This window comes from Lathamus discolor, chromosome 5 (genome assembly GCF_037157495.1).
Source record: "Lathamus discolor isolate bLatDis1 chromosome 5, bLatDis1.hap1, whole genome shotgun sequence".
Lineage (NCBI taxonomy): Eukaryota > Metazoa > Chordata > Aves > Psittaciformes > Psittacidae > Lathamus > Lathamus discolor.
In genome coordinates this window covers 118530438-118674616 of record NC_088888.1, presented here as the reverse complement: position 1 = coordinate 118674616, position 144179 = coordinate 118530438, and the positions used below count along the sequence as shown (strand labels likewise).

General features: G+C 40.6%; 1 protein-coding gene across 2 annotated transcripts; it reads left to right on the top strand.

Annotated features, from left to right (window-relative positions):
• Positions 1 to 39525: 39525 nt before the first annotated feature.
• On the top strand, positions 39526 to 133291 carry SPTLC3 (serine palmitoyltransferase long chain base subunit 3). Of its 2 annotated transcripts, none has more exons than XM_065679267.1 (12): positions 39526 to 39978; positions 77933 to 78121; positions 79681 to 79835; positions 81043 to 81191; positions 92059 to 92183; positions 94742 to 94835; positions 105333 to 105438; positions 112742 to 112961; positions 115120 to 115246; positions 128647 to 128782; positions 129770 to 129899; positions 132295 to 133291. In XM_065679267.1, exons 1-12 carry the CDS (start codon positions 39862 to 39864, stop codon positions 132406 to 132408), a joined length of 1662 nt encoding a protein of 553 aa, XP_065535339.1. In that variant the 5' UTR covers positions 39526 to 39861; the 3' UTR covers positions 132409 to 133291. The 2 variants fall into 2 exon arrangements, with proteins under 2 accessions (XP_065535339.1, XP_065535336.1); XM_065679264.1 differs by having other exon boundaries at positions 77930 to 78121.
• The last annotated feature ends 10888 nt before the right edge of the window (positions 133292 to 144179 follow it).

The window sequence follows — 144179 nt, the reverse complement described above, 5'->3', positions numbered from 1 at the left end:
TGCCTCTATTCAAGCAGAGTTTATTTGAGGGAAATGCTTCCAAGCCTCTTGCAAAAATCTAGACAGCAGCTCCCGAAATGTGGCTGTGAATGTTCTTCACAAGGCTCCATTCCATTCACTGGATTATTTGGGGGCCTTTTTGGTTGATTTCCTTCTGAGGAAAAAACAAAAAGATTGGAATATTTGTAAACCATAGTCACAAAACCAAAAAACATTGCCCTTGGAAGAAAACATCTTTCAGAGCTCACTTCGGAACTCCTTACCTTGACATCTGCTAGACAAGCAGTTGAAACCTATGAGATGAGCTACTGTTTATGCCAGATTTGAAACACCTCCTACCTGCTGTCAGCCTGCTCAAGCATAAGTAAAGTTGCCATCAGGTGTCTTCTGCAGGTGGGTGGAGGGTCAGTTGGCTGCTCTTGCACTGGAATGTGTTCACTTATGATCTGTTTTGAGTCTTCCTCATTTTCTGTGAATGGGCCATGTGTGGTTGTAGGTGAGGTAATCTGCTGACAGACTGGCTGACAGAATAGTCCATAATTATGTTTTCCTTGGCCTGACTCTGATGTCTCAGCAGCTACTGTCAAAACCAGCCTTAGATAGACAAATCACTGCTGTTGTGCCACTCAAAACAGTTTAAGTCATCACAGAATGGCTGAGGCTGGAAGGGGTCTCTGGAGTTCTTCTGGTCCAAGCTCCCTGCTCTGGCCAGGTCACCTAGAGCACATTGCTCAGGATTGTGTCTACAGAGGTCTTGAATATTCCAGGGAAGGAGACTCCACAACCTCCCTGTGCAACCTGTTCCAGTGCTCAGACAGTAAGGAAGTTTTTTCCTCATGTTGAGGTGGTACTCCCTGTGTTTCAGTTTATGAACTAAAACTAGTTTAGTTATGCTCACACTGTAAGAGTTATTGTTTCTTGTCCTGATACCTCACTTGGTACCACCGAGAAGAGCCTGGCCCCATCCTCTTGAACGCTCCCTTCAGGTGCTTATACACATTGGTCAGATCCCCTCTGAGTCTTCTCTAGACTAAAGCCTTTTCTCATATGAAAGAAGCTTCAGAGTCTTAATGATTTTAGTAGCCCTCCATTGGACTTGCTTCAGGAGCTCCAAGTTCCTCTTGTCCAGTTCTGGGCTCCCAAGTACACACCAAGTACGTAGCACTCCAGATGAGGCATTACCAGGGCTGAGCAGAGAGGAGGATTATCTCCCTCCATCTCCTGGCAATGCTCTTCCTAATGCAGCCTAGGGCACCATCAGCCTTCTTGGCCATGAGGGCATGCTGTTGACTCATGGACAACTTGGTGTCTATCAGGACCCTCAGGTCCCTCTCTACTGAGCAGGTTTCCAGCAGGTCAGCCCCCCGCCTGTAGTGGTGCATGGGGTCATCCCTCCCCAGGTGCAGGACCCTGCACTTCCCTTTGTTGAATGTCGAAAGGCTCCTCTCTGCCCATCTCTCCAGCCTGTCTAGATCCTTCTGAATGACAGCACAGCATCCGGTGGGTATCACACACACAGCCTCCAAAGGATCATGCACTTGTTCGGCTGGCTAGGGAATTCATATTCAGGAGCATTTTGTTGCTGCTTCCTTACGCAGCAACATGTCCACATGGAAATCTTCATACAGCAACATTTAAGTGGTTGGATAGCAGCAGCTGTGTTTCTCTCCTACGTTTCCTGTGTGTTTTCTCATCTGACAGCTCTCAGAAAAATCATTCACATCAAGCCTAGAGCTAAAGGGAATTCCCGCCTGTCTTAACCTGAAATCCCAGTGCAGGGTCCTCACTCCCACTGTCTCAGAGTGTGAAGAGTTATCCTATATATACAGCTGACCTATGTTCCAGGTATCTCAGTCATTCCCAGCACAAGAGGTTATGGCAGATGTATCCAAGAGCTTTTCTCATGTTAGAAATTACTTGGTTGCCTGCAGTCTGCCTTCAAGGGAAACGATTTAGTTTGATGTGGGCCACTTTAAGATAGGGGTAAGGGAACTGTAGTTCAGCTTGGTCATCAGCCTTGGTGGGAAACAAGGTCATAGCCTCTAAAATGCAGAGGAATGTTGCATAAAGCAAGATGTGCAGCAGTGGAGAAAACAATCATACTGTGTTAAAAAAGGTTATGCATCCGCATTATATTTAACATTTTTATTTAGTAAAAAATGAGTATGTTTTCATTTGTTACTGAGAAAGCACCGATATTAATGGGTGTCAGCCAATGGTAGTTACTGTGGTGTGGAAACCTGAGATTTAGTCTCTGACAAACTGCTGTAAAAGAAGTCTACAACTTCTTTTTCTCTTTTTCTTCCCTCAGTGCTGGTCTTTCAGGTACAATCTTGTTCTGATCTGCTGGCAGCAGTCAGTAATGATGTATAAGCTGGTGAGTACATAATCTTCCCATTTTGCAGCATAGGTCTGTCTTCTTCTTTCAGTGTGTTTTCTCATCTGACATTTCAGAAATGTTTCTTTTACTCATCTAAATCCCGTCTGGAGCTATTATACGACAGACAGATTATAGTGTTCGTGTGCTCCCATACCGAACCAGCTACAAATGAATAATAAGCCTTGCCCAATCTTGAGATCTGGTAGAAGTGTGTAACTATTTCCCACTGTCTTCAGCAGCAACTTTTACTTGTTTTAGGTGTGTCTTCTCTATCCCACTTAAGGAAGTGACAATAAAAGTTCAATTTGTAAGGCTTTTGACTGAGTTTGCACAGCTACCTGCAGTGCCAGGCTCCCAGACAGGCCCCTCAACAACTGACTACTGCTGTGATGCTCTGGACCTCAGTCATGTTACATTCATAAATCTAAAGTTGGACCTCACAGTTCTCAACCTCTTCTGTTCCAGAAGTGTATATTGTTTTCTGCAGCAGTGTTTAATAATCCCCAAGGATTAGAGCCGTGTTGTTTGGCACAGCACACAAAGACAATGTCTGCCCTTGAAACCCTGCAGATAATAAACAGAATATAGCAGAAACGAAAAACTGTCAACGGGAATAAAATACAGCGCATGTCTCTTCATTCATGATCACAGTAGAAACCAATGGCAAATGTTTGACCTTATAATCTGCCTTCTTCTGGTATTTGTCATCCCATGATAGGGGCAGAATTCAGGTTATGGACCCAAGGAATAGTTCTGTAATAGCATGACACCAAGACCGGCATTAAGGTGACAGGATCAGAGTCTTATCAATTCCTGGATGCAGGACCCCAGCACCAGCCATAAGGAGACCTCTTGTCCACACGTTCTGTTCCTCAGTTGGGCTGGAACAGCATCAGCATCAATAGTTATCACAGTTAATGAAGTACACTGAGATCAAGACTCACACTAAAACTGCTTTATGCCACTTCAATGTTACGAAGTATTTTAAAAAGCATGACTAATTTCTACCTGCTATCTGTATGGCTAGAAGTCTATAAGTTGGCCTCAGTGTTAATGTTAACAGTTAACTGTTAATGAAAAGTTAATAATAATTATTATAAACATTATCACTCTCAAATTCAAGAAAATGAACATATTTAAATCCAAGACAGTGCTGTGCAGAATCATAGCTGATCTCAATTCATGTGTTAATAGGACAGTTTCAGTGTGATGCAAGAGCCCTATCAGCATGTGGTGCCAGTCAAGGAAAGTGGGGAAGCACAGGGCTCCTCATTCTCAGCATGACCCTTCCAAACCTGTGTCAGAGTGTTTGTGGTCAGTACAGGAGAGTTTGCCCAGATACTACTAGAGTTCCAACTGTTCTGTGACAAGTATTATTTCCCTTGCTTGAGCTGTCCCTTCAGACTATGATTTATTGTTATTATGCTAACATCTGCAGGCCTGGTTGTGCTGGGTATTGTACTAACATCCAAACCGACAGGTGTCACCCTTCAAATCTGCTGTCAGAGACAAGGTAGAGCAAATAGGCAGGAAAAACAGAAGGCAGCGGTTGAGAAGAGATGGAGTAGTATGAATTAGGCGTTTGAATACGCACTACTTGGCTGTTTGTTTCCTCAGCTTTAATAACATTGATGTGTAGATATGTACGAAGGCTTAGCGAAAAGGAAATTGACATGATTATTAATTATATGTATGCATTTCTGATAGTATTTAATAACTCTAAGGTTTTTTAGCAATTGATCAGCATTTTTCATCATTTTTTTTAACCTGTGGTGTCTCTGATAGCCATGTGCAAACTGACTTTGATCACAACAGCAGGATATTTCAGCTCAGCTGTATTTTTGAGGCTGCTGTTAATATGATCCTATAAAGAAGTGAGCAGTATTACTCACTTCTAAAATCAGTTCTAAGCTTTCCAAATGCCTTGATAACAAAAGCTCCTTATCTAATTACCTGATACCCTCTTTCAGTGTGTCATTGTATTACTTTTTTTCCTCTTTTTAATATGGAAATGTAAAATAACTTGACCTTGAACAGGTATCTTATGGGAATTCCTTTAATATAGTCAGTGAATTATATGAATGCCCGTTGACAGCTCAAAGAATTTTACCTCTTCTATTTCATAACAGAGCTTTGCACTTCAGAAGCTCAAGGTTTCTGGCCTTGAAAGGCCGTTTGGATTTTCTCATTCATTGCTTATTTTATTAATTTGTGATATGTCAACTGAATGAGTGATCTCTTCCACTTCTGCTGATTAAAAAGTTCTATTAAGAATCTGGGTGATAAATACATAAGATGTGAAATGAACTGAGTTATAAGTCCAAGATAGAGACACAATGTAATAGAACACCTTTTCCTCAATATCCTACTCCATTTTTCGAACGTCTAGTCATCTATTATCAGCTCAATTATTTTAAGGCAAGATCAACTTTAATTAATCAAAGTAAAGTAAGACTGGCTTTGTGATAATAAAAAATAAAGGCAAAATAGACATAAGCATGGTTAATTCAGTACACATATAAGAACACAAGACTGAGCCTTAATAAACTGAGCCGTAGTAACCAATGATGTAGTCAGAGTTAATACTTCATTGACATGAATATGAACAACTTGCTGTCTTAATCTCAGAAATAAGTATCATTGTCTCAGTTGTCAGATGTGCCATGCAGAAAGCCTTGTGCAATGTCTGGTGTGCTAGGAGAGGGATGCACCTTAAGCTTGAAGAAAAAATGGGCAGATGTCAAGTTTATTACCAGGTTTTTGAGTTAATTCCTGTATAAAATGCCACTAAAATCATCAGCCAAACCCAGCCAGTTAATGAATTTAAACAAGAATTATGCATTAGAAGAAATACTAAGCTTGCTTTTAAATAGCTTAGATTGTTTTATGTGTGGTGGTTTTGGTTTGGTTTTTCCTTTAATGGATTCAAGCTATGTTTATTCAAGGTCTGTTTTCTGTAAGTGAGGGCTTTTAGGAAATAGCTATTAAGCTACAAGCTGAGTTTAATTCCTTCCTATACAGGCATATCAGCTGCTGCTTCAGCTTCCATGAGACCTTCATTGGGTCTGTATTTGAAGCTACTGCTTATCCCCACATGAACTGTGTCCTGAGGAGAAGCAAGATCCACAGACCATGTCCATGGTGCCAAGCCCTGGAGGAGAAGGGCAGTGCTGACAGCACCTTCATCGACACGAAGTCCCTTACCTGCTTGTTTCAAGTGCCTAGGCAAGGGAAAACCAGTGCCTGCAAAGGGGATGCTAGGGACTGGCAGGCCCCTGGACTGACTCAGTTCACACCTCATTAGCTCCATGTGACACCATCTGGGACATCAGGTAGGAAGAGCAATGTCAGCTCTGTGTCCACCCCCTCACTCAAGGGTAGTGGATTTGTTAAAGACCTTGAAAATTACATTCCAGATCTAGAAACAAAACATCTTAAAAACCAGGATTGGTGGGAAATCTCTAATTTTCACTTTCTCATTTTGTGCACCCATATTTAGGGGAGAAGGGTGGGGAAAAGAGGAGAGTTCATTCAGAACTGAATGTGGTGAGCATGGTTCAGTTGCTAGAGCTGTTCACATGTCAGTGTTCAGCCACACTTTATTCTCACTGCAAATCTGCCTGACTGGCTTTTCCTCACTGAAGCTTGATGGGGGTTTTATTTTTTTTTTTTAATTTTTATTATTACTTTTTCCCACACACAGCTTTAGTGCAGTGTTTTTGTGGCAATTATGTAAATTATATGTCACACCACTGCGTATTTTCCACATCATTTGATTTGACCTTTTAAACTAATAAGAGAATTATCATTTTTATGGGTAATTTGTGTTTCACAGTATGAGACAGCAGGACAGGGACTGATGGGCGGAACAGCAGAACACCGAAGTAATGCTGCAGACTAGTATTAGAGGTCCATAAGTAGGTATCCAGCACACTACAGTGGCTGATGTGAGCTCTTGAAAAGTAAATCAAAAGATATATTGTGAAATAAACTTCCTAAAGAGGGGAATTTCTGTCTAAAAACCATCCTGTTCTTTTGGTTAGTATTTGTTTCTAATATATGCATTGATATCTCAGTGTAAGCAATATATAGATATGGATGTATATTTCAAATAACATAATCACGGATATTACTCTTTCCATACAAACGCTGGTAGATTATACCTATTGGTACACATACATGTTTAATCCCACTTCATTACACCAAACCTCTAGCGACATTATCCTAAGTTAATCAGTTTTGTTGATTAAACATACATTATATTTTTTAGTTATTTTTCACTCGTTTTAAAGCTACTGGATTCAACTTCTCTCTGCATCCACCTGTTAAACTACAAAGAAAGTCAAGGTTTTGAAAACAAACAAAAACATCTATATATTTTCTTCCTCATGTTGTGCAGAACAAGTATTATTGTCAACAAGTTCATCAACAGCACTGAAATAATCCTCTTTCAGCCTCCTTCTCCCTCAAAAAGGCCGATCAAAAGTTCAGAGTGTCAAGAAAATCGTTGCAGAACTGTGATAAGACATGAAGTTCAAGCAGTGAAGACTTCCATAACACTAGCTAAATGTCTTACTAATCTTACAGATGTCAGATAAGATTTTTCCGTGCGTTTAGGATGACAACTGGCAGAAGCGTAGGATGTTCTGTGTGGGCTGTGGATCAGGGAGGGTGAGGAGTCTTCTGACTGAAACTTAGTATTTTAATGCATTTCGCAGTAACGGGAACTACCCATACGTAGAGTCTTAGGAAGTGATGGGAAAGATTCCCAAATAGGGTAAGATACACCAGTCACACTCATCACTTCCCAGCTTCCCTCAAGGATGATTTTTACATAGTACATTCTTTTCCTTATTGTTGGGTTACTCAGAAATTATTTTGTTCTGGATTTTTTTTTCCTATTTCTCTTTCCTCATTCTTCAGTTCCTCCCTGGACTTCTTTACAATAGATGTCTGCTGTGCTTGTACAGTCCACGTTTCTGCTAGGTAGTTCTATGTCCCCCCACAGCAGAGCCACATGGCAGTTAAAGTACTTGAGCAAGAGGTTCTGGTTTAGGCTTATAGTGCAAGTATCTTACAGGTCAGGGTTAGCCCAGCACAGCTCAGGCTTCCTAATCAGACAGAACCAGGAGACATATTTCTCTTTGTTCAGTCTTTCTTGGTGGTGTTGCTGATGGCATGGTTCATTCTCTCTGAAGTGCTTGTACAGCATTTCATCCTTGGGCTTTCCTGTACCCATTTTTTGACCACAGCTAAAATATGTGAAGCTTATACTTCCCTCAGCGTGCTGATTTTGTCTTTATGGAGTCCAATGAATGAACATACTGAAAACTAGGGATTTAAGCCAAGCTACTGTCCTGTACGAAAAAACCTAGCGTTGAAGTAAATCATGGTAAGATCTGAAACCAAAGAAAGTAAAATCCCAAGGGCTTTTTTTTTTTTTTTTTTTGCGTAACCTGGTTAATTTTGCAGTTCCATAAGACATGCGAATAACCTGCAAACACTTTTCTCACCTCGAAAAGAAGTTTACACCTGTTTCTCCACATCCTACAATGTATTTAGGTTTTTTTCCCCACCTTCTGCTGCTTTCTTCATCTGAGCTGGCTTTTTTCTTTCCCTTGACACAGCATATCTCCAGGCTTTTCTTCACATAGGAAAAAAACCCCTACAGAAATGTAATGAAAACTATGAAAACCATCTGACTTAAAGATGGAGGCACCCAGAAACTTCATGCCAAGTTCCAGCTTTTTCAAGACAAATTACAAAAAATGCTAAAAGCTTAGTAACTATAGCAGCACAAACACCACCACTACAATATGCCGCAACAGATTGTTCATATGTCACTATTTTTCCAAAGTTCCTTGGCAAACATTTCCATCAGTAAACAAGTCAAATGAGAGAGTTGTAAAATGGCCAGCAAAAAGCTTCACTCTTCACTGGCTAATGAAGTAAAATTCTGGTACTTATCACTAGTATTCTGTTCTTCAGCCCCTCTTCCTTCACCTGTGCTGACAGACTACAGTTGTCTCTGCTTCTGCCTTCTCAAAAAGGCTTCTGCCTGTTATGCCACCATCCTTTTTATATTGCAAGTTTATCAAAGCAATGGCATGTCTAAATGTTTGGTCAGATTCTCACCTGGGGTGAAAACTTACATAGATCCATTAACTTTGTGAGAAAGATGACAAATTATATGAAGTAGTGAGCTGGAACTTCGTGTTTCCTGCAGCATGGTACCCATCAATGGAATTGAGAAAACACCATTAATAATGCCAGTCCACTAACACTTCGAGGCAGACTGGTAGTTCATTCATTTCTTATTGTCTACTCTGTTTTCCTGCTCAATGTGTCGGTATCATCAGAATTTATTGTTGAATGAAGTGTCTGGGGAATAGGCCAACTTGTGCTGTATGTTAATGATGGGCAAATGCTGAATGTTTAGGAGTTCTCTGCTTGATTATTGCTGGAATAAGCTCTTGAAGCTGCAAAATACGTATTCCTACTGTACCAGTACATACAGCATCTGTAAAATTGGGATTGAACAGTCCTTCTCTTTACAGAAAAACAGAACCTGATTGACCAACATTCAAAACATTCCTTCTGGGTGAGGAACTGTGGTGGTTTTGCCTGATATTTATGATTACCAGTAATTTGAATGTTCTTTAAAGCTAAGTAAAATTTAGATTTGCCTCTTCATAGATTGAAATAACTGGGAAAAGTCTTACCTTTATGGAAGTCAGTGGAAGCTTTGCCATGAGCTTTAGTATCAATTAATTTAACTTACAACTCTTTGACTTCACGCAAGAAAGGATGTTCTGGCTGTGCTTTAACTTTGGTATTGGCTGCAGTGCCAGGTTGCAAGGAGGGGCGAGAAAAATAGTAAATGTATCTATTACCAATGAGGGGAAAAAAAAGGAGATAACTGGCCATAGACCTAAAATGTGAACATATCCATAGCATGTTATCTTCAATAATAAAGAAAATATAATTAAAAATATTGGAGCCATACAAGCAAAATGCAAATGTTAATACAAAATGCACAAGCAAGACTTAAGACAGGAACTGGAGTAGAGCACCCCTTGCTCCCTCTTCCTGGCCTCATCAGTGCTGAATTCTTCTTTCATAGGAGCGGTGCAGCTTCTCAGGGAGGAGCAGTGAAAGCCTGTGGAGCCCACCACCAGGTGAAAAAGGCTTTGGGATTTGGAATGATTGCATCCCTCTCCTTCCCCATCCCAAAGAGGACATTGAGTTTGTGTTCTACTCTTCAGGCACATGCAATAGTCTTATGTACATGCTTCAGTGTTAAAGAAATGGGCGACGTTGCTGAGAGACCTTTCTCATTGTAAAGCCCAGCTGTAGTTTTTAAAGGGCATGGGGAACTGGACATTCTCATGAACTGTAATGAATATCAAGTCTTGTGTTAAACTTCAACAGTTGCTTTTATGCAAACCGTCCTTGACTTACCAAGTGTAATGGACTGCACATGCAGGCCTTTTTATCTGAGCTTTCAGAGAGCTACATCCATACATCATCTTCCCTGTTTATTTCTCTAAGTGCCTTTTTGCAGTGCTCATTTCTTTCCATGCAACATAGCTATAGTTAAACTTACCTGCCATAGCTATTGCTTACTTAAATGGCACCATGAATTGAGACACCTGTCGTCGCTACCCTAAGTTAATTATGACAGTATTGGCAGCAGGACTTTAACTTTTGCTTGAGGAACCTACACAATTCACACACAGTTCAAATAATGAAATAGTGTTTACAGCATGGTTGTTGTTCTTTCCAGCGTTTATTCCTGTATAGCAAAGGACTGAGTTCCTAACAAGCTTAAAAAGGCAAGCGTACAATACAAACCCATGTATGACCTTCCTGTCGATTTATTCTCAACAGCTAACAGGTGCCTCATACAGAATTCAAACTAATAAATGCAGAAAGACAAAACTAACAACCTTACAATGAAGCATGTCAGGGACAACTTCTAATCCTCTCTGTTTTCATAGCACTGCTTGTGTTGAAAAGATGAGAGGGAAAAAAAAAAAGGAAAGGATAAAAAGGAGGGTAAAACAAAGAGGAAAATCCTAAAAGCGTGCCCCAGAGAGCTGCAAAATGATTAACTATTCTTTTTTCAAATGCTAAGCATTTCCTTCTCAGTACTGGATGACAATAGAATCATAACTTCATCAAAATTACTTTGAATAGTCTCATTAGTGACACATGGTCTTGGTTTGTCCCTGCCTCAAAGTCTGATAATATTTTCATACCCACTATTGAATGTGTGTTTAGCTTTGCCCTGCTCATTTGTACAATACATTCGACATATCAGATTATCTGGTTTTGTTCTTGGATGCTCAACAATTCAATAGAAGTTTAACAATATAAAGGCGGTAAAAGCGAGGGGGATGGTAAGATGAAAGTTTATCTCCAGTACAAGCTAACTAAACAATGGGAACAAAAGTGTATTATATCATTTGTAGAAAGCAGCCTACTCCATCCAATTCTAGCCACAGAGAATATTTAGAAATCACAGGCCTTAAATAAGATTTATTGAAGAATAGTCTTGCCTTTGTTGTATAGAGTAGAGGCTTTTTCTTCTAAAATAGCTGTTTAACAGAGAAGCTCCCTTCCGAACGCCTGCACAGAGTATTCCTGTCAAGCCTCTTCCTTATGTAAGTATTTTTAATTAATACATGCCTTCACCAAATACAAGGAAAAATTAAGCATTAATGCTCACCAGAGACCCTGCTATTAGCGTGATTTTCTGGGATTTAATTTCATTTGTAGATGCCACTAATGTACTTTTAATAGATCACTCATTTACTTTTGTTTATTTCCTTTTCAGGTTTTGCAAATAATTTTGCTTCCAAGGCCCGCCAGCTTTCCCCTTCAGCCTCTCTACTCTCTGCAGTGTGTTTGTGTTTAAATTAGCAGCACCACTGCAAGCTACGATGACGATTAATCTTCAAATGTGCCACAAGATAGAAGTTAACAGTCTAGCTGAGGGACTTGAAGCAGGGAACAGTGTTACTGCTGCACGTCATCTGTTCTGTTTGCCAAAGCAGTAGTTGTGTCACATAGGAGCAGGTTGCCCTTGAAGTATCTTCTCTCCGCGTGAGTGGCAGTGGGTATTGTTGCACAGTATATAAACCTCCTTTTGTCAGCTTGCATTAAGCACAGAATTGACTTGTAAGACATTTGTACTTGGAGAGAGATGAACGATGTCCTGTCTTTAACAAAGGATACATCAGTGCTGCAGCAGAAAGGCGAGATACCAGAGCTGGTTTCTTGGAAAACTACACCAGTATGGTAAAAGTTTTCTGCTGTCAGAAAGCAAGTGTAGTTCTGTGTGATCTTCCTGCACTTCTACAGAATGAGAGATGAGAGATAAGCTACTTCTTTCCTGTGACAACAGTTACTAGAAGATCCCTCTTCCATGCAGACCCTTTCTGCTACCTAATTTCTGAAATAATCCATGTAGTCTTCATCCTTATAGGTATTGCTGGACCCTTACTGGGCTGTGGGCATCATGAGAGTCTTGCAAAACCGTATTGTATCTCGGAATGGGATTCCTGTTGTTTGCTACTTAATCTGAAATAGTTGAACACAAGTACATACAGAGAAAAATCTACTCGTAACAGCCTAAATATTATCGACACTCTTAAAATGAGCACTGTCAGACATGTAGGCAAATCATAATTTCCTCTCTTGTACCTTTTAAATCAGCCCCAGTGACAGCGGTCTGCTGAATCACCGTACTTCCTGATGGGGAGGTCAAGGAATGCAAACTGCAAGTCATCCCCACATCAGAAACTGTAAAGAATTTCCTGCTGGGAAAGCTTATTCCTGGGGAGGGCTGTGAGTAACTGCAGACACTTAAGAGCTCTGGGAATGAGGAGCACTTTCTTGAAGACTGTGCCATAGTATGAGATGTTCTGTCCATATCTAGACATGCAGTGTTAGTCTGTTCACTTGCCAGACCAACGGGTCTCACTAGCTTCAACTCAGATACACAGAAAGTTAAAATACTCTGAAGCAGGAATGAATTTGATAAACGAAGGAATGAAGAATGCAGGGGAAAATCCCAAGTTTTAGCCAAACTGATGTGAAAGCAAATTAAAGTAAGAATAAAAGGTTTGCTAGCTCCATTATGAATACACGAACTGTAAATACAAAATGCAGCCTGCGTAGAAAGAGCTATTGATAATGTCCATCAAGACTGGAATGAATAAGTACTCATACCGATTGGGGCCCTGGCGACATCCCAGCGTGCCATTTCCATAGTGCCTTCTTCAATGGACTTACAGAAAAGACTTGCAGAATGTCCCTCTTCTCCACAGCCGGTTCCAGAAGTTATTTTTTGACTGCTAGGGATTTTAAGTTTCATCTAGATGCCAAGGTAACCTTGAAATACGTTAAGGAGACCTGGCTGTGATCATTCATCTGTGGGTGACAGACTGGTTGTGATGAGAGACAGACTATCAGTCGCTGTATCAGCCAGCTATGGTGATGAGGGTCTGTGAAGAGGTCAGGGAGCTTCAACAGAACCCGGCAGTCTGGACAATTTCCAGAATCTTGGCACTAGAAAACAGTCTTCTGTTGAAATAAGTCATACAAGGAAGAAGCCTGCTGTATGTGAGATAATGAGACCATGGGTTTAAGAATTGCAGAGAGTCTGAAAAGGGATTTGTTTCCAGCAAAGATTGTCTTGGTGTTTGCTTTGTGAGTCCCCAGTGCGCAAGGACTTGTGTAAACTATAAAACTTTCCCTTAGACTGTGAGCTATGTCAACTACTGGACAAAGAACAATTTACCTGTGGTTGTCCCACTCCACAAATACAGTGTCTTTTAATATATTCTGGTGTTATATAAATGTGGGCTAGATATTTTTCCAGTAAAAACTTGGGCTTCGATTTCTTTTTAGTGCTACAAAAAAATATTGGGCCATTGATTATTGCAGATGAAACACCTGCTGTGCAGTACATGCTTTCAAGAAATGCACACGAGCATCACCATAAAGGTAAGATTGACTTCTCTCCACTTGCAGAAGAAACGTGAGTTCCATTTAGAGGAGTGTAAGATCATAATAATAGCTGTGCTGGTGCAACCCAGGGATCGTTATTCACTCTCCTATTTCCAAATATTTTTGCAGAATGAAGAGTCAGGGTACCTGGACCACAGGGACCTCTGGGATACCATTACTGCAATCAGTGGCACATCCCTGGTCTTCTGCCTGTTCTTGTTCACCAGCATGTGAATGTACTGTAAAAAGCAGACATCCTCTAAGTGACCCAGCATCCTGGTGGGCTGTTGAGGTCCACACCTTTCATCATCATCCTCACAGTCTTTAGCAACTTGGAGTGACTGGATTCTGATGAAAGGCTCCAGGCAAAGGCACTCCGCAAAATCATCACCTGCTTCTTCCTGTCTGACTCTGGTCTCATCCAGTGGCCTCATGTTCATGTTAGGCCTCTACAGTGTCAAAAAAGATCCTTTACCAAGAGCGAGGAGAAGGCAAGACAAGTGAACTGTCCCCGGAGTACATAACTGGTATCCATGCAAGTATCTATGAGCAGTATGTTCTAGCTTGTCTTTAGCTCTTCTGTCCACTAACCTGAACTAAATACTCTTTCAAGTTGTGTTTATTATGTCTGCTGAACGATGGAGTTGTCTGGAATGCAGTCTAATTTATTGTAAGTCCTAAAGAATAGGGCGGATTTTACTCTGACAATCGTGATTAATTGCAAATCTTTAAGTCCATTATGGACTAGAAGTGTTCAAGATTATTCTTGATGAACTATTGAACTGATTAATCTTTTGTTTCCTTTTGTCCTGTTTCTGAACTGATGAGCTTTTCTATGAGTGTGTTAATTGCTAAAAAATTCTTCTAACTTTTGCCAATTCAAATAAAAATTTTTACAAAGGTTTTTGATGAATTATCCCTGCTACTGTTTCTTTAAGAATCTGGTATTTTTCAGGCATTAGATTTGTTTGCTTAGGCAAGTCTTCTGTTTCTACACTATGTTTAGATAATTTAGCCTGCTAAAACGAGAAAATAACCAAAACCATCTAACCCATAATGACTTGCGATATTACTTTTCAGCATGGGTTATTATTCACTGGGTATTGTGAATTATTTAGGATTCATAAACATCTTCAGGGCTGAAGACATTTGTCATGCATATGCAGTTAATACTAATAAGCCACATATAATAACTGAATGAGCTGACAGTGCTTATGACAAAATTATTCATTGTTTTTTGTGGTATTTAACCAAGTCTGCTTAGGATCCATAAATAACTGCTGACTTCCAGATTCTGAAGGCCTGATAGAACTGTTGGACCATTTTTCTGATTTTCAAGGTAGTATAGACCAGGTACTACTCTTAGTTATGCTGGATGATTATTATATCTATGTGCATTGACCATTTAATTCCTGCTGAGTATAGATAGACTGCAAAGGCTTAAGTAAAAGCAGAAAAAAATCTGGTATCGTCATTGATGAGGCTTAATGAGGGAAAAAAATGAACGTTTAGTACAGCAGTTTCATATCTAAACAGTGAAGCAGTCATGTCACAGTTGAAATTTCCTCCATATAGAAGACAGAAGGGTTTAAGGAATTTCTTATTCCTTCTTTTTGCAAAATCATGTAGCATCATGATGCAAAATAGATTCCAGAGAACAGCGACAGTTGTTCCTCTGTAGCAAATGGGATAGCTAATGGAAAGAAATGCAAGACAGCCATCTGTTGGCTCGCACAGTAACATGCTTGGTTTCCAGGTCCCAGTGTGGGCTGTCAGTAGCCCAGAAAGGAATAAGAACAGTACTCGTTGCAAAGGCAGATGGTGTTTGTGGACAGTTTAAATTCAGGCTGAGCAGAAGTCCCCTAAAAAGGAAATGCACGTGTCTGAAAATGGGTCCTAGGATTGCTGGAGACATCTGGGATGAAGGCAAGTCTTTGTCATCAGCGTGTTACTGGTTGTACAGAGGGTTTCTGCATCTTTGCACAAGTAGCAATTCTATGCTGCAGTTCTGTGTGGCGAGCTGCCATCAAAAGTGATGGATTCAGCACTGATCCACTGCTTGGGGAGTGCAAACACACAGCTGATGTCAACATGCGTGTCAGTGTAGAGCAGCAGATGAGCTTGTCCCTGGCTGTGTATGACACCTTCATATATGTATTGTAAAGAACATATTAATGAAGATCACAAACATGTTTACCTTTAAAAAGTTGGGTTTACTGTAAGGTTTGACTTAGATATTTTGAATCCTTATCTTTTGTGTATTATCGGCTTTTATTAAAAACCTTTTCTATCATAAGTGTATCATTAAGTGATACAGTCAATAACGGGATCTTTGGTTGTCCCAGATCTACTGATCCAAATCTACAATTTGATAAATTAGCCTAGTTGCACATCACTGCCATTAATGCTGAGGGTCTGAGCCCATACATCATCTTTCCCATCCAAGATACTCTGACAGACTTCTATTTTGAAGTGATTTTGTACCTTCCTTAGATCTGGGGCCATTTAAATAGGCTTAGTTCCCAATACCATGGAGGTGATTGCATTCTGTTGTTTGTCTCCAGATCTTTTTAGTAGATGGCTATAAAATAGTGGATATACTTGTCCCCCTCTTACCACAGTCTTCAGTGTAATACTCAAGCTCGTGTTATCTTTCTTCCAGGTAACAATAACACAAAGGAGAACTTCTGATATGGTACCAGGGTGCTGGGGGGTTGGGCAGGGATTTGTAAGCCTTGTGCATATTGCTGTTGTCACTTCCATTACAGCTGCAAGCTGGTACTCAGGACTAAGCTCTGAACCACGGTGATTTCAATGGAAATATTATCAGTGTTTTTATCTGTCACAAACTGTGCAATTTTCAAGAGCTTCCTGGCTTACCTTTACTTATTTTTTTGTCCCTGCTGAGGCCAATTACACTTAAAGCTGGAAAAATTGAGCCAGTGTTCAAAATCACACCCTATGTGTTCCTCTGGGTACCAATAGACTGAATTTCAATTAAAAATGAGTGAAGTAAAAGGTCACTTGTTAATTCGAATGTAATTTAAATGGGTGTAAATTAATTTTGTTTCTTTCTCTGTCTTCACATTCTGTCATGTGTTCTTTTGTAGGTCACTGAAATCACAAGAATGGGTAACAGCCCATGGATGTAAAAGGTAAAAGGAAATGGACAGTCATAAGAAAGGTATCAAAATAACCAGTTATACTAAATAATGGAGCAGAAAACCATACTGGTTAAGCTGCACAAGTGATTTGTTTGCTGCATTTTGTGGCAGACATCCGTTGTGAATATTTGACTAGTGATTGCTTTGGTGAAGATAGTCAAATTGTATACAGACACTGAGGATATGAGCACTGCATTCCATGTGATAATCATAAGCCTCATATTCTGCATTCCTGTGCTGTTTTTTTTTCCTGCAATAATTTGGCTTAGACTTGACAGCTTCTGCTTGTGGTGTATTTATCCCATATGTTGTCATCAGCAGATTAATAGTATGCTCTAAATAAGATTCAGTTGATACCAAACTGATAAAGCTGGAGGGACAAAGGTACCAGCTGGGCTTGGCCAGCTTGTTAACATCCCAAGAGATCTTGCTGTGAGCTGAATACCTGTCACTCAGGCTGTAACTTCCCGAGAGTTTTAAAATTACATAGGCAGGCTTTATTAATTATAAATTATGCAGCCCCTAACAGAGGATCAGAATTAGTCTTCAATGTACTTGATATGCAAAAGTGTTTGTAGTATGTGTAGAAGGTAAATCTTGTGGTTTCAGTCCAAACTCAATGAACAGTTCAGTTGGAAAGGTCTCTGTATATGCAAATGTTAGAAGAGGAGTTATCCTCATGTCCCACTTGCTAATAAAGAGTCTTCTTACCTTAATACAAGGCCGCTAAAAGGGGAGAAGAAAAAGGTCATACAGTTTCAGGGGAGATGCCTGACAGATGGTGCACTAGTTCGAAGAGAAGCTGGCTTTTCTGCTATGAAAGGTTTTATACTTGCTTAGTCAGCAAGTTATAACAAAAAAGGTCTAGTCTGTTTCTGATTTTATGTTATATTTAGTATGAATTTCACAACTTTGCCTCCATTTGAATCTATAAAGCCTGGATTTTCCCCTTTAATTTTAATGACCTGGTTTTGAAATTGCTGACTGCTGCTGTTTGGGGTATTCACTTCCAGAAGCTCCTGGGGAAGAGGTACCGATCCCTAACCTCAGAGCAAGATACAAGTTTTATCTTGCATAAATAACTCTATTTTCAGAAGCAATCTGGAGGGCGATATGGGAACTGATTTGTTTTGAAGGCAAGGGAAAAGTTAAACAGCTCCAACAGAAAGTAAATAGCCACATTACATTTACTGAAAGTGAAGAAAAGCCCTCAGAAATTTGGGAGTCAAAAACAAGCCCTTTTTTTGTGCTAGAACAGTTTCACACTAATTCCAAATATGTTTGTTAATGACCTTCTCCAAGCTTGGCCTTTGACCCCAAAACCAAAACAGGAGAAGGTTTTGCCTTCGTTGCTCGAGACGGATGAGTTTGCTAGAGCGAGATAACAAATGTGGAGTATGTCACTACAAATACCGAAGGGGAAGGTGACACTTCAGGTGCTTGCCTCTGGCTAAGTATGTAAGGCCAATGCTATATTCTTATCTAGGTACAACCTTTCTGCTTACCTTACAATAAATTAAACTGACTGCTTGTCTTTGCTAAGGCTAAAGAAGTCATTTTTTTGTCTGGCTGCTTGTCTTGCTAAGGCTAAAGAAGCCATTTTTTTGTATGTGTGTTTGTTTTTTTCCCTTTTAACCTCAGGGTAACTAATACACCTCAGCTTTCCTGAGGTAAAAACATAGCAAAGGAGAGACACTTCAATTTACAAGATCAGTGCTATACCTCTGCCTAAGGTTGACTTGGCTAAATTCATCCCACAGTAAAACTGAAGCACTCTGGCATTGCTGTCTTTTCTTTTTTTCCTTCTTTTCTTCACCTCACGCAACCTTGTGTGTGCTAATTACAGCACAGAACATCTTGAGCAATGAATGGTTTTAACTGCAGGTACCCAGGTTATGCTAGTATGGAGATCACAATGCTGATGGTACTATACTTATCTTGAATGTAATATATCTTTTCCTATAGGCAAGCAATATTCCCCCTTCTCTTGGCTCATTACTCAATTGTATATTTCAATTTGATTCTCTCACATGTGGCATTCTGCTGTTCTCCTTGCCAGATGTACCTGCTCAGATTTAGCTACTTCTAAAACGCTTCTGCAGCTGTGGGCTTTCTGTGCCGCTGTGATCTGCTCTTCACTGAAGCAAGTGCAATTAGCATAGGAACACTATTTGACATCTCTGCACAATTTATTCTCCCACCCCAGAGTGACAACATGAGATTTTCTGACTTCCCTGCACTTAAAACCCCTCAATTTCCTGTGATTCTTTTAAAGTTGTTTTTATTCTCTCTTAAATATGAATTAACAACCCAGGATCCCAACCCTATTTCTGAGCTTCTTCATTTCTCTCTACAGTAGAAAAAAGTCTGTACATCACCGTAAAAAAAAATTCTTTGTATTACATCCCCACTGCATCCAGAGTTTCCTGACCATTTTATTACAGACGCTATACTGGGTTATTCTGGGTATTAACACGGATAAATATTTCTTTCTTAGTGTATTGTGCTTCCCAAACTTGGAAACCTCTCTCAGCTATTTTCCTAAAAGTTCTTCTATGTGCCCATTCCTCTCTTGACATATCTCCCCAACAACCCACGTCTGGTTAAGTTGCACTGAGTGCCCTGAAGGGAGTCATAGCATTACAAAGAGCTTTCTAGCACATAGTCTCACTTTATAATAGTCAACTTTGTTGACTAATATGGTCAGCAAAGGTTGACCACATTTTTGGTGCTTCACCAAATAATGCTTCACCAAACTGAAAAGTCTACCACTAAGTGTGAATTCAGTTTTACCTTCTCTGCTTAATGGTAAAACAAATTTTATCTACTTCCAAAAAGCTTTAGGTATAGATTTGATTGGAGCCAAAGGCAGTGACATTAATCTGTGGAAATAGTGGCAGTTCAGAAACCAAAATTCAAGTGAGCATAAGATGGATTTACCATAATGCTCTCAAACATAAACAAATTTTTGATAAATTGGCTAATTTTCCTGCTAATTGTGTGATTATCCCAGAAAATGAACTGTGAATTATATGCTCTGTAATACGTTTTTGATGCTGACATGAAAGTCATTTGATGAAGGAATTACTTGACCCAAGATGTTTATTATTTAGATGTTTTTTAGATTGTACAAATCAATCTCAGTATTAAGGACACTCCAGTAATTGAAGACATACACTTGAATTTCTAGTCTTAAATAATGATGCTTAACATTAACCCACCATCCAACTCACCCAATCCAAGCCAGGGCAAAAATTAAAACCAACATAGATGATGTGTGTGTGCATATCTGCTCTCTTCTAATTTTAAAGTCTCTGAACATATACATATGTATATATACGATTCACTGCATTCTCAGGACACTTTCATGTGCCAATACTATTAAATAAGAAATTAAAAAGAGTATATTTTTGGATGTTGGAATGTATGTACGTGAGAGCAGGCTATAGCTCAAAGGCTTACTAGCCATCAGTGCTTGCTGTCTGTGCAGCAGCAGGTCTGCAAGTGCCACCCAGGCACCACTTTTCAACAGTTCTCTGGTGAAAGGAAATGTGACTTGAGTCACTCACAATATTCTGCTTCTTCACCTGCAAATGAGTAGTTCTCCTGTTGATTTTAGACTTCACGAAGTGCTGTGCTGTACCAAGCCAGCTGTATTTTCTCACTCAATTTATAGCACATAATATTACCTGCCTGTCAAAAACCTAAGCAGCGTAAACTAAGAGCACATTCTTTCATGACCACTTTGTCCTTTGCTTTTTCTTACATAAAACCACACCTGCTTGTATTTAAAGCTCACAAGTACTGATACTTCTTATGTCTCTCTGATGCATTTAAGCAAGGTTCTTGATTTTGCCAAAGCCCAATTCTCTGGCAGCATAAAATCCTGGAAGAAGGTGGAAACAGGTGCAGAGAGGATGCTGTGATTTAGCAGGTATATTTTTCCTCAATGGCTGTTTTTTTTCTCTATGACCACTTTAGGCTTACAGTGCTTTTGAGTAAAAGTGCTTTATCCAGTATCAGGTGATGACTAGCTGGGATTGGCAAGAGCTTTTCAGGATTCAAATCCTATCTGGCAAGTTCAACCTTTAAAGTCCCCATCTTTATTACATCTTTATTAAAGTCCCCATCTTTTATTACATACAGTAATATTGTGTAGTAATGAGGCTTCTCTAATTTAAACCAAAAATTGAAATGGTGTCTTAATGGCCTTGTGTTATCAAGTTGGCATAACACCCTCCTTGCCCTTTCCCTGCAGAGCAACTGAACTTCTGTAATTCAGGAAAGACTCTTGGCAATGTCTAGGGTATGAGGATTGCTGCGCCAAGACTACTGCCTTTATACTTCCTTTGGAAAAATGAAGTTCCACCAGAATAATTTTTTGCAGGACTGTTCCCATCCCAACCATACCATTGATAGACATGTTTGTAAATGGTTCAAAACAACCAATGACCTGATTTTGTTTACATTTTCTTATTGACTTTTGCTTTTCTCATTTCCTTTTATTTTGAGTGGCAATTATGCTGCATTTTCTGGTTTAACACAAAATAATCGAAGGCATTTTAGAATTGCAAGCCTGCTTAGTATTTTATGAATACCAATTTTTCTCCAAAGCAGGAAAAAATAAAATTGGGAAAAGTCAGACCATCCAACAAAATGGAAATTCTGTAACTGGTTTCACATTTCCCTCTTTGATTTTGAGCTCCAAGGACCTGATTCAGTGCCCAGCAAAAGAAATTTGAAGCTTTCTCTCCAACTTAATTACTTTGGACTCTACTTTAAGACCAAAAATCTTTCAATCTGGTTATAGAAGCCAAGAGGCCTTTATTTTCTCTTTATTTTTAAATATTTCTGCTGCTATGAAAACCCAACTGGCAGGAGGAAACTTGCACTGAACATCCATATTTAAGTCAATGTAAGAAAGTGAGGGGGCTCCCAGTGTCTATTGAATCCCAACTAAGCCAGAGATTTGAGCTGAATTAGCGGAATCTGCCATGGACCATTATTTGGCTCCAATGCCTTGTTACTGGATCTCTATGAACATTGTGAGGTTGAATGTCCAGGAACAATGTCTTATAAATGTTTTAACAATGTTTTAGAGATATGAAAGATTTTGATGTAGATTGCTTTTTTTTTCCCCTTTTGGGATTGAAAAGGTTTCCTGAGGCAGCCGGTATGTATTGGGGGATTGAATATGAAGTTGAGATGGAGCACAAAAGTGACACTGGTCACATGCCAGTATTCAAGTACGCTGCCTCGAGTGGTTCGTTGTTGCATCTGAGCACTCTGACAAGTTCTTGATGCCACCAGAAGTACTTCAGGACAAGAGACCAGATCACCACCTCTATTACAATTGCATGAATCACTCTGCCTCATCAAGGTAACACAGGTAGAAGTGACAAGAGATTATCATATACAAAGTGCTGCTCTCATCATCATCCTTACACCCCATCCTGTTCTGTAATGGGGTGTGGGCTGTTTCCTCAGCTCTGCCTTGCTCTGTGCAATGTGGTCAACCAAGAGGAAATAGTCTCTAACTTCTCAGCCATTCAACCCAAGCACAGAGAGTCAAGCCTCACTTTGTAATTTATATCCTGAGTCACCCAAGTCAGCAAATATGACCCTGGACATATAGAGGGTGTCACTTTCACAAAGCTGTTTTTTACAAAGGAACCATTATACTAGAGACCAGCTGATTTTTTTAGAAACTTAGTGGTACATTGGTGGAAAGGCAAAAGAAATTTTGGCTATATGCACTGTGTTCCACTTCTGCTGTAACACTTTTGTGAGCTGTGATTCTTTCAGCCTGCTCAAAAGGTAGGTGTCTTCTACAGTCTTTGATAGATACACAAAGTCGTTGTTTGGCTTGCAGCTTCTTCCTGCAGGTAAGGTACCAATGAACTTGTTTCTTTCATGCCCAAGCCTCTTTTATCAAGCTTTTGGGGCTTGTTTAGGCTATCTTTGTAAGACTCAAATGCTGGTGTTTGGGGTTTTTTTTAATTAATAGTGACATTTCCACTTAAGAAGCTGAAAGCTGCTGCTAATCAGAGTCCTGCATAAAGCTCTAGAAATGATCAGAGTTTGCCTCTGATCATTCCTGGCAAACCCTTTGAAGAAAATCTTGACAGAATGATGATGACTTCTTGCCCTGCTCTGCCAACCTTTTTGGTTAGGTTCATTCTCACAACTTAGGAATCAGGTCTTATATGGTGTATTTTGCCCAAAGAAGTGGCAAATGCTTCATCCCTGGCAGTGTTCAAGGCCAGGCTGGGCAGAGCTTGGGCAACACAATCTAGTGTGTGAGATGTCCCTCATGCACATGGCAGGGGGTTAAAGCTGGGTGACCTCAAGGTACTTTCCAACCTGAACCATTCTGTGATTCTATGACTGTGAACTTGGTAGCCATTTCATGCTTCATGTGTTTTCTTCCCTGTGATCAGAAATTATGAACTCATGTATAAAGAAGGAATAAGCTGGACAGGTTTTTCAATAAAACCTTCTTGTGCAATTTTCAAACAGCTGAAAGATAGAAAAACAGACTTTCCATTGGCAATAGCTTTTCTTGCAAACACTTGTATACATTTTCACTATGCTGTCAAAGGAAAATGCGGATGCAAAGCAAAAATAATCTCAGGACTCCCTTATAAATAATTTGGTTTCCATCTTGAAAGAGCTTTTTTTCTTGTCGTGTCAACATTATTTTAATCAGAGTACTGGAGCTCCTAAGGAAGCACAAATTGCAGGACTCTGTTTCATGCACATTCACAGCCATCAGAGGTCAGTACAAGTTCATTCATCTGAGCAGTTTTAAGGTCCTTTGCTCCTCCAGTTTTACATATCAAGTTTTGGATAAATAAGAAAATGAGCTTTCATGTCTGTGACATCTTAGTAGATAAGAAGCTTCTTGGGAACTTTAAAAACCTAATAAACATTAACTATATGCTTACACTAACATCTTCATTCCCTATAACATGTCAGGAAAAGCTTCACTTCATGTTTGTTCTAATTTTGGGAGTCTAAGTCAGCAGCTGCCAAAGGAATGGAATAGATCACAGAATGGTTGGGTTGGAAGGGACCTTAAAAATCATGGGCAGGGTCACCTTCCACTAGACAACGTTGTTCCAAGCCCCGTCCAACCTGGCTGTACCACATGCTCTTCCAGCTTTTGGTTAATGCTTGTGCCTCATTGAGATCCGTTTGACACAAATCCTGCTGGTTATGAACCTAAATTGTTAAGAGTAAGCACCAGGACAGCTACAGCAATGTATTATTTCATATTTTGTATTATTTGTCTCATTTAAGCCTGATATTAATGAGCCACAGTAAAGTGCCCTCTAAAAAAATATCTAAATATTCTTCAGTTAAACAGAATGAAGGTTTAAAGGCAACTTTCTCTGGATTTATAGCTGATTTTACAGTATGCTTTATTTATTTAAAAAAAAAAACCATGCTGTAAATTTGTAAAATGGGAAGTATAAAAAAACCTCTGAGGTACAGAAGGTTCAGGAAGTTCTGAACTTATTTTCCCAAACCAGTACTTATTCTTAAAGTGTTTTACCGAAAAATGCTCCTTAGAGGAACATGAATAAAATTTTATTTGGCTATAGTGTGAGAGAGTGAAAGATGTGAATCCAGTGGTTTGAGTCCCTGCTACAGGAAAGGGCTGAGAATCTGTTATGAATCTGGCAAAGAATGAGCTTGAACTTCTGCCTCCCACTATAAAAACAGTCTATCAGTTATGGAATCTTCTCCCTCTCCCTCCAGAGACAAATTCAAAAGGTAAAACACAAAATTGACAACTAGAGTGAGTTTAAGCGTTTGTTTGGGAAAACATTTTCTAAACAATTTTTGGTTTGACCCAAAAGAAATATTGAAAACCAAGAAAATTCTATGAAGTATTATTTTAGTTCCCCAGGCAGCAGCAGTAGTAATGTGAGCTGCTTCTTATCTGTAACTAAGCTATGAAAATAAAACTCAAGTGTAGAAGGTCAGTTGAAAATTAAAAATGCAATTCATTAACTTGGTTTTATTGGAAGAAGCACTAATCCAAGTCTCAGAGGATGATAAATATCACAAAATGCTGCATAGGCAGAATTGCCAAGGCTTCAGGTTCAAAGTGGATCTCGCTAGATTAGCTGTTTATCTTGAAGCTTGGTTCCCACAGCCATATATCACCTGAAAATCTCAGCTTTCATGAAGACACTCTTTTGCTGCCTTTGCGCCTGCAGAGGAACACATGAAAATACAAAAAGCACCAACTCAGGTGTTCCTATACTGTCATTTAAATCAACCAAACAAACAAAAAACCAAACCAAACTATAAAGCTAATCTCACAAAGTCCCACTGCTCTAAGAGCCAAGACTACAGGGGAAAACATTAAATGAACCATTGATTAAACTGTGACAGCTGGCAACTCAGAGTGTGGAAAAAGAATCCTCTCACAGTACCAAGCTCAAATGTGAGTCCAGTAAATACATATCAAGAGTATCAGCTTTGAACTGACAAGGAATTTCATAGTCCTGGTGAATTACTTAGGAAGTCCTAGCATCTGACAAAATCCACCCTCCATCAGGATCACACATCATCATGTATGCCATGAGGTCAGAACAAAGACTAAACAAGACAGTATCCTGACTTCTGTTTCCACATCACCTAGTCGTAACCTAAAAGTCTTTGCTTTTTACTGGTGTTAGTTAACTCGGTAATAGTCAGTGCTCTTGTAATATTAAAAGGTAGAAAAACAACTTGGATTTTATTGAATGTGATGCTGAGGGACAGAGGTACACAGTGAGGTCTTAGGAAGGCCATGGCTACAGTGCAAAGAAAATTCAAAACTGTAACCACATTTAATAATTGTGATTTGAGAAACTTTATAAGAATGGTCAGAAATTTTGCTGTATCTTCTAAACAATTATTCTCAGCCTTACCTTTACACTGTGGACAGCTGTAATGATTTGATTGAGTATATTCAAAGTATGTAACAGTAGTAGGAAGGCAGTGATGTTTGCAAGAAAAGCTTTGTCTGGTGTTTTAGGAGTGACTGATTAGACAAAAAGACTTAATTCAAAGGTGTTCTGTGTTATCGAAAGGTCATTATGAGAACAGTGATTTGAGTTCTTGTAAAGTCCAATGACAATTCTAAACAAGAATATATGCAAAACAGAAAATATGTGGATGATTTTCTTGCTGTTCTAAACTCTATGAAATCTGGGATTTCTCTTTGATTAGATTTCTTCCTGAAGTCAATTCAAGTACTGCCTGAAGCATCATTGGAAGGTAGTTTTGGTTTGAAGCTTTTTGTGCTTGATGTCAGGGTGAATACCTGACTTTCTCATAAAGTTTCAGTAAGGCAGTGAATTAAGCTAGTAGGAATACAAGTAATCTTAAGCTAGGCCTAGATAGAGTCTGCTGTCAGCCTGTCTAGGTGTAAATCTGAATCTGGATGGAGTGCCCAGAGTCAGTTGAGGTCTGTAGGCTCGTATGTGTATTCTTAGTGAGAGGGCCATGACTCACTGCATAGTTATCACAGAAATTGGGGTTTTCCCCTCTAGATTTTGTTTTCACACGGAACTATTGATTTTTGTGTGTGTGTTTGTGTCTTTGTCTTAAACATCAAAATCTGGACCTGGGTGGTCCTGAACAGACTGCTTAAGTATTGCATTTTCCACTGTTGAGGAATTCTGGTTAAATTAGTGGATTTTTTTTTTTTTTTTTTTTTTGAGAGATCCTTTAGTCAAACTCAGATCACTTATAGAGCACCAGGCTATGGTCTAGAGAAGAGAGCACCAAACTGAGTAAAATCGTACTAATCTTGAATGTAGTGATCTAATGATTCCAGATTAATGGTGTCTCCTGGCCTCAGCAGCCTAATGATGAAGGTGTCATCTTCACACTGTTTTAAAAGGTTAAAAACAGTATAAGAATTCTGACATTAATACATGACAAGGAGTAGCACACATTCTACTAATCCTGTTGGTGTAAATCTGTTGGTTTATTGGGCTACAGACCCCCAAAATCAAGTGCTTCCATCAGATCTGTTTAATGACTTCCTTAGGTGTAATGTAAAAGACGCAGTTGTGTAGGGCACCTGGCAGCTAGGGCAGTAAAATGGCTGTGGCTCAGCTGTTTCCATTAGCAGGACTAGAAATCTCAGGAGGTAAGTTGGCTGCTAGAGCTGGCAAGGGAAAGGTTGGAGTTTGCATCATGGTGGTGGCTGTGGAAAGGAAAGAAGGAGTAAGACCTTTTTCCTCATATTTAATTCTCTGAAGCACAATAGTAAACCTCAGTCTCCAGAGTTTCTCCCAGTCCTTGCTACCCTCACTTTCCTCTGTACACCTGTATTCAACGAAAAGAGAGTCTGTGGAGCTTCCCCTCACCTTCAGTTCTCACCTTCCCTGCTATTTAGTTCTTGTCTATCCCAGTCAGAAGTCTTGAGTCACCTCTGTTCTATTTTCAGCTAGCTTTCCTCCAGCAAAGAGAAAGAAACCATATGCAAAGGAACAGAATTAATGCTGCAGTAAATTCATGACATCAGCTGCTGTTTGCCAGCATAGGGAACAGCAGGTGAGGAAGAGAACTACTTCAGGTAAAAGACTGGTTTGGATGTCTGTTAGCTGCAGTGAAAGCACTGGAACTGCAGGACATGCACCAGTCTCAGAGCAAGTTGCACAGGATCACTTAAAAGCTTGGATTTTCAGTAATGTTGAAAAAGCAGCACAAGAACTGTATTCTAGGTTAGTCACATGCATAGAAAAGGTTGCTTTGAAACCCATTGGAAGCAGTAGACTGCTAAATATAGCTGGAACAGTCACCTCTCCAGGCTAAGGGATGAATGCACATAGCTGGAAAGTAGAATGAGGCCCATTTAAAAGTCCTCTACATCCCAACTTACCTGGACTTCTCCAGTGATACAAAATATGCTGCTTTGTCTGACATAGAGATTTGTTTCAAAAAAGAACTACTGGAATAAAGCAACCCTTGGTTCCATTTCTTTACTGAGGCCTGTCAAACTTCCCTTGCATAATATCAAAATCAGAGATTACATGGAATATAAAAGTGAATAAACACTAGAGGAAAGAAGCTTTAGTTTTACAGAGTCTTGGCATGGCAATTACAAGACTCCAATCATAAACTGGCTTCCTGTAAGAGTGTGTTTAATGAAAATCTTGTGACTGAAACTGATGCATTGAAACAGAACCTGCTGCTCTGAGAGACCTTCAGATTATTTTATTCACTGGTATATGCACCAGCTGTGAGCTGAACTTGTGGAGTCCAAGCTCCTGAAACAGTGTTTTGGAATACCAGAGTGTGTTTCTAAAGCTGCTGTAACAAATGCAGGATGGGTCAGACTTGTACACTAAATCTTAAATACAAGTACCCCCAAGTAAGGAACAACGACATTTTATTTTGTTGACAAAATTATACGGTGTGGTTAAATGTAAGGCTTCAACCAACTTCAGAAAACATCTGCCTCAGAACTTTGTGGATTTTTAAGATTCCTAAGGATAATTTTGTAATGTTGGCATTCCTGCATTTGGGATCATTTTCCAGGATGACTTTTTAAATTCTCACTCACCACCCTTTCATCCTCCCATCTGACCCTTGGTACCTCTTCAGAGCCCCATTGACTTCATGGGGGCATGAAATTGAGGGTGAATTGCAGCTAAGTCTGCTGAAAACAGAATTATGACTGAGTCTGCAGAACCATAGATGAAGCAGAAGTCTCAAAAGACACAAGAAATTCTGCACAAGTGAAAACAGAAAACAAATGGATCTGGAAATAAACAAAGTGAACAGCAGTTTGGTTTCTTCCATCTGTTTGACAGTGTAGGGTAAAAATAACTACTGTCAACCATAGTAAAGTACCATGAGGCAACTGAATGAAGAAGTTTTAGCCTTTATAAGGCAACTTGGCTAATAGCTCTTTACCATAATACCATAAACACAGATTATCTATCTAGCTATCTACCATCTATCCATCTAGCCATCCATCTATCTGTTTATCTATCTGTCTACCATCTCTCAGCCTGTATTCCCCTAAAAGGTGGGATATACAGAACTGAAATGACGAATAGCAAAACTACAGGCAACAATAAAAGGAAATGAGACTATAGAAAGCCCATGTATGCAGTTATATTTAACACAACATTTCTGTGTCATGTCTTGAAATGTTCACTGGCAATGGGGAAGGCAAATAACCTACTGCCTCATGTCACTAAGTTTAGTACTGCTAATAAAACTGTGTTGAAGCATAACTACTACTTGGATGAGTAGAGCTATTGACCTCACTGGGTCTAATCACATGAAGTGCTTCATTGAATGAGTAAGAATTGCAAAAGAGCCACTTGTTAGATTAAAAATGGATTTGGGGTGTTTTGCAATGCTACTTTTTTTTTTAACTGGGTACCATTGCTAGCCTTCATCTTGGCCTGTATAAATCTCTTGCCTCCAGAAGCACTGAACAATTGTGTTACAGGAACAATGAGCAATAACCTTTAAGCTTTGTGTGAAATCACTTCTTAATTTCCTGCTTGAGCCTTAAATTTCATCATTAAACATAGGTTGAAGCTATGACTTCTGGTTCGGTTTCATTAGTAATACTAAGGAGATTTTTCTTCCCTGTTAAATATCAGTTGTCTTAATGTTCCAGATGTTTGTAGCTAAGAGCAACTTGTCTGAATTGATGTGGTGATGACACAGAAAAGGAACAGATGGCACAGAGCTGTCTCTGCTCCATTCATCACGTCAGTGACTGGAAACAGTGACAATACCACACTGGCTTGTTCCAAATTATGAAGCCCAGCAAACAAATTAGCCAGACTGGCAGGAGGTCTCAGAAAAGTAGACTGGAATCTGCTTTGGGCAGCTGTAGAGGTTACACAGCTATGGCTGTGTATGTAGAAAAATGGCCAAAGAAAGGTTTTGCCTCTCCCTGGTTCTTGTAAAGTTCTTTCAGCTTTTGGCTTGGGTGAGTATTTCTGTTGACTTCACTGGGTCTATCTACAAGAAGAAGTTTTTCATTTAAGGAGTGAGACTTGCAGATTCAGCTTGTTGATCAGATACCAGGTAAGAATGTAGTAATGGCATGATACTTGTAACTGGAAGAAGCTAGGGCGAAAGGGTATACTAGGCTTACTTATGCTTGCTGCTGTATTTTTGCAGCAGGCTTCTAGTTACCGTACTGTTATTCTTTTTGTCTAGGTCTGTTTTTCTGTATTGCTTTTGGTTTTGTCTGACCATAACGTTCCAGTCAGATCCTTTTGTATTTTTGTATCAGAAGATGGGGACAGAACCCTATCAGCTGTGCAGCTTATAAAGTCTTTATTCTTGCAAGAAGATTAAAGTTTCTGGTGCCACAAATGTCCTGGGGTTGGGTACAGATTCCTAACCAGATATGTGTACCATATATCAAAAATACCAATAAATTCCTGCTGTTATGAGTACTCACAGCTGACTGACATCTGGATACACTCAGATCAAGTGCTGGTAAGACTGCTTAAGAAAATGGGGGAAAGTATATTTATATGTATATGGTTTGCAACTGTTTTCCTGTCATCTTACTGTACATCATGAAAGAACAAGGACATGCAGGATTTGTAAGTAAAGAAAAGCAGATTTTGCTGTTCCACCAAAAAAAAGAAAAAGGAAACTTGTTGGGCTTTTTCTACTCAGACCTGCAGTAGAGCTTGTTACAGAGCACCAAATACAAGGGTTTGGTATAAGTGTTTATTAAGTTTCTTCTGTGCCTTGGTGAACACAATTCTTTTTGTCAGGGCATACTTGTAGTTTGGGAAGGAGTGTTCACATTGGTATACTTAAAAAAAATAATAGAAAATGAGTAAAATCACTTGCTTGATAAACAAAAGTGAGGAAATTTAACTATTTTATCCAGATTGAAAAGGGAGATGTGGATAAGCTCTGATTGTCCTCTTTACAAGTGATAAACTGGTTACCCCTTTTACTCTTGACTGCTCTAGCACTGATTATCTGCCAGAAGACTATTTTGTACAGCGAGTGGAAAAAGATAAACTTGTAATTCTTGTGCTAAAGGTGTGAATAGTTCCCCAAATATGAAGGTTTGGGGATTCAAACCAAAGGTAATTTCTGATACTTCTCCTCTTCTATTACCTGACAGGAGTTAAATCTGTCCACCTGAGAAGGTCTTAGAAAAATGCTCGTACCAACCTCCCTCTGCACTTAGGAGTAAGCAGAATTATTTGAAATGAAAAAGTAAGAAAAAGTCCCTCTCTCCTACAGTAGTTCTATGAGAATATTGCAGCAGTATCTGTGTTTCTAACCTCCACCTTTGGAGCTGTTTGTTAGAACTTAACTTTCTGTCAGGAGAGAGTCCCGGCTTTCAGCAACTGCATTAGTACTTGAAAATATGACTCAAGTGCATCCAAAAGTTTTGGAAAGGAGAAGGTCTCAAATCATTATGATATTAAGCTCATTCTATGGTATTTCAGTACCTAATGTTAACTGTATCTAGTGAATTATGATAACAGTGATAAAATAAATTTGTAATCTGCGTAACAATCCAAAAGCAAAGTAAAGCTGGTAAAGCTAAGAAGAAAGCACAACTGTGACTGAATTTCCAATAGATCAGGTTATGATGAAGGCAGACTGTTAATAGAGAGTACGTGTTGCCTGAGGACTTATGTTTTGTGGTAGAATATATAAAAGGGAAAGAAAGAGGAATTTAGAAGCTTCATTTCTCAAGAGAAATATCCAAAATCAGTGCTTATATGCAAACTTTTTAGACCATAAAAGGATATTCTAATTTAATTTTCAGCTTATAGACACTAAAAAACTCAAAGAGGGACTATAAAAATAATGGTAGTGACAGCAAAACAGCAGGGAACCTTATCCAAAGTTTTAACAGATTTAAGACAAACACAACCCTGTAATATTAATTGACTCCCAAAAATATCTATAAGAATCACATGCCAAGAAGACAGCAGAAACTGCTAACCGTGGTCAGAGTTATCCTGAATCATGATGCTTTTCCTTCATGATACATCTGATAAACTGGTAGAAACTTGGCTACCTGGAAGCCTAGTGTTGTTGGGGTTTTTCCTACTCATAACTTACAGCCTCCTTTGTTTACGTAAGTGAACTACTGCAGATTTAGGATATATAAGATCTGTACTTCTGATTATAAGCAGTGAAAAAAAAACAACCAGAGAATGTTATTAATTTTATCTGAACAGTGGCCTAAATAGTAGATTTCATCATTAATGGCTGTGGAATATAAACTGGAGATGTGAAGTGTGTGGTTTCCTTTCATTGTTCAAGAATAACATCCAAAATGCATGCGTGCTGGTACATGAAGCTTAGGTTATGCCAGTCTGTCATCTTTTACTAGTCTATAGTAAATGAACTATGGATTTCATAATCTAAAGTGTTTTTCAAATGTCAACCAAAACTTACGCCAGTTGCTGACACACTGTTGGCAAAAGTTAGGAGTAAAATATCATTAGAAATTGAAGATGTCTGCTACAACTAGTAACTTAGTCACAGTTGTTACTCCCCTGACATATATTCACTTAAATAATGTGTTATTATAGTGCAAATGGAGAATGAAACTTCGACACTTATGGAAGAGGGAATAACATCTGTGGGTAGCAAGAAACATGATGTATTTGTTTTTTTAACAGCTACATATTAAGGTGGTAAAATAACAGAAACAAGATACCTAAGCAAAGATCTTGCTATCCAAGAATCAGATGATCTGGCATTCAGACCTACAGTAATGTCCTGCATAACTCAAATTAGTAAAGCAACCGCACTTAGTCTATGCATCTCCTTTTAGCCGCTTTTACTGCTCAGAGAAATGTACATTAAGGTTTCAATGCAGCTTCTTCCTGTAGCACTGGAACAGTAAGTACATCCAGGGAGGGTGTAACAGAATGCAGTGTTAAAATGAGAAATTTTACGCATACCATGTTTAGTTTGGGGGTTAAGATGTGTCCACTGCAACTGAGGGTACTTGGGTTATCAGTAATGATCTGGCAATTCATGTGATACTGTCTGCTTTGAATTAACTTCACCAGTGCGTGTAAGTTCTGTTTGCACTGACTTCAAACAGCAGAATTGTCTGGTGTAGTTTATTCTGCATTCCAAGGAAAGAGAATTTATTTCCACTGTTATACAAGCACTTGGAGGTGTGGCGTTCGGTATGCAAAAGTCTTGTTCTGAAGAGCCTACAAATTTAAATCAAAAGACATAGAGCTGGTGGGATGCCAAATTCAGACCATGTTCTGCGCCACAGGCAAGCAGCATAAATAGAGCATCTGCTCTAGTCAGCAGCGTTTGAGCTTCCCTGTGAAAACACGTACTTTCATGTAGGTGTGAGGAAATCTTCTTTCTCCTCAGAGCGAGCAATTAGTAGAACCATATCTACATGTAAATTACTCGCACTTTACTCGTCTCTCTACACAGGTTTTGTCAAACATTCTTGTCTTTCCCCAGCACTTCAGTCCCTCAAATCAACAGCTCCTGGGATAAGAACATTTTAAAACCATTTTCCGATCCCTTCATTAACATAGTGTAATCAAGTTATTCAACTGAATTCACCTCTGTCTTCACAGGAGTTATAAGCCTGAAGGAAAGGTTTTGAAAGCATGTGGAACTGCCAGCCTGGATGGTCTTACAAGTGTTCATACAGGGCACTTAGTTCTCCACATCTTTTCAATGGGTGCATTGATTTATGACTTATATGTAATGTAGATTTCACACAGGTCAGTGGCTTTACTCACATCAAAGTAAACCTTTGATTCTCAATAAATGCTTATATATATCACTGCTTTGCTGCTGTACAGTATGAATTCCCCAGATTTTCAGTGGCTACTCTGTGTTTGTTTGTGGGATTTTTTTCCTGATCCCACTGAGGATTTTGTGGGCAGGCAGGATGGATGAAGGCCAAAAGCTCTTTGTGCATTACTGAGAGCCTGTCTGCAAAAATCTGAAAGCAAGAGGGAAACAATAGATTGCGATGATAAAGCAATATGGATGAAATTCAGATGGAAAATGTAAAAGATCAAGTCTCTGCCTGCTTCATGCTGTTTCCCAAGAGCTTCCCTTGAGCCATCTGTCAAAGAAAATAGCTGGAGAGGATTAATGAGATGCGTCAAGTTTTAAAGGTGACACCTGTTCTGGACTGCCCAAAGATGAATTTGTGGAGCTTATAGAGGGTTTTTTTCCTTTTAGAGACAGGGGATCAGATGGCAGGTAGGGAGCAGAAAATGCCACCTCCGTGGAAAAATGTGGGATTATATACTTTCTTTGTGGAAGTGCTCTTCATGTATCGGTGTGCCTGTGACTTTCTACAGAGCCGTATTGTTGTGCCCCTCCTTGAGGTATGAGTCTGAAAGCAGGTTTCAGTCCCACCTCTGTGTAGTGATGTCCAACCTCTGTGATTGAAAATCAGCCAATCTCTCTGGGCTGTTGCTATACCAAATAACAACAAATTTTCAAGGCCCATTTAGAGAAAAAGAATAAGATAATCAGTTTTTTTCAATGCAAGACAGTTGCATAGAGTGCTGCAGCTTCATAGTATAGAAAATGAAATTTTCAGTCCTTTATAGACCCCTCAAATGTGTGAATCCATGTGTCAATACTACAAGTTTGCACAATAGGATTTTTTTCCTTAGGTACTTAACTCCATGATCCCTCCAAAGTCCTTGCACCCTGATATTTCACAAACCAGAGTGAATTTTCTAGAGAAAATCAATGAAGCTCAGAAGGCTGGAGTCACATTTTGACCTATGAAACAACACTTCTTCATCCATTAGTCCTTGAAGAGGCTTTCACCCCTTTTAAGATTTAGTTGCCGTCTGAGATTTGAAGGAAGGACATCTGCCAGCAGAATGGCAACCTCCTTGTCCCTTAGAACAGGAGCAATGTTGAGGAAAATTCATCAAGACTCAATACAGGCTTGTAGAGCAAAAGTTAATGAGGCTTATGTAAGTAGGAGAAAAAGTAAATACAAAAAAGAGGTTGCTTCCTGGCACAAAGTCTTTTGTTCATGCTGACAGGACAAAAGTGCTACACTGGCATTCTTGCTTCACCCAGGTTTTTCTAACAAGTAGTGAAATGACTGTAGAAGTCTAATCTGTCTCTTCAATAGATGGGTCCAACAACAAGCTGTAAGCATGTCAAACTGCACCCACCAAGTCCTTGCTTGCTCCCCTGGTTCCTAGGCCTGGACGTAGCTTCTTCCACCTGTGCCCACACTTCTGGCCGTGCTTTTTCTTACCAGAATGTGAGCTTTTTCGCAGTAAATCCAATGAACTTTATCTTTAAAGTGGTGCAAGACTTCCTTGTTGGCAGGACCTTCCTGTTCTGGAGATATCACAACCTCTCTTCCAGATTTCACACAGCCCAGCAAAACTGTAAATTTTCCTGTGGTTGAACTTCCCAGACACTAATATCTGATGTAAGTCAAAGAATATATATCCCCCTCTACCTCACGACTGAGAAGCCTGTTTGTGCTCTTCCCTCCAGCACCCAGTCTGCAGAGGTGGAAAAGGGGATCGATCTGTGCCGGCCCCAGGGTTCTGCAGATGATGCATGGACCTGCCAGAGCTGGAGGAGCCCTGCTTGTTGTACCATGTTGCAATGTCTCTGATGCAATGCTAGTTGCATGCATCCACCTATGCCGTTGGGTCTTGGTTCTGAGATGCTCTACTATTATTTCCTAACCAATTTCAAAGCTTTTTTCTATCCACCAAAGGGCAATTGTGCAAGGGCACTTGAGGGGATCCATCAGCACCGATGTGGTTTCATGCGCAGGTAATAGGGTGATATCCCTACTCAGATAGGGTTTAAAGAAGCATAGGTGGATTGAGGTTCTTTCATTTGAACATTTGTGAAGTTGAGCCTACAGCCAGTGTTGATGAAGGCTGGGTGACTCTGGAAAGACACCCAGCGAGATGACTGACCAGTTGATACCTGGTTCTTGCTGTTGCTTATGTCAGTTTGTTGTTGTGTCTCCCTATTTGTTCATTTATTTCAGCTTCACTGGTGTTGCTATATTGTAAGTCATTTACATATCCGCTGCAGGAATTGTCTCCAATATCCATGGGTCCACAGGTGCCCAATGTACTGGGGTCCTAAACAAAGAATAAGCCAACAGTGGTACACAGAATTTATAAGGCATACTACTGTTGTAAGAGAAACAATTGGGAGAGCAAGAACACTTTTTAACTGGGGGCATGCTCTGCAGCTGAATTAAATGTTATTAGAACCATGACTTTTAACAAAGGAACTGAGTTAGGCACCCATTTTTTTGGGCTCCGGTTTGACATTGGTGTCTGTCCAATGAAAATAAGCATAAAAACGGTAGTTGCCTTTGTGTAGCTCCTTATTGTTTCATGTGGCACATAAACTTACACCTGTTGTGAAGGGAAATCATCAAGGTCTTGCAACCACATTGTAAGACCATTTCACAACTATGCTGGGACTGTTCCCTGGGATGAGCACGGGCCATGTGGAAATCATTCTGGCTTATGACATTACAGTTTCTGGGGATCAGCTCTCACGCTTTCTTGCAACATGTACTCTTTTTATCAGTAGGTAATCTAGTAGTGGTGTCATGCATGGGGACCCTGTGGCCACCCTAATGACTCTACATGGTCTGACTGGGCTAGAAGTCTAATGGAAGGTTAGATGGTTTTGTCCCTATTTCTTGAATTCATCAGCCGAGGTCGACCTTTTAACCTATCCTGTGTAACAGTGGTAATGCATAGCAGAAAAGTGGTTTTCTTCAAGTACTGAGAGACTGCTCAGACAGAGCCCTACCCCTCCCTTTTCTCCCTGCTCTGTTGTTAAACCTCTGCTAATTAACTGTATACATTTTACTTTTCCACCACACTCCTTGGCAATTAATCCCAGTGCATTTACGAAGGATTTAAACACTTTTATCCTGATTTCAAGAGGTGAGTCAGCAAAGACCCAATGGCATTGACATGATAATGACAAAGCAAAGGATAAAACCTAGATCTGGGGAATTCACTGATGGTTTTCCTACAGATTTATAGTACTTGTAGCCATGGCTTACAAGCTTTACTAGCATCTGCATAGAGCATGGTGTGTGGTCTGCTAGTAACCTTAGAAATTCATCATCTTCTTGCCAATGTATGAAGGGTAGCTGTTACTTCTGACCAGAACCCAGGCCACTAAAGAGAGGAGCATATACAACCTTAGTAGGATTGGGGTCCCCTGCAGTTAAATGCACACAGTTCTCGTATAGTAAGTTTTTTTAACTCTTTCCTCACAGAATGGTAAAAAGAGACAGGGTATCACTGTTGGTCATTTTGGTGTTGCAAAGTACATTACTGAGTCCTTCCTTCAGTGTCCAGAATGCATAGACTTTCATATTTGTGAGCAATAGATTTAGGTGCAGCTATTCAGTAGCATGATAGATAGGCATATAGAAGCCTGAGTAACAGATGGCTTTGAATAAGATGGAGTTCTAAAGGGCACAATTCAACATATTTCTTTTTCTGCAGGAGAAATACCACATCCTGTTTACAGATCATCTGTGTGTATTTGTCCAGACTCATCCCTTCTGTAAATCTTTTGCTGTGAATGGAATCAGGGCAGGAATTTTACTCAGCCCTCAGTGGTATTTGTTTGGTGAGCTCTGGCTTTTACAGTGTGGTTAAAAGAGACCCTGAAGGATAGCTGTTTTCTGAGGTTTTTAAAATTGCTCATTTAAATTCTTATTTAAAAGTAGTCTATTTTTTTAAGTGGTGTTTGTTTGTGATCTTAAATATTACAGACATTGAAAGCTAAAATTAATATAGCATATTTAATTCTTTTTTTTATTCATATAAGGGCACTGATATTTCATAGGCCTTGAAATAGGTAAAAGGTGTAGACTTACAGCCTGGGATTACAGACAGAATTTGCATCACCTGAACTGTTATTTAACCAGATTCTACTTCCCCATAAACCTAATTGGAAAAAATAAAAGAATAAGACACACCTGAGATGTTAATTATATCACTTTGTGTCCTGAAAGGTGCTGAGTCTGTTGGGAGGTATATCTGGCAGAGGTGCTAACTGAGACTGCTAAGGGAAAGAAGTCTACTCTGGTAAGTTTTCTTGTCTTGTGTTTATCACAACGGGATCAAGATGATCAGTCACTGTCTGAACAGATGATGTGTTTTGCAGGTTTTAGTTTTGCTGTGACAGTCTAGGAAGCAATTCCCAAATGAAGAAAGATTTTAGTGGGAGGTGGCTGCCAGGAGCAGAGAGTATGCTCTATATCATTGTGCTGCATTTGTTGTGGTACTATAGGTGAGAGAGGTGTAGGAAAGTATTACTGGCCATTCTTTCAGCCTTCTGGCTTGTCCTCATCTCAGTCTTCTCCTTGTAAATATGAACTCCTAGCTCCTTATCATGACCAATTTATCTTATCACTACATATTCATAATTAATCTGTAATTGAGTTATCCTTGCAGATGCCTTAATGAAGCCTAAAAAAAAGAGTGTTTCAAATAGAAATGAGGCAGTCTTGCCTAGGAAAAACGCCAAAAAGACAAACTTAGGAAATCTGAGTTCCGATGGTGAATCTGGTATTACTGTGAAGCAAAACATTTTGATGTTTTACTGTTTCTGTGTCATTCTAGTCATTTAAGGGGTTATTTTTTTGACCAAAACTACTTCTGTTTTATTAATTGAAATATGTAGTAGAAAGCTCCTTTCAAAGGATATAAAAGTCAAACCTGGTTATAAATAGACTGCTTTTTCAGTTGGTGTACTCCGTAGTGTATCATGGAGGTTTTCTGCAGGTCTTAATGGAAGCTTCAGCAGACCACCTCTGAAATGAGGTGAAATGCAGAGGGAAAGATGCTGAGATACTTCTTTTAAACACAGTTCAGGTCTATGTTAGGTAGGGACCAAAATATTTCCTACTTTTCCATTGAAGATATACCACTTTGCAAACCACTTCAAAGGAGAAAATACATGTTAGCAAATCAATACATGACGAAGACAAGTTTTCAAAACCAGTGCAGTGTGTTTCCCTGTATATTTTTACAGTGGCTCACTAAATATTTAATCTCCTGAGTTCTACATTCTCAAGTTGTAGGCTGCTTTTTCTGTATATCACTTACATTTCATTGCTGACATGGTAATTTTTTCTACTTAAAACACTCCAAGTGTTTTTATTCTCCCAGCCTTTCATCCTTGCTCTTTTCCAAAATGGATATTATAATACAGCTTTCCTTTAATCTCTCTCCACAATAACTTTAATCATTTGGGGAGGAAGAGATTCTATCAAATGCTGCCAGATACTCTTACACTTTCATGTTTTGCCACTAAAATCCGAAACATGAGAATTTGCTTCAGCAAAGACACTATATGTGAGTATTTCCTCGTGTCTTAAAAGCAAGGATGTATGCTAGTCCTGCTTAGTAATTTCATATGTGATTAAAACCTAACTTGTTTTAAAACTAGATTAATAAACTTTATAAAAGTCCATTTCCTCTTAATTATAATGGCATGCCATTTATCCTGTTACTGGCCAAACTGATTTTAAAGGGACAGTTCACTTCATCAAACACCTGTGCACACATTTGTAGGATAGAGCTAAATATATCGTTCCTAGCTCTAGGTAAAATATCATTTAAATACTGAAATGTTTTCCATTTCCTTGCAGGATTAATGTTGTTTCTATCATGCTACCTAATAAGAAGAGATTAAAAAAACAGAAAAGAAAAAAGTTGTTCTGTTCCACTCAGTGAAATGCTACTTTTTCAGCCAATACACTCTGAACAAGATGAACCTTGTAATTTTAAAGATTACCCTATTTAAATTTTCCAAGCATTTTATTACTCTAAATGGAGTAACGTAGCTCTACGTTCAGTGTAACCAGGAGGAGAAACTCTAATGTTCCTCACTGGGAGACGTTTAAGAGGTAATGTATCTTTAAGTGTCTCCGCCTCTGAATCCACCCACTTCTTGATAGCTGCAGCAGCCTTGTTGACTCATAGAAGCTGTGTTCATACAATAGCCAGCAATGAGACGTATTTCTCAGAGATTTTAAGAGCACACCTCCTGCTATGTATTTCGCGATCTAGCTTGCTGGGGCTGAAGGTATATGAAGGAAACAGTTTTAAGTTTCTAAGATATTGCAAAAGATAGATCTTCCTCTCATCCCGGAAAATCCTGACAGACCAGTTGGATACCTTTCAGGCCTTAACCAAGAACTTTATCTGCTCGTCCCACTGTCTTTTTTGTAGTAGAAAGACCTGAGATACCCTTAAGAACTGGGAATCTGACTAATTTAAACAGATGGCTAATCCCAATGCTGTCTGCAATGGACATCTACATCACCATCATCATCAGAAACAGAATAACCTCTTAAAATGTGGAATCTATAAGAAAAATGGAATTACGAAAGGAATGAAGGTAAGGCTTAATTGTTTACCCTAATTGCCTCAATATTGAAAACTAATTAGTTACAACATTACTTATCAAGCTAGTTTCATGGCAGTCTTGGTCTCCATTGAAGAGGTTGTATGGATTGGGTTTATATGTTAAGTTTTGCAATGTTGGGACCTGACACTGGTTTTTTTTCTGTCATCCTAAACTGCAATGAGAGTTGTGAATGCTCCAGCAACTTACTGCTGGTCCTGTGGATGAACTAGTCTCTAGTTCATATCAAACACGACAAACACTTGCATGCTGAAATGCAGTAGTTTCCTTCTTAAAGCTTAACCAGTGGTGGAGTTGACTTTATGTTGCATTAACCACTAATGGAGCGCTGTTTTATCAATTTAAAGTGTGTGTGGAGTAGTTTATAAAGTGTGATTTATTGCTGTATAAGTATAACCAAAAAAAAAAACACGTGCAGGGGAAGCTGTCTTTTCTTGATGTTTACATTACTGCAAGGTTGGTTTAACTGATGCCTGCACTTTACTGACGCTGGCTCTCTCCAGTCTTGTACTGCTTAAAATCCAAGCCAGTTTGCTTCCTAGTTTCTCAAGCTGTTCTCTTTGAAACCAGTGCTCCTCATCTATGTGAACGTTTTGTAGAACAGTTGGCAGGTAGCAACCTAAAGAATGAACCACAAAACCAAAGGTCTGCTTCTGCCAAAAGAACCCAAATCTACAGGTTGTCTGTCTGCGATGCCTGTTCTGAGAACCTACTGCCTGCCTTGAAGTGTCCTAATTCTGGATCATGATGTGGTCATTAGTAGAAAGTCTTGTAGTGACGAGCAAAAGCCTGGCTTTACAGATGGTAAGAGGGGAGTGAAGAAGGTTGCTTCTGGAGCCTGAGCACTGACCTGACCACCCCTGCTGAAAGCTTGAGACAGTGGCTGTGGCGAGGACTCCACTGTTTTAGAACTAAACTGCTATCTTATATCTTTCTCGAAATGGGGCTCTCACACACCTAGCACTCTAATGAAGGCACACCCAGTGTCATGCTTAATGATTGTCTGCTTTAGGTGTCTCCCTTGGTACCGGTGTTTCCCAATCTTTGGCTTGTGTAGTAGGATGAGGAAAGCAAAAATGCTTGTGCAATGACTGAAAGGCCTTTCTTGGGATTCACTTCCAGAAACCTAATCTGGCATCCTTTTATATGTCATCATTTTACGTATTAGCTGTTTGCCACAATGATGTCTGAAATCTCTGCTTTCACTTTGAGTGGCAAATTTCAATAAGCCTTGTCATTCAGTTATTGCTAACCTTCAGTTTTGAAAGCAGTAGACCCCCATGAGGGGATTAGTTAGAATATCCTCCTTAATAAGAAAGCCGTGGTTAGAGAAGTAAAGAAGAATATTGCTGAGGGTGAGCAAAAAGGAAATAAAGATTGGCCTGAAAGGGGTGGCAAAGAAATGGAAGAAAATGTTAGTAGATGTATCTGCTAGATTAGTAAGGTCTTACAAGCACCATGTGGTTGAAGGAAAAGAGGTTTTACCCTGCCATGTGATGTGTGAAAGAAGCACTGAACCACTGATAAATACCATCCATGGCTGAGGAAGTGGTGAGGAAGTGAAGCCTTAGAAAGTTCAGGAGGCTTATCGCAGGCAGATTTGGTATGTCCGGGTCTAGCACTGTGTTCTGAATTACATGCCATTTCACCTCTCTCCTTGCTTCAAACACAGATTAGGAAAGAAGGAAACAATAACAGACAGGAGTCCTGTATGAACCAGGAATCTCATTCCTGGTAGGAATCTCCCCATTCCTGTCTGGTCTGTTTCTCCACCCCAGCTGCCTCACCCTGTTGGGTACTTATGCTTTATCCTATTCTATACGAACAGATACTGTTCCTTCCTACCTGAGCTGTTTACATGGCATACTGCTCTAGGTGCACAACTTCACACAGTCTTCCAGGGCGTTTGCATTTGCAACACTTCGCTGAGGTGTGCTTCCCACTTCACAGCTGGGACCTGAGGAGTAGGCAGTATGGCAGCTGGGTGCACAAGGAATTCTGTGCAGGGACCAGACCCAGGTTTGTCATGATTCCAGTCATCCTCCTTCCTCCCTTCTCTTTTGCTCTTTCTCCACTTTGACCCAATTTCCTGTAACATTTTCACACACATGCACACACACATGTATGTACTTTACTGCTTATTGAATAAATTAATTCACTACTAAACACCTTACATTGGAGGTGAAATACAGTGCTAGGATATTCAGGGGACATGACTGATGCTGGTTCTAGCACTGAAGACATGGCAGTTCTGCAGTTCTGAAACTCTTGGAGTTGGTTACAGCTGTGTTACTTAGCAAGGAGGAGAGGAGAGCATTCTGGTTTGACAGAAGCAACTGGTGGTACAGAGGCTGCAGCAAGGGCATGGCACAGTGAAGGCTTCTAAGCCAGTAATATGTAGCAATAGCTGCACACAATTGACTGACTGGAACATCAGGCTTTGCAGAAATCTGTTCCATAAACCCTTTTTTCCTAGGGAGCCCACAGGAAGCGCTGGCTTCAGGAAATGCTGGCTTTGGAAACACTGCTTTTGAAAACACTGGCTCAGGAACAATGTGTTTCGCATCTTAATGATGTAAGGACGTTTTTTGTGTCTGTGAGTGCATGACAGAAAGAGAGAAGTAATTCTGATACAGCAAAACCCCCAGGTTACCAAAGAAAGGATTTTGTTTAATGGTTTGGGAAGGCAATTAGGGATGATCAAATGTGGGCGAGTAGGGAGGTTCTCTTTGCTTCTAGCAAGCTGTGGCATACCAAGGACAGGAAAGGAGGCATCCAAGTGATAAAGAAGCAGGGAAGCATCCTACCAGAAGAGGTACTGCTTTTGTGGGGAAAGAGATCTACCCCTTTGGGGTGGGACTGCTGGTTTGAATAGCTTCTGTGATTATTTTAAGTCTGACTCACCCAATTCTAGCTGATAGCACAGACTCCCACATAGTAATGAACCCAGGCCTAATCACATCCCCACAGCCGTGCATCCTTGCATTCCTTATAGCATACATCCTTACAGAAGCCTTCCAATACCTAAAGAAGGGCTACAAGAAATTTGGAGAGGGACTTTTTACAAGGACATGTAGGAATAGGACAAGGGGGGATGGCTTTAAACTGAAAGAGTGGAGATTTAGATTAAGTATTATGAAGAAGTTCTTCTCAATGGTGCCCAGAGAAGCTGTGGCTGCCCCATCCCTGGCAGTGTTCAAGGCCAGGTTGGACAGGGCTTGGGGCAACCTGGTCTAGGGGAAGGTGTCCCTGCCTGCAGCAGAGGGGTGGAACTGGATGAACTTTAAGGTCCCTTCTAACCTAAGCCATTCTGTGATGCTGATTCATTGGAAGGTGGGCCACAGTGAGACATAACCTTTCACAGGTGGGTTGTGCACCATGTCTTTCACTTCATTAGAGCTTGTAAGACAGGCAGAGGCTTTATGTTCTTCCAGAAGTTGCAGCCTGGACTTGCCTTTATCCAAAGCACAGTTCAATGGATAACCTATTTATTTATGCAACTGTAGTATACAGGAGAAGGTACTTTCCTAGGAATGGTTTCTTTTGCTCTTATGTTGCTGTTGATTGGGTGTCAATTGTAGGGAACATTGGATTTTTTAAAACAATAAATATGTTTGTCTAACACAAACATTTTTTTCCTAAAGTACACATGCAGCAATTTTTTTGATAGATAATTTCCTTAGATGCCTTCAAGACAGTATAAAGCTATTTGCAAATTCACTTTTCTTCTGTTCTGCACTGAGAATGGCATTAGCTTGCATTGAGAATGGCACTTCACTTGCAGTGAACAGCACTACAGCCTGTCCCAGGGCTTTCAGTCTCCCTTCTGGAAGGAAAAGAAAGAGCTTTGGATTAGGTCAAACCTGGTAACATCTGCCCCACTTATTTGATAGCCAAAAAATGTGATAGCTTCTGGCATTTGGGGACTCTATAATTCAGAAGTTGATTATGTTTACCCTCTGTCCTGTGACATCTGGACCCTCTCCTAACTGTTCTACTCTGCTATTGATTTGATACTCCTGCTGCTGTCTTAGTACCTGTCATCCTTTTGGCTCCCCTGCTTTTCTTCCTCCCCTTCGTGCACTTCAATGTCACTTACTCCCTAGTGAAGATCTTAAAGAAAACATTGGTTGTTTAAAAAGAAAGTCATGAAAGGAATATGCCATGCAACTTTTCTCACAAGAAACATTTACTTGTATGTTGCAAATGCCCCCTGTAATTTCTCTGTGCTCTGTCCTCTCACATATACAGATAGCACTTACTTCATGTGTGCTTGCAGTGGTTAATGCAACTGGGGCATTTTGGATGCAAACTCAATACAATGTTAATGAGTCCTGTGGAGAAAATATAAGCTGATTCCCACAATTAGAGTCACGTGATAAGGTTTATTAATGAGAGAAGAGAAAGAAGGGAGGGTTAAGGCTGATCAGACACAGCCTTTCCGAATGTTTGCGGCTTCAGTTGCGCAACCATAAAGTGATCTACCGACAGAATCATCTTCTGAAGTATCTTCATTTCTTGCTGTTGCTTTGGGTAAAAACAAACTGAAAGGGGACTTTGCTGGCCCCAGCTTGTTTCACCTGCAGCACCTAAACCTTTTGAACCTGTTCCACTGCTCATGTATTAGTGGAAAGCTCAATCTTCATAAGCCCTCTGGGTTTCATAGCTGTAGTGATGACAAGTAAATAGAGAGAATTGGTTTCCAGTCAGAGTTCTCTACCGATTATTACACCTGTTGCTTCAGCTGCACCGCAGACATGACCTCCTCATCCTCAGTTCCTGCCTTCTCTGGGTTTCGAGCCCCAGAAATTTGCTGCTTTGTACCGGCACTCTCAGCTAATAATCACAGGTCTCAGATCCACACCCTTGTTTCTGTCATTTACTCTGCTATGTGATGAGCTCAATGCATTGGAAGCAGGAAATGTTGAAGAAGTCTTTCTGCAAACTGAGATGTCACAAGTGTGTAGGCATGTTAAGCATTGCTACAAGAGTCACTGTTACATGTGTGTTGCATGAGACTTTACATGCAGGGCTAGGGATCACATGGTACAATAAATTTCCAGTAGGGATGGAGTCAGTACCCTCTTAACACCTGAAATGTCTTAATTCAGCTAATTAAATTTTGGTTTGAGCCCTGCCTGGCAAAACCAGCATACAGTGCTTTGCTTTGGCTTGAAAGACTGAGCATGTCAGGTCCTTAAGGACAACCTCCTCTTAGCACAAGAAACATGAAACAAGTCAATGTATCAGGAGGCTGGCTCAGCTAAGGGCTAAGGTATTCCATGGTTTCTTTCACCACCAAAGTCTTCCATGCCTCTTTGGTGTCAAGCTACCAGTAGTGGAAGACAATTGAGTCCTGGATCTATTGAGAACTCTCAACCTATACAAGTGAATGGGATCAGAAGGAAGCATCCAAATGTGCTGGCTGATGTCATAGTAATATCACACGCCACCATCTTTGACAGATCACAGATATCAAATATCATCCCTGATAACTTCAGAAGGGCAAATGTTTCATGTGTTTTCAAAAGATAGGATAATGTTTAGGAAATGTAGTTTCCTATAGGAAAAGTTAAGGAATAACAAGCATGGTTGTAACAAATATAAACTATGTTTGTCTGACGGATTGTCTTCTATGATGAAGTGACCAGATTTGTGAATGAGGGCAGAATGATGCATGTGATCTACCCTAACTCTAGTAATACTGTCCTCTTATGCTCCTTGGGACATTACGGTCTCGATGGGTAGACTACTATATGGGTTAATAACTGGCTGGATCATTGGGCTCAAAGAGTAGTGGTTAATGGTTCATACTTTGCCTGGAGGCTGGAGAGGTTTCATATATGGGGGAAAAAAATCATCAACATACAGATAACAGCACTGGGACGTGTTGCTCTGGAGCCTACATCGTGGAGGCTTTCAGGACCCAGCTTGGAAAAGCCCTGAGCACCCTGCTGGGAATTTGGTGTTGGCCTGCCTTTGGACACAAGGACAACCCAGAGACCAGCTGAGGCCACATCCATCCTAAGTGAGTCTGTGACCTTTTAGTGTAAGGACGCAGTATTTCTTTAGTTGGAGTCAGCTGCAGTGATATAAAAATGGACAAAATTGATCCAGAATCCCTGTGGGGCTTCTGTGGGTAATTACTGGTGAAGAAGCTTATTCTTGCTCAGTAGAGGTAGTTAGTAAAAGAAAACCATGAAGCGGCTTGTCCCATTGCCTATCTACTTATGTCCCTTCAGCACGAGAAATAACTACCTTTGCGAGCTGTAAAAGCAGTCTAGCTTTCAGATACAAACAAGGTAATGTGTATTTTCTACCTACGATGTCAGCCAGGGACATAGCTGTCTGCAGTCCATTGCAGAAGCAAGTTCCCGATTGTAATGGGTAATAGGATAGGATAATGGCTTCCTGGGGACTACCTGCATCTCTGTGTGAGCTGGCATAGGCAGGAGCATGTTTATAATCCTTACCAATGTTCCATCATTTTCCCAAATTCTACCCCCTTGCTTAAGGCACCATTTCCACTGGGACTGGCAAAGCTGGAGGTGTCCATTTGGGCTTGCGGGGTGTAGGGCAGGGAAATTTAGAGGCACATAATAAACACATATAGAAAAAGGAGTAAACATATTGCTGCAATAATGCTTTGAATTGGGTGTTCCATTCATCCTGTCAGGGAATTAAACCACTCAACCAGCCAGGCACCACCAGTAGATTGTTTTGTTTGATGCTTTAAGCCCTCAAGATGCTGAATGTCAGCCTCCATGTTGGCTGATTCATCAGTTATGTTGAAACAACACATGCCTTCAAAACTGGAGGAGTGTCTTATGGTGTCAAAGGAGGAGATACTCTGCCACCAATCAACTTTGTAATGTTTTTTGGTGTATGCCCGCTACCTTCCCAGAAAAAGTAACAATGGGGACCGTTAACATCAAATGGACACAGTTCATAGCATAATTCTGCAATACAGCCACTGGGATTTACATGATTCCATTTTCCCCTGGAGTTAGTATTTTGGGGGAGATATCATCTGGAAGAATTTCAGTGCTTACCATATTTCATTCTGGAGGTGTTGTATTAAAATCCTATGGGTTTTGATTACGAATATTCTGGCTATTTAAGAAAAAAACCGCTTTAGTCAGATGTGAACTCCAGTGTTTATTGTTTTACTACTGGTTAGCTTCTTTAATTGTTCCTTCAAAGTCCCATTCATTCTTTCAATCAAGCCATTAGTTTGGGGATGGTAGGCAATGTGAAATATCGAGTCTATCCCTAGCCCTTGAGCACAATCTTGGATATTAAATCCAATAGAGTGTGTTCCTTGGTCACTTTATTTGATGAGGAGGTGTGCATTGATGAAAAGCTTCAGTTGTGTTGTGCTGCTTAGCATATTTGGTAGGTTTAGCAAAAGACAGTCCTGACAACATACCCACTGCAGTGAATTCATATCGCCACTGCCGTAACAGGGGCATGGGGCCCGTGTAATCAACCTGCCAGGTATTCAAGGCTCACTGACCTCATTCTGTCTTTCCCCATAGCCTATATAATGCCCTTAAATGTAGCTGTGTACAAATAGCACAATTACATGTACATGCTTTATAAGTATGTAATGGCTATTGAAAAGAAAGCATTAGCAAAAATCTATCACCACCTTCCAGGGTAGTAAATTTTTGCTGACTTTTTCTATAAGAGTAGCTATGTTTGGTACCATAACTGCAAGTGGGGGGTGACTTTATTCAATTTTCTATAATCTACAGTCATTCTCCAAGTGCTGTCTGGTTTTTTAACTGGTCAAATAGGATTATTAAAAGCAGTCATGGTTTCCTGAACAATTCCCACTTGTTGAAGTGCCTGAATGGTTTGAATAATTTCCTCTTTTCCCACTGGAATAAGATAGTGTTTTACAGTTACCGCCTTGCAAGGATGGGCAGCACAACAGGATCCCACTTTAGGAATCCATGCAAGATGGCTATGGATGAAATAGCAAATCCTGCTTGTGGAGTCCTGAATTAAAAACAGCCATTTAAAGTATTATTTGCCTTGCCAACAGATCAATACCCAAGATATACTCTTTCACTGGGGCAATTAACGCTATCCTAGTAAATGGAGTGGCATTTCCTATTGCTAAGGTAACCTTAGCTCAGAGGTCAGGGGTCAGATTTCCTCCAACTCCACAGATCTGTGATGTGGCTTCTTTATTATTACTATTACTGTGTAATGCAGCAGCTTAAGCTCTAGAATCCATTAGAACTGACACATGTAAAATCCCCTCAGTCTTTATGGTTAAAGGAATATAGGAGTGTCAGTACCCCTCACACTAAGAGGCTACAGCAGCAGCAATTTTGGGGGATCTTCCAGACCTTCATTTCTGCTGTTTTGGCATTTTCCACTTAGTGCCCTGCCTTGAGGTGGCAGGCAGGGTGGAAGATGGGCACAGAGTTAGTGGTGTGGCCAGGGGTGGTTGGCTTTTTTGCTTAGGAGCTAACTTTTGCTATCAGCAAAACATTTCTGGTGATGTAATCCCATTTATTTCTGATTGTGGGACACTGGCTTGGACAAGATTATTCCACATTTGTTTCCTCGTCACCTGCAATATAACTGCTTGGTTTTACCACCTTTCCTTTATTCACCACCTGCACAGATGGTCCCAGAGTTACAGCCCCTGTTTCCCTCAAGGTATTTGTTATGGCACCTACATGACCTGTATCATTTGTGACTTCTGGTATAACCAAAGGTTTGACTGAGGTGAATGTTCCTCTAGAAGCTGCAGTTTGATACCTCTTGTTACTGCTTCCTGTCTGATTGAATCCCATAATCAATACATGAGCCATCATTGTTATCAGAATGTTCCCAGGTGCAGCAGAGTGAGATGATGATCAGAAAAGCAATCAGTGAAAGCAAAAAGCAGCCATCAAGGAGCACTGGACATTAACACACAGTAAGGTAATCAAGGCCCATCACAAGCACAGAAGCCTGCCGATTAACAGCTCAACAGCAAAAACAACTGTAAGTTTGAACTAGCACATCCCAAGCAAATCTGTCTTAAGCCCTTCATGCCCCACATTGGGTATCAAAAAGGACTGCCAGGTATTAAACCCTGCCAGCAGCTAAGAACAGCACAGCTGATTGCTCACTCCCCAGCTCAATTTGTTGGCAATACCCACTATCAACTGTTCTGCAGTATCTTGCAGCCCATAGCACCGCTCTGCTTGAGTAATAATTACTTCTTGCACAATTGCCTTTGCATCTCATAAAGTTCTGACTTCCTTTTCCCATTCTCTCATTTTACTCCATAATGCAACAACTTCACAGTCCAGACCTCCAAGGCCAGTAACTAATAACTATTCCAATCTCCCTGTTAACTTGTGAGAAGAATCCAGTGCTGTTTTCCATGGCAGTCCATACACAGCCATTTCAGTTATGTGAGGGATAACTACCACCCCGTCACCTATTTCAGGCCATGCTTCTGACAGAGCCCACATAGCCAGGAAAGTAGCCGCTGAGGTTCAGCACTCAGTATTGGGCCATCCAGTGGAGATGCAGGTACAGTGGAGCTCAGTCCATGCTAGAGGATGACAAAACCTGCTGTTTTCTCCTGTATTTCAGGTATCAGTGTAGGTGGAGTTTGCCACTGTGCTTTGATCTGTCCCACAGCATGTCTCAAGTATGTTTGATTCTAAGTCAATCACAGGCCTATGCAATTTAAGACAGATTTTCCACTTAACCAACACACAAGACTAAACAATGATTAGTACGATAGATGTGTGTTACTACCCTTCAGCTGCAGGTCATTTGACTATATTTATAATCCTTTCCACCAGTCTTCCATTATTTTCCCCCAGTCTCTATAAAACCAGAGTTTTCACCAGAATATTAGCTAACATCATGCTATCTCTCAGAGCTTGCTGTTCGCAAACGTGTGGTGGGGATTCAAATCCTGTTTTATAGGCTATGATACGTATAGATCCCTTAATTTACCATAGAATCATAGAATGGTTTGGGTTGGAAAGGAACTTGAGATCATCCAGTTCCAACCCCCCTGCCATGGGCAGGGATGCCTATGCAGGTCAGTTTCTGCTGCCACCAGACACATGAACTCTCTCATGGCTTGTTATTTTTAAATATCTATTTAAAGAAACTTTACTTCTGTTGTGGTGAGGTCTGTGGCATTAACCAGCAAAACAGGAAATTAAATCTCCCTACAATGACCAGTGGCTCGGCCAGAGAATTCCTGCCATTCCTGGCAGCTAGTTTTTCCACAGGAAACACTTTTAGAAAGCAATCAAGTCAGAAGTTTTGTGAGACTATTGTCTGAGAGTTGTCACTGTGGGATGTATGTTGAATTGGGAAGGAAAACGTCATTTCAGGAGAAGAGCAGGCAGCAAAGAACCAGCTGTGTTGTGTGCCAGACTGAAGAGGAGCTGGGGCATTTCACAGGTTGGGATATATTAATCACAGAATGGTTTGGGTTGGAAGGCACCTTAAAGCTCACCCAGTCCCAACCCCCTGCTCCAAGCCCCATCCAGCCTGGTCTTGAGCCCTGCCAGGGATGGGGCAGCCACAGCTTCCCTGGGCACCCTGTACCAATTCAGCCAAATAGCTAGAGCATTCAGTGTGATGTCTGCAGTACAAGACCGCAAGGAGAAGAGCTGAATTCCCAGGGCAGGTACCATCTCTGTGCACCCATGTCTTAGCACAAACCTGTTCTGGCCAGGTGACTTTATCCCTCTTGTAGCACTTTGAATTTGTGGTAGAACAAGCTGTGTAGCCTTGTCTGTTCTTCTGAGCATCTCAGTCTTAGAAATTATTCAGCTGTATCCTTTCCTTTGTTCATTTGGCCAAGCACAGGCTTTGACATGTGCTCTGTCATTCCCCCTCTTCCGAAATATCTGTTTTTCCCCTTAGCCTACCAAGAAGTGAGGATTTATTCACTCAGCAATAGGAATATGGAACTTTGCAGTGGGGAGCTGAGACTTTCAGCCATTTCAGCTGACATCATGCTGCACTCTGCTTCCTCCAGGAACTTCCATTGGAGTTTCTGCTTCCCTGTCACTGCTGATGATTCATGTTGTCTGAAGAGCTGCCATACATCCCTCTCTGTGACTCACACTTGTCTATCTGAGGCTTCAACCTGGGTAATCTTCTCGCAGTCTCAAAGTTGTCAGCCTGCAAGTGGAACAGCAGCAGCCATTTGTACATTCTTAAGCTTCTTGGGGCTGTTCTTCAAGAGTGCCTCAGTCTGTCCCTCTATTTCAGTTTTCTGTCTATTCCTTGTGTTTCCACAAGACTTTGTGCTTGTCTTCTGAAAGACAAACACAAATGTGTCTGAAAGACACATTTCTCCCTTTGTGGTCCCCAGGCTGTGCTTCCTGATGACAAAGGTATCTGTGATCAGGTGTTTGTGCACGCTGTTGTGGGGGAGATCTGTAAAGATCACTCAAAGCAACTGCCTAGAGAGGGCAGGGTACAGTTGCTTCCATCCAGTCTTAACAGTCATGTGTCAGTGACTGTAGTGATTTAGATGGGAACCCTGGGGACCAGGAATGTAACTTGAGAAATACATGTAAGACCACCCATGCTTGTCACATTGTACCTTATTGTCAGCTCTGCCCTGAAAGCATCCTAGCCCCTTGATCTGATCAAATACATCTCCTACTCAGTCCCCCTGCTGATCAGCCTCAAAATCTCAGATACAGACTTGAGCAATGAAATAATTCAAAGTGAATGAATTTTTGTTGAAGGGATTTCATGCTCCAAGAAAGCATTTGAAAAATCAATGTATTTTTCTCATTTTTTTATGATCATGTTCATGTAAGTTCATGAGTTTGAGCTTTTGAACTTCCAGCAACTCTCGACATCAGTCATGCTCAAAGGGAACTTTTTACTTTGGCACAAAAATGTGTGTCTGCACATCTCTTGGTGTCCTATCTTCTTTATATAAGGCTTTGCTCTCCTGTGCAGTTCTATCCTTGCATCACTGCTATATAAACAGCATTTTGTTTTCATATGTGGGTGGTAAGATTGTTTGGGAGGTTCTAGCAGGTGTCAGGGTGTGTTAATCCCAAAGAGGAAAACCTCCTTGGCTTTTGTTGCTCTGCTTTGATCATGAAGGAAACAAACCCTGTTAAACTGTTTTGATGCAATCTCCACCCCTTTTCCTCTCTTCTAATCACAATCATCTATCACCTATGGGCCATCATCCTCAGTTTCTTTTCACTTGCCTTAGGTTATAAGAGAACCAATTGTGAGATTTTTATGAGTCTTTACACGTTGTATTGGCGCACCTGGGGGTGAATATATAAAGGGTGTTACAAGTAGATTCTGCTTTCTCTGTGTGTCCAGTTTCATCCCTGCTTAAGAAATACACAGTTACGTTATCAAGTAACCCAGGAAGAATCCCACATGGGTGTAACTTGTCTATAGATAAGTGTTGGTTTTCAATGGAATTCCTAAACGGTGTCTCTCCAAGTTGAACTCAGAGCTTTTGCTTCTAGAATCTAATTCTTATCCATTATCAAGCAGGAACAATTACAGATTCCAAAGCAAAAATGATCATTTGCCAGATTCTACACCTTTTAAAGAAAATAGTTAACATTTTCACTTGTCATTCTGTGACAAGTATGCTGCTATATACGCTAAATCTATTTGCTTGTTCTTGAAATTCACTTATGTTTTCAAGGGATGGAAAGCTTATGAATTCTGTAATCTATCTTTATTTTCAGATGTGTATAAATGGATCTGGTATATTGACATGCAGCAGTGTGACATGCTGGATATGTTGTGTACATTAGCAAGACTTGGCAAGATAATTACGAGTGAGTTTGTGTCCTGAGAGGGGAGACGTGATTTGGGAACTGAGGAGCAGCATTAATAAAATTCAGTTTCACTTGGGTTGAACCTTTTGTCCCAGGAGAGGTATAATTTATTTCATCCCTCAAAAGGAATTAATTGGCCTCCTCACATCCACTGCTCACCAGTGAAAGCTAAAGAGATTAAATTCTGCAAAGAAATTACTGTCTTTAAGCAGAGATATACAGGATCAAGAGGAGCTGCAAGGAAGCTGTTGGGTTTTTTTGTTTGTCCAATGTAAGGATGGATAGCTTGCCCAAAGTCCTGGCCTTTGGGTATTGATGCTCAGTGTAGTAACCCAGCAGAGGACTTCTCGTTATAGCAGCAGTTTCCAGCATGAAGTAATGTCTGCAAAATCCCTCCATCTCCCTCAATGTCTTCCCAATACACAATGTCTACCCAAGCACACACGTTCACCCATCCATTTCCAACAAGCTTTTCTCTGCACTTCATTAGCATCTTGGCTCTTCCTAAGTTTCTGTTGTGACAAGAGAAATTTCTTTATTGCCTTACTATATAAAGGAAGTTCTGTCATCACCTCTTTGATTTGGTAAAGAAATCACTGTGGCTTTTACATTAGAGATGCATCTCTGCAGGTTACGCAAGAGTGAAAGTCAACAGACTCTCTGCTAGTAAGGAACAAGGCGGCATTGCCAAGCATGGCAGATCAAAATATGGAACTCTGTCAGCTTCCATCGCACCCCCAGCCCAAAGTATACATTAATTGCTGGGATTTAAAATACTGGTATGAACTTTGTTTTCAGCACAGCATAGTTAAATCAAGCAAATCAGAAGGGAAAAATCTGCTTTATCCATCAATAAGTGGAAAATACTGTAAAATTTGCAGAGATAAGGTACCATCGGTAGTTTTTTATATCTGTGATTCAGTATAACTGGGAACCTTTTCGAAAGTTTTCTTGATGTAGGCTGAGAATTATATGGATTTATATAAGTGAAGCAAAGCAGGTTTTTATTTCATTTCATCAGTATTATATCAGAGACTTTGGCTGCTTTGATTATTTCGCTATGTACTTGATGAGAAACAAAGCCTTGTAATCCTGTAATTTTGTTATAAAGATGTTAACATTTACAGGAAACAAAATTTCATTCAATGACAAGATATGCAGTTGTTTAGAATATGAGGCTGGCTTGTCTTTATTCCCTGCTGAACACTTTATAGGTGTCAAAAATGTATGTGGTTCAGGAAGAGGAGTGTTGTATGAGGGTAAAAAAAACCCCACATATGTGGTTTGTTCTTTCAGCATGGTAGCAGTGAATCTTGGTTGGTTTTGGCTTCGTTTCCTATAGAAATAAGACTTATTTAATGATACTATCTGTCAGCTTCTTAATGACTTGTGAACTAGTCAGCCGTTTTCAGTCAGATTTGACAAAGGCTTATCATCCACTTTTTCTTTAAAGCAAGCAGCTAGGCACAGGAGAAAAGCCCTGCATGTTCCCTGTTGAAAGAGAAGCTGCAGCATGAATTCATTCCTCCAGTACCCAAGAGAATCTGAAGTAGAAAAGAGATTGGATCTGTCCCTCAAATAAGAAGAAAGTTGCTGTCAATATGTTACTTTATTTGACACCAAACTCAGTCAACATAAGACAGATGTAGAAACCCAGAATTTATTATTCCCTGAGTTCAAGGTGCTCTCTTTATTCTGCTCTAATTCATTTCTGCATGGTGTGTATCTTCCAATTGAATTTCTCTGGAATTGATTTAGTCTGTAAACTTGCTGAGATGAAGACTTCTTTTTCTATCCTCTTGTAGCAGGAAGTTCTTTCCTGTTAGGGTGGTGAGGCACTGGAATAGGTTGCCCAGGGAGGTTGTGAATGCTCCATCCCTGGCAGTGTTCAAGACCAGGTTGGATGAAGCCTTGGGGTGGGATGGTTTAGTGTGAGGTGTCCCTGCCCATGGCAGGGGGGTTGGAACTGGATGATCTTAAGGTCCTTTCCAACCCTAACTATTCTATGATTCTATGAAAATGCTTGGTACATATAGGAACAGTACCTATTAAATGTACCTTCATTCACAGGAATTTTCATCAAAGTTTGCCCACTTTTTCCAATAGCAGTGATTTGTTACCAGTATTGTGTAAAGCAGTTGACCTACCTCTTGTTCTAGTTGCTGCAAGTAAGTCAGGATAGACAAGTGTATCTTCATCTTATTTCTCATGGAACATTCCTACTCTACCAGTCTAGCTACAGAAGAAACTTGAGTTCAAGTTAAATGTTATACTTACTGTTTCACAGTAATTCAATTCTAATTCAGTCATGCAACAGTTCATCTTTAAAGGAGACTGGTCCAAAAGTGAGCAGATTCAGACTCATCATTTTCATCTGGCTGGCATTTGTCCATTTCACAAAGGCTGCATAATTTCAGTTAATCTCCTACTGATCAAGTATCTCACCTACTCAGCAATGGCATTCTAGCGGGAGCTGTATTTCAGGACATCAGCATAACAGAAAGCGGAATGGATGCAAAAGACAGTAGTGGAATGTATGCATACCTTTAACTCTGACAGGTAGTTTTTGTAAGCTTGGGCTGAAGTTTAACCATGACAAGTGCAAGGTCCTACACCTGGGTCGGAGCAATCCCAGGCACAGCTACAGATTAGGCAAAGAAGAGATTCAGAGCGGCCCTGCAGAGAAGGACTTGGGAGTGCTGGTCGATGAGAAAATGAACATGAGCCGGCTTCAGTGTGCGCTCGCAGCCCAGAAAGTCAACCGTATCCTGGGCTGCATCAAAAGGAGCGTGACCAGCAGGGCGAAGGAGGTGATCCTGCCCCTCTACTCTGCTCTTGTGAGACCTCACTTGGAGCATTGTGTGCAGTTCTGGTGTCCTCAACATAAAAAGGACATGGAACTGTTGGAACAAGTCCAGAGGAGGCCGCGAGGATGATCAGGGGACTGGAGCACCTCCCGTATGAAGACAGGCTGAGGAAGTTGGGGCTGTTCAGCCTGGAGAAGAGAAGGCTGCGTGGAGACCTCATAGGGGGTTGGAACTAGATGACCTTGAGGTCCTTTCCAACCCTAACTATTCTATGATTCTATGGTTCTAAGATTGGTGGTTAGGCATTTTAAAGAGCTTTGACTGTATCTTCCGTAAGATTTAGGTAATCATAGTTAGAATATTTTGTTTTTCAAGGCTACCCATACAATAACTTGAATAGTGTGGAAAGACGCTTAACTGGCTTTTAACCAGATATCCAAAGAAGGTTTTTGTCTTAAAAATGTAGTCTAAAAGACTGACAGAAGATGGTTTGAGGGTTCTCTAGCTTACTTGTTGTTCTGAGTTTTGCTGGGGAAGCCAATCAAAATACCTCCTCACCCTGACTCTTCTCAGTAAGTAACCACCATGATTTGACTGACAGTGATTTGTTTGCAGACTTCACCATTTGCTGTTTGTTTCTATCTTCCTTTGTTCCAGCCCTGTACATCTCGCTGGCTTATGGATGACATTTCAAGGCTACGTTTAGTCACTGTTGTGCAGTGTGCTGCATTCTTGGCTGTGCTACATTCCTTTTTAGCTGTGTGGCTAAAAAAAAACCAGGCCATTTTTCACAGGACTCAGACAGGGTTTGCAATGCAGTATTTCAGCAGAGGTATGAGAGATGAGCATCAATCATGTGTAGCAATTGTATTTGTCAGCTATACCTTCTTAAAATAGGAATGAGCTTTATCCATGAGATCATGATGACAGAGTTACCAATTCCGATGATAAATCTTCAAGTGCAATTTCCTGAAACTATTGGTAGAGGCAAACGAACCAGTATTAATTTCAATGGTATTGGAGAAATAACTTCTTTCTCTAACTTGAAACAACTGCTGGAGTCTTGTTTCTGTATTAGCCTCATTTAGCCATGGTTAAAACAAGCAGATGCACCTGCACTTCACCTATTCACATGTTCTGGCAGATCATTGCCAAACTGAACAGGAGTTTGCGATTTTGAGCTTAGCTGTGTTTGTTCAGCCTATATTGTTCAACATGTAAAACTCAGCAGAGCTCATAAACAACATTGTTTTAACAACTGAGTAGATAAGAGCATTGCCTTTGAAGACTTCGAAGGATTCTGTGTTTTGAAAAGATAATTAAACTGGGAAAAAATAGAATAAAATCAAAACGGCACACACACGTGAGACATTGGAAAGGATGGATGTCCCTAAACTGCCAGAAATAGGTCCTTATGTACAGGTACTGGTCACTTTTGGAATAGGAAAATTAATTTCTGAGCTGCATGATATCTAATTTATCTAATAGTGGTTAGTTTCGCATATTCAGATTACTCATCAGGTGGGTACAAAAAACATGAGTGTCATAAGCCAAGCAGGTTACAATTATGAATAAACAGTTTGGTTTAGATCCCATTTTCACACCTGTTAAGAGAAAAGCATACTTGTGAATCAGGCATACCTGCCTGGCACAAGTTCTGATTATTCAAATGGCACTGTCAGGGACAAGGAATCATAGCTGAACTTTTGTAAGTCCTCACTTTGAAGGCAAGTTCAGTAAAATCTGTATAAGCAAAGGGAAGGGACAAGGAGCTCTCTCACAAGTGACAGGGTAGAAATGGAGGAGTGAGATAAAGCAGTGGTTGAACTGGAGAGTCCGGCTTGCTGGGTTGTCCCAAGGAGCCAGCTTCATTGAGCAGTGCAGTAGTGCTCGAGTGGAGGGAGGTGGAGCTGCCCCAGGGAGCAAAATGCACTGTGAGAATTAGGTCAGGGGAGTGCCGAGCTCTCTGGGGGTGCCGGCATAGCCAGAGGCTAAAGAGAGAAAGCCATGAGGAGGTGAAAGGTGGATGGGTTGAGTCTGTGGCAGGTGATCTCAGCCAGGATTAAGGCAAGGAACCAAGGAATGGTGCAAGGAGGGGAAGATGTAGATCTGTGAGCAGCTGCAATCTCAAGGGTGTTGACTTATCTTTATTTTTAACTTCCTTTTTTGCACATAGCAGAGAAATAGGACTGGCAAACGCATAGCTGCAGAAACATGAATTATCTCACAGCCAGCATGTGTATTGAGTAACACGTAGTACTCTGCAATGGAATACTTTAGTGTTGACTGAGCATTTAGTTAAAACAAAAGCAGCAGTGCTTGCCATGGCTGTTACTGCCAGCTTCTTAGCTTACTGCCATTAAGAGAATTCTAGCATAACCTCTTCTGTAACTGTTTGCAACACTCTTGCTCTGTTTGTGCTTGTAAGAGCGCTTTAATCCATTCATTCACAATTTTCTTTCTAAAATGTCACAATTTTCGTTCTAGAATTTCACAATTTTCTTTCCAAATCCAAAATTCTGCTGTAGTGTTTCTGTGGAAGCGTGGTCTCCTCTGCAGTCTGTCTCTTTAAGATACCAGAAGCAGATTTGAAGGCTGTGTGGGGACTGAGATGGATCTTAGAAAACAAGGATAGAATTGCAGGTTTCTGTGTAGGAGTGTGAGTCTTTCACACTGTTCTACTGAGGTCTGTAGCACAGGAAACACTTAACTCTCATTCCCTACAGAAACACAGGGACACCTATGGAATTCCAAAATGGTTCAGCTCTGCTTTGCAAACTGAGTCAGATCTTTGGAACGGCTCCCACAGAAAATACAAATCTTTCAAAAGTCTGAGGTCTGTGATCCTCTTTTCCGGCAGTGAAGGAATTCTCATGTCAAATCTATTCTATCTTGGCATGTACTTCTTCTCCCAGAGGTTATATTCTGTTTTAATGCAAATGATCTGTATGGTGTGATGCATCTGAGTAAGAGTACTTTAAAGATTTGACATTCTGTTCCCATCACGACAATAAATGATGAACTGAAACTTAAACTGAAACTGAAGTGTCAAGTGATAAGCTGAAACTTAAGCATAATTATATTCTTATTTTCGAAACCTGCAGTTTACCACTGCACTGTCTGACAGTTGCATTTTCAATTCTCTGGATATGGTGCAGGACCCAATCTTACTGCTTGGCTGTCCTCAAGGAATTTTGACATACAATGGGAGATCTAGCCAAGCCTATCTTTTTGGGCAACGCGTCTATGGTAGCATCCCAGTTTGAATACTCTTCCATTGTTTTTCTTTCTGAAAAAAACCTTCTGATTTGTTTTGTTCATTAACAAATACTGGATTTTACTCCCATGCTTTGGCTTATAGTGATTCTGTGAGAATGAAGCAGTAACACTTGGTAAGGCAAACCTGCAAGTAAACTACCTGAACACAGATTTATGTTGCATTTGACATGAAGTGACATAATTTCTCTTCACACTTTTCTCCAGCTCTTCAGAAACAGGCATAACTTTTTCTTGGTACCTTTCAGGGTCCCTCAGGGAAGGCAATGCCTTTCACTGTACATTTCTATATCTTGTCCACACAACAGCTCTGATGGACATTGTTATACTGAGCACTTAGCTTAATCTGAACTGCCTTAACCCTCTTTTCATCCAAAAGTAGAAATGTCCCATTTATTTACCTTATAACTTGACTTCTGGGATTAGATTCTAGAAATGGATGGGATATGTACCGCCATCTCTTTCTGAGTGGATGTAGGGAAGGCTCAAGCCAGATCACTGCTCTGATTGAGCTGAGCCCAATTCCAGTGTCACTGCAGCTTCCAGAGGGAAGGTACAGCCAAGATGTCTTGCTTTCATAAAACTCACTGTCAGGAAGCAGATAACAAGCCTGCCAGCTCCTGAACAAGCTGTGAGCCAGGATCCCCTGCATGTCACTGAGGCAAGACCTGGCCTTCAGGCACTGCAGAAATCCCCTGCGACATGGACTGACATACTTACTGGCAGCAGAGGACATCATGTGTGATCTTCTGCCAGCCTGAAGTGAAAGCACTGCTGGTTAAAGAGAAGAGTAAGAAACATGGCTGGAAACATCAGGTCCTCCCATAATTCAAGCAATTATTTGAACAGGTAACATAGGCTAATGACATAGTTTAGTCTTTGCATCTGATAGCTCTGTTGTTCTGGAAGCAAGATTCATCTCTTTTAGGAGTTTCTCTGGGGCCTTGTGCTGGTGTCTATAGCTGCATTTCCTGAGTACTGAGTTGTGCTTTCAATGGAGCTCACAGTGCCTTGGCCATATTCCCTCACTGACAGACCCTGGATTCTCCCTCAGGAGACCCTGTGGTTGGGCAGCTCTACCTGAGTTTTGTTCTAAGAGATTCCACTTTTTTCTCTTAAGCAGAATGCAGAAAAAAATTAATATGTAGGAGCTATAAATACTGTTTTACTACTTCTTATTTTCCAGGAGCTGCTATGCTCTGAAATACTAGTTTTGACCTATGAAAATGAAGAAAAGAGGCAATCATCCCATCTGTTATGGATTTGGTCCCCACAGGGGGATAGTCTTGGATTATGCTGGTTATTGTGCCTGTCCCTCTTGTATTTCTTGTTTTTGTATCAAGTAATTTTTTACACAGGCTAAAGTTATTCCATTAGTCCATAAGGGAGCTATTAGGACAGGCACATAAAATTTCTTAATTCAGTTTAGGATGATTGAGTTCCTTTATGAGAATGAGGAGATGCAGAGCTTCCTTCCCTGTGGAATGGGAAAGAATGTAAAATAAGGAGTTGATCAGACTATACGAGTACTGTTTCAGAATTCACTGTGAAGCGTTGTGTCTGAAACATATAAATACTCACCTACAGGAGTGACTTCTGAGACAGATTTTGTGAGGATTTTATGTGCATGAGATTGTCTGGTTTTTTCCCCACTGTGACTGAGTTTTATTAATTATCAGCTTATTTGTATTATGGGACATGCTTTTAAGGTCATATTGCTTTGCACACGTGGAACTCCTCAGGAGTAAATGATCATAGAATCATAGAATGGTTTGGGTTGGAAAGGACCTTAAGATCATCCAGTTCCAACCCACTGCCATGGGCAGGGACACCCCCCACTAGACCATGTCACCCAAGTCTCTGTCCAGCCTAGCCCTGAACACTGCCGGGGATGGAGCATTTGCCACTTCCACGGGCAACCCATTCCAGTGCCTCACCACCCTCGTAGTAAAGAACTTCTTCCGTGTATCTAACCCGCACTTCCCCTGTTTAAGTTTGAGCCCACTGCCTCTTGTCCTATCACTCCATCATATTTTTCTCTGCTAGATGGTAGGATGTAAGTACATTGTTCACCCTCTCAGAGTAGTTACTGGATGAATTTGTCAGAACAAATTTGAGACCTCTCGTTGCACAGTTGAGACACCTGCACCAACCTTTTCTAATGGCTCGTTCTTTGCCTCATTGCACAAACATATTTGTAGCAGCCATTCTAGAAGGGCACAACATTAATTTTACCTTCAGGTTAGTAATTTTTCCTTTTTTTTTTTTCTTTTTTTTTTGCAGATATATTGGAAAGGTAGAGGTGAAACATGAGGTCTTCTGAAAAAGGTTTCTTTATCTTCTATGTGAAGCTTTGCTGTGACTTGCTTATCTTGCTTATCAGTTATAACTGTAAATAACAACTATTATTTACAGAAACATGACACTGTTTGTTTTACTAGTACTTGAAAATCTTTGCATTTTATTGGTCTTTAAAACTATGTTCCGTTCTGAGAGAAACCTTTTGGGTTTCGTTGACAATGGTCATATTTGAGAAATAAGATTGGTGCTCAGGCATCTTTTGTCACTCCTGAAAATGTACTGGGTAGCTCAGGAAACTGTATGGTTGATCAGAGCTTCAGTACATTCCTTCTAGATGGTTCTGCCTAGTCTGCTTTGCCAGCTACTGTTGGTCTGTCTTGGTACTTCCCAGATTGAGGAGCACAGGCTCAGATGTGCAAACAGAAGTATTAGACTAAGAGGAAAGTCAGAGAAACATCTTAACATTCAGAGGTTTGGTATACTAGAATGGTGCTATGTAGAGATGTTAATGAGACAGAGATAACAGAGCAGCATGCAAAACACTGTCTACACAGTCTGTTAGCCAGACGTTTGTCCACTGATTTGTCAAGTGTGCAGAGCAGATTTAAATTCTCCAAACACAGACAGCTGCCAAAAGCCGGAGTCGTGTTAATTTTATCAGAAACTCTGAAACTATTTCTTTCTTCCAGCATCCGTGGTTTAGAGGTTCTCTCTATCTTCTTGCATTTCAGTCGGTGCAAAATGTGTATTGTCTATTTTCAGAGTAGTCTGTCTTTCCCGTTCTGCTTTTTGTGTCACGGTGAGGTTTATGAACATAAGGTAGAGCGGGGGAAAAAAGGTAATAAGGCTTAAAAGTGTCTCTACGCAAAGCAGGCTTAGTTTTACCCAGAGTTATTTTTATGCTATAATACCTTGAAGGTTATTCTGGACCCTCTTAGCCCATAAGCCATGCCACTGTACTGAGAAAGCACTGCCTTCTGGTATCTTTTGCTAAACAATATTAGCTGTGTCTATATGTAAAATGTTCCTGACAGAGGTTTGTTTTGTACAGAGGTTTGCTTATATCTTACACACCTCCATTGCTCTGCCTTCAAGCTTAACTGCTTTTACATGTAGAAAGTTCTTTCTAATGTTTGATTTAGATCACCTTGGCTGTGATTTATGCATGTTGATGCTTCGCAGAGCATTGATTACTCTCTTCCTCTTACGCTTACTTTTTACATGCTTAAAGATTTCTCAGGCTGCCAGTTGTTAGGGTTTTCTCTGTAGAACAGACAGTTCAAAATCTTTCATTTTTAACTCATAACTTGCTTGACCAGACTTTAGGCTTTTCTTCCCATCTCTCTCCATTTAGTTTACCTCTTCTTCCTCCAAAAGGATTGCCCAAAGCTGGATGGAGCACTTCATCTAATACCTACATACTGCTTAGTAGCACTGGAGTGGTTTGTCCGTTTGCCCTTATTTTCTTAAGAGATGGCTGGTTTTATTCTAATTCTTCTTAGCTTTAATATCTCTTCGAATAGAGTTGCCTGCTGTTTCTGACTACAGTTGTGCTTTCCTGAAATCTGTTATTCTGCTGTTCTATTTCCCGCTTTTCTTAAGTCCCTTGGTTTCTACCATTTTATGACAAGTATAAATGAAAACTTTAAGATACCCTTATGTCTACCTAAACTACTTTCAAGGTGTAGCAACGTTTTGAGTATTGTTTTTTAATTTCCCCCCAGCAATGTGGGAAGAAATAATATTGAATATAAGACAAAAGCTTGTGAAATGTCCAGAGGTGTTTTTTGTCAGGAACAATGGGTCTAATGAAGTTTGATTTCATCTTGTTTTCTGTTTGGCACCTTCTACCACCCCAGAACATACCAGCTTCACTACCATGTTCCAAGGTCTTTGTCTTCCATGTCCTACCATATTTCCAGATGGGCCACTGACAGGGTAAACCTTGCTCAGAGCTATGTAGATGCTGGCTCATGGGTCGTTACACTTGTAATTCACTTGCGTAATTCACACCAAGAAAGGATAAATAGCCAAGTTATTGCTGTCTGTCCTTCTGCACATAGATCTAGATCTCTGCACTAGCAAGGGGAAATTTGTACCCTGAAGGACCTCTATTCTTCCATCACATTTGATTGAAATTGGTCTATGAGTTCAAAAAAAGCTACTAGAATGTTACTTGCAGGCAGAGGGGTGTCATGAGGGCATAAGCTGTTGCTTTCTTAGAAAACAGGTTAAAATTGTTTAAATTCAAAGAATAATTCAACTAAATCTTTACTACTTCTTATGTATTTGAACATTCCTTTGCTGAACCAACAAAACATGCTTCACCTACCCCTTTCCCTCTGTACTCTTGCACTTGACTTGTCTCCTGAATTTCTGGTGTGCTGCTTTTTCTTAATTCATGTCTTCAAGAGCCAATAGCTTGTAGGTGTTTGCCTCTAGGTAGATGTAAATCCACTGATAAAAATTAGTACACGATGGGGTGAGGACTTTTTTTTTTTGTCTGTACCTAGACTGCAATGAAACCTCAGGAGAGCATTTACTTGAGTGATTTCAGCAAACCTAATAGTGCCATAGTGTTCAGATGAGAGAAAGCCAGCCATCCTCATCTTCGGTGCTATGACTTTCACGTAATTACTGGAACAACTTACAAAGAGTATTTTAATGTATGATGTACCAAAAAAATAAATCATGTAACAATTTATTTCTGGATTCTTTTTTATTAATCTTCAAGCATTTGAAGTAGAATGCTATTATTTTGTTTTGAGCTCCAAGATTGAATTAGCCAGTTTAAAACTGGTTAATGAAAATCATTGCAATTAAATAGACATTAAGAAGACATCAAGGCCCAGATCATCTTCTCCAATTGTACAGGGCAGAAATTTAAATCAGTGGGAAGAGAAAGCCTCTTGAAGAATTGTTGTACTACTTGAGGGATCCTGGAGAATTCCACTTGTGAACTTCTCATAGGTATGGAAGTGGGCATTACTTAATCATAATAGATTGAAATTACCTTTCCTTGATACTTTCCAAACAAAAAGTAGGTAGAGAAGGATATTACTGTTTCTGTAGAGTTTTAGGTGGAAAAGAAACCTAAAGTAAATAATTGGTTGTCGTCTGCTAAAATATATAGCTTTTCTGCATTAGGGCAGAAGTTGTTGAATCCAGGTTACTTCTGGGGTTCTCACAAGGTAATTGGAGAGTAGGTGGGCTGCAGCACTTATGATGTTGTTCAATTATTATTAAATGGTGCATTGATTTGATCACATAGGCCAGTTCTGATGCTGGCTTTGGTATAGTCCATCTGACTCTAATTATGCCATGGTCACTGCTGCCAAGTTGCCTAACTACTGTTTAAATGAATTCCTGTCATCTTGCTTAAGACAGCTTCCGTTGTGTTTGAAGGTGTCAAGCTATTCATTTTCTCAACTTTATTCCCAGTGTGATGTGCTGTGAAACTCTTGGTGCACTTATGGAATGCCAGTCTCTCTCATCTACCTCAAATTCTTCTGTCCTAAAAACCCATGTGCTACACCATAAGTGAGCTTATTTTGAATGTTTTTTTGTTCTCTGGGCCTCTTTTTTGATGCTTAAGTCCTGTCCTACTTCAGAGAAGGACCTTGTCTATCCAGATGTCTGTCTTCCTACTGAATTCTCGATTCCTTCCTGCAAAACTAGCAACACAAAACCCAATTGCCTCTCTTCCAGCTGTTTTTGAGAAATTCTGCTTTCCCCATCATTAAATTGCTAATTTTTTTATTATGGTATTTCATCTCTCCCTTTTCCCTAGCTGTCCATGGTATGCCAAGAGATCTGTATTTAAATGTCATTTAAAAGTAGTTAATTACCTTGAAGAAATAGCATAAATCCAGCTACAACTCTGGTTGCATTAACAGAATTGGCAGTGATTTTCTCTATTGTCAAGTTTCTGAAATATGATATTTGTTACTCCTTGCAATAATAGCAATGCCTTGGAGGGCACATCACTTCAACTTAACCCATGCATAACTCTCAGAATAAACAGAATAATGTGCAAATTATTCTAAAGACATGCAGCTTTCAGGTAGGAAGTATGAATGCATTTGTGATGCTTTAACAAGGGACGTGTGCATTATGCCTTCCAGAAGTCTTCATCAAAGCTGATGCTGTCATCTTGGGAACCAGTGATGGCCTGAGACTGTTTCTGCAGTTTCAACATATTAAGATTGAACCTTGTGATGAATTTGGCATGCTCCAGGCAAGTCCAGGGACGCATCTATTCTGAACATGAGCTAGCCGTGTGCTCAGGCAGCCAAGAAGGCAAACAGCAATCTGGCCTGTATCAGCACCAGTGTGGGCAGCAGGGCCAGGGCAGTGATTGTGCCCCTCTACTGAGCACTGGTGAGGCTGCACCTTGAATCCTGTGCTCAGTTCTGGGCCCCTCACTACAGGAAAGACACTGTGGAGCTGGAGCTGGTCCAGAGAAGGGCAATGGAGCTGGTGCAGGGTCTGGAGCACAAATGTGATGGGAATGGCTGAGGGACCTGAGGAGGTTTAGTCTGGAGAAGACAAGGCTCGAGGGAACCTTATGTCTCTCTACAGCTGCCTGACAGGAGGGTGTAGTGAGAGGGGGGTCAGTCACTTCTCCCAAGTTACAAGTGACAGGACAAGAGGTATTGGCCTCAAGCTTCACCAGAGGAGGTTTAGACTGGGTATTAGGAAACATTTCTTCCCCGAGAGGGTTGTCAGGCATTGGAACAGGCTGCCCAGGGCAGCGGTGGAATCATCATCCCTGGAAGTGTTTAAACCCCATGTAGATGAGGACCTTAGTGACATGGTTTAGTGGTGGCCTTGGCAGTGCTGAGGTAAAGATTGGACTTGACTTTAAAGGTCTTTTCCAACCTGGTTGATTCTATGTTTCTATGCCAGCAGATACATGTCTCACAACTAAACTGCTCTGATTTGTTATCTGTGCAAAATCCTGGCCCTGTTTGCAGCTGTTGTACTATATGGTATGGAAAGCTCTGAGATTCAATGATTCATTATTATTATTGATGGTAGCAGTAGTGGTTTGTGTTATGCCTTAGTTACTGGACTATTCTTATCTCAGCTCGTGGGAATTACACTCTTGATTCTCCTCCCCATCCCTCTGGAAGCAGGGGGAGGAAGAAGGCAAGAGTGAGCAAGTGGCTGCTTGGTTCTGAGTTACTAGTTGGGCTTAAACCACTGCATCAGTTATGCAAGTTAGTGCATAAGATCTGTCTGTTCACCTGTAGTGTTTTGTTCACAATGGAATTTTGCAGGGAGTGCAATCTGATGCTAGTTAAAACATTTTCTGGTGTTCCTTGCTAATTCACTAGGTGGGAAATTGAGCTGGTGGACTGTTTCATGTAGATTGTAGCTCAGAATCCACATTGGTCAAAATCACCATAACAGCCTGGTTATTTCATCTCAAGTCTCTTTCAGTTTGTTCGGTCTTAATCCTAACAAATATTAGCTTCTTATAAAAAATGTATGAGATCCATAGAATGAATTTCTAAGTGCTAAATCACTTCTGGAAGAAATCTCCTGTCTTAGTAGATCATCCCCAGCAATGTGCGGGAACTGACAGCCTTTGAAGTGGCTTTTCATCTTTTTGATTGTTTGTTTGTTCTTAAAGCCAAAGCCATAGGATTTGAATGATCAAGAGATACTCTGATGTGGTCCGGCAGTGTGAATCTTGTAGCTTACTCTAAGCCTTGGAAACAAAAACAAAACACTTGCTGCAACTTGACGCCATGAACTATGTCATGATTGCTGTAACCTAAGCGTTTCATCCTGGTCTTTTGTCTGATTCAACGTGCCTGGCTTTCTACTCTGTAATTGCTGTAAGGTTAGGAAATAGCTTCTGGTGTTCGTAAGTATCACTCTGGGTAATGAACTTCATTGTATTGTCTTTAATAATTTGAAATTATTAAGCTCCCTTTTTGCCCTCATGCAATCCTGGTTATATTGAGTTGAGTTCATTTTGAATTTTCTGGGAGTAATGGCAAACAGTAATAGCTGTATTGGGTATACATATTCCTTTTTCTTTCTAGTGTTTCTTGATACTGTTTGCATAGATGTAAAGATGTAAAACCACTGGGAGAAGAGTTTACTGTGCAGGCTCTTCAATCTCCCATATACTCTTTGATGTAAGCACCTTAGTTCACATTGGATAGTTGGATAGTATCTGTTATGGTTTATATTGCAATTCCTGAAACCTACAGTTCAAAGTAGTGTTTTCTTAGATTTTTGTCCCCACCATCACATTGTGTTTTCATTGTTTACTACCGTCATTTGTCCTGAGCCTGTATGCATGCCTCTAAGCTTCTGTGCTATAAAGTTATGTATGCAGCTTTTCTTTTGACAAACACTGTAGTATGGTCGTTCTGCAATGTGCAGTTCTACTCACTGGGCTAAAGTCACTCCAGATGAAAACATGTGTTGATCTATAGATTTTGTGAAAATTGCATGCGGTAGACAGTTTACTTAATAGTTGTAAATAACATTCAGTGATGATAGAATGCACATTGCTTTAAGTGGATTCCAGGCTAGGAATTCATATCCTGACATACCAGGCTAAAAGACTTCTTGAATGAATATAAATATCTGCATTAAATCTTGCAAACCTAAGATGAATAAATGCACACCTTCCAAGCTCATCTTTGTTCTAGTTTGGACCTCCTGCCACTGCTGTCTCTAGACTTTTACCAACTCCTTTTCTTTCTGAATGTTATTTAAGAGTAAGTCTTCTGCATCCAGGAACGGCCTCATGCTCGCAGGCCCTTGTCCTCATGGGGGACTTCAACCACCCCGATATCTTTTGGAGTGATGGTACGGCCTGGCACAAGCAATCCAGGAGGTTCCTCCATTTTGTGGAAGACAACTTCCTTCTGCAAGTAACAACGGAGCTGACAAGGAGAGGTGCCATGCTTGACCTTGTGCTCACCAACATGAAAGGGCTGGTTGGAAACGTGACGCTCCAGGGCGGCCTTGGTTGCAGCGATCACGAGATGGTCAAGTTTGAGGTCCTCAGGACAGTGAGAAGAGTGTGTAGCAAGCTCACTGCCCTGGACTTCAAGAGAGCAGACTTTGGCCTCTTCAGGAACCTCCTTAGTAAGCTTCCATGGGATATAGCCCTGGAGGGCAGAGGGGCCCAAGACTCTTGGTTGGTATTCAAGGATCACCTGCTGCAAGCTCAGGAGTGCTGCATCCCAACTAGAAGGAAGTGTGGCAGGAGGGCCAGGAGACCTCCTTGGGTGGATAAGGAGCTGCTGAGGAAACTTCAAGGGAAAAAAGAGGCTTATAAAAAATGGAAGCAAGGACAGGCGGCCTGGGAAGAATACAGGGATGTTGTCCGGGAAGCGAGGGATGACGTTAGGAAAGCTAAGGCCCAGTTAGAATTCTACTTGGCGAGGGATGTGAAAAATAACAGGAAGGGATTCTATAGATACATTGTGAATAAAAGACAGACTAGGAACAATGTGGGCCCTCCTTGGAAGCTATCAGGGGAACTGGCTGCCTTGGATTTGGAGAAGACTGAGGTTCTTAATGACTTCTTTGCCTCAGTCTTCACTGGCGAATACTCTGACCGCACCACCCAAGTCTTGGAAGGCAGACACAGGGCCTCTGCAAATGAAGACCTTGGGCCCACTGTAGGAGACAATCCGGTTCAAGACCATCTTGGACCTGAATGTGCACAAGTCCATGGGACCTGATGAAATCCATTTGCGGGTCCTGAAGAAGCCGGCAAACGAAGTTGCTAAGCCAATTACCCCTGCCTGACCAATTTGGTGGCCTTCTATGATGGGGCTAAGGAACTAATGGACAGGGGTAGAGCAGCTGACATCATCTACCTGGACTTGTGCAAAGCGTTTGACACTGTCCCACATGACATCCTTCTCTCTAAATTGGAGAGACGTCAATTTGATGGATGGACCATGTGGTGGATAAAGAACTGGCTGGATGGCCGCACACAAAGAGTTGTCAATGGCTCAGTGTCCAGCTGGAGACCGGTAACGAGTGGTGTCCCTCAGGGATCGGTGTTGGGACCGGTCTTGTTTAACATCTTCGTCGCTGACATGGACAGTGGGATTGAGTGCGCCCTCAGGAAGTTTACCGATGACACCAAGCTGTGTGGTCCGGTTGATATGCTGGAGGGAAGGGATGCCATCCAGAGGGACCTTGACACGCTTGTGAGGTGGGCTGATAACAACCTTATGAAGTTCAACCATGACAAGTGCAGGGTCCTACACCTGGGTCGGAGCAATCCCAGGCACAGCTACAGGTTGGGCAAAGAAGAGATTCAGAGAAGCCCTGCAGGGAAGGACTTGGGGGTGCTGGTTGATGAGAAACTTAAAGTGAGCCGGCTTCAGTGTGTGCTTGCAGCCCAGAAAGCCAACCGTATCCTGGGCTGCATCAAAAGGAGCGTGACCAGCAGGTCGAAGGAGGTGATCCTGCCCCTCTACTCTGCTCTCGTGAGACCTCACCTGGAGCATTGTGTGCAGTTCTGGTGTCCTCAACATAAAAAGGACATGGAACTGTTGGAACAAGTCCAGAGGAGGCCACGAGGATGATCAGGGGACTGGAGCACCTCCCGTATGAAGACAGGCTGAGGAAGTTGGGGCTGTTCAGCCTGGAGAAGAGAAGGCTGCGTGGAGACCTCAGAGCAGCCTTCCAGTATCTGAAGGTGAGCTATAAGAATGCTGGAGATGGACTCTTCATTAGGGACTGTAGTGATAGGACAAGGGGTAATGGGTTCAAACTTGAACAGGGGAAGTTTAGATTGGATATCAGGAAGAAATTCTTTCCTGTTAGGGTGGCAAGGCACTGGAATGGGTTGCCCCGGGAAGTTGTGAATGCTCCATCCCTGGCAGTGTTCAAGACCAGGCTGGACAGAGCCTTGGAGGACATGGTCTAGTGTGAGGTGTCCCTGTCCATGGCAGGGGGGCTGGAACTGGATGATCTTAAGGTCCTTTCCAACCCTAACTATTCTATGATTCTATGATGCTGCCAAACTCCTATGTTGCACTCCAAAGTATCATTTTTGCATCAAAATGTCAGTCTGAAAATTACACAGGAAGGGTATTGTTTTCCTGATTATATAACAAAGTTTTCTACTTAACAGTATATTTCTAACATGTTTGTCGTTCACATCTGTATTTTCATAGCATTGCTATCGTAATTGGCATTACATGACTTGATTATTTGGTGCTGAAATAATTTATTGTAAGGTGAATATGTTGGAGTTTCACTTGTGCTTGACTGAAAAATGATGCAGTTCTGGAAGGTGAATACCTTTATTGGTATGTGCCTGTAGTAAGCTGTCAAGAGTTTTTACAGAAAGGCTGCGAATTTTTAGTCAGTGATTAGATGACAGTTGAGTATGGTGTTTGTGAACAGGATGGTGAAAGGACTCGATCTTCATACAAACATCAAGCAGCAGAACAGAGCAAGCAGCAGTTAGCACTGTTTTCAGGGTGAAAACTTTCCAGATCTCCTGAGTTGTTAATCCTAAATCTCTGGCAAGTTCAGTAGCACACAGATTCTTAAGTTATTTTGATTCTACCTTATATTTCCTATGCCGTCTGGACAGCCTTGGAAATTTTACTCTTAGTCCTTATCTATTGCCTTACTACCAGGTGTATATTATTGTCCTGAAATTTCAAGGGAACTCAACAACCAGTCCAAGCAGGGGTTCTGCAGACACACACTAATGAGAACTAAAGTTTCTTTGGCTTGGTTGCTTTTTTTAGTTTGGGTTGTGCGAAGATTCTACTTTCTTGTCGCGTTGTCACGTTGCAAGAGGCTGTGACCTTCATTTTAGCACCTTCTAGACAGATAAGTTTCACAACTATTTGTAATGTAAGTCTTGTCTGTGTAGCACAGTAAGCTATGAATTCCCTCTGTAGCCATTTTTGACTCACATTTTAGAAACTTCAGTCTGTAAGATCTGAAATGTGTTGTAACAGGAAAAAAAAACAACCCATATATTTAAAGAATACCACAGACAGTAACTGAAGAGATTTGTGAAGTAATCTCCATCTCTGCTCTCCTGACACCCCCTTGGAGCACTGTGTGGGGTTCTGCTGTCCTCAACATAAGGACATAGAGCTGTTGGGGCAAGTCCAGGGGAGACCATGAGGATGAGCAGGGGCTGGAACACCTCCTGTATAAAGATAAGCTGAGAAAGTTGGGGCTGTTCAGCCTGGAGAAGAGAAGGTTTTGTGGAGAACTCAGAGCAGCTTCCAGTATCTGAAGGAGACCTTCAAAGATGCTGGAAAGTTACTCTTTGTCAGGTATGGTAGCGACAGGACAAGAGGTAACAGATTTAAACTTAAACAGGGGAAGTTCAGGTTGGATAGAAGGAAGTCCTTTACTGTAAGGGTGGTGAGGCACTGGACCAGCTTGCTTAGAGAAGTGGTAATTTCCCCATCCTTGGCAGTGTCCAAGGCCAGGTTGAACAGAGCCTTGGGTGACATGGTCTAGTGAGAGGCATCCCTCACCATGGCAGGGGGGTTGGAACTAGATAATCTTAAGGCCTTTTCCAACCCAATCCATTCTATGATTCTATGTATCAACAGTATATTCATTATAGAAAACCTCTGATTTTCATTACTTCATTTTCATTTTTTCTTTTCCTGGGGGCTGCATACAATCATTAAGAATCCCCCAGTATGGAATGGGTGTCCAGGTATGGTGGTTTGGGGGAAAAATATCAATTATGGCAGCCACCTGGTGGGCTTGCATAGAACCTGACAGTTTTATTCTGTGAGACCCAGTCTTCTGGTGACAATGATCCATAAGAGACAGAATTGCACATCCGTCCTTTCAATCTGTGACTACCCAGTGTCAAGTTCTCGGTGGGATTCTGCCAGACCTTCTCACAGCTAGAATGTGTACCTGTAGTACCTTGTCTTGAGCTTCTGCTCCAGAAGGGTACAGGCCTCTATAGGTCCTGATATACCATGTGGCTGTCTTGCACATCCTAGGACATCTAAAATCACTTTCCTTGGGGTCTTGTCCCAGATGGTTTTCTTCTTATATTAGGGAGGAACAGTCTGTTTGGAACCAAACCATCTGCAAACAATCAGATGTTGCATCAGGGATTATCAGTCTGTTCTCCTGTCGGTTCTTAGCTGTAGCAACGCATTGTCCTAATTTGCTCAAGATTTCAGTGTCATCTTGAAATCTGGCAGATATTGAGCAAATGTAGCTATCACTTGGCTCACAGTTTTCAACACCTATCTCTTCATGTACATATCTGTCTTCGAAGCTTTATGGTGGTCAATCAACTTGCACTGCATTTTTAATGGGTTCTATCCAGCAACTCGATAAAATCACATCCAGAAACAGATGAAACATTCTTAAACTGAGGGAGAGTAAAATAAAGTTGCATCTGCTTCTGGATCAGATTTTATTCCTAGTGGGGTACTTACATTTTGAAAGACTTTATTATTCTCCCAGTAGTTTATTTCAAGGATACAGTTGCCTGCACCTACTGCTGCTGTATTGGAAGTGGCCATAATAGCTAAAAAATATTAAATTAAGGAGAGGGTTCGAAAAGCAGATTGGGATTTCTGGATTTCTTTAGAGTTTATGTTGCTGTTAAAGAACTTGAATGAAAACATGAATTCTCATGTCTGTTTCCTTGATGCAACTCCATTCACACAGGTTTACTCTTAACTTACGCCAGCAGAAGCGGTTACCTCTTTGCCAGTAACCTCATTAGGGCCAACACACATGTAACACAATGTCTGTGCTGTTCCACTCTTAGCTCTCCCCTTGGTACAAATCTGTCTCATGAGCACTATTGCAGAGGCTACAGGACCTGAATGCAATGAAAAATTCTCTCCTATCTCTAAGGGTGGTATGAACAAATACTGAAGTATTATTCATGCTATTGCATAGCTATCTTTTATTTTACTTTGTAGTGCACATACCATGTTTTATAACTATTCCCTTTAAAGGTGTTGCCAGGAGCATGCTTATTAGATTTCAAGATTAGTTTATATTATTATTAGAGCAAGCTATTTTGATTAAGATCGTGTGACCAATATATTCAGTATTTTATACTGATGCCCATTCTAATAACACTGTTAGAGTTGTTGTTAGTGTTAATTTCTGCATTTCTTCGTTAGGGGAGAGTTTCAAAATACTTTGGGTAACTATGGAATATGGGGATCTAAGATGTGTTGCACTTTAAACTGACTTTACTGTATTGGCATCACTCCTGTTGACTTCCTTGGCATCAAAATCTTGTCCAGGAAATCTCTTGCTGTGAGTGTCTTACTGGAAATCAGTTTGCAGCTGTGGTTTAAGGCCACTGCCAAATCTGTTGACATGGGTTTTCTGTTGACATGGGTTTTCTGTAACTGTGTGCTACAGAGTTCCAAAGCTGAGCTGCCAGTGTGGCCTTTGATATCAGGAGAGTACAAGACAGCATCATCTAACAAGCTAAGCAGACTCGACACACAGAAATTGCGTATCCTAGTTGTGCTTTTGTCTTCCAAGACGTCAATGAAATCCCAGATCAGTCAAACTCTATGCAAAGCATCCATTTCTTTTGAATTTCAGCTACAGCCATTCTGTACGGGGTGTCTTTACATTGCATTAGCAGATTCCTTGCATTGGTGACTGGAAAGCGTACTTACTCTGTGGCAGACTGCTGGGAAACTATTTTGGTTTGGAATGCCAGTAGAATTTTTAAAACAAGCCAATAAAAAGAGGATTGCATATCACAAAGGTTATTTACTCAGGACTTTTAAAGGAAACCAAATATAAAACTGCTGAGTAACTCTGGGTCACTGCTTAAGTTAAAAGCCTTTTTTGCCAGAGAAATGGGGAATTAGGGTTACAAATATAAGACTTTTTCTAATGAGGCGATCAGAGACAGGCCAGGAACAAAGTCCTGAAGGGATCTCTCATTGGACCTGTGTCTTCTCACATTTCCACCAATGGTCTGGAAAAAAAGGATGAGAATAAATAGATGACAGTATGTGTGGACACTACCAAATTCTTCAGGGAGTGAAAAATTAACTCTGGACAGCAAGCACTGCAGAAATTTCTCACTGTTAGTGTGTGGTGCGATAAAACAGTGGAAAAAAATGTAGGTCACTAGAAAACAATTCATGAATTGGAGGAATCATAGAATCATAGAATAGTTAGGGTTGGAAAGGACCTCAAGATCATCTAGTTCTAACCCCCCTGCCATGGGCAGGGACACCTCACACTAACCCATCCCACACAAGGCTTCATCCAACCTGGCCTTGAACACCGCCAGGGATGGAGCATTCACAACTTTCCTGGGCAACCCATTCCAGTGCCTCGCCACCCTAACAGGAAAGAGTTTCCTCCTTATATCCAAGGAAGAAATGATCCTGAGAATGCATCAATAGTGTGAGCTAAATTAGGTATTTATTCCAACAAAGGAATGATATGTTCTAATCATAAGAGAGATTTCTGAAACTGTGAACTGTGGCAAAAAGGCAAAATGTTAACAAGCTTTAAACAAAGCAACAGAGAACAAGGCAAAGCATTTGCAGATGTACAAATCCATACTGTGCCCTCAAGTGTGCATGCAATGTTAATTTCCTTCCTCTGCATTTCAGAAAGGTATTATTGAACTTTGCAGAGTGAAAAGAGTTGAGTATTAAAATACAGATTTATTTTTGTTTAATCTATGTAAGGACCAGGACACTAAACTAGACCAGAACTAAATAGATGAAAATTCTTTGCTTGGCAGAAGCTATTTAAGTACAGAAAACTGAGTTGTGTGATTGGTTGAGTAGGAAAGCTGAACAGACAACAGTGGTCACAGTAAATGGGCAAATGGAATTATCAGTCAATTTTACAATAACAAAAAGAGGAAATTCGTTTTTACAGATTAAATCAACCGTTGAATCCACAATTTAGTAGTTGTGGGTTCAAAACTTATGAGCAAATTCATAGGTATTCCCTGATGACTCTTAACAGTGATAACACAATCTCAGGCTTTTGGAATCTCAAAGCCACCAATTGCTGGAATTTGAGAGAATATACTGGGGAAAGTCTAATTCTCTGGTTAGGCTTTTAGAATCTTTGCCTAATCATTTGATATTTAGGATTGCTACAGTTGAAGTATGGAGCTGGAAAATGTACTGTCTGCTACAAGTGTTATTACAGGTAATAATACACTAGCGAGTGTACAATTCAGCAGCTCACACATTGTGTAACTAGTGATCTCTGAATCATTTCAGGCATATGTATGGGATCTGCTGTATTTGATTTTGGTGCCAGCAACCATTTAATTCCATTTATCTTCACTGCCTAAGTGCTTTAAATGCGCAGTCTCCAATTTCACCTCTTTCTTCTCCAATAAAACTTTATGCTAACATGTGCAAAGTCAACAGTAATGCAATGTAAAATGGCAGTTAACCATTCGTGCACTGACTATTCAGTTTGGCTGAAACTGCTGAAATTCCTCATGATGTTCAGTCAGTCACCCATACCCCGGTGCTAGGATTTGAAGTGCTGCACTAAAGCATCCATGTTGCTATTCTCTAGAAGCAGCTTGTTAAACCACTTGTTTTAGTTATTCCAATCCACAGACTTTTCCTCTGCTTTTTTGGTGGGACTTTAGGGATGAATGAAATGCTCTTTGTTTCCCTCACTTCAGTTTTTAGACAAGACTATTTGAAGACTTTTGTCTTTCACTATCCATAGACTGGCTAGTCAGTCACAGCCTGACTCCACTTTCTTACTATTGATGCTGTTTGCTCCTAGCTACTTGCAGGTGACAGTGGTTACATGTTTAACCACATATGTCATACTGAGTGCATAAAATATCAGCAACTGAAATGAGAGCTCCACAAGAGAAGAGTTTTATTATGGAAGAAGAGTTTTGCAATGCAGGAGTCTAATATGCGCTTCCTTGTTCCATTACAAATAAGATATAACAATATCAGTTTTATTAAGAAACGCTTTAAACAAAATTATTGTGGTAATTCCTCTGGGCTCAGGTGCATTATCACATCAGCACAGCTTGACAAGCTGTGATGTCAATTGAATAGCCATAGATAACCATAAGTATGCTCTTAGCTCATGGAAAATGTAAGGTAAAATAGCTGAGCTTAATCCTTGATGAAATATTTACTTTATCTCAATGCTGTGTGCACACAGCTGTTGTGACTCATGTGAAATACGAATTGGCCATGTATTTAACTCATCCTCATATAATGTTTTTCATGGTAAATGACAAGGAACTGCTGGAACAAGTCCAGAGGAGGGCCACGAGGATGATCAGGGGACTGGAGCACCTCCTGTATGAAGACAGGCTGAGGAAGTTGGGGCTGTTCAGCCTGGAGAAGAGAAGGCTGCGTGGAGACCTCATAGCAGCCTTCCAGTACCTGAAGGGGGCCTATAGGGATGCTGGGGAGGGACTCTTCATCAGGGACTGTAGTGACAGGACAAGGGGTAACGGGTTCAAACTTAAACAGGGGAAGTTTAGATTGGATATAAGGAGGAAATTCTTTCCTGTTAGGGTGGTGAGGCACTGGAATGGGTTGCCCAGGGAAGTTGTGAGTGCTCCATCCCTGGCAGTGTTCAAGGCCAGGTTGGATGAAACCTTGTGTGGGATGGTTTAGTGTGAGGTGTCCCTGCCCCTGGCAGGGGGGTTGGAACTAGATGATCTTGAGGTCCTTTCCAACCCTAACTATTCTATGATTCTATGATTCTATAATAGAGGTCACTATTGTTTCTGAATTACATTTTGTTACTTTGAATTGACAGGCTGCCTCTTACTAGACAGTAACTGTAAAAGCCATCATGTTTTGCAGAAATAAGGGAGTTACCTCTCTTCCAAAGAGTAATCTGATAAGCCTTCTGAATAGAAGTTGGTTTGAGAAGATTGCAACTGAAAAACTTAGATTTTTTTTCAATACGTTCATGGAAATTTTAGAATATTTTCAAGACACATTATTTTGTCCACATATGGTTTTATATTTCTAGAAGTTAGTCACAGTGGGGCCACCAGTTCCAAGAAGCAGATTATCTGTGTGTCTCTCCTTTCCCCTCATCCTCCCTCCCCCTTTTCTTTTAAGTTCCCTTAGAAGTGTTGGAGAGGTCACCGAAAAGATGATTAAAAGCATTTGTGAAGTCAGAACTGTAATAGAAGGCTGGGATCATGGCTGTTTGGATACTTCTTCAGATCTGAAGAAAGTCATGGAAAAGGTGCCCTATTTTAGACAGGATTTGTTGTATATAGGTTAGTTGTTGCAATGTGTTTCACAAGACTTCCAGAAGCAGAGTCAGATGCAGTGTAGGTGAGTTTTTAATGCTGCCCTTCCCTTTTTATAGCTCTGTCTTGCAAGACCAGAGTACTGTGGTTTCCATTTAATCACCTTTGAAATAATTGTCCAATTACACAATAATATGTTGCCAATATTTAATAAGTTTCACATGTTTCAAAATAGACAAGGGAGTGGTGTTGAAGACACCTGCAATTGAGGGCACTGGTGGAGAGGAGAGAAAATGGAAAACACTTGTAGTGGTCAGTAACAACTGCAGGAGGTAAAAATCCTCGTATTGAGGTTTAGGTTGCATCAGCTGATACAGTGTGAGGTCTAAATGTCTCTTCTAATTTGCATTGTATTAGAGAAAATTATTTGCCTTGAGGTCTGAGGTCTAAGTTCTAAGCTTTGATGAGATGCACTGTATTAATCACAAGTTTCTGTTCTGTATTTCCAGAAGAATGGTGTATCAAATGGAACTCTCTACAAAAAAACCTTTATTGAGCACTTTGAACAGGCACCAATGTATGTTGCTGTTCTTACTTTCCTGGGTTTTGGAGTGGGAACAATATTTGGCTACCTGCGAGATTTTATGAGAGCCTGGGGACTAGAAAAACGTCACATTGCTGCAGAAAGAGAACAACAAAAAGTATGTATGGAAAAGACATTATGTATCCAAAGCTGAGTTTTCCTCTCCTTGCAAGTTATGTACAATAATCTACTGAATTAACAAGGCAAACAACTTTCATTTTACAGAAGATCACTGCATAGCAATGAGAGGAATGACACACACTGCAACATAAACACCTGTATATGTCCCTATATGAATGTAAAATCCTAATTTTCCACAGAGAGATGTTCAAAGAGAGTAGAACACCCTCAACAAAATAGAATCTCAGTGTATTAGGTCAATCCACAGAAAAAGAAAACTCAGAAATACCTCATTGTTAAATATATCATCTCTCCTAGCTGCTGAAACCCCAGCTTTTCTTTGTCCCATGTGGCTGTCCTTGTCCTTCGCAGCAATAGGCAGTGCTAACATCTGTAATTGCTGACTTCTGTTTTGTTGAGCTGTTGATCACAGAGCACTCAGCAGTCACTGTCCCAGCTACAGAGTGCATGCAGCCTGAATTCTTGCAAGTCCTGACTTAGAGATTTTTTTCATCCCACATAGTTCTAAGTGAAACTTACACCTCAGCAGGCTCAGTTGTTGTTTTAACTTTTAGATCTTTTATTGCTCCTCCTTATCTGTGCAGGTTGAGCCATCTTTTACAGTAACACTTGCCATAATGGAGGAAATATGCAAATAGTTTTACTGTTCCTCTTGCAAATAAAATTCCCGGAACTATTTCTTGTTTCGGTTCTCCGAAGATGCATGTGCAACTTGATGGAATACATTGTGCAGTCTTTTTGTCAGCATTCTCATAGAATATCCTTTTAACTTCATGATTTGTCCATTTGTTGAGCTATTTTGATTCCAGACATGCCAGTTAAATCTTTTTGCCATCCACCATGGATTTCATGTTGATTTAATTCTCCAGTCTTCCACTTATGTAACTACATACCATGTTATTTTGTCAGTTTATTGTATCCAGTGTCTGATATGCCTATATTGCCATTCCATATAAATATTTGTTTAGATTCCATACATTTCTTTTAATTTAATTTCTAAGTAAAATCCATGGATAGAAATTAATTGTCAATCGAATCAGTTGTCTTAACTGGCTGTATGAATGTGCAGTCTAGGCCAATAATGCCCGGATCAATTACATTGGACTAGCTTTAACCTGATATATCCAGCATTTCATGAAATATAATGAGTTGTTTATCTTAGTCTTGCAATCTGCTCCACACATAGCAAAGGAAGCATTTGGTTTCTCCCAGTGAGAGAATCATGAGTTCTTCCGTTTCCAGCTTTCCAAATGCTGAACTGAAGAATTAGGCCAACCTGTTGACCATTAAAACAGGAAACAAAACCAACAACAAAAGAACCAAAAAAACCATCTCCTGAAAAAAAAAAAATACACTGTGTTTCAAGGAATTGAAGTAAGATATTTGCTGGTAGCTGTTGTTTGTGACATAGGAACATGTAGCTGTTACAGAGCTCTCTTCACTAATGAATCTGTTTTTCCTTTTTAATGGGAATGACTTGGGTACAGCAGCAGACGTTTTCCCAGCAACATAACCCTGTGCATGTTTTCAAACCAGGATTTTGTGCCACTTTATCAAGATTTTGAGAACTTTTACACCAGAAACCTCTATATGAGAATACGGGATAACTGGAATCGTCCAATTTGCAGTGTCCCAGGGCCACAGTTTGACCTCATGGAACGCGTTACAGATGATTACAACTGGACATTTAGGTGAGTCAGCTTCTACTACAGCTCTCAGCCTCTGAAGAATTCTCATGATACATCTGGAAAGCACAGAATGTTGCATCCAAGCCCCTCATACCTAAATCCTCAACTAATACACATTAACATATTTTTTCCTGAAATCACTACTGTGCTGACAGTCTGTCCTCTTTCTTCTGAATGTTGTTTGGAAACGCAGTATGGAAGGGACTGAAATCTATTTCAAACGGGTTTTATTTGGCTGTATTGGCACAAGTAAGACTGCTTATGCTTCATCAATAACAACAGGGCTTTAGTCAGAATATTACAACAGAATATGTTTTATCATAGAATCACAGAATGGGTTGGAAAGGACCTTAAAATCACCTAATTCCAACACCCTTGCCACAGACAGGGACACCTTCCACTAGACCAGGTTGCTCCAAGCCCTGTCCAACCTGGCCTTGAACACTGCCAGGGATAGGGCAGCCACAGCTTCCTTGGGAAGCCTGTTCCAGTGCATCACTACTGCCACAGTAAAGTATTTCTTCCTCATAACGAACCTAAATCTCCCCTGTTTCAGTTTGAACCCATCACCTATCCTATCACTTCATTGTAATGTAAATCATAATTTTTTGCAATGCATATATGTTGCTTCTTACTTCCATAGTGAGTCTTTGGAAACGACTTTTAAGCAGTTTACAGCTTGAAGTTTACAGTGTATCCCAACTGTTGCTGAACTAAACAGATATGGAAATTCACCACATAGACAATGTGTAGGTTGAGTGTATTTCAGCTTACTGAGACTGTATCACAGTGTTTGCCACAACATTTTCTTCATGTTTAATTTCTGTGAATGTGTGAACACTGATGACTCTGTAGAAGCCATTGACAATATACTTGAAAAAATAGTGTCTATAAGTTATCCCTTAAATAAAGTTTTAGATTTGATTGTTTATTCAGGTCCATAAAAGTCCCCTTTCACCCAGTACCAATAAATCGCCATCTACAGCTTAGAATCTAGAAAACATTCTGAGCAAGGAGCAATGTTTAGTCAGGAATAAAGAAATGCTGGGAAAATCTTTTGGGATGATAAAGTAGGAATATTACAAATTCCCAAATAGGAATTTGACAGTGAACAGAATTCAGTGGGAAAATTTGTGGGGTTTTTTTTTCTTTTTTTGGGGGGAATTGGAGGGAAAGTTGCACTGTTCTTTAAAATGTGCTTTGATTATAGGTTTACAGGAAGGATTATCAAGAATGTAATCAATATGGGTTCTTATAACTACCTCGGCTTTGCAGAAACGGATGTTAATGCTTTGAAAACTGTGACCATAGAGTTACAAAAATATGGGACAGGAGTCTGCAGTACCAGACAGGAAATGGGTGAGTAAACAGCTAGATGGCCACCACAGCTTCTGTAACTGTGTTTTTTCTTACAGATATCTTGAAGGAATTGGATACTTAGAGAATTTTAGTCGCATAAACAATTACTTGTTTCACTATTAAAAGGGATGCTGTGTTTTATTCATTATCACACAAGGAGCTTTTAGAAAGGAAACATGTTACTAATTCTTAGAAAAGCAAAACCAAATGTATCACATAGAGGCCTGGGATTTTTAATGATGGAAGTAAGAGGCTTATTTTCTAAAACAAGTAAAATAAACATTGGGACTTTGAGAATTGTTCCAGGGTAAATTTAATTTCATCACATTTATATCAGTTACCACAAACGGAGTGTTCTGATTAGTAAAATGTCCTTCCACGTCATTTATTTTTTACTTAATTCCATGTTCTAAGACTATAGTGTAATGTTTTAAGGGACATTAATTGGCACATCATATAAACTTCTACTGTGCTTCTAACGCATAAATTCGGGAAGGTTTCATCTGACTTTTTTGTTATTATATGTCCTTAATGGTTTGTCTGTTTTTCGGTTTGGAGACTGCATGTAATGTTATCTTCAGTCGTATTTTTCTACAAAGCCTTACACCCTAATGGTGCAACCAGCCTACATTCCAGAGAAAACAATTTTGATCCACAGAAATGCAAGGGGAGGTTCCTGTTCAGGCTTTATCTTTCATGGGAGCTATCAGCCAGAAATAGAAAAGGTAGGCTTCCCAGCATGGACAAGTATTTTAGACTACTTTATCCCCTAATCCAGCAACCCGAAAAATTTTCATTTTGTATCTGTCTCTTAAAGCAAACTATTATTCTTCCATAAATCTTATGGAAAACTTTTTTATTGTAATCTAAGTCTCATTTCCAGACAAAAATAATGCAGACCTTGTCATCCGCTTCTTATCTTGTCATCACGGTTTGGTTTGTCAATAATAAATACGCCAGTGACACCACCCAGAGTTTACAGATTGACCCTACTTTCGTTTTGTAGGTGACCCATCTGGTGACTGCAGTGTATTGTTTAACCTGAATTGCATGCTTGAAAGTGGTCACCATTACTAGTCTTCTATGGTAATGAAGGAACATTTCTCTGCATCTTTATCTCTTGGATTCTGTTTTGTCCAAGAACATTTCAGGTTGTTTTCTCTATGTAAAAGAATATGTCTGGTGTTCCTTATTCTTTATCTCTGTGGAATTTTTCATGTGGAAGACTTGCATAACTTTGACTTATTCTCAAAAAAAAAACCAAACCCAAAACCAAAAAAACTTTTGAAAATACTGATTCTGTTTTCAAATATTAAAAATCTTACCAGTTACCTTCATCTAGTTTGTTTTGAGAGCCAATGTATACAGACTTCTAGGACTTTCTCTTCATCGGAACTCCTGTGGAGTACTCAAAGTTATCTTAACAGGTTGGGCAAAGTTTTGGATTTATTCAAATTGCCTTCATAACAAATAGTCCCATGAAATTCATTCAGACTTTTCACAATGCAAGAATGGGCTACAATTAAAGAACCCTGTGTAAGTCATGTCAGTGTCAGTCTTTTAGGAAGTGAATTTTGGAGAGCAGCTTGGACATCAAGAATTACTAAAATAGGAAAGCAGGGTGTGAAGACCTGACTTAGGTGGTGCAAAAAAGCAGTCATTGCACTTTCTCCCAGGCAGCTGACAGAGAGCCTGTGTTTGTGTAGTCAGTGGAGGGAGTTTGCTCCACAGAGCAATTCTGGGCAATGGTTACTTCATTGGCTCTGGCCCTGTTGGAGCCTGTCTACCACCGAAAACTGTATAAACAACCTAAGAAAAACAGTTTCTTGCTAGTAGTAAGGATACTCTATTTTATTTTTGCCTTACCATTTTGGGCTGCTTCAGCCCTGTTTTGGTTCACAGTTGAGCAGATCTGAAAAATTCTGAGTTAAACATATATATACACATACACATGCATGAAAGAGGTAGGGAAGAGTCTGTATGAAAGGTCTTACCTCTATGAATCATCATTTGCCATCTTCACCTTAGAAAAATAGAGCAGAATGGTTCTGATCCTGAGCAAATAACATTTCAAAACTGTTGCTGTTGTGTGGCTGAGCTAAAGTGGTTTGGAGTAAAAAATGCAGTGAGCTGCAAGAGCCAAGGCTCTAAATTGCCTTTGGGGTCCTAATCCAAAAGAGAACTTGAATGTATTTATAATTTCAAGCTAATTGACTTTGAAAGCACTGTTCTGGTTATTTGCATTTAAGTGTCTGGCATGTTTGGGGTTTTACTAAGATCTCTCTCGAAGCAGTAAGAGGTCTCCCTTTTAGAGAAGGATCATTCCACTCCTTTGAGAAGATTTCAGAGTGGAGAACAAAGACATAAGAATAACATGGGTGATGTTTGGAAGAGTACATTATAGTTAAACTGTCCTTTGAGGGCTTCTGCCAAAACTCCTTCTCTTATAACTGTGCTGACTGTGGAGCAGTAAAAAATGTCATATCAGAATGTTGTTGCAGGTAGTTTACTCTCAGAATAAGTTAATATGGCTGTTTTAACATGGTGGTTTATATCTTTACGAAACTGTGTTTTATTTGAGGAAACTTAGTGTAGCTAAACCATGCTAAATGTGAAACAGTTATTCTGCATTCCCAGAAAATTAACTTCAGACTGTGTGTAAACATAGTGCAGGAATTAACTTCAGTGAGAACTGCGAAGCCCTGCTCATGCTTTCTCTGAAATAATGCATATGCCACTGGAACAGACATTCCTGTTCAAGCACAAAAGCATAGGAAACTGATTAAAACAGTGGTCTTCCTGGATTCGTCCTCCATAACAAGATTTAAGGCTTTTCACTCCATTTTAAATTCAACACTCTCTTAGAATTGTAGTTATAATAATAAATCAGTTTCTTTGCATAACAGTGTCATTTAAGACACATTCCTGAGGCTTTTGTGGGGCTTTTAATCTGTAAAAGCAATATTTTGCTTTTTTGAAGACCAAGCTAACTATTATCTCTTTTGAGCATGATCTTGGGGTTATAAGTAGTAGTTCCATGAAAGCATTAGCTTATTGTCCAGTGGTCAGAAAGAAAGTCAAATACTAGAAATTATTAGGAAGTGAATAGAAAGGCAGCCATAGAACCTCAGTATGTTATTGCATAAAGCTGTGGTTTGCTGTCATCTTGGGTACTCTGTGCAGTTCTGGTCAAAACAATTTGGCAGAGCTGGAAAGTGTCAGAGAAGGGTCAACAAGTCCTTTGAACAGCTTTTGGGTGGAGAACTACTGAGCTAGCTGTCTTTAGGTGTCAGAAATGCTGCAATCTGGCTCAAAAAGAGCCTAAAAGAGTAAATTCTAGAAATCATCAAAAGTGCATGTGGCATAGAAGAGTGGTCAGGGCGGCTGTTCCTTGTCTCTTCCACTGGAAGATCTACAGGGCATTGTATGAAGTTGGTAGAAAGTTTCCATCTAAATACAAGAGGCAAGTCTCCATGCTGGAGGCTGGCAGACTCAAGGAACTCATTACAAAGAAGGCTGAAGATACTAAAACTTTATACTTCTTTACATTCTAGGAGACACTGGCCACATACAGAGGAGAGATCACTGATAGTTAACTAGAAATACCAAACCCATTATCCAATTCAGAATGTCTTTACGCTGAAATTGAGTAGAAACCAAACTGCTGTTATATATATGTTTATCCTGCATTCATTCTTCCCTAAATATGGATAGAAGACCACTGTCAGATGAAGGATTATGGGCAAAAGCGACCTTTTCTGTGGCATGGTTCATTTAATACTAGTTGTTTAGCATACTTTGTTATTAATAGTTTAATATTAACTTACATTATTACTTATATACCTATTGCCACTGCTGTACAGTCATTAATACTGGACTTGTGGACTAACAAATCATCGTACAGATTTGGCTTGACTTAGGAACATGCACATACTTACATCTTTATAAATTTGGACAGTATTTACAACAGAGGTAGCATTTAAAGAGCTCATGAAGCAGTAACCTGGCTGTTTTCAGTGGTTCCAAGGACACTAAGATTAAAAAGACATTAAGGGAAGACACTCAAAAAAGATCAAGAGTTGCACATATGCTTGGGGCATGTCTTCTAAGGGTGATAGCTTGGATGAATGTGTGAAAGGGGTTGTCTGCATACAGTAAGCAGAAGGCAAAAGACGCTTGTGTCATGGTCTGCTTAGAGGTGAAAGACTTTTCAGTTGTGTGGTACATGGAATGGAAATAGACCCTAAAGGATATTGGCAGCAAAAAGTTAATTGTAGGTAAGATACTTCAGAAAGTTTTTGAGCAGCTGGACATGTAGCATGAGGATAGGGAAACCGGCACCTACCATATCTGACAGAACCGACCACTGGTGTAATCGAAATTAAACCACCTTTTATCAGCAGAAGCCTCTCCTGCAGGTGTAGAAAAAGTCACTTTTTAATATCCTTGCTTAATTCATTATAAGTGAATAAACCAATGGGGACATGAAAAAGCAGGAAGTTGTGTTTTCCAGGAATAAACGTTGGATCTGAGACAATAGTTTTTAAATGTTGAAGGATTTAAGTAACTGGAAATTGTTCAAGTAAGTGGAGTATTTGGAATGTTACGGTATTTCATGTAAACTGTCCCCTAAAAAAACTCTATACTATGTTTTATTTATGTTTTATTCATTTTAATCTTCCTCTCACAAGTGTTACTTCTTAGCTTAATAAAAATGTGAACAAATAGGAATCTAAATAAATCTGAAATAGCATCTGTTCCCTCTGTATTTTCCACGTGCAAATCAAAGTATTTTAATGGCTAGAGTGGGAGTTGGCTACTGTTGGAGGCAGGATCACAAGCCTTTTGTCTGAGCCAATCCTGCCATTCTTATGCATATAGTCAGCCTTTTCTAAGCAACCTAACATAAAATTAGTAAGGGAGAAACATGCAGATGATTATTTAACACTGCTTCCTGCTTGCTGATTGCAGACGATAACAAAATCAGTAAAGTTACCCTTTTTTTAAGATAAGGCAGATGATTATGCCCTGAATGCTTCTAGGCTTAGCACCAGGGTGGTGATGGGGCTGTCTCATGAACAGCTAGTAGCTGCAGTGCTCTATTTATCTAACTCACCATTACTTCTTATGGAGATGACATATGTGAGTAACAGGAGCAAATATATCATTAGCTCTATTTAAGCAGCCAAACAGGATTCCTGCCTTTTGAAATCCTTCTCCTGTGATTATGCCTTGGACCAAAAGACAAGATGGAGCCTGCACGGAACACTTGCAGGGTGATTCATTCTGGAGGGCATGGTTAAGCCTTTTCACGCTCAGCTTGCACTCAGTTGTAGAGTTTTGTATTCGTTTGAGGATTTTTTCATGTTTGATTATGATCCGATTTCTAAAAACCAGATTTGAAAACCTCTGCCAAGATTTAACCTACAAAAGTAGCTCCATTCCCCTCCCTTCCTTCTTTTAGGTTCTAAGGCATAATGTGAATTTCTAGAAGCATTTCAAGAAGGTAAAAATAGTTATATGGCCATTCACTCTTTTAAACCACTTCAAAACTTTAATTAGGGCCAAGACTCATTTTAAACTAATTGTAAACATAAATAAATGGTCCATTTTCAGTTAGGAGAGAGATAAGGAACTGCAGTTCCCATATTTTGCAGTTTCCATGTAGGAGCTTAAGGAGAAATACAGCCACATAAATAAGAACTAGTGTGTATATATTTCATAATCCTGATTACTTTCTGATAGGGTATGGTATGAATTAAGAAACAATTTATAAGAGGGATTTTCATCCTTTGTCTTCTACATCATTTTCCTTTCGTGCCTACCCTCTCATAAATAACTGATCCAGCTTATGATCAAAGGGTAAAGTTTGTTCCTGGTATTTCGCCATTGCAAAAGTATGCTTTGCAAAGGATGATTAAGTTCTGGACAGTCTGTCTTCTGGCAGGTGGAACTGAAAGCATCAAAAGTAACTAGGAGTTACAGGTGTGACCTGTTGAACACCTGAAGTATCTCCGGTATAGAATACTATCTATGTGCATCTAAATATTTGGACACTTAACACACTGCTACTCAGGCTTTGGCATGAAAAGGCTGGACTTAAACTGTAAATTTTAGCCTTGTGTTTTTATAAAAGAAAAAAGCAAACAAATCTGGAAGATTTAAATTAAACCAGAAGTTTTGTTAAAATAAAACCACTCTTTTCTGAGAATCTGAAAATTACACAGATACATTATTATATCTATGACACCCACAGCATCTTTGTGGACTGAAAGCCCTATCAGCTGGTAGCAGCGTTTAGAAAGCTAGAGCATTCCAATTCTTTGAGATGCTTCCTCAAAGCCCACTTCTTTTAGGGTTCTTTTATGCACATCCAGTGTTAAATAAGGCAACTACATAACATTATTGTGTGCTTCTCTCCCTCTGTCTTGCCTGCATGTATTGTTCTACAAGTTTGGGCTTTGCTCTTGTAGTGGACTCTCTAGGACGGTGATACCACCTCCATCATGCACTCTCGTAGAATGGGGTAAATGAATAATACACTTTCTATGTATTCTGTTTCTTCATCCTTCCAGTAATAACTCATCCAATCTTGCTTTTGTAAAAGTATGTGTTTCAGTAATATTATTCTTTCATCTCTGATGAATGTCTTACCAGAGTGAATTTGTGACCTTAAGTTTCAAATGTAGAAGGGAAGTTTAGGTGGTTTGTTCTCTTCCCCACCATCCTAACCTCTGTCAAACCCTCATTTTCATAGAGTAGTGCTTCTTATTCACGTTGGTGAGTCACATCAGTGATCTACATGAGTCCCAGTTTCTGCTCACATGTGGAAGTGGTTTTTATGGGAATCTGTTCTGCTCTTTTATTTCAATGACTTCTTGCTTATATCCGTTTACTCCTCCAGCTGTTGTTTAACTTGAAACAAGCAGGTATTTTCCTGTCTTCTTTGGGTGTCAGTATTCCAAACAAAAAGTTCTATTACAGGATACTGTTGCCAGTGTTGGCAGTTTAACTAGCACGTGTCATTAGCACATAAGAACCTGAAAGACTGTGTTGAGTAGACTACATAGTGGCATAAACCACCTTGTCCAAGCTGAAAGTGTCAAAGCTAAACAATGAATTGTGTGGATCATGGGAAGTGCATTTTCGAGCTTTATCTGTCGAGCAGACTGACAGGGACTTTCAACCCAAGAGCATGGGTAAGCCTACGAAAGCCTGTAAAAGCAGTGTATTTCATGTTCCTTGTCCTGAGAGTGCAGTGACAAGTTAATGGAGGGAACTGAGTCATCAGATTTTGAAAAGGAGGGGATTTGCTTTGGAAATTGTGGGAATCTGTGGAAGTGGTTAACATTGTGAAAGTCCACTTTTGATAACATCTTCGATTCTACTTTCCATAACATCTATAAGATCTTGAAACACCATAACTGCTGCTGTACTCTATTGCCTTCAACTGTTCAGCAGGGAGGAATAGCTTTCAAAATAAATTATTCCATTTGGAACGACTTTTAAAACAAAGCATTCCATTTGTATACCAAATGTGGGTAGCTTTCTCTTTTCCTTTCTGTCTTAAATCTTTCCCAGTAAGATGGCATACATTGTTGGGTTGTATCCTCATTTCTCAGGTCAAACCAAGCTATAGTCAACATGAAAATTAGAGCAGGTAGACTGTGTAGAATAGTCCTAAGGTCTATGTATAGGACAAGTATAGAAGCTATCTGTGTATTCAGAGCACTAATAAAAATATGCCTAGTGCATAACTTTTCATTATCTGGATCTTGATGCTGATCTGAATTCAGCACAATACACAACATTTAAGGGTCATGATAACCTCACTTGACACTGCTAAGGTTGTATGTAATGCCGCCTAGTGTAATTACTGCCTTTCTCATGTAGCTTGAGATGTAGCAGCTCGTGTAAGTGGATCAAATTTGCATCTGTCTGGTAGTGCTGTTTATGCCTCTTGGGGTGGTTCTGTGACCAGTTGGGAATGCTATTGAAAAAGCCTCATTCAAGCAGGGCGTATCTGACCTTATGTTTCCTGCAGTGGAGCAAACTGATATAATTGGTACAGTTTATACTGTGTCCAAGGATTGATACATACTAGAGAAATCTTCTAATAAGATTACATAGTCACATTATTTATTAAATAAATATCCTTTTTACTTTAAACCTAGGAAAATGCAAGCTGATATGCTATATCAGCTGTACACAATGTGTATTGCTGTCAAGAACCTCCCACTGTCACTACTGATGCGTACTGTACTGCTTCTGCAATACCTCAGCTACCACCTACAATATTGCCATTGTAATTAAAGTAATCCAAAACTGAGGCTCATTTTGCAAATCCTTGTCATTCAGGTTTTGTACATTCCAATTTGTATTCCAGGATTTATAGGTAATAGAAATATACAATAGCATCTACATTTGCTGTTAGGATTAATAAATAAGAAGTCGAAATCAGTCACCTTCAGAGTTTCTCATTCTTCACCATCACAAAATCAATAAAAAATAAGTCAAAAATGTGCTGTTCCTTTCTGGTTCATCTAATAGATGCTTGGATAGGATAATCTGTAATGAGTCAGGCTTTTCTTGTTTGTAAAACCAGAAAACATGATGCAACCCCAAAAAGCAATTTAACTCCACCCCAGTAGTGTCAGATTTACCCCTGAAGAGTCAGGGAAAATTTTCTCATGCCTCAAAATGCCTGCCTCGTAAAGCACACACTGATTGTTTCTCATGTTTTCACAAACACCTTTCTAATTCAAGCTGTGACCATAGTGTAGTTGGCTTCAAGCTTCCATTTCTGATTTCGTCTTCTCTTTGTGCCAATTGCCCCCAGCAGCAAAATAACATCTGCAGGGAACACTGGGGCAGCTGACCATGCTGGAACCCTCATCTGTCAATGAGTGCTGCAACCAGGTTGGAGATTAACTGGGCCCAAAATGCAAAAAATACAGATCTAACCATAGAAATACAGCTTGGGACCTCCTGAGTTTACAAATTCAGACATAGATTCTCATACCTCCAGTGAACAGCTCAACTCTGAAACATTATGTGGGTTTGTATTTTATTGAGCTTGGCTATTAAGCTGTGGCTATGTGCCGAACCAGCACTTATCCTGGTGTATCTCGGGCTTTATAAATGCAAAAAGTAGCCTTCATCAAATAGGTTCATGCAGAATCAACTCACATCTACTGGAGGTTCTGCAGAGCCACATTTTCTGTGTCATGTTAACCAACTTAGAGCCCAAAGCCAGAGACCATCTATCGCATGCGATACAAGGAGTGAAGAGACACTCTAGAAACCCTGCTGGAGTTAGCTGAGGTCTAGCAGAACCCAAGCAGATTCTGTAGAAGATCATGTCACCATTGTTCTTCACTGTCTATGTGATCCAGGCTTTTCTAGAAGCCACATGATCCTTGCTCCTTATCTCCGTGGTTTGCAGTGAGTTACCTTCCTGCACGATATTTTTCACATTCTTTTTCCAAAAGAATAGCATTCTTGCTTTGGATATTTAGTGAGAACAGATAATGGAAACATTACCTCACTGTAACCACCTGAGCTAGTGCTATTGCTGAATCTGCACTTCTGCTGTTATTATTTGATTTTATTTTATGAGCTTTTCTCCATAACAGAGGTAAGATCATCTTCCTGACTCATCATTCTTGTTGACACACTCTAGTCAATCTTCTGCTTTCTCCCATTCATCTGTCCTTCATCCATCACAGTGAACACAGATTTCTTGTTCCCATCAATTTTAATTCACTTTGCTTATATTATTGTGACATCAGTTTGCGCAGCCAGGTGATGTGAGATATTCACTCTCCTAATTTTTTAATTCTGTTCTCTGCTTACAGCCTTCTTTGTAGGGAAGGTGCTCTGTCAGAATCCAAAGGCTACTCTCTTTTCTTCCCCACAGATCATCCTGTAAGAGTTCCTTCTGGTTTGGTACCCGCAGTGCACAGCCAGGCAATCAAAGACTAGAGAGCTGGCGAGTTGAGATGATTCATTACTGTTCAAAATTATTTATTGCCTCAATCTCTTAACACCACTCTTACATTTATTGCCGTCTGCATTTTGTCATCCTCTATTGTGAGCTGGGTGGGAAAGATATTGCTTTTGTTGGAGAGCTGGAGCACCTTATTTGTTTGGAGACTCCAGACACTAATATTAGATAAGTAACATGCAATAAGGAAGGCTCTCTAGTATTGCCTCATTATTTACGTTTGACTGTTGAAAGGCACTGCAACAGGTAACCCAGTGGCTGTGGCTGCCTCATTCCTGGAAGTATTCAAGGCCAGGTCGGATGGGGCTTTGAGAAACTTGGTCTAGTCCTGCCCATGGCAGGGGGTTTGGAACTAGATAATCTTTAATCTTTGGTCCCTTCCAATTCAAACCATTCTGTGATTCTATGATTTTGTACATATACCTTGGCACCTAAGAAGCAATGGTAGAGTTTTATTGTCATCAGGTTTGGATTTCACGTTCAGAGAGAACTCAAGAATGCCCAAGATGTTTGTCCCTCATTCCCTCTTAAAAGGAAGGTATTTTTGTCCTCATTGCAGGGGAGAAAAAAAGGCAAAAAATTACTCAGTATAAAGAAAACTTTTTCCCAAGGTAACTGTTTTGCTACCTTCACAGCAACAGTATTTGGTAGCATTAGTTATAGCTGGTTTGCATCCTTGTTTTTTCTTCTATTATACCACATGTGAGCCCCAAGTTACAAATGGAAAACCTTCATTGGAACTTAATGTCATATAGCTTGATGGCACATTTTAAGCTGGTTCTTTTGTATGTTTTATGTCCTTAGAATTAATAACTTTCACAGCTTAATGAGCTTTATGATTCCCTGTCCTTATTTCTGCAGGCACCCTAGACAAACATGTAGAACTAGAGAAACTTGTGGCCAAGTTCCTTGGTGTGGAAGACGCTATGGTGTTTGGGATGGGCTTTGCAACTAACTCAATGAATATTCCAGCCCTTGTTGGAAAGGTGAGTACTTCTTTAAGGAACGCATAGAACAATAGTTTATTAATTGTTGTAACAACTGTTGCAGTATTCCAGGCATGCATTAAGTGGAAAGGCTTGATCGAGGAACAAAGCTTGGTATCAGGAGTGCATGAGTCATAAGGCTGATAACCTTGTGAACATTAGTATGCTCCTTTATAATTTTTTCTAGTTCTGGGTGTTGCTATCAGACATACCTAATATCTATTTAAGGATGAGTGATATGGTTGTTTATCTTCTCTTAGTGAAGTTGCTTCTCCCTAAAAAGTGAGCAAATGTTGCATCCCATGTCTCAGGTGTTGTGGGATGAAGCATTTGAGCTACTTGCAGAGATACTGCACAGCTAGCTGTGGTGAAAGATGAAGATGCTCTTTACAACACTTTCAGAAAACAGAAAACACAGTATTTAGCATTCCTGGTGAACATGTCTCTAGCCAGCCTTGCAAAGAGTGTTGGCAGCAAATGCAAGTCTTAAGTTGAATTCTAGAACTACAGAATGGTTTGGTTTGGCTTGGAAGGGGCCTTAAAGCTCTTCCAGTTCCACCCCTCTGCTATGGACAGGGACACCTCTCACTAGACCAGGTTGCTCAAAGCCCTGTCCAACCTGGCCTTGAACACTGCCAGGGATGGGGCAACCACAGCTTCTCTGGGTACCCTGTGCCAGCGCCTCACCACCTCACAGGGAAGAATTCTTCCTAATACCTAGTCTAAATTTCTCCCCTGTCAGTTGAAAGCCATTCCCCCTTGTTCTGTTACTACGTGTCCTTGCAAAAAGTCCCTATCCAGATTTCTTGTAGACCTCCTTAAGGTACTGGAAGACTGTTATAAGGTCTCTCCAGAGCCTTCTCCAGGCTCTCTCAGCCTGTCTTCACAGGAGAGGTGCTCTCCTATGTTGTGACCGTATGACAAAATTTGGGTTCTTAATTGATGTTGAAGGGACTTCATCTCCAGTTTGGGGTATCTAACACAAAGGCATGAAAATCCATTGCTGTGTCAATCACAGCTCCTGACTTAACAAGAAGATTCACTGCTGTCAGCCAGGAAAGCAAATAAGCTCCTCTTCAGTTCACACAAACGTGAAACAGTATGAAGTGTGTCATGCAAGTGAGAAACAATTTCTCTGTCTTGGTCGAGACAGAATGAACTCACTCTGTGTGCTTCAGAAGCACTGACATAGAGGTGAAGTCACTTCTTCACTTACTATTGAAGATGAATCCAGCTTTTGCAAGAGATTTCTAAAGTACATGTAGACAAGGGTTGAGTAGGGAGAATTGTTTCAGCTGCTCAGAACATGAATTTAGATCTGCAATGGTGCTGGAGAAGTTGTCCAGCAATTTCAAAGGGAACAGATACAGAGAATTAATAAAGGCAAATGTATAATACTGCAGACATACATCACAGCATAAGATACTTGTCTCTCGCTTAGCTATAAACCAATTTTGACTCACTTAATTGGCCTCATATGGAGAACTCAGGCCTCTGTTAGAGGTGGGATAGTTAGATATATCTGGCACAAATAAAGGTATGACTATATGTATTATATAGAATATAACTATAGCAATTTAGTATGTATTTATATTATATAGTATTATGATATATATTTTTTATGTATATGTAATTGCCTGTGTTGGGGAGACCTATTCCTAAATGTTTATCCGTAATTAATGCTTGCAGCTGCATTTTTTTGTCAAGATGTGTATACCCTTGTGATAGTTCTGAATACCAGCCTTTAAGCAGATTTGTATATCTCTCACCTAGGAATAATCTGTGTTTCCAACACAGGTATTTACTTAATATCATATTGACCTTTGAGTAATGAAACCACACCACAGGATGTGCAATAGAAAGCAGAGCTAAATTAGGGTTCCATCTTGGATTTCAACTGTGAATCCTGTCTTCTATTAATATAATATACAAATCTATTTATTCTGTATTTCTATTTTCATTTCTAAATACAAAATGAGTTTTCAAGTGGGTTAATTAATGAAAAACACGCTACAGGTGAGCTGTATATGCATTTAACAGAGGAAGACTTCCTGGTGCCTAGGCTCCACTCATGTCTTCATAGAGGTGGGATTTATGAGACATCTGTCTGTCCTGATCTCATCCCTGCAGCCCAAAGTGCTGATGTCAGTTCAGTCTCAGTATTACTCCTCCTTCAATTACTGTCATGCAGTCTTTATATATGGGGTGGTGACTACATTTTTCTTGCAACACAAAAAAGACTGTACATAGGTGGTAAAGGAAGCAGCATCCCTTGGTTTTACTATAAACCAATCAAACTCTACTAGGGTTATTCACTACTTTCCAGTTACAGGGAGTATTTGTCCCCTTTGCACCAGCTGAGAATCTCATCCCACATTTTCTGCCTGCCTTTGCAGTGAATCCTGGCAACTTCAGAAAAGTGTCAGAAAATCTTGTTAATGTTTTATACTTACAACTTAATTGGTGCAAAGCTATATTGCAGACATGGGTGTACGCTGCGCACGCCTGTCAACAGCCTCCTAGTTCATGCAGATGCTTATTGTACTCCTTCTCCACAGGGCTGCCTCATTTTAAGTGATGAGTTGAACCACACTTCTCTCGTTCTTGGTGCGAGGCTTTCAGGTGCTACTATTAGAATCTTCAAGCACAATAGTGAGTATTGAAGTTGGGAATATTTAGAGACAGAGCTGTTCACACCTCAAAGTCAGAATGCTTCCTTTGAATGCTTGCTTTGCTGTCAGTTCCCAGATAATACTTCTGTCCAGGCAGAAGGATTAACTGTTCAATACTATGAGTGATTTCTAATGGGAAAAAAATAATAGCATAATACTATAATTGTTATTGTGCATGATTTAAGTCATCAGGTTGGACCTGAATTTCAAAATCCAGAGTCTTAATCTTGTTGCTGGCTTTTTGACATGCTGAATGTCAGTGTGCTGTCATAAAGGCTTTACTGTTATTGTCACTATAGTCAAAATAGTATAAATATACTTACAAAAAGGTAGTCCGTATTTCCTGACTCTGTTTCTACCGGATTCAGTGCAACCTTACATTAATTACATTATTGCATTAATGTGGCAATACATTAATGTGGAATTATGTTAATGTGGCGTTACTTTGAAATGGGTACCTCGAGTTACCAGGGGGCTATTCCAAAGGTGCAGATAGTTATATCAAGAGCATCATCCCAAATATTCTTTTGAGTACAGTTTTAGTATAGAAATCACACAGTAAATTTGCAATCATGTAATTACCTTCTAAAATACTCATGCTTTTCAACTTTTATTTAGTAAATGCTGTAAATTGCTGTAAATTACTGTAAATTACTGTCAGAGACATTGTGACAGGCTTTGATGACAAGAGCTCGTTCATTTCCTTTATTCCGCCATTGCAATTCCCCTTTCCATCTACATTGTGCCACCAGGCAGTGATTGCAGCAGAGGTTAAGAAGCTAGAGAAGTGGTAAGGAATGAGAAAAGAGGTCTGATCACCTTTGTTAATAGCTAATACACTCCCTTCTCTTTATTAAGTGTTGCGTTCAGCCCCAAGGTGAGGAAAAATGAATTACGCATATGCTATAGAAGGCCTAAGGATCTGCTGGAACGAAAAGCACACTATAATTACAACATAAGGTTTTATAATTAATATCTATTCATAATTTGGGCAAGAAGCAATTTCTGAAGATCATTCTAGAATTAATGTCATCTGAACCTGAGTGTTTTTGCAGAAGTAATTATTTATAGATTAGCCTGTAGCATACCCCAACATGTTGTACTTCCACAAATCTGAATATGCTAGGCCATGTTGTTATACCAGTCTTTTCTCAACAATGCCTTAGTTCGTCCAGTGCCTTATCCCATTCAAACTTAGGTTTGAAACACATCTTGCAGGATGACCTCTACCCAAATCCAAACGCTCTCACAGCCTCTCCACCCATATATGCTGTGTGCAGCCCAACTGGCTTGAGTCGCTTCCCACAGCATTTCAGAGGGCATTCCAGTTTGAGGAGTGTATTGCTTTCAGCTCCTAGGGAAGCAGTGAAGACACCACTTGGAGCTGTCATTCTCGCTTTAAGGAATTTGGTCTCTAACCATCCCCAATATTTCATTCTGCTCCTAAGAACCTGATACCTAACCCGCCTCTACTTGTGCTTATGAGAAATTGGAGCTGATACACTTTAGAATAATGTGCGAACCTAAAAATATAGTGACCTGTCCAAAAACCATTATTCCAACACTGGAAAATATAGAGAGTCTTTTTAAAGGTCTCAGCAAACATCAGTGGAAGCCCATCCAGGTTGCTTTGGAAAAACTCCTTGCTTTCTAGATTAAAGACCTGTTTTGCCAAAGTGCGTCTTGTATGCCATTTCTAAGATATCATTTTAACTTATTTTCAAATGAAACCTTGGAAATTTGTGCAAATACTGTCTGGAATTTGAGTATCAGCTTTTGTCATTGTAATTTTGTAGGCCCTCAGTCTTAACCTATGTTGCGTTTAGAGAGCACTTCGCGTGAAGAAGCATCACACACTCATGCTTTCTCAGCCAACTGTGAGTCTCTCAGTATGTTAGTTCCATGATTAGAAAGTTCTTTCTAGTATTTCATTAATCGTATCTGTAAGTTCCACATCACCAACAGCTTTTAAAATCACATGTGCAGTAACCTATGTATGTGCCTTTGCTTTGGAGAAAATAGGATGTGTATTGGGGTAGGATAACAATCGAAAGTGTAATTCAGCAGGACTACCTTTGTAGGGTGCAAGTCAGTGCAACAGATTAATGAAGGACACACATAACCAAAACTCCCAGCTTGTGTTGGGAGGGTTCCTTTCAGTTAGGCAGGTGCTTGTTTGTTTTGTTAGGTCAGAGCTGTGTTGCTTTTGATCCCAGATTATGGTTTTGCTAAGGTGTGGATTTATAGCATATATACAGGCATGTACATGCATGCCCAAATTGTCAGAGTATGTTAGTGTTGACATTGTGATGCTTATGAACAGGAGTAAGCCATTATCTATGTCATAGTGCTAGATGCAAAAGAAAGGTTCTTAATGCTGCATTGGCCCTGTGCATGAATAGAAAACTTTGCACCTAGAGTTACCACTTGAAGAGCTGTAATAGGTATTAACTTCAGCATCAGGTAGTAATATCTTACTTTTTAATATCCTCCTCTGTATTCTAGTAAAACAAAGTAATATCCTCCACCTCTTCTTTCCAAGGACAGGGGATTGATCTATGTCATTTCACATAAGGAAATCAATGACCTTTCAAAGGGCTTGGCCCTGGGGTAGACTGGAGGATGTTACTGTTGTCGAAGTCTTGGCTATGGCCCTTTGATGAGCAGCTGGAACAATTCTCCAACAAGGTGCAGAAGCAAAGAATGAATCTGAGTCCTATCCCAAAGAGGATTAGGGCTTACTGTGCATTTCATTCTTACTTGTATGTACAGAGCCAAATTGTGTGCTGACATGAGCTGGCTCGTCTCCTTTGGAGCTGTGCCAGGTTACACACACATACTGTTTGACTCTGTATTGCCCTATGCTAAAGAGAATAGAAGAGATGCCGGGTGGTACCACTGCTGGTACCTGAGACATGCTTTCTGTGCAGCAGAATCGAAATAAATTGAAATTAGGCAGCAGATTTTGAAGTAATCTTTCAGCTTTCAAAGCGCAGCTTGAGAAAGCAGGTTTTTGTCTATGCGCTTTGTTGCTTACATCAGGCTCTTTTGAAATGCTGTGTAATACCCCTGGAAAAACTGCTTAGAACATATTTACTTTGGCTGCAATTTCTTTGGTGGCACCATGTGAGAAGAGCTGCTGGGAGAAGGGTGAGCTGTGAATATTTAGAATCATAGGATAGTTAGGATTGGAAAGGACCTTAAGATCATGCAGTTCCAACCCCCCTGCCATGGGCAGGGACACCTCACACTAAACCTTTCCACCCAAGGCTCTGTCCAACCTGGCCTTGACCGCTGTCAGGGATGGAGCATTCACAACCTCCCTGGGCAACCCATTCTAGTGCCTCACCACCCTTACAGTGAAGAACTTCTTCCTTATATCCAATCTAAACTTCCCGTTTAAGTTTTAACCCATTATCCCTTGTTCTATAGCTACAGTCCCTAATGAAGAGTGTCCCCCCAGCATCCTTATAAGCCCCCTTCAGATACTAGAAGGCTGCTATGAGGTCTCCACGCAGCCTTCTCTTCTCCAGGCTGAGCAGCCCCAACTTTCTCAGCCTGTCTTCATACGGGAGGTGCTCCAGTCCCCTGATCATACTCATAGAGTAGAGGGGCAGGATCACCTCCTTTGACCTGCTGGTCACGCTCCTTTTGATGCAGCCCAGGATACAGTTGGCTTTCTGGGCTGCGAGCGCACACTGAAGCAGGCTCATGTTAAGTTTCTCACAGTCAACAGCCACAAGTCCTTCTCTGCAGGTCTGCTGAGTCTCTTCTCCACCCAGCCTGTAGCTGTACAGTTATGAATAGTTATATGTTATTTGCAGTTATAAATTGTTATCAAAATGAGGAGGATTAATGATATAAAAATTTAGTGAAGAAATTATACATTTTTTTGATTCAGCTACTTCCTGAATGTTATAAAAAAGACATGCACAAGTGTGTGCTAGTAATCTCCCTTTCTAACAAGCTTGGCATCATAAATCTTTCTCCCGTCCCTTTTTTTCCTGTGTTATGGAAAAAATATTTGTAACAGAAAAATTACAGGAAACTACATTCTATGATAAAAATATTTTGTAGAAAAGAGAGTAAAACCTCCCATTTCAAACTTGCTACTGAAGAACATCCATCTTTCAAGGGCTATGCTAGCTCATTGTGTAAAACTGTCCTATGTTATCTCAAAGCATATAGTCTGTAATACTGGATCTATTTGTCAATACTCAGGAGTAAATGACTACACTTTTATTAATAATAAATATTTCATTAGTAAACCAAGACGTAATCTCTACCTGTTACCTTAATTGGGTGTAATGTAATTCTTACTCTTACAGAAGTTAATGAAGTTCTATTTCAATATGTGGGTAGCTGTCCTGGGCACTACACTTTCCACAATATATCTGAATAGTTTTGCTAGAACAGATAAAATTGCTATATCTCTGTGCTTCTCCCATGTAAAATAAAAGGCATCTGGATGTTTCTTCTGTTTGACAAAAACATTCCCCAGGTGTATGGTAAGGTTTTGAAGCCTTAAGGTTAATAATAGAATAAAAATGTATTGTGGACCTAGAAGTCCATTTTTATTTGGTTGTAGGAATGTGCCCTGCATCTTACCTGCCAATGAACAATCCCTTCCTTGTAAACAGACAGGAATTTACAGTCTTGGGCTGAGAGAAATGCACAGGCACACACCTATAGATGAGAGAAATTAGGAAGATGAAATTAGATGAAACTAGAGATGAAATTAGATGAAATTAGAGAAATTACATGAGAGAAACCTACCTATGTGAGAGAAATTAGGAAGAATAGTCCATTTCTGCCCTTCCTGTGTGCTTTCATTAGCACTCTTTCTAGTCTTCGCCTTGCACTGGTCACACCAGTATGCCACAGGGTATTTGGCCTTTAAGGGACTTTTTCTGTTTCAGGGACTTTAGCGGATGCTAGCAGCAAAGCTCTGATCCCTGGAGCCACTGCTCTGAGGAATGGATGTAGAGCCACCCGAAATTTATGTAGTAGTGGTTTTGGTGAGCTAAAATCATTCTGACATGCCCAAAAAACATTTGTCTCTTATCTCTCATGCTGTGATGTAGGCACCATTCAAGTTACAATTTCCCAATCAGCGATTTGTTTGGGAAGCTAGAAAAGAGATGCGTTTCAAGTGTAGAAATGCAGCCAGCAGCATGGTCCAAAAGCTAGTATGCTGTGGGAGGAGGCTACAACATCTCCCTGTCTTTGTGGAAGCAGTGGCCTGGCCTTGGTTAATTTTGTTCTCAAAGGTTTCTAATGTTACCCTTACCAGTTCTGGGCTCCCCATATAACCAGTATGGGGGTCCTTCGGCTCTATGAGGGCTACACTTTTGGATGTTTTCATTTCCTGGCAAAGGAAGAGACTTACTTAATCACCTTTCCTTTTTTATTTCTAAGACAATCTTCTACTAATAGCCTATATTTTAAAGCACTTTTTTTCAGAACCTCTGACCTTTATCTTGGTTAAATATTAGCCAAAATCCCTTGACCCTTCCAATAAAACTTGAAAAGCAAAACTAAATAGCTAACCATTAATCAGCTTGTGATTTTATCAAGGCTTTTCTGACATAGCAGTTATGGGTCTTATACTGGTATCAGAGGAAACAGTGTCTTTGTTCATACAGTGGGAAGTTAAGTGTGTTACTAACTATATCCAAGTGAATTCTATTCAGACCAGTCTATATAAGAAGGTGCTGTATAAGACTTACGATTTGCTTATTCTTTCTAATTCTACTACATTTTTTTCCCATATAGCATCAAGCAACTCAATGGCAGTCACATTTTCAGGTTTAGATTTGCAATTGCATGAGCAGAATGTGGGAATGTCATGACTACATACTGATATCACGACCCATGGAAAAAATACCCAGTTCTCATCTTTGGAAAGGCACTTTAACATGCAATCAGAACAAGCAATCATATGGGAAGGGCAGGCAATCGCAAGGCACAACCAAGCACCTAGGGTAGATGAAAATCTGGCCTCTAATCTGATGCTTGAATCCACATCTGAAATGGGAATCACAGTAGTACGCTCCTAGCTCCTTACGCACCTTTTCAGGGTGTTGTGAAAGTAGTAAGTGGGGCTTGAGGTTCTCACAAATCTGGTGGTTGATGACAGAAGTGCGTCATTCAGCTGTGAGCTGTTCAGGTTTCCATACAAAACACAGTTTCCTGCTTGGACAACAGTTGTGAATTTATGTTAATCCAAATCTGGCATTTCTCAGGCTATTCAGTCAAATTAATGCTTTGGAGCTCAGATGTGTGTGCCATGAGGACACCTTAAAGAGAGAAAACAGCTACCTGGAGGAGTTGTAGTTAGCGCTGAAAGAGTTTTAGGGCTGAAGGTCCTCACCTTTCAGTGCAAATATGTTCTCTAGCACAAAAAAGAACTAACGAAGAGAAAACAAGAAGTGGAAAGCTCTAAGTGCATGTTTTTAACAAGAAAGCAAATACACTAGTGAGGGAACAAAAGAGATAAAAGAACAGGTTAAAGTCAGCAAAAAACCTCTTTGGTTGCAGAAAACAGGGTTTGCAGGGGCTTAGTACACGATGATTCCTTAATTTTTTTACTTTTCCTTTTGAAAGATGTAAGTGGCCCTGGAATTTAAGAAGGGAGTGCAGTTTTATAGCTATTACAGAGCAGGATGAAAGGCACATTACCCACGAAGGTTTTGTCCTCCTTGAAGCCTCTGGCCACTATCAGAGACAAGATTATTGCACCAGATAGGTGGACCGCAGCCTAATCCAGTTTGGCGTGTATTTCCCTGTGACACATGCAGACGCTGCCACAGAGAGGAGACTGGTATATCCTGCTCCGAGCGTGCTGTGTCTGCATTTGCCCTCTCTGATTTGAGAAAGCCATGTGTCTGACTTGCCAAGTGTGAACAGGAAGCTTTGCTGGGTGAGTGCCCTTTGCTTTTACAGAGATATGTATTTACTGAGGGGCAGGGAGGGGAGTCTCAGACTGTTAGTGTGGCTGCAGTAATCACCACTCCCACCACCCCATTCCAAACAAAGATATCCAAAGATGGGATTTCAGGGAAATGACTCTAAAGAAGATTTTGCTGCTCAGAGCTGTGCCAGCAGTCAGGGACTTTTCAAAGACTAGTCTGCACTAGAATGAAAACCACCTTCCACAGTCCTACAGTTACTGTTTCGATCAACAAAACCCATGCAGTTGCTTTAGGGATCTGCGAGGATGGACAGCCTCATGAGACATCATGAAAGAACAGTGACCAGGAAAGGTACCAAAAGGGGGACAGCAAGAGAGGAGGAGGTGGCAGATGCTGTAGCAGATTCACTGCAGCAGGGAATAGGTGGGGGCAAGGGAGGCTGAGAAGGGACAGGGAGCCACAGAGTCTGCCTGAACGTGCATGAAAGTGCAAAATGGGAGAAACTAAAAACGAGAGTGGCAAGCACAAGGCGAAGGAAACAGGAATGTGATAAGGGCAGTAGTAGCCTGTTTAATTAAAAAGGATTCAGCTGACATCATGCAGGAGATTTCCATCCCACGCAGAGGAATGGTGATGACATCCCCAGCATTACAATGTAAGGATGAGGGGTGGAGACGCCGTGTCTCCTTGTGCGGAGGCACTGAGCGTGCCTGGGAGAGGGCAGGGGCCTCTCCAGCAGCCTGGAGTCCCTCCTGCACTGGAGGCAGCATGACACATGGCTGCCCGTCCAGGTCCAGGCTCATTCTACCCACTGGCATTTTGAGTTGTTGGCATTTGTGTTGCAGTAACTCTGAAGGATCCCAACAAAGGATTATGCAAGTCCATTCAATTCTGGAAAACCTGAGAGACCCACTGTCCCCACCCAGCAAACTTTATCTTCCATGTCTATACAATACACCGTAGGGAGAAGGCAGAAAGTAAGGCAAGGAGAGATTTGGTTGTGCTTTGACTAGTTAATCAAGTGAAATTCTTAACACCACCTCCTGGACTGGTGAACGGTTATTAGCCATTACTGCTGAAAAGCCTAGACTCTGATGGTCAGACAAGGAAGGACAGTTATTATGCCCATAACTGGTTATGCAAGATGGACTTGTGCAATTCATCATCTCAATGTCCCAGGGTCTCACTGTATTTCATGTGCAAATAATTTGATATCCGAAAGTCACCCGGGGTTGCACGTTTTCTCCTGGCATTCCGTATATCCTACTTTCTGGAAAGTCTAAGCACAAGCACATAAAGAGCACTGCATCTTCACTTTGAATAACAGAAGCAGCCTTTTGCGGGAAAGATTAAAGGTAACAGGTTTTCTCTTCATCCAAATTTCCCCTTTCCAACTGAGAGATTACAAACACAAAGGTCAGTAAAATTCGTTTGCACTGAAACGAGTTATGTGTTGACTGTTGGCCTGAGAAAGAGTCACACATACATGCGCTTCAGAATAAGACATCAAAACAAAAGTGGGATAGCCCTGTTCCAGTATTATGTCATGTATAAAGTCAGGCAAACACATTGTTTGGGGAGGTTCTTCCCTATCAGCGGTCTCACGTTCCACACTAGTTCGTACAGAGGAGCTATTCACATCCATGCATTTTTTAAAGAGCTCTATAAAACAGTTTATATGCATTTCACTTCTGCCTACCCTCTCCTTTTTCCTTCTTCTTTTTACATGTGGACACCCACATGTTAAAAGAACTGAATCTTGAAGCCCTGCTTATAGCTCAGAGGGCTGAGCAGACTGACTTTCCTGAGGTCTAGAACCAGTCTGGACTGACATGTGGGCAGAATACTGAATAAGACTCTGTGTGATTCAGAGGAGGGTTTCAAAGGTTCCAAAACAATTTGGGAGGCAATGACTTCAGTAGAGAAACAGTGGAGAAAAGGGGTGCCCACTGAGTTACTGAGTGAGCTTTCTGTCATCCTGAGGAATCCTTTAATGCTCCAAGCCCAAACGGATTTATGAGTATTATCTACTCAAAACAAAAGAGAAGGTGAGCAGCTCTCTTCCATGAAATATGCACATGCTGCAAATGCTCAGCTGGGTTATAAATGCCTCTTTCAAAGCATCAGGAACTTTTATTTCCTTGGTTGCCATCTAGTGGAAACTCTGCTGTCTGCATTGCATTACACATAATAGCATTTCCATCTCGGAGCTCATTGAGCTGCGCAGGTGATGGCACCATTGAAACGAGGGTCAATTTATCATGCATGTTTTGTGCTTTCTAAATTAAAGTGAGGTTTTGCTAGGTGAAGAGATTACACGGTAAGTAGCAGAATAGGACACGTATTTCTGAGAAACTGATGTTTCACTGACCACTATATGGTACCAGCAAGAGGTGAGGTATCAGGATAGAAGGGCTCAGGTCACAGATTATTCATGATGGGCAGTTACTGTGAAAATGGCCTGGTGCCAGCTAGGTGGAAGCCACATTATAGGTCAATATTAATATATCTCAGGTGTATTTTCTTCACTTGGGACAACTGTATTTAACAGTTTAATGTTGTATTGTTTGAGATTATAATAAGTGCATTGTGTTGCTGAAACGATGGGGTTATATAAGGAAAAAATGCTACTGATTTTCTCAACCAACAGCTTGAGTTACCTGTGCCATTCCTAGGGGTATCATGAGTCTCTGTAAGATGTTCTTTGAAAACATGGTGAAATGACAATTCCAACTCCTGAAAAGTACCAGAATAATTCATTTTGGAGAGTGTTCATTCATGTGGAGACACCAGGGTGCTGGCTAGATTCCTGTGATGTTTTTTCTTGCATCTTCCATGTCTTTCCTTCATTTGCTTTCCTTGAAGAATTTTATTACATTACACACACAGAGTCCTTGAGAAAGCAGCTAAGCTTCCAGCACTGGTCTATGCTTCCTTATATTAAAGTCCTGCCAGTGCCAAGCATTTTGGCACCAAATTAGTGTACCCACACCATGTGCTTGTATCTACTTGTCTCTCCCTTTCTCATCAGCAATAATTCATTCAATTTCCTTCCTGAGAAGGACAAGATTTCTCTTGCAGCCATCCTGATGTGCTTCATGTAGCATGATTCAAACCTTGCTGAAGCAATGCATGTTATTCAGGGGAGCCAGTGGTGATGTTGGAAAGCAAACAAAAGCTCACTATTCAGAAGCCTTGAGATACTATGAGCATCAGCAGCGCATACAGACAACCGCTGGCAATTAGCCTCAGTAGTGAAGAAAAATGGTTCCCTTCTGCCTTTAAGTAAAAATGTATGCTAAGAATTTCCAGAAGTTTCCCAGATAAGCTGCATAACTGAAAGCTTTTTGTAACTGTCCTTGTCACTAAATTGCTGTCAGGGAAACTACATCAATTGTTAGATTTTGCCTACTAATAGAGGAAGCTTATCTTTAGGATGTGTTTTTTGAATGTCATCTTTTTCTGTATAGGAAAACAATAGTGCTGAGGAGAAAAGCAAAAGTTCTGTAGAAAAAGCTTTGTTAATGTTTTTCCTTCTTCCTTTTTCTTCTTTTGAAATAAAGATATGCAGAGCCTTGAGAAGCTGCTGAGGGATGCAATAATATATGGGCAGCCTCGAAGCCATCGAGCATGGAGAAAAATTATCATCCTCGTGGAGGGCATTTACAGGTATGTTTGTGCTTTAGAAATGTGAGTACTTGTTATCATTTCTGATGACAGAATGATATATTGAGTGAAGTGGACGTTGACTTTGAGAAAAATCTTAATGACAGTGGACATTAAAACATTCTGTGATCTTATAGATATGTTGATTTCCATTACATCAGTCTGAGCCCTGGATCCTGCAGCTCCAGATGGATCCTGTGTATCATTCTGAATGATGATTTAGCAAATCACTATGGAGAGGGAGATGTACTGTGAGAGCAATACAGACCATCAGCTGGTGTATGTTGTCACAGCTGTGATAAAATCCATGCAGCTGTAGCAGGTGAGGAGTTTTGCTAAGTGAGTAAGGTGTTTGCTAGAGTTGTTTGCTGTGTACAGGCAGATCAAAAGACAGCTATTCAGAATTAATTAAGTTCTGCATGCCCAGTTCTTACCCAGCTTTTGGAATCTAAAAACTCAAGCTGAACATAGGCCAAGTGATATCAGCACCTTTCTAGTAATTAGTGTCGGCTCTAATGGACTTGCAGTTTAACAGGAAAAACAATTAAATGATTGGCTTTCAAGGAATTATCTAGCCCCGGTCCCTGGAGGGATTTGAATGAGAGAAGTGCCATTGATAACCCATCAGATAATATAATCATCAATAATACCATATAATTATAGAGCATCCTAAGTCAGATAGCTCCGCTTAACTAGTGTGGTGCATCTTACACCCAATCAGAAAGACAAACCATTACTAGAGTTGGGCAGCAAAGCAGAGGCACCAGCCAGTCTCGCCATCCTGGGATTCATCCTGGCAATCACTCAAGGCAGGTTGCTGGAGAGGCAGCCATGGGGCTGGTGGATGGCATGGAGCAGGAACCTCTGGTGGACAAGGAGCTGGAATGGGAAGAGGTAGAGATCATGAAGAGGAGGGAAGGGCTGAAGAAGCAGGGATCTGGACAATGAGAGGGTTTGCAGAGATCTAGGCAAGGATACTGTGGCAATGGCAAGAGGTGGGGAGTAGAAGGATGGTTTGGGGAGTAGTGACGTCTGCACCAGAGAAAAGGGAACCAGAATGACTCATTCACAGGATGTGACATGGTTTATGAAAGCAATATTAAACTTTATATGTAGGGATCATGTCAAGTGTTGCTGAAATACAGCTCATCTTGGATGGGCAGTGGTTTATGCCATTTTATTGAGAAATTCTAGCACAGTTGAGCTGATTAGCTTTTTTCATAAGGAATCCTACTACAATCTCTTGTCGTCACAACTTCATAGCTCTCAGTGCTTTATTTTCACTTAACATTTTCCATCTGCAAAGAGAGCAGATCAGTCCTTATCTAAACACCTGTCACTCAGAGCTGAAACAGGTCAGCAGCACATCAGCTGATCCAAAGCAGGCTGAACGTCTCCTTTCAACCAGAATAAACAGAGCAAAACTGCAAATAAACATAGCCTGGCACTACTAAAGGAAAACTCAGATTTAAGGACTTTGATCATGCAGAAATTAAGTGGACCACCAACATTTTACTGACAAATGTTCCCATCAGTCACACGGCCTGCAGAAAATGCTCCAGCTGCTGAGCTTCACTCACTTCTAAACCCTTTACCCTGGATATTGACCACTAGGGAGCAAGAACATAGACTGTTGACACAGAAGCATAGATCGATCTGAGCACTGGGAGAAACCCACTGTCAGATATTTGCAACTATAATAACTATAACTGTATTTCAAGGCCAGGTTGGACAGAGCCTTGGGTGACATGGTCTAGTGTGTGATGTCCCTGCCCATGGCAGGGGGGCTGGAACTGGATGATCTTAAGGTCCTTTCCAGCCCTAACTATTCTATGATTCTGTGATTTCCAGATGTATATTTGATATAAAGTTTCCTTTACCTCTCTAGTTTTGCAGTTCATTTTCAAAGATTTCATTCTCAAAAGTTCAAAGGTGGAACACAACATAAAAACATGTTAAATCTCTGAGAACCTCACTAAAACTGAATTGTGAAGCTCCTTCAGCCCCATAAGGGCTAAATAATGTTTAGACCACTCATGCCCTGAGTGTCTATGCTTCTGAAAAGCATGACTTAAAAGAAAAACAAAGCTCAGGTCTCCAATAGTCTCCCATTGGAAACTGGCCCTAGCAGTAGCTAGGCTGGTTGGTTGGTTGGTTTCATAGTCTAAGCAGATCACAAGTTGAAGATTGTGGTTTGGTTGCAAAGCAAGTCTGTTCTGACTGGAGGGAGAATACCACCACACCCCACCATGCTGTGTCCTGGCATCACTGCCAACCCGAGATGCACACAACAGATCTTTGCTTATAGCATTACTGGCAAAAGGCTTAGGCCATGCAGTCTAATTCAGCAAGTAGCTAATAACATTTCATATGCGAAAGAAAATACTAGAAATGCTCTCTCTTTTTTTCTAATGTGTGCAGGTTCTTTCTTTTCTTGGCCCATGAGTTTTGAAAGAGACTAAAATTTTCCAACCCCACATTGGCTAACGCTAGTTTCCTTCAAGGTTTGCCAGATACCGAATTAACGTCCATCCAGAGGGTTTAAGAGGAGGCTTCTTACAATAGTTAATCCTGCTTTCTTTCTTTTTTTTTCCTTAAAGGGATTAAGTTATGCTTCAGGGACAACTAATACAGAATTGAAATAAGTTGGTCAGAACTATTCTCCAAGCTAAAATACCTTGGACTTGCAAGTATGGCTTGGCAAATTTTGTCAGAAATGCTTTTTCCAGAGATGCAGAAAAAACATTAATTTTTTTTTTCCTTCTTTAAAAAAAAAAAAAATACTATATGGGACACCATGGTCTTAGTATGATGAAGTTGATGGTATGGAAAAAGAAATTGCCTTCTGTTTCCATTAGGAGTATGTGAAAGTGTTTACACTGTGCATAAGCCTGGACTTACCAGCTGGCAGAATTTGAAAAGGGTCGTTGTTAGCCAACATGAGCATTTTTGGAAATCAGGTTTGTGTTTGAAACCAAAAGCCACAGATTTTGCTTGGTTGCAACTGAAGGCAGAATTGGCTCCTTGACTTGGGAAGCACTCAAGCTACATATCAAATAAATAGTAGTATGTTTGCTTGCTTTTTAATGTTTCTATTATCTTAAAAAGAAAAAAGTCATCAGGAGTAATTGTAACTACTAGTGAAAGCTGGCTCTTAACTTGGACTACCCTAGGAGCAAATATATTCCATTTGCATTCCAAGCTGAGACAGATCATCTAGCTATCAATCTTCAGCATAAAAAGCATGAACAGGTTTTGGCAGTGTCCAGGGCACAAGTTAAAATGACTTGCAAAATCATATTTCTATTATTTAAAATTCCAGTTAATGTTTTCCTTGGCTTCTACCATTTCCAGTTCAGGATTAATCAGTTACTGTGTTCTGATACGGTTTGTGGTAGGCTTCTGCTCTCTTGCACACATATTTAATTCGGAGTCAGATAGGCCAAGGCCCAGGGCAGGCGTTCTGGGGCACCAGAAACTGATCAAAACCAATTGTTTTCCATTTGGTTTTTCCCTGCTTTTAATTTAATTTGGGTATTTTCCCTTCCAGCTAAGAAAATAGCTCTCTGATAAGTTAGATATTGTCCAGTGCATGTTCACGTGCATTAGAAGTTCCTTGGGATTCAATGCCATAGGAAATTTATCAGGGTTATTTTTTATTTCCTTAGATTAAGTGACTGGACTTCCAGAAAAGAATGGGGTAACATTTAATGTCTTTGGCCAGGAACCAGCATTAAAGGTTAACATTTCTATCGTTTCAGTGTATGGGCTTATATTTGAGAGCAGAATTGGAAGGTTTCCTTACAACTATTGCCCTGAACTACAAAACAGAGATTGCTCCATGAATGTGCAAGGTTTATGTAAGAAAACAATACCTAAAGTAAACATTAACATGGAATGCATACATCTTGGGAGTAACAAGTCAGGAAAGGAAGGATTTTCCCAATTAGAAACTAGCCTGAAAGGGGAACAGGTAGAGTTTTTAAATGTTGAAAGGATAGTGGTGCTATAGGACATGTTTAGAGGCATTGAGTGATGCAAATAGGAAGAAAATAATGGGTTGAATACCAGTAAATTATTTTCCTGACAGAAAAAAAATGTATCTGTGGTACCACAGTAGGATGTAGAAAACTCTTTTTCCCAAGAAGTTTCAAAAGAAACTGGACAAAACCCATCAACATCCTGTCAGGAGCAAGCCTGTGTTCCAAGCAGAGAGACCAGCACAAGTGCACATTTCCTGTCTCGCACAGCACCTGGCTCCACAATTCATGAGGAAGAATCTCAGTGGTTTGGTAGGGATGGAATCAAGCTTCAAAACTCAGTGATGCCAAAATTTTGGATTACCTCCTCACATCTGGAAGTAGATTCAAACTAAGTGTGTATTGAAGCAAGCTTTTGTGCCTGCCCACCAAACAAGGGAGATGAGGGTCAGCTACAATTTAGTTTTACATCCCTGCCACCAAGCTACAAAGACAGGAGAGAATAACACATAATGAGAACATCTGGCCTGGGCAGAGCCATCTTATGTTCATCTACAGCCACCTTTTTTCATGCGCCCTGTGTGCTTTAGCAGATCTGGAAATAGATCAATAGCTTTGAAAAGCGACACAACCAGACTGAGACAGAACAATTACGGTTCGCTGCTGGGTTCTCTGGTTTAAACCCAGTCGACATCAATATTTACTGAAGGATCCAGTAAACTTTCCATTTGGGCTACCCAAGGGGTTATGTGAAGTGAGCTTTATTTTGGAGCAATTCTAAACAGAGCAGCATCCATATCACAAACCATCTACCAGGGTCAAAAGAGAGACCAAGAACAGAGCAGGCAGCGGAATTGCTCTCATCTCTGCCATCAGGAGGGCTGAGGCCTGTTTGAATGGCAGCACAGAAAACGTACACAAAATCAACAGTGCTTTATCTACTCTATGGACACTTCAAGGCCATGTTAGGATCTCTGTCAACTATTGTAACATTTATGTCAGCTAGCATCTTTCAAGAGCATTAAATCAACACTGAAACAGAATACAAGTGCTTTCTTTTGCTAAATAGTTTAGAGTTCAAAGAGAATTCTCCTACTCACAATGAGAAAGAAACGTTTCTCTGAATTCTCTTAATGGTTAAGTCTCGCGCTAGCCATGTACCAGCTGTATGTATTCTGGGATTCAGCAACAACACAAATACGCAGCAAATCAATCTCTGTGTTTTTAATTTATTATTTTCACTCTTTTTTAAGATAAATGTTCTTTCCCATCTGAAACTCCATGACCTACTAAACTTAATGACATCCATGTAAATGTGGAAAAAACTGCTGTTGTCCTTCTCTGCCTAGCTGATCTGCCCAAGTACTGCTGGAAGGTAGAGGGTGGGATACCTACTCACTTCCCTCTGTAGGGATGCTCCATGGCACCACTATCACCCTAGCCATATAGCTAACCTATAGGCTGACCAGACACAGCTGAAAGCTGCCATCTCCAGCACTCACGATGCTGCTAAGCACACCAGTGGCTCAGAATCATTTTTAGCTGACTAAGCTTTGACTCTGGGCTATGTGAGGACTGTGGGCTCTGCCTTTGTACTCATTAGGAAAATAGCTGTAGTGGTTCATGTTGCTTCTCACCCAGCTGCCAAGTGCCACCTGGGAAAAGTTAGAAAGACCAGTCTTCAGAAGCTTGCGGCACAAATCCACCCTCCTTTACTGCAAGAGACCATGGTGCCAGTGTACAGCCCCAGAGCTGCCCCTTTGTATGGCTGGGCAAGGCAAAAGGGCAAGGTTTACCAACAGTCACCAGAGAATCAAAAATATGCCTCCAGGCACACGCAGTCAGGCTCTCTGAACCTCCCAATATGAACAGCACAGGCAACCCTTGTCGCTGGCGGCTCCCCTGTGCTGTTCTATCAGACAAATGGAGACTCGCCTATGGGCACGTCTCCTTCAAAACGGGGGACCAAGCTGTTCCCAAGAGGACTCAGAAGACCAAAGGATGAAGAATGACTAAGATTGGCAAAGATTTCCTAAGAGCTAAAAGAACATCCTGCTCCTTTTGTGGTACCAAACTTCCAGCTGCATAGTGTAGCTTAGAGTGGCAATAAAACAATCTGTGAAAGCCATTGGCCTGTAATCTAAAAATTGCCAAAAAGTTTTGTTGGCTGTACTGCTCTTTTGTACAATTTGGGAACAAACTCGATGTTTCTGCTTTCTCTTGTAGCTTTTGCAATTGGATAGACCTTAGCCGCAGGCCTTAGCCATGGAGCACTGGTTTTCCTGGCATGCCAGTGCACTCATTTTGTGTTTGATAGGAAGTATTTAGCATTTAAAGACCTGCTCACTAGAGCTAGTGGAAGAGAACATGTTTAACTCATTATGAAATGAATACTGAGTGCATCAGAGCATATCCAAGCATAGCTGTATTCATCTCACAAAGGCTTTCAAGACATAATAGTCTTCACAGTGACACTATTGATACTTCATTTTATGAGACTACAGTGTATTTCTCATTTATCTCCCTGGGTTTCATTTTGCTGTACACCTCTTCTGTGCTTTCTAACCTACCGATGTGATTGCCAGCAATACAAAAGATTTATCACTTTTTCTTATTTCTACAAGTCTCAATACACCATTACTGCAAGTTCGGAATATTTCCTATTCTTGCACAGCTGTAAAAAAAAGTAAAGGGAAAAAGAAAGAAAACATTTTTCTTTTCGAATATTAGGTAGCAGGCTACATCTCCTAAAAAGCATATATTAGGAGGAACAATTGGCAAGAGAAGGATTTGAGCTCCCTTCTCTAATCCTTGATTCTGTCCACTCTGAAGGCTGCTTACAGTTCTAGCATATTCCCTGGGTTTCATGTGGCCCATCTCTTCCATATGTTAGACCCAATTCCTCTGCACCAGAGTAATTTGCTCCAGGGCTGTTACCCCAAAATACCACCACAGTAGCTGACGATGAAGTAAGCAAGGACCAGGCCACATTACAGGGGTTCCATATAGCTCATTACAATATTTGCTTGGAAATGAATTGCAGTGCTTCTTTGGGTGAGTATCTCCCTCTTGTTTTATACCTTTCCTTCTCTTTTGTGAAATGCTGAAAAATTGCAGATGTTCAACATCTTTTTGACTGATGTTGTTTGAATTCTAAAACTCACCTGCAGATGGGAAAGTGCCGCAACTTTTCTTTGAACTGCAAATACAAATTGAGGTTCCAGAACATCTTTTTCTTTGGACTATGTCAATTAATGACTATATTTTCTGTCGGTATCTTGAAAGCACAGGATTTGTTGTTCATCCATAATTCTCCCCATCCACAGCATGGAAGGGTCCATTGTGCGCCTGCCAGAGATAGTCTCCTTGAAGAAGAAATACAAAGCCTACCTCTACTTGGACGAAGCTCACAGCATCGGTGCAGTGGGAGCAACGGGCCGAGGAGTTGTGGAGTACTTCGGTATGAATCCTGATGATGTTGATGTATTAATGGGAACGTTCACAAAGAGCTTTGGCGCAACTGGAGGATACATAGCTGGCAAAAAGGTAAAAGGAAAACGCATTTTAACATCAGGGAGGCAAAGGGGGAAGCATCTTCTTATGTTTATGATGTATTTCATCTCATCTTCTTATTATGTATCATATATTTCATCATCTTTTTGCACAGACTGCTTTACAGGAGCACTATTCTAAAGTTAGTACCGTTTTTGCCTGGATCCCAAATGCGCATCAGTTAGACTTTCTTATTTTTGTCTCCTATTCATATTATGTAATTTGCTTGGGTCGGGTATTTCTGTGCCATCCTGATGATTGTTGTTTGTCTTGGAAATGTTTAAACACGTTGTGGTTAGCTAAATATACTTCACTACATTAATTTGCATGAAGATTGCTCATTACTTTGTTTCACATTTGCAAACAGTGTGTGGAGCAACATGAAGAGATTAAAGCCACAGCTTCATCCACTGATAATAATATTCCTAAACAGTTGTGGATTGTCATAGTTGCATTTTTTAGGAGGATGGAAAAAGAGGGTTACTGAGGGCCTTTTGCAATAGTAAAATCCATGTCCTCAGTTGCTCTGCATACATTAGCAAAACAATCTCTTGCCAACAACAGATGTCAACAAAAAGTAGAGCACTGGGGGTGTACAAGAAGAGAAAGCGTAATCAGCACCATTGTGAAATGTTGTCAGCTTTGTTGCTTGACAGAGATATCAAGTGGTTGCTGATTATTTACCCTTTTCATACCCTGCTGAATGTATTTCTTAAGTAGTTTGCTGAATGAGTAGGAAGCCTGTTTAGACAGCCCATATGGTTGTTGTCAGGATAACATTAGTAAGCGTAGCACTCAAGTAGAATAAAAGAGCTGTAAGAAAGTATAAAGTGCATGTTTCTTACTGTCTTTTTTTGTTTTGCCCCTGGAAAACTTAAAACAGGCCATCATGATACATCAAGAATCACTTTTCTTTGTTTCCTTTGCTTCTTGAATCTGTATCTGAGGGTTTTACTCTCACCAAAGACTACGTGACTAATGTAGCTGGAAATTACAGAAAGCACACACCAGTGAAAAGCAGCCTAAAGTAATTAATCATCTAATCCTTGGCTGTTTTCTTAAATGAAAGTGGGTCACTCTTTTCACGCCTGTGTGTGTCAATAAGCTTTGCCTCACGTTTCCGGGCCTTAGTGGCAGCTGCTCACCAGACACACTTAGCACTCCTACATTCATTTCTGCAGCCAAAAACTCACTGTGGCAGTGCTTATTCTGCAACAGCTACAGCAAGGAAGCCTTGTCAGCTCTTTGATCAAACCCTTAGGATTACAATTGCAATATAGCAAGGCATAACCTGTATAACATTAGGTAAATCTTTATCCTTAGCATGGGAGTTACTGCATAGACTCATGCAGCTTTTTTGGCAATAATTTATGTTAGTCTTTAGGGGTTTTTTCTGGTGATATTTTTTATCAAAGCCAGTTTTCATTCAAGCCTCCTCCTTTCTCACTAACTTGCATTCAGCTTATAGTGTTGTAACTGTTACTCTGGTATTTTGTATTAGGCGGTATAAGCTGTCATAATAACGATAGTCTTAATCAGGGGCTCAATTCCTACAGTGTCCGTTGATTCAGGACAGTGCTGTAGATGTGCCTATAGCACATCAATGCTTTTTCTAGGAGCACAGGTTGTGCTCTTAGTTATACAAGGAAATGTTAAAGCAATTACACCAACTCTAAGATGACTGCCCCTGCCACAGTGATGCAAAGTTTCAATTGAAAGAAATTTACGTGCTAACAGCCAAAGATAGATCCCAGTAAGGTTGCTTTTCCTATCTTGTGGCAGAGGAACTATACTGATGACAGGCAGGCTTTTCTTCATTCCCAGAAAGAAACCGAGCAGTATTTTAAGTGCAGCTGTTCATTGGCCTTTAAATGATTTTGGCTCCTTTATAATAAGTCTTAGCACAGAAGTAAACATTATTCTACTCCAGACTTTTGTTTCAGCTGTAATCGCCCCACTTACATGGTAAAATATTTGCACCTGCCTGATGTTTCTTCGGGCCATGTAGTAACAGTAGCAGCCAAGAAAGCAAACCAATAACTGGTGAAACATCCTCTTCCTTTCACATGTTCTCACTCCAGCAGTAGTTAAGAGGGAGATCTGCTGTTTGACCAGCTCAAAGCTCATTCATGCTTTGTTTTGCTTGTGTAAGGACCTTGTGGACTTTTTACGAACTCATTCTCACAGTGCTGTGTATGCCACATCCATGTGTCCACCCGTAGCAGAGCAAATCATCAGGGCAATGAAATGTCTCATGGGACAAGATGGAACAACACAAGGTAAGCCACCTTCTTTAACTTCATTGACTGCTACTGTGTAGAGCATCTGCTGCGTAGAGGCACACACAAAATGCCATCCAGCAGCATAGTATGGTAATACAATGCAAAGGCAGTAATTCTTACTGTAAGATTAATATCCAAATGATCATATTTCTAAGCACTATCAGCTCTCTTTTTCCATGCTCACACACATACAGCAGGAATTGAAATATTCTGGAATTCTGGCTCCATAGTTGCCAGCCCAATCTGCGCCAACAAATAGAAGTACACAAACTGCCCTTGGAGTAGATTGTCTGCCTTTGTCGGAGGGGTTCATAAGAGCATGCCTTCACTTATGGGTTAGATGCTGCCACCTTAGCTTCTTTGTAAGTGTGAATCTTCAAAATGACAAGCAACTCAAGCATGGTGCAGAATTTCAAAACAGGTATTCTATAATAAAATAGTAGTATGAGAAGGTGATATATGATTCCTACCTCACTCAGGCATTAATTATGGTATCCTGAAGCTAGTGCTGAAGTACATTTTGTTACAGAAGGATTGACTACTTGGTGTATGAGGTTTATCTCTGTTGCCCCCCTGAAGCTGCAGATGCAGCTACCATCCAGTCCTCTGTGTAACATGCTTTCTACGCAGCAAACAACAAAACAACTATGCGACAGATCTATCTGCTGCTGTTTCAGAGTGATACTGCTGTGTGCTCAGTGTTCTAGGACTTAAAGCCCAACTCAGAGAAAAGCTGGTGTTTTGTGTAGTTTTTGTCAGGAAAGCCTAAGAATTGTGTGATTGTGTAACGTGCAGTGGGAGATACGGATTCTGAATTGCAATCTCATTTTTACTGGTCCAGCAGCACTGTCCTGTGCTGTTCTATCTTACCTCCTGTAGGAGTAACAGAGGAATTCTGTATTAGTCCTCCATGATTGATGTGGCTAGGGTAAGGTTGGGGATGGAAAGGCAAAAAGGCTATATGAAAGCAGGTAAGATGCTGATCTGCACTATTCTGTTGCAGTGCCTAGAGGGCAGCTTCAAACCGTGATAGACACGAGGCTATAAAGACGTTTATCACAGCCCTTCAGAGAGGCCAGAATTTACAAGACCCCAGTGTACAAAAGGAGGGATAGGGAATCCAGTCCCAGTGCCAAATTCTGCCGAGTGCAATAACAAAGTGCAGCAGAACTCCAGCGCAATGTGTAAACAACGAGGTCATGATCATGAAAAATGGTGCTTTTGTCATTTTGGCAGAGAAGGCAGTGTTACAACTGTTTCCAGCTCGGAATTTGAAAGGTCAGGGTTGAGTGTGCTGATGTCTACATCCTGTTCAATCTGAGAGCGCAGCTCTGACATGTTTCTTCTACCTTGGGGACTAAGCCTGCAGCCTGTCCTGCTGTGCCGCTCGCTGCGCCAGCTATAGGAGATGCTTGCCGTCAGAGGGCGGTCTCGGTCTTACACTGAGCCTGCCCAGGAGTTAAGGTACTTGAGGCTCTCAGAGATGCCGCATGTAAAGTATTAAACATGCAGAGCATTTCCAAACTTTCAAAGCCTCTTAAAAATGATCATCTAGCGTGATTCTGCATGCAGTTCAGTGCAGGCTAATAGGAGAACTTGGTTTAAGACAGAGCCTTTTAAGATGTGCGTGTCAGACTGTCTTACGGCTAAGAGTTTGCAGCATTTTCTCTTCCAGAAGCATTGTTTAATGACACAATGTTTGTATTTCTGCACAAAATAAGTGCTTATTAAGTCTTCCACAAATCCTTTATGAAAGAAATTAGTGTTCTGTTATTTTTTAAAGATGTGCCTTGTAATACAAAATGCAAATGAACAGAAAAACAAATGAATAAATCATATATCACAACTTTGAGCATTGCACAAAGGCTAGGAAACTGGCTATGATGTGTAAAAATGTTTCTTGTCCTCCCGAGCCAGACTCATTATTTTAGTCTATTGGGTTTTCTTTCATGTGGGCCTCCCTTCATTAGGCTGTCTTGTGGACTACAAAAAAACCCCACAACCCAAAACACAGGAAAAAATGTTGTGCTGGACCACACTACAGTGCTGCTTTGGCATCGGAGAGAGGAAGGTGGTGGCTTAGAAAGGAGGGGGGGACAGAAGGGAGAGAGCACTGTCTCCTCTTAGATATTTTTGTTTCCAAGGACAACAGCAGCTTTGGCTGAGTCCTTTTGGTCCACTCTCATAGGAAATGGTGAATCCTGCATGTGAGCCATCATGCTATACAACAAGAGCTATATAGCAGAGACACCTGGCAGAGGAGTTGCAAGTGAGCCAGAATTGCCCCCAGGGTGGTATTGCACCCTTTGTCCTCTGGAAGCTTGTTCAGTTGATAAAAGGAGTTTATTTTGCCATTTATTTCAAATGGCATCCTCTTCCTTATGGATGATTTGCGGAGTCCTTTATAAGGAGATGTCCACTGACAGCTTGTCCTCTGGAGGGCATTTCCAAAGGTCAAAAAAAAAAAATACTGGGAATGTTTTGGAAAAGAATGAAATTAGAGTTTGCTTAAAAGTTCCATGCTAACTGGAAGGTGCTTCTTGAAAAGAGTGTGAAATAATGGGATGACAAATCTGTTAACCCAGCACGTTCTTACATCTGAATTTTATGACTAAGTCCTTGGTAGATTAATAGAAAACTAAGAGAAGGAAGACTGATTTGGTCATTTAAACTGCTGCTCTGAAAACTCCTTATTCTATATTTTCTAGCACTTCACACAGCCTTCTCTTCTATTTTCCCAGATGTCATACTTTTACATTCCCTTCAATTTCTTACTAGTTATTCTCCACTAACTTGTTAAGCAGCTGATCTAGAAAAGAATATCATAGGTGGAATTATAGAGTAGGTAACGCCAGAGGCCAGAAATGCAGTGATAGTGCTTGTGTTTACCCTGGTGTGCATCTAATTGATTGATCTCCCATATCTGCTTCCTTTCTTTTGGATTAGTAAGAATATGATTGTTTGAAAAAGGAATCAGGGCTTGCATTTCCAGGACAGGATCAGTATTCTGGAGGCATGACTGCAGGATATGAATAGATGTTTATGGACACAGGGGGTACAGCTTCATTACAAGGAAGGAATAGGTTAGCACTTCAAAGATAATTCTATGAAACCTAAACTGTTTAGGTGGAAATTATCCAGAGCAGGTGTCTGTTTCAGGCTACAATTTTCTCATATAACAGAAAGGTTCTAGCCCTTCCATAGAAGAAGGCTGGATATATGCATAGGGGTTTGATAATCTAGGGGGAAAAAAGGGAGGGGGGGAGGAAAAAACAATTCTTAACAAAATCCCTTTCTCCTGAAGATCTTTGGTTTCTCCAGGCTTAGGGTGGAAGATTTTGACTGTGGCAGCCAAGTTTGTAATTTTTGCCACATCTATGAACTACCATCTGAGTCTTGTGATGGGGAGGGACTCCTCATTAGGGACTGTAGTGATAGGGCAAAGGGTAATCGGTTAAAACTTAAACAGGGGAAGTTTAGATTGCATATGAGGAGGAAGTTCTTTATTGTGAGGGTGGTGAGGCACTGGAATGGGTTGCCCAGGGAAGCTGTGAATGCTCCATCCAAGGCGGTGTTCAAGGCTAGGTTGGACAGAGCCTTGGGTGACATGGTTTAGTGTGAGGTGTCCCTGCCCATGGCAGGGGGGTTGGAACTGGATGATCTTGAGGTCCTTTCCAACCCAAACCATTCTCTGGTTCCATGATTCTATGTTACAAATATAAAAAAAAAAAAAAAAGTCTGAAATATATATTGACAAATCTGGAGGTGCACTGAGTGAGGGGCAAGAGCAGAGCATCCGCCAGCTGCAGCCTAAGCAGATGAGTGGGGTCCTGAGGACCTGCATCCATCCTGCACTGTCAGGCACTTAGCGAAGTGAATTAGGATGATTAAAGAGAGAAGACACTCTGACAAGCACAACAGGGATAACAAGTGGGTGATAAGGATGGAGACTAGGACCAAAATGAGGTGCTGAGAAGACAGTCTGGAGACACTGTGAACAAATAAGGCCTTGTGTGGGGAAGGAGAGGAAGAAGGACAAAGTGCCTATAAGAAACTGTAGGAAACACATAACCCTTCAATCCAGTGCTAGTACCTGAGGCACTTCTTGCTCATCTCTGCTGTGGAAGGGTCCCAGCAAGATGTGTGCTTGCCTCCCTTTGCACTAGGAGACTCCAGTTTGGATGGGGATGCTCTCATTTTGAAAGCCTTGCACTGACATAAATAAAAAGACATGGAAGAGACATTGTATCTCACACAAAAGCCATCTATAAAACTACGGGCATGTCCCTTAACAATATTTGTGATAGTTGTGAGACATTAATGTCATGATACCGTGACTAGAAGGATACTGCAGAGCCCACAGACAGCTATTACAGTTTCCTTCTTTTGCCATGTTTTTTGCTGTGACTTGAGAAAATGAAGCACATGAAATGATGAATTAGGAAAAGATATCAATTCCCTCAAAACTGGTCAGTTGTTTTTGCCTAGGAAAAAGGAGTAGGTTGGGGTCATTATGACCAAGTCCATTGTTTCTCGAGTGACTGTCAGAGAAGCCAGAAACTGACAAAAAAATAGCAAATGTATTTCTATTTTCATGTGAAATCATATTTTTAGTAGAGTACAAGTCCTGGTGTTTTTCAATGTCATGTTTTTTACAGCGCACTGAAAATTGACAGCTTGTAGAAGCAGACATGTATTCTTGGTACCATAATGTCATAGATACTATCATAGTTCCTGTTATAGAGTTGTTCTAGTGTTCTGGCAGCTGTATTTCCTTTAGTAATGTCATAAGGCAGCAAGTTGCACAGTTCAGTACATGTAGTCTGTTAAAAAAACCCTCATTTTATCCCTCTTAAGCCTTTGTGGCCTTTTCATCTCAAACATGCACCTCCTCATTTATTTGGAGATATGGGAAGCAGGAGTTCCCATGGCATTTACTCTTTATAATTCACAATATAGATATTCTCTTTATGTTCTCCTCGTGGCTTCTCACTATACCACTGGAGATACATCAGGAAACTCAACAGCTGCTTTAGTGGTTTTATCCCCATGATGAGGCTGTAGTTGACTCAGAGTGTTTGGACCATGCACAGATTTTCAAGTACACTCACTTGCATGCAACACCGCCCCTCCAGCTGCGACCTTGGGCCGTTTTTTCACCCTTTCTGTCTGAGAATACCAAAAGTGTATTTTTACACCTAAGTTGTGATAGGTAACAAACAGAACCAGTAGGCAGATGGAATTAAGAGTGCTGGAAAATCTAAAGCAATTTTCTTGATGCCTAATAATAGATTATAGTGGTGTAAAAAGAGAACTGCAGCATTTACAAAGGCCTCATTTGAATATTTAACTCCTGGCAAGCCATAATTCACCAACAGCAATAGCATTTTCCATGTTTTTATGGGATACTGAAAATTTTCAAACCCTATCCTCAGGAACCTACTGCCCCCGTTACGTGAAAAGGTAATTCCTGAGGTGTTTCAGACAGACACTGTTTCTTTAAAATGTTCTTTTACTTTTCCATTTGTGCCCATTGGTTTATCTCTTTGCAACTACTAGTTTTCTTTTTTGTTTTTAGCCCACTTTGAGTTCTTGCATTTGAGCTCATTCAGTTTGTGAGAAGCTGCAGAATGCTGCTTTCTGTTTCAGCTTGGCATTAAAAAGATCTGGTTTTAAAAGGTTCCTTTTTAAAGCATTTCCGTCTGCCTTAGATTTTTTGCAGAACTGGAGGACCAGCTTCTCGAAATGCTCCATTTCCAACATTTTCCATTGCTATCGCTTAGCAGTCTTTTGAAAACTTCAGCTTTGCTGGTCAGGGTCCTCTGCAAACCCAAACCCCTTAGTTTCACATCACTACAACCTGGCCTAAGCCAGCCCTGGTGCAACAAAGAGCAGTCTTGCCCTCCTTCTTGCCTTTATCCTCTCCCTGTCCCCTTATTTGTGCCCCTTTTCCTTACGCCACGTGTTAGTGTTCATGCAGCCATGCAATGAACTGAACTAGAGAACTGATCTAGTCAAAAAATAACCAGTCTTCCCACAAATGGTTAGCCTACAGCCAAACTGGTTCCCTCAGCCAATCTACCATATGGCTACGTGAATCCCAGTGCCAGGACTTGAGCAGCTGGAGCTGTGAGGAGCAATCCTTTTTGCAGCAAAATAAATCTGTGCCAAACTAAACTGATCATGAAACTATAGCTGTACGCTTTAATTCTGCAAGCTACTTAGTGTTGGACCCCTTGAACCTGCTCAAAATGGCTTGCAGAATTGGTCATCCCTGAGTACATCTTTTTACTGGTCCCTCTCAAATTCTTATTTTGCTGTTTCATTTTGAAACTACTGTTTTTCTTGGGTCCTCATCAAGCAGAATGCTTGAACCCTGCCTTAATTTCAAGTTAATATTCCAAATAGGTATGTGCTTACATTTAAAGCACTTCAGTGAATTTATTCCCTGTTTGCAAAACACTGGCTCTGTGACTGGGGCTCCCAGTCACTATGAGGGTGAAGGTGCTAATGACGATAACGTGCTGTCATGATTATTTCTCTAAGCTGAACGTCAAAGATATTCTCCCAAGCATCGGGTGATGAAGCAGAGCTAAATTCCGTCACCTTTACTCACCCGCCATGCAGCCCTCAACCTAAAGGAAGCCATACTTATCCATGAAGGGTCAGTTGATCTGAACAACACAGGCTTTGGAGTAACAGTGTTAGCAGTGATTTGCAAGAGCTCTGAGAATTGACCAAATTCTACCTCATTTGAAGTCACTTTTTCCATGCACCAAGTTAAACCAGTGCTGTAGTCCTCTAGCAGACCTTATGCGGATTGTGTCCCCTGTATTCACAAATAATAATAACTGCAGGCTGAGGAGGGATGTGATCAGACTTGGATGTGACTCATAGCCTGTCCCCCAGCAAAGAAAGTTATGCTTTCCCCAGGGACAGCAGCACGCAGCTTCATGACACAGTCGCCTTTTAAGGGTGCCTTTGCTGCCAGGATGGAGCGTGAGCATCCCTCCTCCATTCCAGATGCTGCTCGCAGATGCCCAAGGAATCCAGTGCTGTTATCAGCCTGAGGAGCACAAAGGAAAGAAGTGCCTTTCCTAATGGTGTTTGGATCCCTGGCATTTCAGAAACACCTAATGTGATACAGATGGAGCAGTTGTGCACCGGCTTTCAGCAGGGGGATTGACGTGCCTTGTGATTAATCACCTGTGCTGGGAGTAAATAAAGCTCGGTCAAGGCTGGCTGCTCTGCCCCTGCTTTTGTGCAGGACACTGATTGCTTACATTATTTATCTGAATAGAGACAAGGTGGTGGGTAGGCAGAGCTGACTCATTCAAGAAATAAGGTAAAAATGGCAGAATTTGTACAATTTTTCTCCTTTTTGCTTCAGCTGACATTGCTGCTTTTTCTTCCCTTCATCTGCTCTGGGAAGTGTATTGCAGCAGTTCACTGTTGAAATTGGAGTGACTAAATAAGTCCTTAAGGCCTTATTTAGCAGATGAATTAAATTGAAATTATTAGGTTTCTAGTTAGCATTAGATTGTAGAAGAAAATGTCTTCACTTCTCCCCCAGTTCATAGCAAAGTTATTTTTTTATGAAGACTTTTTTATCTGAGAACATATTTCCTTTAGGCACCCCCATTTTATAGCACTCTATTGGTGATTTAATGCACGTGGAGGTAAATGTGCATTACTTTTATAATGGAACCAGAGGGAAAAAAAAAGAAAATCTGTCCATCTGCAACAGTTTAGTGGGGAAGAGCTATTGTTTTCCCAATTTCTTTTCAGCCTATGAAAGTTCGCTTTTTACTATCTACTTCTGAGTAGAGGAGGGCAGGGAATGGAGTCCTCCATCCAAGGGGCACAGATTGAAGAGGCACACTGACATCAGGATGTAAATCTTTGATTGTGTAACTAATTACCTAGAAAGACCCTATGAAACAACATCTGGAGAAGATTAAAGCAGGTGGATTTCTGTCTTGAAGAGTCCACTGCGTGCCAAAAGAAGTACAGCGTGGGATTATCTTTCCTGGAACGGGTTCAGGAAAAATAGCTCTCCTTCAATTAAAATACACCTGAGATCTTGATATGAAAGGCTACAGGTTGCTTATTCCTGTTTTCAATATTCTGAGTCAGAATTTCCACAGGGTAGAAGCCTACAGGAAGAGTTCAAAGGTACAGTGTTTGTGCAGGAACTGAGCACAGCCAGCTTCTCTGCTTATTAAAATCCTGCAGGAGCAAAAACCAGACATCTCTGGAAGAGGAAAACAAACTTTTGTTGCAGAGAGCTGATGGTTTTACTGCATCTTTCGCTGCCAAGATAAGGTCTTCAGCTGGCATAAATAGCAAAGTTCTACTGAAGTGCACGGAGCTGTGCCAGGTAACACCGGCCTGAGGTCAGGTCCTCAAATGTGGAGTGAAGATTTCTTCCTGCTGTTAAACTCCAGAGCGGGTCACTGAGAGCAGGGCCAAAGCCATAGCCTGGCATGTGACAAAGCATCTACCAAGCCTCTTACTCCCAGCGGCTCTCTTAAATGTCCTGTTGCTTCAAAGAAATTATGAGCAAGCTTCTATCTTTTATCTTTTCTCTTTCCCTTTTTTATTTTTCCTTAAACTAAACCATATTAATTTTGAGCTGTAAAGCCTTCGAAAAGCCTGCAGCAGTTAATGAGCTGAAAATGTGTGTCAAATAAAAATATAATCAACATTTTTCCCAGAGTTGCCAGCACCTTAGAACTTCGCAGTAAACCAAGTATTTTTAAAGCAGTGCAACAAATGTAAACTGTGAATTTGCCAGCAGTAGGTGATTGCAGATGCAGTAGATCTGGTTTTATTGTGCTATCCAGGTAATTAACCCTGTATTTCAACAAAAACTGCTGTGTATTGCTGCGAGTTCCAAGCAGCATGAAGATAACTTAGAATTATAGAGTTGTAAAATGGTTTGGATTAGAAGGGACCTTAAGATCATCCAGTTCTTGCCCTATGGGCAGGGATGCCTCCCTCTAGACCAGGTTGCTCTAGACACCGTTCAGCCTGGCCTTGAACACTGCCAGGGATGGAGCATTTACCAGTACTTTGGGCAGCCTGTGCCAGTGCCTCACCACCCTCAAAGAGAAATTCTTCCTTATATCCAACCTAAATCTCTCCTGTTTAAGTTTGAACCCATTGTCCCTTGTCCTGTTGCTACAGTCCCTCTCTGACATCCTTGCAGGCCCCCTTCAGACACTGGAAACTGCTCTGAGGTCTCCAAGCAGCTTCTCCAGGCTGAACAGCCCCAACTTTCTCAGCCTGTCAACTTGTTCAATTCAAGAATCATTCATCATTCAGTTTTCTCTCTTTCTGGCCCTTCTTATTTCAGCTAATGAAAAGATGTAGAGCTCTTACTAAGGTCATACTCAACCTCAGCTAAAGACTCTGGAGCATTAGTGGGCTTAGTTTTAATTATCTAAGGGTCAGTTTTCCCTGTCCTGGATGTTTTCTCTGAACATTGGCTGTACTGTGGTTCCCGTGTTTTATAGAATACAGCTATCTGGACATCCTGCGTGCTGTGCTATAAACTATTTGCATAGATTGTACATCCTCAAGAATTTGCAAACTAAGAATTTTTGAACCAATATATTACTGTCTAAGGACCTGATCCTCTTGCTGGTGCCATAGGGGTAAGTTCTTACACTCAAAATAGACGCATCTCTATTATTTTAGCTCAACAGTCCAACTCCACAGATCTTCAGTGAATAAATAATGAAGGATGCAAGATCACAGCCTCGAGAATAAAAGAAAAGAGTTCTTAAATGCAGTGCTTTTGGTTAAACACACCACAGTGAAACTGGTATTTTGGACTAAGATCTGATTCTAAACTATTCACCACTCTTAAAGTGGTTTAATCAGCGGCGCGAGAGAAAAATGGGGCCAACGAGACCAAAATAAATATTTTCCTCAGATCTGCCCCTTATCTGACATTGGAGGGTCCCATAAAGGGACAAAAAAGAGCGTTGAAATACAGTTACAAACTTTAGGGGTTTTATTGCTCTTATCAGGACAGCATATAAGATGCCTGTGTATATGATGTGCTTATGTGGTCTTTGACCACAAAACTTAACATGAGAAAGGAAAGTGTTGACACTTGGTAAAGAAATAGGTTCCTCCCAGCCAGCCACCCACAAACCCAGTGTGTGTAGCAATTGTCTCCTAACATGCTTTTTTTCCCTCCAGATATATGTGAGTGCTCTGATCTTTTATTTGGCTCTTTAATGCATCCCTGCAAACGAAATTACTATTCTGGGATGTTGCTAAAACACTAAAGTGGTTCTTTTGCATCAAGCACAGGCTGGCTTGAAGTTTGCTCCATAGGGATTCTTGAAAAGGGAATCCATCCCATCACAAACTGGTTGAGGATATAGGTTTAGCAAGGGAAGACTGGAAAAGGAAGAGGAGTTTGACTTTAGGGGGATTGCCTGAAACTCATCTTTCAGCTCTGAAGTTTCCATCGCTGAATTCCCCCTCTTGCATTTGTGTCTAAGTTTCCGGTACCTAAAATAAGTAGAGACAAACTGATCGACTCTGGGCCATGTGCATATGGTTTGATAAATACCAAAGGGCCTGGAATCTTGCATGGCTGACACTTTGTTTCCAGCTTTGCGGTAAACAGCTGAATAGAAAGGAGAAGGCAGCAAGTCTCAAACTGCACTCGCCAAGAACATCTGCATTTATGAAAACTTTCCCTAATTGAAAACCTAGTAGTTGCAAATGCTGTGGACTGAGAGCTTGGAAACTAGCTCAGGGCTGCTAAGATAGGAAGAAGTGGCAGTGGTTTTGAGCCCCCAGCTCAGGTCATTCCCCCACCCTCCTCCTTGTAATTTGGGCATTCAGGAGGTGCTAATAACATCTTCACAAATTCTGACAAGGCAAAAAGTGTCTCTTTAGGCTTCAAACTCCTTATTCTGCAGTTCTTCTCTAACTGCCTTTCCTTGCCGTCTCCCCTGCCCCCATTTCTCCTCCTCCTCAATGTTTCCTCCTGGTTCTTTGAGATCTACTACACCAAAAATATTTTTGGAAATACCACAGACTATTGTTTTTATTAGTGACTGGAAAGCTTTGTAGTAGGATGCTTTTGTGTTTCATTTGTTTTCCTTGCTCTGGCACAGCTGTTTCTGTTTTAGCAGCATTAGAGAGACGGTTAAACTATTTGTGGCCTTTTCTAACCCAGCAGATCTCTTCCACTGAATGCTTTAAACTGAATGACTGAAACTGTAACTAACAGGTTGTCTGCGTGGGCAGTTTTGTGCATAAAGTTACAAACGCACTGGTTTTATGAGATCTTTTAATTTGTTCAGCAAAACACTGATCACTGGGAAGCAAGTCCCAGTTTCCCTATAAATTTCCCAGCCAGAATACTGACAGAACCTTGACTCGGGAAGATACAGAACAGATGAAGGAGTAGATCTTGCTCAAACCTATGCATGCTCAGAAATGATTAATGGAAAAGGGGTTTATGTGGGTATGATGATCCTCACCTTAGCCAAGGGGGATAGGAAGAAATGTGCCACAGCAGGCAGTGGGGCAGAATGTGGTCTGAGGACAAATCTTGCCAAAGGTGGTATGTAGCAACTACAAATGCCTGTGGTTACAAGGAGGAAGATGGGAAATTAGGAAACAGGTATTCAGTTGGACAAGGGTGACAGCAGAAAATAGTAAATGAAGAATGAAGCAAACAAAAAGTGATAAAGTAAATAGTGAAAGCATAAGGTATTTGCAGAAAGGCACCTTAAAAGCAAAGGGAAAAAGAGGAAATGAGTTGTACTGGAGGCTTCAGTGTTCATGTCTGGTGACATAATGTAAGTGATATTGAAAGTATGGGCTGATGAACAGCAGGAAAATGAAAGTGAGGAGTGTAACTGAAATGTGTCTCGCTAAATCCCAGCCTTACCACATGATCCCACCATCTCTGCTGTGCAGGCTCAAGCAGCCACAAAGTGGTTAGGTTTAGAGAATCAGTCTGTTTGACACTGGCTTGGCAGGTTTCTTTCTGGTGAGGTCAGGCAGATGACAGACCTGGTGTGATGCATCGTGTGGCTGCGTGAACTTAGGACTGGTACTGGGGAGGCACTTGGGTATAGGGTAGGTGGGCACCATCCCCATCAGCACCTTACAGGATTGGAAGAGCAGTACGTATATCAGCTCACTGATGAAATATAATGCAGGTGGAGTGGGGAAAGGGCACACTATGTCTCCTGCCTACAGTAATGTTGAGTGTGGCTCTTCCCTTTTTGTATGCAACGGGTGGGGAAGCAACTGCTGTTGTCAGAAACCACCTCCTTAATAACACTGCAATAGAAAAGGCTGAGATGACTTTCCAAGCACATTTTTTCAGTGCTCATTTTTGTGGTTTTCCTGCGTTAAAAAAATAATTGTTTTCAACTCTCCTGTCAGTTTTGCTGTGGGACACATCAGTAGATTCATGACTGAATGAGGCCAGGGACAAAACTTTCATCTGAAAGTCCTGAATGACTGAAGCCTGCTGACAGATGATGATAATGGGGTAATAATAGTGAGAAAAGAGGACAGAGAATCTAAGCAGAACTCAGCAAGGGATTACCTATCAAGATGCCTATTAGAGTAACTGGAGTTACACTGGATGTTGGTAACAAACTGCAGAAGATCAGACCCTGTGTAATAACAAAGTTTATCACATGCTTTTCTTCTGTCTAAAAAATTGCAACCAAAGCATCAGTTTGAGCTGCCCCATAATGTTAAATGTTTTCTACTTTAAGCTTAATTATAGTCACAGAATAATAATAATAAAAACAAACAACAAAACAAAACATGTATGCATAGAACTAGCTATGATATAAGAGTATAAGACATATTGTTAATGAGAAACATAAGGCATGTACTGACATCTGTATCATCTGCAGACATTGGTTATTTCCCTTTATAGTGAATTGTATTGAGAAAGAACATATTCTACTTACATTCCTATATCTATAGAGACATACAACTACTTCTCAATAGCCGTGTGTTGTTCAGTAGGCTTTATTCAGCACAATTCAGTAAAGGGAATTGTTTACCTATCATAGAATCATAGATTGGTTTTGTCAATGAGAAGACTCCTCACAAGTACAGGTGTATCCATCATAGAATCATAGAATCATAGAATAGTTAGGGCTGGAAAGGACCTCAAGATCATCTAGTTCCAACCCTAGTTCCAACATCTGTCCTACAATGCCATAATAATCAATATAGTTGAATTCAGCTCATTTCATGTTTTTCTACCAAATCAAATAGCAACACCTAAATTTTACCCAAACTTTTTTGACCTGTTACCACTATTTCTTGCCTGTTCCTAGACTCCAGTTATGACCCCTGCACTGACTGTTCTCCTGACTGACTCATTTCAGGGCTCCAAAGAGTACGCCAGCTGGGGAAAAACACAAGATACTTCAGACGAAGACTGCATGAAATGGGCTTCATCATTTATGGCAATGATGATTCACCTGTTGTCCCCTTACTCCTTTATATGCCTGGTAAGATAGGGTAAGTACTGAAAAAAAAAACCCTGTTGGCAACCCAAACATCGTTCAAGTTCATTCAGGTTGTTTGGTATCCACTAAGGAAAAATATAGTTATGTGCAGTAGATTTCTTCACAGGAGAAACACACATTGTTAGGTGAATTCATTGTTTAGTTATGTTCTCTTTTAAATTTGGCCTTAGACTTAATTTTGAGCTGTTACAGTATTTAGATGTTTTTAAATTTCTCTTATCCTTTTCTAACTTCTGATAGCATTTTGAAGTTGGATTTTTTTAACTTTATTTTCATTAAAAGAGATACATTTCCTTTGACTGGATGGACGTCTTTGAATTGGTTTGGATGGATGTTCTTTTTCTCCCATTTGATCATTGAACAGCCTTTGCATGTTTTACCATTCAGTACCTATAAAGCAGCGCTCGTGCACTGACTTAGACACCCATACCTGAAGTCAGTAGTAGTTTAATGTAATGGTTGAGCTGTAAGGAGTATTTGCAAGTAGCTTAGGGTGGCTATGTGCTGTAGGTCTACTAGGTACCACACAAAAGGTTCCTAAATTGGCAGAGTAACTTGAGAGCAAGGAAACCATCACAGAGACTGTTTCATTCCTTTTTATGTGCAGGAACACACTTCTCATACCTTCCAGAAGTCCAGCCTCTTCTGTACTTAGGGACTGTGAATGCCCACACTCTGGTTTGCACTCAAAGCCCTTCACTAACATAAAGTAATCATGTCTATTCTACAGTGCCCTCTCTCTGCCATCACACTTCTAGTATTTGACACCCACTTGTCTTCATGAGCTGTTAAGCAGCAAAGGATCTCAGTCCTACTGGTAAAATTCTGTCTCTTACTGAATTCAATGGGAATATTACCACCCACTTCAGTTGAAGAGAGGATTTTACCCATTGTTTTATTCTACTTGAATGTTTTCTCTCTGTGGTCAGTTTATTGGAGATAATTTACTTTTATTCTTTTCTTCTTTTTCTCTCCTTAGGGCTTTTGCAAGACGCATGTTAGAAAAAAACATCGGGGTGGTTGTGGTTGGGTTTCCAGCTACTCCTATCACAGAATCCAGGGCTCGGTTTTGTGTGTCCGCTGCACATACACGGGAGATGTTAGATACGGTAAGCACAGCAGATGGCCTGCTGAAATTAACTTCAGATGCAAAGGAGGTTGGGAGAAGCTGTGTGTCTGTTACCTCAGATCTCAGTAATACAGTTTTACATTTGTTTTTCTGGCCCTGTCACTTGATCTTTAAAGGCATTTTAGCCTTCTATATTCTATTCCTACAAATAAATTATGGGACAGTTAACTTGTTATGTTCTTCTATTTCTAATAGTGACCAAATCTGTCATCACTAATAAAGACCTACATGAAGAGCACAGCAAGAAAGAAGTTAAATGCTAGGTCAAAACTCTCAGAGTAGGAAACCTGAAACGATATGGAAATAATTGAAAATCAAGTTTTCCATACTCTTATTTTCATTCCATATTTCCACGTGCTTCTTGAATTGCAGAAGTATATGGGACAGCCTTGGGGGTACAGGTGGAAATGGCAAAGAGTATTTGGAACTGTTTGAACCTAATGAAATTTAATTGGTGCTGTCTGGCCTGTCTCAGTTCTGTATCTTTCACTGATAGCAGACATACTGTTAAGAGTATGTTGAGATTTCCACCATAAACCTTCATTCCAATGCAGTCAGAAATGTGTTTAAAATAAACTCTTTGAAATTTTCCATCTCCCTTTCTTGCCGAAGGTGTTTTTGGCCTGGCTTGATATATGTTCTTTCATTCTCAGCATAAGCCAATCTAAAGGCATGAAACACAGAGGCTTAACAGTAAATTTCAGGCTTTTTCCTCTCTTTGCACAAGTATGATGGTCAAAGCAAAAACTCTGTGAAGGCAGAAGGCATCTGAGTTAAAGATGCCACCCCTTCATCCAGACAAGCACCTGCAACTCTAAAGAGCCCTTGCCTCTCCCTTTGTATCCTGAGATTCATGTGGAGCTTGAGGCTGGAGCTCAGCCCAACTGACCAGTTCCCACACCAGTGCAGACCTCTCTCAAACACCACCAAAAAATCTGCCTTGCATGTGTGCAGTAAAATTCCTGCTGCTCTTAAAGGTGCAGTAGTTACTAGAAAGGCAAAATGCCACAAAGAGAATATTGCATAGAACAGGGCATACCTACCTCCTTGTGTTGGTCGTTGTCAGCTTTTGCTGTTGACTGTGTAGATTTTGGTTTATGTAAGTTGTAATAGGTGATGAATTTGATCTGAAAATTAATCTCTTAATTTGCTGCTTTGATTTTCTTTCTTCCATTCCCCCCCCCCCCCCCAAATGTCAAGTCCACTACCTTTTTGGGCCATCATTTCATGTTCACTTCCTGCTACCTGCACATTGCTGCTTCCTAGTGCTAGTGAAGGCCTGACCCACTCACCACCCATCATTCTTGAACGTGCAGTATTTTTGCCTTTGAAAGTGGGATCATTGCTGTAGTACTTGTGGCATTCTTGAAATGTCCTTACAGCATGGAGGAATGGAAATGCCCTGAGTTTAATTGCTTGCAGATGGAAGTTTTTAGGACAAACACTTTGTGAATATGCCCAAACCCAGGGTAACAACAGGTAACAAGCACAATGAAAACTTCTCCCTTTGGCAAAATTTGTTTTGAATCTCAGCCTGGAACTAAAAAGACGAAAGATCCATGAAAGGGCAAGTTCCCAAGAATAACTTCCTTAATGACCTTGAAGCTATCTCTCTTTGTAAACCATTACTAAATTACTCCTTTTTGTTCTTGAGCTCATTTTAGTGGCTTAACAGAAACAGGCTCAAAATCAAAATTGCTGCTTTCTTCTTTGATGGCAAAAGGTTGGCTGCTCTTGAATGTGGATCAGATGCTGCAAAACATTGAGCTACTTCTTTGTGGCAGAGTTCCCTGGCTACTTTTTGAATCTACTGAGAACTGGGGGCACAGCTAGCGAATCGCATTACAATATTGTTGCATGATTAATTATGACTGTGATATTAACACAAGCAGAAAATGGAATGCACTAAAAACATCTTAAACTATTCAGACTATTTATGAGGAGTCTGATTAGCACTGTGGGCTGAGTGCCATCTAAGAAAATGCAGTGGCAACTCCAGTCATTGAGATCTATGGGGGAATACCGAAGTATTGCCTTACACATTCCTTTTGCACAAGCAAAGATAACTTTTTATCTGGATTATTATCTCTCTGTGCTTTAGAAAAACAGCATTGTTTTTCATCTGTGCTTAATTAATGCACTTACTAATAGACCATGACCTACTGAAGGGGTAAATTCTGTTCTTATAGATGCTATTGTACATCCATGACTGCATTGACGTTCACTACAGGAGAATGAAAGCAACATTTGCCCGTTTGCCCTTAAAACTTTCTTTAATTGATGCTTTTATAATCCTCTTGTTCTGCTGTAAATTAGAAGTTACTAGAACTTCATTACTTTTCCAAGGGAATTGACACAATATAATGGTCTTACAGGTTTTGAATGCTCTGGATGAATTGGGAGATTTTCTACAACTGAAATATTCCCGGTATTCCAAGGCATCTCATCCCGAACTGTATGAAGAAACTAGGCTTGAACTTGAAGATTAAGTTTTCCACCCATGAAGAGAACATTATGATGCTTTGAAAGGGAGGAAAACCCGAAAACTAAAAAATACGAATGCATTTCTCCCCTTCTAAGGACAACTTTTGTTTCTCAGTTAATTGAAAGGAGGGGAAGCTTGGGTGTTGCATCTTATTGTATCAAAGTTCTGCATTCAAGAGACTGAAATATTGATACAGATTTGCCTCCCCAGGAGATCTGTCCTTCTTACGGTATTTTTGATGCAGAATGAATGCATCCATTGATCGAGTTGCTAACGTACAGCTTTTGTTATATGGCCCCTTTTTATGAAGAGGCTGAGGTAGTCTTAATTGTGACTGAAATAATAAAGTTCAAAACCTGAATGGATTCCAGTGTAGTATGGTAATGTAGCTGAGCTTCATCAGTGAGATTGACTTTTATCTCTTAAAGAGGATAAATCAAGACATCGGTGTGGACTGATGCAGAGGAATGAACAGAAAGTCACCTCTTTAAGTCTCCCTACCATGCATTTCTACAAGGACAGAAAACATTAGAGAAAGGCTAATGCTGAGAACAAGAAAAGTAGCCTGATCAGATCATGCATTTCTGACAGCAGATTATGGGAAAGGGAAAATGCCTCCTCCCCTCCACAGACCCTTTCTGGGCCACTTAAACACTCTGTAAGCTTCATAATGTACAAAAACTTGAGCTTGGACAGAAACAGAAATGCTTTCCTGCTAGCACATTTGACCTACAGCCTATCACATCTTATCATAACCGAAGTTTTTCAGCAGGCTTGCTCCCTTTTCGTGTGGCAGCAGTAAATAATTTTAATAACCATTTAACTTTCCCGTAAAAACCTTGATCAAAACAGTCAGATACTTGCAGTTCACAAACTGCAGACGACATTTATGGGCCCATTCCTATGTTTCTTGAACTACTTATGGGCTTAATAAATTCACTAACAAGTACATAATGCTGAAGCTGTTAGTTATGCAGAATGTGAAGTTCGAGATACCGTGAGCAGTTCTGCCACCTGTAAAACTGAAATCTCTGCTGTTCGTAAATGTGCTGAAGTCACCCGTTTAATACCATTTCTTGAAATAGATTGTGCCTGTCGGGTTGTTTTACTTGCAGACTTTTCCAAGTGGTTTGTTTTTCAAATAACTGATTATGGAAGATGTCCTTGTCCCCTTTGTCCCTGCCTGAGTGACAAAAGCTCAAAGATACTTGAAGGAGTTGTTACAGCCGGCAGTTTCCCTGCAATGCCTGCAGCAGCGTTGTTGCCAGCCTTATGTGAGCTGAGTTGCTTGAAGGAGACTGGAGGCTTTTTCCCTTTTTTGCAGCCTTGAAAAGTGGCTCTGCAGCTTTAAGAATGAACTCCAAACAATTCCACGCTATCAAATGTCATTGTAAACACATCAGATGAGAGATGTTTAGCTTTCTGTTGCACAGATGTACCACACTTTCATGTTCTCTTGAAAGCTGTGGTGTAAACTTAACCCACAGCTGCAATATTAGATTTAAGAACAGAACAATTAAATTGTGGAGTACCAATTACACTATATTACTCCCTGCTTGTTAAAGCAGCTTTCAGGATATAACAAGGCTGATTGGTTACGAGGGCCCATTTTTCTGTTGGATTTTTGTTGTTGTTGTTGTGCAAGTTAATAAAAATCCAGTGGTGCTATAACTTTAAGAATTGATTACAACACATTCCATAATATCAAGTGTCGGCTTTAGGAAACCTATATCAAGGGCTGGGGGAGGACTAAATGGTGTCATATGATTCTTCACTTTGGTAGACGGACTTGAAAAACACTGCAGAGGTTCAAGGGAGCTGTGGATAAGAACAAACTCACTGCATAAATGTTAAAATAAGCATAGGACAAGGAGAAAATAGGAAATGTGAACTTTGTCTTGGTGTAACCTGGCAATTTGCAATGTACAGCTTTGTTACATAGGGGATGAGTGCACTTACTGTGAAGGAGAGGGGCTGAGCAACTTCTGCAACCTGTTCCTCAAGGAAAAGTACTGCATTTGATAGATTGCGTTTTGATCTCCGTTGCCGAACATCTGCGACCAGATCCTCAGTTGACTTCTGACCTTTCCTCTTGGGGTATACGGCCATAGTTTATATTTCAGCAAACATTATTACACGTGCTGTTGCAAGCAACACGCTATTTCCCTCAAAGAGAGGCCTGAGATTGATTAAACTACAGAGTGATCATTTTTTGTCCCCCTATAGGGGAATGTTTTCAGTCTAAAGCCGAATTCTTCCTGCCCTCAGAACATTACTCTCTCTCATATTAAGGAGACAGGACAGCTATTTTTCAGAGACTGTCAGTTGATTTATTATGTGCTCTCTTCTGATTTCTTCCATCCTTTACACATTAGAGAAAGTACAGGCTGACTACCCCTGGGCTTGGGGAACAGTTAGGGAGAAACCCCGCTCCGCCGGTGCAATAATAAAGCTCCCAGGAACTATAGACTTTTAGATTTTCCCCATGAGGCTTATTTATGGTCTGGCACTGGCTTTTCCACCAGCGTAATTTCAGTGGAATTCGTTCAGATTTACATCCATTATAATAGATTTAGAGCTGATCAGCACTTGGAGACTCTGTTTCAGCTAGCTTAAATAAAAAACCCAATGGAGTACTTATTAGGGAATTAGCACATGTATCATAGGGATCACGTATTTCCTAGAATGTACTCCGTCTTCAGGCGTGTATGTTCTCAGGAGATGTAGTTCTTTGTAATTGTTTAAGAAGGTTTTGAAGAACTGCCTTCAATAAATAAAAATTGCTGAAGTTGTCATATTTTAATCCAGTGGAAATGTAAGTATAACTACACCAACTTTTTGTTGACAAGCTGCAGTTCCAGCAACTTGTTATCTTACATAAAATCTCAACTGACCTTCATGCTATGGGATGACTCGAGATTTGTCTGACGGAGTATCTGAATTGTTTGCCCCTTCCTGTACCTTTATCCCACCTCATCTTTTAGAAAGACTTCATTTCCCGACCTTATTGAACTTGTCAAGGTGGTTCCCCATCCAATTCCCCTGCCTCTTTAGATTATTTTCTCTGGTCTGGTAGTTTCTGTCATAGAATCATTCTGTCCTCTGAGTGTAGGGGAAAACACGCTGGCAGCTGCAGAGGATCTGAAATTAACAGTTGGCTTTGTAGGCATTGCCTGGCTCTGCCTGCTTTTCCTGGTATCCTCATCAGCACACTTTCATCTTCCCTTTTCAAATAAAAATTCCCTCTGATGGGGCTAAATTTCTAAGCTGAACCGAATCTGAACTGCCCAAGCTGCTGAACCAAGAATGGGCTTGATCTGTCACTCATGCAAGCGTAGATCAGGTTAAAGCTTGCTTTGAAGTCAATACTGTTGGTTTAAAACTAATGCAGCCATGAGAGCAACCTGTCAGCATGAGGTGAGCTGCCTGCATTTGTTTCTGAGGGGTTTGAACACTGATGTCTCTGGACTGTTTCACAGCCGCTGCTCTTCACAGGGGACCAAGATATGGGAGTGGATTTATTTAAGGTAGGATTTCAATGTTCTTTTTCTTTTTCTTTTTTTTTTTTCCTCTTTCTTTTCTTTTTTCTTTTGTTTTTATCCCAAAAACGTGTTTGATTGAAGGTGTTTTCCTGTTCTGCTGAGACAGGGAACAAAATAATGATGTAAGAAAAGCAATCTACACTAAAGGTGTTTATGTACTTTCAAGACTGCTTAGAAATCCAATAGAGATTCTCTAATATATGATCTGCTTTTTATTTGTGCATAAAGTTTAATTGTTCCTCAAATTAAAACACAGCTCAGGACCAAATTTTAAGGAAACCACACCACCAGCTGAGAAATGACAGATGTGATTCCACTATTGGCAGCTGAACATTCAGGCTTCCAGATGCCTTCAAAATAAGCATGTAGGTGTTTCCCTCATTTACTCACAGCAAGTGCTGTTTGTGCTCGCTGCAGACCAGTCACAGAATCATAGAATCACAGAATGGTTTGTGTTGGAAGGGACCTTACAGCTCATCCAGTTCCAACCCCCTGCCCTGGGCAAGGACACCTTCTACTAGACCAGGTTGCTCCAAGCCCCGTCCAACCTGGCCTTGAACACTGCCAGGGATTGGGCAGGCACAGCTTCTCTGGGCACCCTGTGCCAGCGCCTCAGCACCCTCACAGGGAAGAATTTCTTCCTAATGTCTAATCTAAATCTACCCTCTTTTCATCTTAAATCCATTCCCCCTTGTCCTATCACTACATGCCCTTGTAAAAATAATGAAAATCTCGCTCTATCCATTAGTGAGACAGATCTTCAGACCACTCAGGATAGTCCCCAAATCACCATACAAGTGACCACACAGAGCAATAATTCAGCACCATTGGAACATGAGTCTGGAGTCTGAATCACAGCGGTTGCTCGGCAGTTACTTAGGAGGTAAGTGTGTTTCTTTTCACATATGTAGTATGTCACTGACGAGTGGCATTAGGGAGAGATGGTAAAGCCATTTATATCACATGCTAATCAAACGAAAAGGGTAATGTGAACACACAGGATCTGGAGAGACGTGGTGTATCTGGAGATTTAGAGTAGATCGATTGTGTGCAAAGAATTATTTTGTGCAGGTGTTACAGGAGTTGCTAAGTCTTGTTAACCAGCCAGGTGGAAAACTTGGTCTTTAATATCAAGATAGTGACTGTGAAGCAGGCAGAGAGAGATACCACACTCTCTGCTTTACTCCAGTTTGTTCATGAAGAGAAGGCAGGGTACATAGGGTGCCATAGCAGATGTCCCTGATCTGCTGGTACTCAATTATGTTTCATAGACCATTTTTAGAGTCTCTTTTGACAGATGCTGTGCCAAGGTCAGCAAGTGTTAATTGCTATCAATACATCTGGATCCAACAGCTTGTGCTGCAGGGGTAACCCAGTTTGCAGTAATGCCTGAGCCACCATCTACAGAGGACAGAGTTAATGATGAAAATAGTTCAGAGATCATCCTGGTGATAACCATGCACAGCATCACTGATGATTGTGATGGTCTCACTGAGCATCACTGCTGTGATGCCACCACTGCAAATGGCTGTGGTATGGTGATAGCTGCCTGTGCTGCACTCTCTAGGTGTAACTGATGTAGCTCCAGGACAGACATGACAGTCTGCTCTCTTCTTTGCAGATACAGAAGGGCATGGCCTGTAGGGCACTCCAGCAGATGAGTTTCTTTCTGGCAAATCAGCTCAACCAGATGTAGCCATGAAAGGAGGCCATTGTAGGAAGTCTAGAAAATCAGTTCTCACAAGTCAGGTCAAATATTTGCTGCAACAGACAGAGAAATTTTGGTATGTGTGACGTGGAGCAGTGGTGCCAGATGAAATGAACGAAGCTTGTTTTTCTATCGCCTCTGCATAAATTGTCTCAGAGAATTTGCTATGAACGTGAGCTGGCTCTAGCATCCTGTGCATAGGCCAAGGTGTATGTATCCTCCAGTTCCTGGAGCGTAGAACTGATCTCTTACACCATGAAGTGTGAAGTACCAGCGTGTTTGTTGCCCTTTCTTCGGTACCTCCATTTCTACTCCCAGCACAGTAAGCAGCACATCTGTCTTACCAGTTCAGAGCACAGCATAATGTGGACAGCTAAACCTATTGGGGTCCAGTATAACCCTATATGGTTCACAGCCCTATAATGAGTACGTGTTTCTTGGCACAGGCTGGCTTTTGTTGTGTGGCAGATAGTCTCTTGTCTGAAGCTTGTTCCTCATCTTTTGACCTCTCCAGCAGCTGTTCTGGAATAGCACAGAAGTGATGAAATCAGTGGGGATATTTCAAAAGCATATCTTCCCTTGTGTGTTTCCTGGAGCTTGCTCTGACACAAGTATCCTGTGTGTGTCCTACTCTCCTCTTGTTGTTACCACACAAACCTCGTGATGACTTGGCTCTCTGTACCGTACAGAAATGGTTTTGTGCTTTGCTGGGGATCCTGCTTTCATGTGGGAGCTGCTTTTCCAGAAACCCTGACACAAGGATGCAGCTACTCTCTGCCAGAGTGGTCAGAAGAGGCATGATATTTTTCATAGTTCCTGGACCATCTATTTACACTTTGGCACTTCCCGGTGTGCAGAACATCCTGATACAAATGTTCTGACTCCCATTGCACTCATATGTTATAGTTACTCTGCACTGTAACCTATGGACCAGAACTCTAAACTGGATGCAGGAGATTCAGTTCTGATCTGTCTGTGCTCTGTTAAGTAGTTGCAGATGAGGCACAGCAAGTTCCTTGCCTCATTTCCATCTCTTCCTAAAACTGTGATAGTGATCCTGATTTATTTGTAAAGCACGAAGTCGAACTGATGAAAAGAGCTACAGAAGACCGAAGCGTTGTTATTAACCGACTGATCTTTTAACCTCCACATCTCAGGACTTCTCCATTAGTCCTGGAAAAGTCACAAGTACCCTGTTTACCAGACCTAGTGTAGAGACAGTCCAATGATGGAGACTAATTATAAATCAGGGAAAAAAAAAAGCACTGCAGAACAGATTCTTTTAACATTTTCACTCTGTGCAGGCTTTGTCCGTGTCTCACTACAGTGATGCCAGTTGGATTAGGAAGCTTTTTCAAATGTGAATTTATAATTTCAAAGATTTGCAGCCAAGCCTTTCCAGTTTGTTAAAATGTAATTAGTGTCTGCTTGTTAATATGATGTTCATTGATTTTTAAAGTACACAGACTTCAAAGCCAGAAATAAATAAATAAAAAGAGAGATAATTCAAACCAGAGTGGAACAGCTTGGCCAGTTTTACTCTTTTGCCAGGATCCCAAAGCTGTTGTGTTCAAACAATGCCACAGTTTGAGTGGAAATGTGAAGATTAAATCCAAACCCTGCGTGTCAGCTTTTTTTGCAAATGACTATCCAGGATTTCAATAAAATGTCCAGCCACAGGGGATCATGTTGCAGGGATTTTTATTGCTTAGCAGCTTGTGATAGTCTCCTGTTTCTCTAACAGGCATCGTAAACCGACACACCTAGCACCTAGGAAGTGTCAGTGGAATTTTGGTACCTAACTCTGTTTGGTCCTTTTGAAGAGTAATTGGAACTGGACAAAAGAAGAAAGGGTTCACAAAGATGATGGATGGTTGCAAAATCTCCCGGCTGCATGTCAGTGTGGTGTGGCACACGCTGGAAGGTACATAAGTATGAAATGTCTTTTGAACATGGTCATGGAGGAAACAATGCAAGTGCTAGAGGCAAGTGAAGGTAACTTGAAATTCATACAGGAATTCAAAGATGTGGCTGAAGAATATCCTGAGGGGACAGCTGAAGCACACAAAACGCTTTCTGAAGAAGAAGGCCTGGAGAATAGAAAGGGGGGAATGGATATCCATGGGAGAACCCTACCCAAGTGCAAGAGAGAGGATGAAATTAGCTAGTGAATGAGAGATGAAGCTGAGCAACAAGTTTGTTCAACTGAAGAAGGAAAACAATTCAGAAGCAAAGAAGAAAGGAAGGGAAACTACCCCCCAAAGACAAAATGACAAGACAGTGGAGACAGACAGGATTGAGGCTCCACAGGGGAGACTGAAGGGGGGAAAGAGAAGACAGACTGATTTTCAAACAGGCGGGAGTGAGGTCCCACCACACCAGTGTGACATGGGTGTTCATGACAGCAGACAGGTCCCTTGATTGTTTAGAACAAAGGAGAAACAATGTGGAGCCAAAAAGCAAAGAGGTGCCTTGTTCTTCCATAACTAGGAATGATAGATGTGAACCAATGGCAAAGAAAATAAAGCAAGCTGATGGAAACAAGGATTATCTTCTGTTCAGGACAAGTGCAAGTGTAGAAACAGGTCGAGGACAATGCTTTAAGATAGAGGTGCTCTGATAGTTTTTCCAGAGAACTTTTTCAGTCCCAATGGAAAATGATAAGGTAATAAAAAAAATGTTTCGTTTCTTCTAAACTAGCTCTGTGCAGGAAATTTGGCCATGTGTGATCACTGAGAGGCAAACAGATAAAGCAGATTCTTCTCTGAGGGTGGTCTCCATTTGGCCACTTGTGATACTGGTCTTACAGGACTGAAACTGGCAACAGTGAGTAAAGCCAGCTTTTAAGTGTAAAATAGGGAGAAACGGGCACAAGAGCCCTGTCTGGTTTTCATGCTGGGTTTTAACAGATGGGAAAAGAAATATCTTGGTAGTGAACATAGCAAGGGATAATGGGCCTCAAAAGAATAAAGGCACACTGAGAGCAAAGGCTGGTCCCAATATATGAATATATTTTTTCTAAAGGTTTTGAAATTGCCATTCACTTCATAATTGCAGATTTTCTGTCTGATGCCATCCATGGTGAGCACAGAAGGAGGTCAGCTGTGTGATAACATCTAAGCTTTGATTTCTGTATTGTATACAATGTAAGTGTTCTGGTCTCTTTCTGTTCTTTGAAAATCAAGGGGCCACCTAAGTTTTAAAATGGCTTCATAGTCATGCCAGACAGTACTGACAGGAGATGTAGTCAGTGAAAACACTTTACCAAGTGGTAAAAAACGAAAGTGGAAAAAGATGGAAAGAAATCATTCTGTTCAGGATTGCCTAACTGCTTAGAAAATGCTTTTTGTAACACCCTCCCAAACTGTCTTGTCGAGTCATCACATGAGGCTGCAGACATGGCTTGATTTGGGCTGTTTCAGTAGTAAGTCTTCGTTACCTTGGTTCACTTTGACTTAACCAAGAGCATAGATAGAAACACCTCCATAGACAGACAGTAGATCGTAAATAGAAGCAAAGTTTAGGCAATGGTAACTTTCAGAACAAGGATGATGCTGAAGATCACAAGGGAGCAGCAACTGCTTTCTTTGATGCTTCTGAAACCAGCAGAGATGTTTGTCCATGGATTTGTCCATGAATGGAGCACACTGAATGCACTTAAGTCATTTACAGAAGTTCAAATCACCATCAGCCACAGTAACAGTCAGTAAGAGTGGAGAACTCAGAAGTTCTGAATGTGGAGTCAGGATCTTCTCTAAGTCACCTAAAACACCTCAGTGGTGTCACTGGGGGGAGTCTTGGGGAAAAGGAGTTGGCAGGGAGAATTTTCTCAACCCAACTGGTTAAGTAGTCCTCTCTATCTGGGTACAAGAAGTAAGCTCCTGTAGGTAGAGGACAAGTGGCAAAGAAAAGCAATGCTGTGGCAAGAAAGCAAAGGCATAAAGTGTGAACTATGAAACATCAACCTGAGAGATATAGTGCGAAGGTAATGAAAGGAAATCATAATGGGTCTGTTAGCCATAAGAGGAGCACAGAGTTGAGTCTTGACGTACTGAAGTTGGGTAATTTACTACATATGGATGGCAGTGGCAAAAAGAAGTCAAAGATTTGGCTATGAGTGTGCCCTGAGGAGCCCAGCATAGTGGCAGAGGTATGATGCAGCATTGGCTGGGCTGCCCTTGAAATAGAACCTGCAGCACTGAGATTTACAGAGCGAATGAGTGAGAAATTAAGAAAAAAGCAAAACACAGTGTTGGAAAGACATAGAGTAATTAAGGGAAGAGGAAATGGCATGGATCCAAACACCCTAAAAATCACTGATACAGTGAAACTGAAGACCTATAAGGGTGATCAAGAGCTTGCTTAGGCAACACACAATGAAAATTTGCCCATGGAAGAGAAGTTGTAAGGTGGTTTGCAATCAGTCAGCAAATGATTAGATAACGCACTCAAGGGAACAATGATGGGATAAAGTGATGCTAGGTTTAGGGGACAGGATTTGAGGACCCACAAAGCCCTGTCCAGCTTAATCATCTACGATTCCATAGAGACAGCAATGAAAGACCTGCATTGTCTCCCTGAGAACTAATTTCATTAGGTATGAGCTTAGGTCACGTATTACAAATAGGTCTCTCTTATGTAGGATTCTAGTTTGCAGTTTGCAGTGATTGATGGATTCATTAAAATGTCATCACTGGAACGGACAAGAATTTTCTGTTTAAAAATAAATAAATGACGACAGAAACAGCAAAAGAGCCTTCTGCTTTTCTTGCTGATTCTCCCTACAGCTTAATATGGTTCAGGAGACTGCTTGGTGGGAGAGAGAGGAGACAGGATAAGAAAGGATTAGCAAAGGATATCAGCATTTCACTTAGATCTTTGGCTACCTGGTTGTTCTTGCATTCTACCTCCCAGTATCTTTGTTTTTCTGAATGTCACATATGTGTCATTCTGGTACTGAATAATGTTTATGCTGTGGTCTCCCATTTGGTTTGGAAAAGACACTTGGCCAGATTCTCAAGTACTGATAACTGAGCTTTATTGTACAGATGTAAGCAGAGTTGCACTTGAAGATCCAGCCCACTGGATTCCTGCTTGTACAGCTGGGCTGTCTGTTTAAAGCCAAATGAGTCGGTATAGAAAGATTTTCTCCACAGAATTTGGCTGTCATCCTCGTGACAGTATGTTACATTTTCAAGTAGATCCCATGGGCCAAATTAATTGCAGTATTCTACTGATGTCAGTGATGTTACCCCAAGTGTGAATGTGGCCCCATTGTTCTAAGGCTAATAGAGATTTTTTTTTAATGAAAGTGAATCATAAAATATTCTCAGATTTTCATCTGGTTTTGCTTATAGTAATTATCCTTTCCTGGAGCTGAGTAGTAAAGAAAATATTCATATTCTCCAGTGCCTGGTATAAATCGCAGTACTTGTTTGCTGCAGCCCAAGACACAAGCTTCAGACAGAAAGTGATGCATTTGCCCATTTGTGTATGGACAGAGTTAGCCACTTTCTAAATGTGGGAAGCAGCACAGCAAAGACTTTTAAAGTTCTATAGTATCAGTGATATATCAGTGAAATACATTGATTTTCAGTGGCTTTTTATACTTTAGAAGGAAACTCCACTGGCAACAAATGCATCAAGATAACATTTAATTCCACCTTTTTTTATTAATGGAGAAAAAAGATGTTCTTTTTAACAGGTTTCCATCTGAAAGGCTTGCAGAATTAATGCTACAAGAGGGAGCCAGCACATTTTTGCTGACAGCTTGCACCCAGTTAGGTCAGAGAAGATGTGGGATGTAATTACAGTAAAATTAGCTGAGCCAGGCAGTTATTACAGGTGGTTCCTACTCCTGATCTGAAGAACACACCTGAGCTACAGTGCAGCTGGGACTCTGCTGGTGTCATTTTGGAGAGACAAGCTGGCTGTCTCTGCTTGTTCACTGGTGGATTCACTCACTGTGCATCACAGCTAGTGCTCCCAGATTTGTGTTAGTGAAGTTTATGTAGAACTGTCAAGAACCAGAAGGGTCTGGCTGAACTATCGTGTCACTGTTCAGCCCAATCTTTCCTTTACAAAGCTGAGGAACATCAATGAAAAAGCTTAAGTGGAGACAGGACATGTCCTGAGACACCATATAAGGAGAGAAGGAACTTCACAGGGCGTAAACTTACAGACAAACTTTAAGGCACAAAGTCTATAGCTGCAGCTCTCTCTCCCTCTCTAAACCACTGGGAGTCCTCATATACTATTGGTGACAAAACCTTTTGGTCAATTTTTTATTGCCACGGAATTGTTGCCTAACAGGAGTGATCTTGATTTACCAAATGGTATCAAATAGTTTAAAACTTTGACCTCCTGAATGAATGTTAAAATAAATAGGTGTGAAAATGAAGAATGTGGAGCTGGTGCTACTACTCCAGCTTAGGAATTTGTCTCTGCAGGTGCGTTCAATGCTTCATCTGGGGAAACCAGCATTCAGAGTTCACTAGAACTGAAATAAACCATGCTGCAGAATGA

Bases quoted from the DNA above. Each gene is read 5' to 3' on its own strand.
- SPTLC3 (XM_065679264.1), top strand. From the start codon at position 39,862: ATGGCTAATCCCAATGCTGTCTGCAATGGACATCTACATCACCATCAT. The intron at 39,979-77,929 runs GTAAGGCTTAAT...CTGTATTTCCAG, and splicing joins GAATTACGAAAGGAATGAAG to AAGAATGGTGTATCAAATGG. The intron at 105,439-112,741 runs GTATGTTTGTGC...CCCCATCCACAG, and splicing joins CTCGTGGAGGGCATTTACAG to CATGGAAGGGTCCATTGTGC.